This window comes from Macaca mulatta, chromosome 8, assembly GCF_049350105.2.
Source record: "Macaca mulatta isolate MMU2019108-1 chromosome 8, T2T-MMU8v2.0, whole genome shotgun sequence".
Classification (NCBI taxonomy): domain Eukaryota; kingdom Metazoa; phylum Chordata; class Mammalia; order Primates; family Cercopithecidae; genus Macaca; species Macaca mulatta.
This window is the reverse complement of record NC_133413.1, coordinates 35,363,774-35,507,952: the sequence shown is the minus strand read 5'-3', so window position 1 is coordinate 35,507,952 and position 144,179 is coordinate 35,363,774. Positions and strand designations below refer to the sequence as shown.

Sequence of the window (144,179 nt, the reverse complement as noted above, 5' to 3'; positions counted from 1 at the left end):
AATGAGTAGTAAATGTATTTTCTCTTCTGTATGATTTTCTTAATAACTTTTTCTTTTCACTAGTTTACTTTATTGTAAGAATACAGTACATACTGCATATAACACAAAATATGTATAATCGACTATTTATGTTATTGGTAAGGTTTCCAGTCAACAGTAGGCTATTAGTCAAGTTTTAGGGGAGACAAAAGGTATACACAAATTTTCAACTGCATGGGGTGCCCATAATCACCACATTGTTTAAGGGCCAACTGTATTCATTGAGCATTGAGAATATACTTTGTCTGAACATTAGTAATAATAAATATAAACATTTTTGGATTTTTAGACTCTACTTGCCAATGTAACCAAACTCAGGTCCAGCCGCTTGCCACTGGAAAACCAAAATTAAAGAAGCAAAATGCTGTGAAAACAAAGAAATTTTATTCAAAGGCTAGTAGCTAGGAGATGGTTGGGCTCAGGCCTCAAAGAAACCATCTCAAAACTTTAGGCAAGTGAATGTGTTCAAGAAGAGAAGTTGGCATGGGAAGCATGTGGGAGTGGTGCAGGGTGCAGGGTCTGTATGTCTTGTTCTGATGGCCGTCTTGAGTTATTGCCCACCTGGAGTGTGGGCTGGTGCCATCTCGAGGTGACAATAGCTGGGTTGTAGATCAACTGCCTTGAGGTAATCTCTAGATGGGGAGGATTCTGCAGCTGGGTCTCCATGCCTGGTTTATTTCAAGAGTAGCCCCTATAATGTATAAGCAAGCACATAGTTAGATAAGCAAGTGCAGTGCAAGGGACCTTGCCAACTTTGTTACTTCATTTGTACATAATGGCAAGTAGAGTCTAAAATTCCAAAAAAGTTTATTTTTTTTATTACTAATGTTCAGACAAAGTATATTCTCAATGCTCAATGAATACAGTTGGCCCTTGAACAATGTGGTGATTAAGGGCACCCCATGCAGTTGAAAATTTGTGTACACCTTTTGTCTCCCCCAAAACTTTACTAATAGCCTACTGTTGACTGGAACCCTTACCAATAACATAAACATTCGAATGTGAATCAGCATTACTTGTAACTCGAAAATCAGCAAACCTTTTTTTAGGCTTTATTTTAAATCAATCCTTTTTGTTTTAAAAAAGTAGCAGGTGGCCAGGTGTGCTCACTCATGCCTGTAATCCCAGCATTTTGGGAGGCCGAGGCAGGTGGATCACTTGAGGTGAGGAGTTTGAGACCAGCCTGGCCAACATGGTGAAACCCCGCCTCTACTAAAAATACAAAAATATTAGCCGGGCATGGTGGCGGACACCTGCAATTCCAGCTACTTGGGAGGCTGAGGCGGGAGAACGACTTGAACCTGGGAGACAGAGGTTGCAGTGAGCCAAGATCGTGCTACTGCACTCCAGTCAGGGTGACAGAGAGAGACTTCATCTCAAAAAAAAAAAATTAGTCGGGCCCGGTGGCATGCACCTGTCATCCTAGCTACTCAGGATGCTGAGAGAGGAGAATTGCTTGAGCCCGGGAGGCAGAGGTTTCAGGGAGCTGAGATAGTGCCACTGCACTCCAGCCTGGGTGACAGAGACCCTGTCTCAAAAAAAACAAAACAAAACAAAAAAGTAGAAGTACTATATAATCCAGCAATCCCGCTTCTGGGCATAAATCCACAAGCATTGAAATCAGGACTTCAAAGAGATTAGCATTCTCATATTCATTACAGCACTGTTCACAATAGCCAAGATGTGGAAACAATCTAAACATTTATTGGTAGATGAATGGATAAAGAAAATGTGGTATATGCATGCAATGGAATATTATTCTACCTTAAAAAAATGAAGTTCTGCAATATGCAACAACATTAATCTTAGATAAACCTTGAAGATATTATGCTAAGTGAAACAGGTCTAGTCACGGAAGAACAAATACTGCTTGATGCCACCAATAGGGAGTATCTCAAATAATCGAACACGTAGAATCAAAGAGTGGAATGAATGGTGGTTGCCAGGTCTGGGGAGAGGGAAATGGGGTGTTGCTAATCAACAGCACACAGTTTCAGTCAAGCAAGATGAAGTTCTGGAGATCTACCGTGCAACATTATAGCCTATTATGTGTAGATTATAATCTATAACAGTATTGTAACCTACAGATAACGATACTGCATTGTACACTGAAAAAGTTGCAAAGAGATCGGATCTCATGTTGAGTGCTCTTACCACAATAAAATACAATTTTTAAAAAGCACTAATATATATAAAATGAGACAATACATCACACAATAGTCTATTCTACATCACTGCACCTATTATTAAAATGCTGCAGGCTGGACACTGTGGCTCGTGCCTGTAATCCCCGCACTTTGGGAGGCCAAGGCGGGCAAATAACTTGAGGTCAAGAGTTCGAGACCAGCCTGGCAACATGGTGAAACCCTGTCTCCACAAAAAATATAAAAATTAGCCAGGCGTGATGGTGTGCACCTTTAATCCCAGCTACTCGGGAGGCTGAGGCAGGAGAATCACTTGAACCTCGCGGGCAGTGGTTGCAGTGAGCAGAGACTGCATCACTGTACTCAAGCCTGGGCAGCAGAGTAAATGAAACTCCGTCTCAAAATAAAGTAAAATAAAATGCTTCATATGATTATGATAATTATTAGAATAAAGCATTCAGCCCAGAGACCTCAGGGGTGGTTGTCTAACTATGGCTTTGAATGGCATTATTTTACTTAGGAGAAATTCTGTTTCTGCCCACTACCCAGTTTTTGTGGATATTAATAATTATTTGGTTTGGTTGCCTTGCATCCATTCCTTTAATGATTTATTTTAATGGCAATAGTATCCCAATCTCCCTTACTCATCTCAGGAATACAAGCTTTTTTTATTCTCAGGCTACGTGATTTGGAGGGTGTCCACCCCAATTAGGAGTGGAATATGTAACTTCAGCTTGACAGTCGTGGCCCCAACATTCTCTAGTCCAGGGACTGGTCAATGTGAACATGTGACCTAGGTCTGATCAACTGGCAAACTTCATTCCCTGTCTACAGTGATTGGTTCAGTAATATCAAATTGGTCCAATCATAGTTAATCCCAGGATTTATGCAGGAGCTATAGGAAAGAAACAATTTTTTTTTTCTGTTGAACTTAGATTTAGGAAGATAATATCCTACCATTGCTGGAGGCCTCACATGAAGCCTGTGGATGAAGCTGACTATAAAACCAAGAGATGGGGCCAGGCGCAGTGGCTCACACCTGCAATTTCAGCACTTTGGGAGGCAAGATGGGTAGATTCCTTGAGGCCAGGAATTCAAGACCAGCCTGGGCAACATAGCAAGACTTCGTCTCTACAAAAAATAAAACATAAAAACAAGAGATGGAGAGAAACTAATTTCAGATGACAGTACCTGAAGCCAGCTTTCCCCTGGGATTCTTCTGCTGTACCATATGTGCTAATGAATTCTCCCTTTTGCTTAACTCAGTTTGAAATGAGTTTTGTGTTATCTACAACCTAATTTACTACTTAGAAGTAAGTTAGAGGCCTAAGTTACCAATCTTTCCAAATGAGATGTTTCATATTGAGTAGTGGTTCAGCAGGGATGGAGGCAATCAGCTCTCCTTTGGTAGGAATTCCAACCTATTCCATAGCTGTACCCCAGCATCACCTAAGCACCCATCATTCTGTAGTAGAATTTCCCCGGAGTTGAACTGGGAGGATCTAAGCATATCACCTTGGAGAAAGGCTAACCACTCACTCTAAAGTTTCTTCCTGGTCTTTAAACTTCTCTTTTTCTCTTTCTCTCTCCCGTCCTTTGTTTGAAAGTGAAGGCTAAAGGAGCCACTACCAAAAGGGACACTAAATAAATGGAACAGAAAAAGGCAAAGAGAGGGAAATCAAAGAGAGAAATTTAGTGCAACCAGCAAAGGCTTACATTAGGCTCACAACAAAGACAAGCTCAATTTCTTTCTTATTGACATTAATGAGTTTGATGGGAGTCCAACATAAAAGGCAGGCAAATCTGCTTGCTCTTATAGGGGTCCTAGGATCTCTGCAGCTGCTTGCAAATTGCTTAATTCCACTAAAGGTCATCTTTCTTGATTGGTTTTTATTCCTTTCTATGTCCAACCAATCACGTGCTGGCCAAGCAGATGGCTTGGAGCCAGTCCTGGCTGTCCAGGTCAGCAGCTGCAGCCCTCACCCCGGAATTCAGAACTTGTCATCCCTCCCTAACTACAGAAATCCTTCTTCCTGCACAGGCTCTTTAACTAGGAATCATAGAGACCCCATAGATATTTCCTGAAGGAATAAATGTTACTGCATAAACTCTGTGCCTAGCACTATATTAGGGACTGGAGGCGAAACCAAAAAAAAATGTAACTCAAAGAATAAAATTTTAAAAACTAATTTTTTTAATTTATAAAGAAAAGGAATGTATTTCTTATGGAGACTATGGGGCCCCATCTAGTGAGGGCCTTCCTGCTGATGGGGACTCTCTCAAGATCCCCAAGAGCCTATACAATTGAAGACTAACAGGCCGGGCATGGTGGCTCACACCTGTAATCCCAGGACTTTGGGAGGCCAAGGTGGGTGGATCACCTGAGGTCAGGAGTTCAAGATCAGCCTGGCCAACATGGCAAAACCCCATCTCTACTAAAAATATACAAAAATTAGCCAGGTGCCCAGCTGCTTGGGAGGCTGAGGCAGGAGAATCGCTTGAACCAGGGAGACGGAGGTTGCAGTGAGCCAAGATCCACCATTGCACTCCAGCCTGGGCCACAAGAGGGAAACTCCGCCTCAAAACAAGCAAACAAAAAACACCACAGTCAGCAGCAGGGCTGAGATTCAAACTCCCATATTTGCATACAGAGTTCTTTATTCCAGTAACATGTCGTCCATCTGAGATGGAAAAGGGGAAAGAAAAGAAGAATCAAGCAGAGAAAGAGAATGTGGGGAGGAGAAATTAGTGTGGAATTTTTTGTTAGTTTTCTTATATGAAGCAAGTATTTTTTTTCCAACCTTTATTTTAGATTCAGGGCGTACATGTACAGCTTTGTTACCTGGGTATATTGTGTGATGTTGAGGTTTGTAATAAGAATGATCCCATCACCCAGGTACTGAGCATAGTACCCAGTAGTTACTTTTTCTACCCATGACACCCTCTCTCCCTTCCTCCTCTAACAGTCTCCAGTGTCTATCATTCCCATCTTTATGTTCATGAATATCCAGTGTTTAGCTCCCACTTTTAAGTGAGAACATCAAGTATTTGGTTTTCTGTTTCTATGTTAGTTCACTTAGGATAAAGACCTCCAGCTGCATCCGTGTTGATGCAAAGAACATAATTTCATTCTTTCTTATAGCTACACAGAATTCCACATTTTCTTTTTTAATATTTTTAACTAATTCACATGCCACCTTTGGGAAGTATTCCACATTTTCTTTATCCAATCTACCATTGAGAGGCACCTAGGTTGATGCCACATCTTTGCAATTATGAATAGCATGGTGATAAACATACAAGTGCATGTGTCTTTTTGGCATAACTATCTATTTTCCTTTGGGTATACTCCCAGTAATAGGATTGCTGGGTCAAATGGTAGCTTTGTTTTAAATTATTTGAGAAATCTCCAAAGTGCTTTCCACAGTGGCTGAACTAATTTACATTCCCACCAACTACAGTTTATAAGTGTTCTCTTTTCTCTGTAGCCTCACCAGCATCTGTTGTGTTTTGACTTTTTAATAATAGCTATTCTGACTGGTGGGAGATGGTATCTCAGTGTGAGTTTGATTTGCATTTCTCTGATGATTAGTGATATGGGGCATTTTTTCTTATTTTTGTTGGCCGCTTGTATATCTTCTTTTGAGAAAAGTATCTGTCCATGTCTTTTGCCTATTTTTAATGGGGTTATTTGGCTTTTGCTTGCTGAATTTGTTTGTTTGTTTGTTTTATGAGACCGAGTATCACTCTGTTACCCAGGCTGGAGGGCAGGGATGTGATACTGCCTCACTGCAACCTCTGCCTCCCAGGTTCAAGCAATTCTTATGCTTCAGCTTCTCAAGTAGCTGAGATTTGAGGTGCGCACCACCATACCTGACTAATTTTTGTATTTTTAGTAGAGACGGGGTTTAGCCATGTTGGCCAGCTGGTCTCGAACTCCTGGCCTCAAGCAATTCTCCCACCTCAGCCTCCCAAAGGGCTGGGATTACAGACATGAGCCATCATGCCCAGCCTTATTGTTTAAATTCCTTATAGATTCTAAATAATAGAACTTTGTCAGATGCGTAGTTTGTGAATATTTTCTTCCATTCTGTAGCTTGTCTGTTTTCTCTGTTGGTAGTTTCTTTTGCTGTGCAGAAGCTCTTTAGTTTAATTAGGTCCCACTTGTCAATTTTTGTTTGTGTTACAGATCTTTTGAGGACTTAGTAATAAATTCTTTCACAATGCCGGTATCCAAAATGGTGTTTCCCAGGTCTTGTTTGAAAATTCTTACAGTCTGAGGTCTTACATTTAAATTTTTAATCCATCTTGAATTAATTTTTGCATATGGTGAAATGAGGCTTCTAGTTTCATTATTCTGCATGTGGCTAGGCAGCTATCCCAGCACCATTGATTGAATAGGGAGTCCTTTCCAGTTGCTTGTCATTGTCAACTTTGTCAAAGATCAGATGGCTGTAGGTGTGTGGCTTTATTTATGGTTCCCTCTATTCTGATCCATTGCTCTATGTCTGTTTTTGTACTAGTATTACGCTGTTTTGGTTACTGTAGCCTTCTAGTATAGTTTGAAGTCCAGTAATGTGATACCTTCAGCTTTGTTCTTCTTGCTTTGCTTTGGCTATTTGAGTTCTTTTTGATTCCATATGAACTTTATAATAGATTTTTCAAGGTCTGTAAAAAATGACATTGGTAATTTGATAGGAATAGTATTGAATCTGTAGATTGCTTTGGACAGTATGGCTATTTTAGCAATATTGATTCTTCTAATCCATGAGCATGGGGTGTTTTTTCATTTGTTTGTCATCTCTGATCTCTTTTAGCTGTGTTTTGTAGTTCTCCTTGTAGAGATCTTTCACCTCGTTGGTTATATGCACTCCTAGGTATGGTGGGATTTTTTTGTGCATGAGGCAAGTATTAAATTAGGCCTCTCATGTTATACTTTATCTTATTCTTTACAACAGTTCAGAAGGTAGATCCTCTCTCCACTCAAATGCACCAGAAGCCTGAGTGTATATTTTTTTTATTTATTTATTTAAAAACTGAATATCACTCTGTTACCCAGGCTGGAGTGTGGTGGTGTGACATAGCTCACTGTAGCCTCAAACTCATGGCCTCAAAGGATCCTCCCACCTCAGCATCCTGAGTGGCTGGGATTACAGGAGAGAACCACCGCACCTAGCCCTGAGTGTGTGTTTGTTTGTGATAAAGGGCTCATAATTATTCTTGTAGATCAGATCTGGCATTTAAAAGAAAAAAGACATTGTGCTCATTTTCTCTTAGATTTAAAAAATTTAGAAATATTGATGTATGATTTAATCAAAGAGCAATAGATGTTTATTTAGAATCTACTTTATTCAGCACATGTGTTCATTAACTCAACATTTACTAAGAGCCACGTACCAGCCGGGTGCAGTGGTTCATGCCTGTAATCCCAGCACTTGGGGAGGCTGACGGGAGCAGATCACTGGAGATCAGGAGTTCAAGACCAGCCTGGCCAACATGGTGAAACCCTGTCTCCACTAAAAATACAAAAATTAGCTGGGCATGGTGGTGCATGCCTGTAGTCCCAGCTACTCGGGAGGCTGAGTCAGGAGAATCGCTTGAACTCAGGAGATGGAGGTTGCAGCAAGCCAAGATCATGCCACTGTACTTCAGCCTGGTGACAGAGCGAGACTTCATGTCAGAAAAAAAAAAAAACAGAAAAAAGATCCAAGCACCCTATTAGGTCCTAGAGATGCAAAAAAGATAATTAAGACAAGGTCCAGTCCCTCAAGAAGCTGCAGACTACTGGAAAACAGAGAGAAATAGACAGTTACGAATTAGTGTGTGATATGGTTTGGCTTGAATCATCATCTTGATTTTAACCCACCCAAATCTCATCTTGAATTGTAGCTCTCATAATTCCCACATGTCGTGGCTGGGACCCGGTGGGAGGCAATTGAATCATGGTGGCGGGTCTTTCTGGTGCTGTTTTCATCATAGTGAATAGGTCTCACAAGATCTGACGGTTTTAAAAAAGAGAGTTCCCCTGCACACACTCTCTTTCCTACCACTATGTAAGATGAGATTTTGCTCCTCCTTCACCTTCTGCCATGACGGTGAGGCCTCCCCAGCCATGTGGAACTGTGAGTCCATTAAACCTCTTTTTCTTCACAAATTACCCAGTCTTGGGTATGTCTTTACTGGCAGCATGAAGATGGACTAATACAGTGTGCTTACTGCCATTTAGTTTAGAAGTCTATGCAGGTTGCCTAGGGAGCTCAGAGGGAGGAAAATTAGCCTAAACTGAGTGAAGGAGAAGGTCAGGAAGCATTTCTTAGAAGAGGTAATGTACAAATTGAGTCCAGATGAAGTGGATGGGAGGGGAAACAGAAAATGTTCCCAGCAGAGGGAATAATGAGTGCTGAAGCCCAAGCAAAGCATATTGCATGCCAGGAAATACAGTATTGCCGTATAGTTAGGCATAGTCTATTTATAGGAAACTGTCAAGGGCTGAAGGACTGAGAAAGGGCTTCAGAATTTATTCTGAAAGATTTAGAAATCCATTGAAAGCAGTAATCAGGCAAGAAGGAGAATCAGATGTGTATTTAAGAAAGATCACTCTGTGACCCCTCGCTGTGGAGAATGTCCTGGAAGGAGGCATACCTGAAATCGAGCATTGTTTGGGATTGAATTCCAACATGTGGGCCCATTCCTGTGAGTGCTACCGCAGACTTTCTATATGAGGGTAGGATGAGGTAGTAAATGTGGGATAGAAAGACCTAGGATCAGTTCAATTTCTGCCACTTGCTAATCATAGGACTTTGAGCACTTTTTTAATCTCCTAAGGTTCAGTTTCATAATCTGGCATATGGATTTAATAATAATGCTCATCAGGTACAGTTATAGAGTTATTGTGAGAATAACATAAGAAAATTAGCCAGGCGCAGTGGTACATGCCTGTATTCCCAGCTATTTGGGAGGCTGAGGCAGGAGGATTGCTTGAGTCTAGGAGGTTAAGGCTGCAGTGAGTTATGATTGCACCACTGTACCCCAACCCAGGTGGCAGAGCAAGCCCCTATTTCAAAACAAAAAAAAAAGAGAAAAGAGAAAGAAAATACATATAAAGCACTTTTCATAGTTATACATGGTAACAGTCCAATAAATGTTAGTTATTCACATTATCATTGTCAATGTCACCATAGCTTAAAAATGAGGAAACCATAAAGTAAAGAAAGTGAGAATAAAAATGACCAAAGTTGATGACTGATTCTATGCAAATGATGAGCAGGAGCTAAAGATAACTCTAGATTTCTGGCTTTGCCAATGGAATATGCCACTTCAGCATAGGAATTATTTTGAGGTGAAGGTAACTGAGAATCAGCAGGTGCTGGAAGAGTTCTCTACCCGCCCGTTATCCAACTAAAAGTAGGGCATAAATTTGTTTCATGAAGGTGTCTCCCTCTTCTGAACCAGGAAGGGGAGACTGACTGTTATCCCTGGAGGTGGAGAGCTTGCTATCCCAACTCCTGTTTAGTAAGGTAAACAAACCTTGCCACAATGATCCTTACCGTCACTAGTTTCTTCCATATATTTCCTAATTATTTTTCCATGATTTATCATCTCTCAAAGCCCAAACCCACTTTTCCTTTGTTTAAAATTGTATGTAATCACCCAAGTCTAACTAATTCTTTGAGTTTTATGTCTGTGAACTCTTGTGCACATAACTAGTAATACAAACTATATGTCTTTTTCCTGTTAATCTGTCTTATATTAGTTTAATACACAGGCCCCAGGCACTGAACATACAAGGGTAGAGGAAAAGTTTTTCCTCCCCTCACAACTTATTTTTATTTTTTATAGAGACAGAATCTGCCTATGTTTCCCAGGCTGGTCTCTACCTCCTGGCCTCAAGCAGTCCTCCCACCTTGGCCTCCCAAAGTGCTGAGATTACAGATGTGAGCCACCACATCCAACCCCAGAAAGTTCTTTCATCATTATTTAGTAGAAGTCATGGGAAAAAATGAGCTCACTCAAGGAGAGGTCATAAAATGAGAAGAGAAGCTAGAACTCTAGGGAATGCAAATATGTCATTCAGCAAAGGTAAAAGTGACAGCAAAGGGAAAAGAAGCCATTGAAGGAAAGTGAGAAGTACCAGAGAGAAAACAGAAAAACCTACAGCATGGTGTCATGAAACTCAAAGGAGGTGAGAGTCGTGACAGGCACCATCAAATACTACAAAGGTATCAAGTTAGATAGGCCTGAAATGCATCTGTAGGATTATGCCATAAAATACCTCTGAAAACTTGATCATAATTGTTTCAGTAGAGTGATGGAGGAGAAAACTGAAATCAATTGCCAAAAGAGTGAATGAAAGACGAAAAAGTGGTGTATTAGTTTCCTAATGGTGCTGTAACAAATAAGCACAAACTTAATGCCTTAAAACTCACACGCTTATTATCCCATGGTTCTGTAGTTCAGAAGCCAAGCAGATTGCAAAACTGCTTTTGCAAAATTTATAACGGTAAGAAAATCATGGCAGTGAAGAAGATCTGATCTGGCCAAACCTCCATCATGCCTTTGGCCTTCAAGCTGCTCTTAGACTCCCTGGGCTTAGGTGAAGCTACCTTTGGGAGACATTTACTTTATAGTTTAAATGATAACAGCTCTTTCACAGAGCTCAACCACCTTTGTAAAGCTAGTGAGAGACACCAGGCTAGGAAGATAGAGGAGGCTAAATTCTGCCAAGGTGTAGAAATAAATGATTGCCAGTCATTACTCTGGAGGTCACAGGATCAAGATATGCAACTTCCCCAATTATTCCTACAGATAACATCACTATTGCAGAACCTAAGATTGGCCTTTTGAGATATGCTTTCAGGTTTTTTGTATGTCTGACACCTGCTGACCAGCTCCCGTGGCCCCACTCAGAAGCAGCTCAGCATGCAGGAAGACTTTTCCAAACCCCTATAATTTCACCCCCAAGCAATCAGCAGCAAGCACCCATTGCCGAGCCACCCCCATCTCTTCCCCCTAAACTATCCTTGAAAAAACCTAGTCCCCAGATGCTCAGGGAGATTTATTTGAGTAATAACTCTGTCTCCCCCATGGCATGGCTGACCTCATGTCAACTAAACTCTCTCTTTACTGCAATGTCATGATCTCCATGAATTAATTTTGTTTGTGCAGTGGGCAGGAAGAACCCGTTGGACAGTTACAGTCACTTCAGGTCTCACTGGGCTAAATCAAAGTGTGGACTGGCTGGGCTTTTATCTGGAGGCTCTAGGGAAGAATCATCTCTTTCCGGCTGTTGGAAGAATTCAATTCCATGCGATTATTGGACTAAGATCCCCATTTCCTTGCTGGCTGCCAGCTGGAAATTATTCTTACCTTCTAGAGGCTGCCTACAATCCTTGGCTTCATTATCAAAGCCAGAAATGGCAGGTCAGGTCAAATATTTTGTTTGTTTGTTTTAGACAGGATCTTACTCTGTTGCCCAGGCTGGAATTCAACAGTGCAATCATGGCTCACTGCAGTCTCAAGCTCCCAGGTTCCAGGGATTCTCCCACTTCAACCTCCCAAGTGACTTGGACTACAAACACATGCTACAATGCTGGGTTAATTTTTTATCTTTTTTTTTTTTTTTTTTTTTTTTTTTGGGATGGAGACTCACTCTGTTGCCAGGCTGGAGTGCAGTGGTGCAATCTCAGCTCACTGCAACCTCTGCCTCTTGGTTTCAAGCAATTCTCCTGCTTCAGCCTCCCCAGTAGCTGAGACTGCAGGTGCACACCACCACGCCCATCTAATTTTTGTATTTTTAGTGGAGATGGGGTTTCACCGTGTTGGCCAGAATGTTCTCAATCTCTTGACCTCGTGATGTGCTCACCTAGGCCTCCCGAAGTGCTGAGATTACAGGTGTGAACCACTGCACCCAGCCAATTTTTAAATTATTTGTACAGATGGAGTTTCACTATGTTGCCCAGGCTGGTCTCAAAATCCAGGACTCAGGCAATCCTCCTGCCTCAGCCTCTCAAAATGCTGGGATTACAGGCATGAGCCACCTTGCCTGGCAAGGTCAAATCTTGATCACACTTCATATCTCCCGGACGTCTCCCGGTTGGTTCTCCTGCCTTCCTTTTCTGCTTCTAAGGGCTCATACAATTACACTGAGTCCACCCAGATAATCCAGAATAATCTCTCTATGTTTAAATTCAGCTGACTAGTAAACTCAATTTCATCTGCAAAGGCCCTCCACAACAGTGATTGAGAAATCAGAGGAGGCCAGACATGGTGGCTCATGCCCCCAGCACTGTGGGAGGCCATGGCAGGCAGATAATCTGAGGTCAGGAGTTTGAGACCAGCCTGGCCAATATTGTGAAACCCTGTCTCTACTAAAAATACAAAAATTAGCCAGGTGTGGTGGTGCATGCCTGTAATCCCAGCTATTCAGGAGGCTGAGACAGGAGAATCACTTGAACCCACGATGGGGAGGTTACAGTGAGCCGAGATGGCACCACTGCACTCCAGTCTGGGCAATAGAGCAAGACTCCATCTCAGAAAAAGAAAAAGTGAAAAATTGATTGAACCATGTCTGAGGAGACAGACAGCATTAGGATCCAGATCACGAGTGGAAGCAGCTAGCCTTCACTTTAACATTGCAGGTAGAAAGGAGGGAAGCGTAGAAACATGTTAAGTGTCAAGAAGTGGCAGCAGTGGCAAGTCACTGAGGAAGTTCTCTTTTAATAACTATTATTTTCTCTAAACCAGTAGTTCTCAGAGTGTCATCCCTGGGCCAGCAACATCAGCATCAGCAGAGAACTTGTGAGAAAAGTAAAGCTAAGTCCCTGCCCCAGACCTACTTAATCAGAAACTCTGGGGGTGAGGTCCAGCACTCTGTGCTTAACAGAATCACCCAGCACGGCATGGTGGTGTACACCTGCGATCCCAAAACTTTGGGAGGCAAAGGCAGGAGGATCACTAGAGGCCAGGAGTTCATGACCAGCCTGGTCAGCATAGCAATACCCCATCTCTAAAAAATTGTTTTTAATTAGCCAGGCATGGTGGCATTTGCCTGTAGTCCCAGCTACTCAGGAGGCTGAGGAGGGGGGCTCATCTAAGCCCAGGAGTTGGAGGCAGCAGTGAGCTATGACAGTGCCACTGCACTCTAGGTTGGGCAAGAGAATGACACCCCATCTCCAAAAAAAGAAGAAAAAAAAATCTAGAATCACGCCCCAGTAATTCTGATACTTGCTCAAGTTTAAAAATCACTCCTAAAATGAAAGACAAAATCATTTGCTAAGAATAAGGAGGGCCAGGCATGGTGGCTCATGCCTGTAATCCCAGCACTTTGGGAGGCCAAAGTGGGCGAATCACCTGAGGTCAGGAGTTCAAGACCAGTGTGGCCAACACGGTGAAACCCCATAACTCCTAAAAATACAAAAATTAGCTGGGCTGGTGGCACATGCCTGTAGTCCCAGCTACTCAGGAGGCTGAGGCAGGAGAATGGCTTAAACTCAGGAGGTGGAGGTTGCAATGAACCAGGACTGTGCCACTGCACTCCAGCCTGGGCAACAGAGTGAGACTTCATCTCAAAAAAAAAAAAAAAAAAAGAGAAAAAAAATTAAGGAGGACATGAGGAGCAAAAGACTTAAGGGAATGTAAAAGTTTGAAAGATCTATGAGAAGAAAAAGAGAGATTTGTTGAGAATATGTGAAAGACCACCCGGAGTAAAATCTCACCAAACTCCTACAGCAACCAGTGCCAGGTCTGGACATAAGGGGTTCTGGGTTCCAACAGACTTTTGACGAAAGATACTGTAATATAACCAATTCCAATGAGAATTTTTTGTTTTCTCTTTTTTGAGATAAGGTCTTGCTCTGTCACCCAGGCTGGAGTGCAGTGGCACAATCACAGCTCACTGTAGCCTCGACCTCCCAGGCTCAGGAGATCCTCCTGCCTCAGCCTCCCAAACAGCTGAGATTACAGGCATGTGCCAACACACCTGGCTAATTTTTGTATTTTTTGTAGAGACAATGTTTCACCATGTTGCCCAGGCTGGTCTCAAACTCCTGGGCTCAAGCAATCCACTCACCTCAGCCTCTCAAAGTGCTAGGATGACAGGCATGAGCCACTGTGCCTGGCCTCAGTGAGAATTCTTTAGCAACATGAAGAACAATAGAAATGACTGAGACAGGAGGCTTCCTGGCAGGGAGGAAAGAAAACTGATTTTAGAGTCTACATCATCTGGATTCATTTCCCAACTCTGCCACTGCTTGAGTTAGAAAGTTACTTAACCTCCCTGAGCCTTTTTCCTCAACATGGAATAGAAATACATCAGGGGTGTAGAGGCCTGCATTAGGCCATTTTGTGTGTTACTATAAAGAAATGCCTAAGGCTGGGTAATTTAGAAAGAAAAGAGGTTTGTTTGGCTCACGGTTCTGCAGGCTGTTCAAGAAGCATGGTGCCAGCATCTGCTTGGCTTCTGGTGAGGCGCAGGAAGCTTTCAATTATGGCAGAAGGTGAAGGGGGACTTGGGGTGTCACGTAGTGAGAGTGGGAGCAAGAGAGGATCAGGGAAGGGCCACACTCTTTTAAACAACCAGATCTCATGTGAACCCAGAGCAAGAACTCAATCATTACCAACCATGAGCCATTCATGAGGGATCCACCCCCATGACCCAAACTCCTCCTACTAGGACCCACCTCCAGCACTGGAGGTCATATTTCCTTTTTTGTTATTTTTTTCAGACAGGGTCTCACTCTGTCCCCCAAACTGGAGTCCATCTCAGCTCACTGTAACCTCCACCTCCTGGGTTCAAGCAATCCTCACACCACAGCCTCTGGAGGAGCTAGGACTACAGGCACCCACTACCACGCCTGGCTAATTTTTGTATTTTTAGTAGAGACAGGGTTTTACCACATTGACCAGGCTGGTCTCAAACTCCTGGCCTCAAGCGATCCACCCACCTCTGCCTCTGAAAGTGCTGGGATTACAGGCATGCACCACCATGCTTGGCCTTGGAGGTCACATTTCAACGTAAGATTTGCAGGGAGCAAAACATCCAAACCATATAAAGTCTCCACCCATGTCAAAGATAACATATGGGAATTCCTAGCACAGAATCTGACACACAAATGAAAACTATTGATGCAGGACTTTTTCGGTGCTGTTTCACCAGCTGGAGACCTACACAGCTGGCGATGCCCCTACCCAGGCCCCACTCAGCTCTGAGCTCACCACTGGAGGTACCCCACCCACTCAGCCATGTGGCTGCACTTGCTTCAGCCTGTTTGTGTTACAGCTTGTTTGGTCTCACTACCCCACTCCAGCCCCCAGCTCCAGGGCTGGCCCAGCCCTACCACTGCTTCCTGTCACATGGGATGATTACCTGGCACTGGTGGAAAACAGGGGGCTACAGTGTTATATCCTTTTTCATACCCATATGTATTAGTTCATTTTCATGCAGCTGATAAAGATATACCTGAGACTGGGCAATTTACAAAAGAAAGGGGTTTAATGGATTTACAGTTCTATGTGGCTGGGGAGGACTCAGAATTGTGGCAGAAGGTGAAAGGCACATCTCACATGGAGGCAGACAAGAGAAGAGAGCTTGTGCAGGGAAACTCCCCTTTATAAAACTACCAGATCTCATGAGACATTCGCTATCATGAGGACAGCATGAGAAAGACCTGATCCCATGATTCAATTACCTCCCACCAGGTCCCTCCCACAACGTTTGGGAATTGAGGGAGCTACATTTCAAGATTAGATTTGGGTTCACAGGTCCCAAGTTCTTGTCCCGTGTCCAAGAACAATGAAATTACACTGACAACTGAAGGGTGAGAAGAGCAGAGAAGAGTTTTATTGAGCGACAGAACAGCTCTCAGCAGAGAGGGGACTGGAAGTGGGTGGTCCCCCACCTAAAGGCAAGTAGGTCTCCTCAAAGGCGGGTAGTCCCCCAGTGTGGCTGAGCCAGGGCCTTTATGGGCTCAGAATGGGGAAGTGCATGTTGATTGGTTTGTAAGCACGCAAAACTGTCTGAAAAAAAAGGCACTACTCAAAGATGGGCATGACAGTGTAAACAACTAATTAGGGAAGGGTAGGTATATGCAAAATAGGGAAAGGGTGGCATCAATCAGAGGAAAGCATGCCAAACAGTAAGAGACGTTCTCAATCCAGCCCGTTGATTTATCTGAGACTTGTAGCTTAGTTTTCAGGCTTTAAACTGTCTTTGGTTTGAAGGTCCAGTTTCACCAGGGACCCACTCTTGTCTGCCTAGGGACTTGTCTGCCTCCTGCTGCTATCACTATGATTGTTCATTTGAATATTTGTCAGATTTTATCATAATAATAAATGAACCTCTATCATTTGCTTCTCACCCACATTACTTTGCTCGGTTCCACTGGGCTAGGCTGGGCTCTACATGTCTTCTCATTTCAGGACCCAAGTCAATGGAGACGCTCCTATCTGAGACATGCATATGCTCATGGCAGACAGCAGCATGCAAGGAGTGACTGCATTTAAAACAATGGCATTTGAAGCTTCTGTTGTGTGGAGTGTATCCCATCCACCCACACACCTATGGTCAAGTCAAGTCACAAGACCAAATTCAAAGCCAGTGAAGTGGGTATAGTCCTGCCTCAGGGAAGCACAGCAGGGTTGGAGAATGGATATATAATTTGAACAAATAATACATTTTATCATCTATTATAATAACTCTGGGTAATTTCAAATGAGATTTTCTAGGCTATTTGGAATAAAGATCTAATTAAAGGCAAAAGCTGAGGAACACCCAGAAGGCACTCTGGTGAAGACTTTTTCAGATTCTGGAAACATAATTACCTTTGCAATATCCAAACATTTGTTATCTCTAATTAAATACTCACAGTGGTCAGTGTATTCATTTACTAGGGCTACCATAACAAGATTCCACAAACTAGGTGCCTTAAATTACACAAGTATATCATCAACAAATGCTGGTGAGGATGTGGATAAAAGGGAAACCGTGTACACTGTTGGTGGGAATGTAAATTAGTACAACCACTATGGAGAACAGTTTCGAGGCTCCTCAAAAAACTAAAAATAGAGGCTGGGCATGGTGGCTCATGCCTGTACTCCCAGCACTTTAGGGGGCTGCGGTGGGCAGATCACTTAGGGTCAGGAGTTTGAGACCAGCCTGGCCAACGTGGTGAAACCCCATGTATTAGTCCATTTTTACGCTGCTGATAAAGACATACCTGAGACTGGGAAGAAAAGGAGGTATCATTTGACTTACAATTCCACATGGCTGGGGAGGTCTCATAATCATCTCGGAAGGCAAAAGGCACTTCTTACATGGTGGTAGCAAGAGAGAATGAGGAAGAAGCAAAAGTGGAAACCCCTGATAAACCCATCAGGTCTTTTGAGACTTATTCACTATCATGAGAATAGCACACAAAAGACCAGCCCCTATGATTCAGTTACCTCCCCCTGGGGCGCTCCCACAACACATGGGAATTCTGGGAGATACAATTGAAGTTGAGATTTGAATGGGGACACAGCCAAACCATATGACCCTGTCTCTACTAAAATACAAAAATTAGCCAGGCATGGTGGTATGTGCCTGTGACCCCGGCTATTTGGGAGGCTGAGGCAGGAGAATCACTTGAATCCAGGAGACAGAGGGTGCAGTGAGCCAAGATTGCACCACTGCACTCCACCCTGGATGACAGAGAGAGACTTTGTCTCAAAAAAAAAAAAAAATTAACTAAAACTAGAGCTGCCATATGATCCAGCAATCCCACTGCTGGGCATACACCCCAAAGAAAGGAAACCAGTGTATCAAAGAGATAGCTGCATTCCCATGTTTGTTGCAGCACCATTCACAAAAACCAAAATTTGGAAGCAATCTGAGGCCATCAACAGATGAATGGATAAGAAAATATGGTACTTATTCACAATGGAATACTATCAAGACATCAAAAAGAATGAGATTCTGTCATTTACCACAACATGGATGGAACTGGAGGTCATTTTCATAAGTGAAATAAGCCAGGCACAGAAAGACAAACATTGCATGCTCTCACTTATTTGTAGATCAAAACAATTGAACTCATGGGAATAGAGAATAGAAGGATGGTTACTAGAGGCTGGGAAGGGTGGTGGAGGAGGTAGGGGTAGGTGGGGAAGATTAACAGGTACAAAAGAAAATCATTAGAAAGGAGGAAAATACCTAGTATTTGGTAGCACAACAAGAGGACTACAGTCAGTAATAGTTTAATTGTACATTTTAAAATAACTAAAAGTGTATACTTATATTGTCTGTGATACAAAGGGTTTATGCTTGAGGGGACGGACATCCAATTTTCCATGATGTGATTATTATGCATTGCATGCCTGTACCAAAACATCTCATGTATCCCATAAATATATACATCTACTATGTACCCACAAAAAAAATTTTTTAAAGAAGGGAAAAAAAGTATATTGTCTCAGAGTTCTGGAGATTAGAAATCCCAGGTCAAGGTGTTAGCAGGGTTGGTTCTTTTTGAGGGCTCTGAGGGAAGGATCTGTTCTAAGCCTCATTTCTTTTTTTTTTTTTGAGACAGTGTCTCACTCTGTCACCCAGGCTGGAGTGAAGTGGTACAATCTCAGCTCACTGCAACCTTCGCTTCCTGGGTTCAAGGATTCTCATGCCTCAGTCTCCCAAGTAGCTGGGACTACAGGCATGAGCCACCATGCCTGGCTGATTTTTGTTATTTTTTAGTGGAGATGAGCTAGTCTTGAACTTCTGACCTTAAGTGATCCACCCTCCTCAGCCTCCCAAAGTGCTGGGGTTACAGGCATGAGCCACTGCGCCTGGCCAATTTTTGTTATATATAGATATAATTTTTTTGAGAGACAGGGTCTCACTTTGTCATCCAGGCTGGAGTGCAGTGGTGCCATCAAAGCTCACTAGCGCCTCCAACTCCTGGGCTCATGCAATCATCCTGCTTCAGGTTCCTTAGTAGCTGGGACTACAGACATGCACCACCATACCTGGCTAATTCTAAAAAATTTGTTTAGAAATGGAGGTTTCACTATGTTGCCCAGGCTGATCTCCAACTCCTGGACTCAAGTAATCCTCCTGCCTTAGGCTCCCAAATCCCTAGGATTACAGGCATGAGCCACTGTATTCAGCCTTAGATGTCATTTGTTGGCTTCTAGATGGCTATCTACATATTCACATGGCATTCTCCTTGTGTATGTATCTGTGTCCAAATTTTCTGTTTTCATAAAGACACCAGTCATATTGCATTAGTGGCTCTTTTGCTCCAGTATAACCACATCTCAGCTAGTTACCTGTACTGACCCTATTTCCTGATAAGATCATATTCTGGGATTCTGGGATGCCAAGTGTTGGGACATCAACATATAAACTGGTGGAGGTGGAGTACCTTATTTAACCCTTAAAAGTCAACAATAAAACCCTTAAGAGATCTGGCTCTAGCTAGATGAGTCCTGATGGAAAAAAAAAATTATACGCATCTATATATATATACACACACATATGACTTGTTTTCAGGGAAAAAACAAAGAATCGTAGAGCTGGGGACACTGTCTCCCACCCCACAGCCTTTCATGTGTAGAAAGGAGAGCCGTGAACCAAGTCTTTTTAATGCACAGATGAGACCAGTGCACCGAGCACTGGTGAAATGAACAAATTCTGTAACAACACAAATATCTGTAAGGATTCTTGGTCAAGTGGAACTCGTTGTCTAAACTGAGTAATTGTAATTTACCTTATCTTCACACAGAGACCAAAGAGATTTTGTGCTGCATGTTTCTGACAAAGTATGCACTAGGCTGGTTATCTACAATGAGGAGGCCAGGGCAGGGAAGAGCAGCTCAGCTATGGAGCTGAACAGCCTATTTCTGCTGATGGTATGGCCCCTGCTTCCAGGCACCATGAATGATTTTGCTAGAACTCTGCCAGCTTTCAACACCTGCTTTCTTCGACCTTTCTTATTTTAATGAAAGCCACAGTCTATCTTGCACTGCAAAGAACAACGTCGTTCCCTCCCTTCCCTGTGTGAATCTCTTGCTCTCTGGAAAGGTTACTCCTTTCATAGGCAGACAATGTTAGCTATCAGTTGATGCCTGCTGCCCTTTCCTAAAGTAAATTATCATTGTTCACTTGGATATGATTTACCTCTACTATAGCTCTTTCTTTCTCTCTCTCCAATCCTTTTGATTCTTTTTATTTGCTTTAATCTCCTGTGCTTCTACTGTCTGCCACCCCCACCACCCAGCCTTCTTCCTGCACACACAGGTGCACACACACACACACACACACACACACACCCCTCTTACCTATAAAGGCTTAACCTGTCAGCTCAGGAAAAGAAGGTGTATTCTTCCACTCTCACACTGCTAATAGACATACCAAATACGGGGCAATTTATAAAGGAAAGAGGTTTAATTGACTCACAGTTTTGCATGGTTGAGGAAGCCTCAGGAAACTTACAATTGTAGCAGAAGGGGAAGTAAACACATCCTTCTTCACATGGTGGCAGGAGAGAAAATGAGAGCCGAACAAAAGGGAAGCCCCTTATAAAGCCATCAGATCTCATGAGAACTCACTCACTATCATGAGAACAGTGTAGGGGAAACCATTCCCATGATTCAATTATCTCCACCTGACCCTGCCCTTGACACATGGGATTATTAAAATTCAAGATGAGATTTTGGGTGGGAACACAGCCAAACCATATCATTCCACCACAACCCCTCCCATATGTCATGTCCTCGCATTTCAAAAAACAATCCTGTCTTTCCAACAGTCTCCCAAAGTCTCATTTCAGCATTAACTCAAAAGTCCACAGTCCAAAGTCTCATCTGAGACAAGGTGAGTCCCTTCTGCCTATGGGCCTATAAAATCAAAATTAAGTTAGTTACTTCCTAGATATGATGGGGGTAGAGGCATTGGGAAAATACACCCAGTTCACTTCAAATGGGAGAAATTGGCCAAAACAAAGAGGCTACAGGCAAAATCCAATAGGATAGTCATTAAACCTTAAAGTTCCAAAATGGTCTCTTTTGGCTCCATGTCTCACATCCAGGTCACACTGAGGCAAGAGGTGGGCTCCCACAGCCTTGGGCAGCTCCACCCCTGTGGATTTGCAGCATACAACTCCCTTTCCAGCTGCTTTAATGGGCTAGCACTGAGTGTCTGCAGCTTTTCCATGTGCATGGTGCAAGCTGTTGGTGGATCTACCATTCTGGTGTCTGGAGGGCGGTGGCTGTCTTCTCACAGCTCCACTAGGCAGTGACCCAGTGGGGACTCTGTGTGGGGGTTTCAACCCCACATTTCCCTTCCACACTGTCCCAGCAGAGGTTTTCTATGAGGGCTGTGCCCCTGCAGAAAATTTCTGCCTGGACATCCAGGCATTTCCATACATCTTCTGAAATCTAGGTGGAGGTTCCCAAACCTCAATTCTTGACTTCTGTGCACCCACAGACCCAACACCACATGTAAGCCTTCAAGCCTTGGGATTTGCACCCTCTCAAGCAATGGCCTGAGCTCTACATTGGCCCCTTTTAGCCATGGCTGGGATGCAAGGCACCAAGTCCCAAGACTGCACAAAGCAGCAAGGCCTTGGGCCCAGACCATGAAACCATTTTTTACTCCTAGGCCTCCAAGCCTGTGATAGGAGGGGCTGCCATGAAGATCTCTGACATGCCCTGGAGACATTTTCTCATGGTCTTGGGGAGTCACATTTATATCCTTGTTACTTATGCAAATTCCTGCAGCCAGGTGGAATTTCTCCTCAGAAAATGGGTTTTTCTTTTTTATTGCATTGTCAGGCTGCAAATTTTCCAGACTTTCATGCTCTGCTTCCCTTTTAAATATAAGTTCTAATTCCAAACCATATCTTTGTGACTACATAAAACTGAATGCTTTTAACAGCACCCAAGTCATCTCTTGAATGCATTGCTGCTTAGAAATTTCTTCCACCAGATACCATAAATCATCTCTCTCAAGTTCAAAGTTCCACAGATCTCTAGAGCAGGGGCAAAATGTCACCAGTCTCTTTGCTAAAACTTAGCAAGAGTTGCTTTTATTCCAGTTCCCAACAAGTTCCTCATCTCCATCTGAGACCACCTCAGCCTGGACTTCATTGTCCATATCACTATCAACATTTTGGTCAAAGCCATTCAGTAGGTCTCTAGGAAGTTCCAAATTTTCCCTCATTTTCTCTTATTCTGAGCCCTCCACACTGTTCCAACCTCTGCCTGTTACCCAGTTCCAAACTCCCTTCCACATTTTTGGGTATCTTTACAGCAGGACTCCATTTCTGGTACCAATTTACTGTATCAGTCTGTTCTCACACTGCCATAAAAATATACCCAAGACTGGGTAATTTATAAAGGAAAGAGGTTTAATTGACTCACAATTCAGCATGGCTCAGAGGCCTCAGAAAACTTACAATCATGGTGGAAGGGGAAACAAACACATCCGTCACATGGTGGCAGCAAGGAGAAGTGCAGAGTGAAGAGGGAGAAAATTCCCTTATAAAACCATCAGAACTTGTGAGAACTCACTCACTATCACGAGAACAGCATGGAGGTAACTGCCCCCATGATTCAATTACCTCCCACCGGGTCCCTCCCACAACACATGAGGATTATGGGAACTACAATTCAAGATGAGATTTGGGTGGGGACACAGCCATACCATATCAGAGGGAGATGCTGCATATGGCTTTTGTGTTTCCATTAGAAGTGATAAATGGGTCAGGCATGGTGGCTCCCACCTGTAATCCCTGCACTTTAGGAGGCCAAGGTGGGAAGATCACTTGAGGCTAGGAGTTCAAGACTAGCCTGGGCAAGATAGCAAGATCCCATCTCTACAAAAAGTGAAAAAAAGTGGCCAGGCATGATGGTGCACACCTGTTGCCCCAGCTACTCGGGAGGCTGAGGCAGGAGGATTGCTTAAGCCTAGGAGTTTGGGGATGGGGTGAGCTATGATACATTATTGCACTCCAGCCTGGGTGACAGAGCAAGATCCCCAAAAAAATAAATAAATAAAAAATAAGTGATAAATTAATGGTAATAGATAATATTGAACATTTCAAGCCCTACCTCAAAGCAGAGATCAAGTAAAGATACCTTCTCCCATCAAACCTAGCCACACAATTCTGCCATAACCACAGCCACAGGCAGACTTTTAGACTGGGTATGCCTGGAAGGCTTAAACTAGGGAACAACCCCATGTTCTATTCACGTTCCTTGCAGCAAAGCTAAGTTGCTGGCCCAGTGGTGTTCTCTGGTATTCCCTGGGCTAGGACATTAAGAAAGCACCTTGAACATAAACTTGGACTATGAGGAGTTGTATAGACAGGAAGACCTAGCAGGTACCTCCTGCACCCAGGGGTAAGTGACTGGCCCAAAGCATGATTAAATATGATACAGGGGGCCCAGGTGGGAGGTGAGGCTATGACGGACACCTGCACTCCTATATTGCAGGTCTTCATCTGACTCCACATCCACGTAAACCTTGTAAAGAAAAATAAAGCCCCAGGCCCCTAGGTGAGACAGAACAGACTCTGTAATAATATGATACCAAATTATAAAGATCTAAGGCCATGCCAGGCAAGGATTAAGTCATGCACCCCCTACACTTAAAGAGTAAACTATATTTTAACTGCCACAAGGTTTTCTTCTTTTTCTCTAGCAGACAACCAAGCATTGGCCTCCAGATACACAGTATTAAAGCAATTGCAGCTCACTGACCAACTAACCCCTGTTCCACTAGCCATAACTACAGCTTTGATTTTACGAAAGACTGAGTTCATTTTCTTCTGACAAAAGACCACCGACCATGAACTGGTTCTGTCCAGTTTACAGAGGCTGAGCACTGAATGGTTCGTGTCCCTGCTTCACTTTCTACTAATAATACATAGAGCCTAATTTTACTGCATTTAAATATTGTCTCTATCTGCCATGCATGGTGGTTCATGCCTGTAATCCCAGCATTTTGGGAGGCCAAGGAAGAGGGTCACTTGAACCTGGAGTTTGAGACCAGCACGGTCAACATAGCAAGATCTCATCTCTATTTTAAAAAAGAAAAGAAAAGAAAAAGAAATAAAGAAATAAATGTTGTCACCACCACAAAGTGAACATGGGTGATATATAATATACATCTTTATTCACTACACATGCATTAAGACCCCCTTCATGAATATTCATAGCTCCTCCTATAACCTGTTGAATATGTATACTTGACCAACCCCTTCAGCATAATATTCCTGTTTCATCCTTCCTCCCTCAAAGTGCTTGCTTTTGGTCTCTTACAGAGCCTGCACTTCCCAGCCTACAGCATGGCCAGCCTTCATGCTATAACCCTTTATAAGAAATAAAGTCTTTTCTCAAAATGTATGAATTTCCTGCATGATTCTTCAGTTAACAATCCTGAGTCAAGACATCAAGGGTTCCTTTCCAGGGCTGTCTTCTGACAAATTCTGGAAGGAAGTAAATATTCTCTTTGGTATTTCCCCCATAACCATTGCTCAAAATCATCTTAAGGACCCAGACAATGTTTACTCCAATCAGACAAAACTAGACCTGTTCATTTCAGTGTCCTACAGAATCGCAAGCATAAGGTGTCCCAAACTAAACCAACTCCCATCCTCCCAACATGATCACACCAGCTTCCACCCACCCAGGGTGCAAGCACTGGGCTGTTCCCTCCCACCTCATACTCCATGGATCCCCACCCAATTTTTTCTACTGTGTTCCTTCTCCACCCCACTACCTTTCTCAGGCCTTCCTTGTTGCACATTTTTAGATCACAATAATAAGCCCCTAAGATAGGATTGGGGGTGCAGGGACAGGTGCTTGAACCAGGAAAACCTGTGTTCAAATCCAAGTCCTTCCACTAACTTACAAAGTGGTTTTGAAAAAGGTAATGAATTGTTAGTTTCCTCACATTTATAATACTTCCTTTGAAAGATTGTGGTAGGATTTAATGATGCAATCCAACAAGTGATGTTTGTCAATTTCTTTGAATTTTTTATTTTTTAGGAGACAGGGTCCCACTGTGTTTCCCAGGCTGGTCTCAAACTGATTGGCTCAAGTGACCCTCTCGCCTCAGCCTTCTGAATAGCTGGGACTACGGACATGCGTCAATGCACGTGGCAATCTCCTTGTCTTCATTTCAGTTCCAGTGCCCTTTACATTATACTCTGTATGAACAGTGCTCCTCCGGAGTCCAGCAACCCTGTGGCCCTGACCCATAAACAATAATATAGAATCACAGAATCTTTCTGAAGATTTATTAAAATTATTTTATCATTTTAGTTACTCTATGATACTGAGGTGATTTTATGTAGATTTTGGGTTTTTGTTTTTGTTTTTTTCTTTTTTTGAGATAGAGTCTTGCTCTATCACCCAGGCTGGAGTGCAGTGGTGCAATCTCAGCTCACTACAGCCTCTGCCTCCCGGGTTCAAGTGATTCTTCTGCCTCAGTCTCCCGAGTAGCTGGGACTACAGGCGTGCACCACCACACCCAGCTAATTTTTTGTATTTTAGTAGAGATGGGGTTTTGCCATGTTGGCCAGGCTGGTCTTAAACTCCTGGCCTCAAGTGATCCACCCACCTCTGCCCCCCAAAGTGCTGGAATTACAGGTGTGAGCCACTGAACCCAGCCAAGAATATTATTTAGGATTATTTATCTTGAAAAATTATAAAGTTTAATATAATCTTAATGATATATGTTCATTTATTCCAGGGGTCCCCAACCCCTGGCCACAGACCAGTACCAGTCCGTGGCCTGTTAGGAACTGGGCTGCACAGCAGGAGGTGAGCGGAGGGCAAGTGAGCATTACCGCCTGAGCTCCGCGTCCTATCAGACCAGCAGCAGTATTAGGTTCTCATAGGAGTACGAACCCTATTGTGAACTGCACATGTGAGGAATCTAGGTTGTATGCTCCTTAATGAGAATCTAAAGCCTGATGATCTGAGGTGGAACAGTTTCATCCCTCCCTACCCCCGCCCTCCCATCCATGGAAAAATTGTCTGCCATGAAACCCATCCCTGGTGCCAAAAAGGTGCCACTGTTTATTCAGCAAATATGGTTTGAGGCCATTATATGTAGCAAATACTGCTCTTTTAGCTTATCCTCATTTAATTCCTGACATGTTGTTTAATTTATCTGAAGTCACTTACATGTAAAAAATATTTTTGTTGACAAACATAAATTCCAAACTGGCATCGGATCCCATGTGGTTTGAAGACTAAATTCATATCAAATTATCTATTCAAGTTAAAACTATGTTATGCCATCAAATCTAGAAAAAAACCACCTTTACTCCCTAAACTTTGAATTCATGCATTTTACATTAAATTGTAAAGGGCCGGGCACGGTGGCTCACACCTGTAATCCCAGTACTTTGGGAGGCCGAGGCAGGCGGATCACGAGGTCAGGAGATTGAGACCATGCTGGCTAACATGGTGAAACCCCGTCTCTACTTAAAATACAAAAAAATTAGCCAGGCATGGTGGCGGGTGCCTGTAGTCCCAGCTACTTGGGAGGCTGAGGCAGGAAAATGTCGTGAATCTGGGAGGCAGAGCTTGCAGTGAGCCGAGATCACGCCACTGCACTCCAGCCTGGACGACAGAGGGAGACACCGTCTAAAAAAAAAAAAAAAAAAAAAAAAAAAAAAAAAAAAAAAAAAAAATTGTAAAATGGTTTTAGTATTTCTATGTTTTATTCCCTTTTTTGGGGGTGGGGGATGGGGTCTTGCTGTTTTGCCCAGACTGGAGTGCAGTGGCACAATCTTGGCTCCCTGAAACCTCCACCTCCTGGGTTCAAGCAATTCTCCTGCCTCAGCCTCCAGAGTAGCTGGGATTACAGGCTCATGCCACCATGCCCAGCTTTTTTTTGTGCTTTTAGTAGATATGAGATTTCACCATGTTGGCCAGGCTGGTCTCAAATTCCTGACCTTAAGTGATCCACCCGCCTCAGCTTCCCAATGTGCTGGGATTACAGGTGTGAGCCACTGCACCTGGCCTCCAATACTGAGTGTGTTTTCAATGAGTGTTTTACAATTCTGCCACTTGGCTGATGAATTACCATTCAGCTGAACATCATTAGCTATCATGGTGATCTTTATAACCTTTTGGTTTTTACTGTCAATTATCATTTAATATATTCCAATAATGTGATGTTGGTTGAAAAAAAAGGAAATACAAGAAACAGAAATTAAAACAGTAAGTTGGGAGAGTAAGGTGAAAATATTTCTACAAATTCCTTTCAAATAGATCTTTCTCATAGATTTGAGTTACCTTCTGCTTATGCAATGCTTTAGGAACTCATTGGATATCTCTGCCTAAAATGTAGATTAAAAATGAAAATATAGTGGTGATTATATCCTAGTTGCATCTTCATTAAATCAGAGTGAATGCTATCCATATCAAAAATGTTTTACTTGCAGTAAAGTACTTGCAAATATCAGCTTTAAACTTCTCATCTTGTCAGTTATAAATACAAACATACAGGCTGGGTGCGGTGGCTGGTGCCAGTAATCCCGGCACTTTAGGAGGCTGAGGTGGGTGAATCACCTGAGGTCAGGAGTTTGAGACCAGCCTGACTAACATGGCAAAACCCCCATATCTATTAAAACTACAAAAATCAGCCGAGTGTGGTGGTGCGCACTTTCCCAGCTACTCAGGAAGCTGAGGCAGGAGAATCACTTGAACGCAGGAGGCGGAGGTTGCAGTGAGCCAAGATTGTGTCACTGCACTCCAGCCTGGGCAACAAAGCAAGACTCTATCTCAAAAAAAAAAAAAAGAAAGAAATAAAACATACAAATACTAAAGCAAACCATTTTACAATTTAATGTATAATGCATGAATTCAAAAGTTTACAGAGTAAAGGCAGTTTTTTTCTAGATTTGATGGTATAACATAGGTTTAACCTGAATAGTTGATATGACTTTAGTCTTCAAACCATATGGGATATAATGCCAGTTTGGAATTTATGTTTGTCAACAAAAATATTTTTTACATGTAAGTGACTTCAGATAAATTAAACGTGTCAGGAATTAAATGAGGATAAGCTAAGGGAGCAGTATTTGCTACATATAATGGCCTCAAACCATATTTGTTGAATAAACAGTGACCCCCATCCTTTTTGGCACCAGGGATGGGTTTCATGGGAAACAATTTTTCCACGGATGGGAGGGCGGGGGTAGGGAGGGATGAAACTCTTTCACCTCAGATCATCGGCATTAGATTTTCATAAGGCGCTTACAACCTAGATCCCTCACACGTGCAGTTCACAGTAGGGTTCGTGCTGCTATGAGAACCTAATGCTGCTGCTGGTCTGACAGGAGGCGGAACTCAGGCGGTAATGCTCACTTGCCCTCCGCTCACCTCCTGCTGTGCAGCCCAGTTCCTAATGGGCCATGGACTGGTACTGGTCTGTAACCAGGAGGTTGGGGACCGCTGGAATAAATGAACATACATTGTTAAGATTATATTAAACTTTATAATACAATTTTTTTGTTTTTGAGACAGAGTTTTGCTCTTGTTGCCCAGGCTGGGGTACAATGGTGTGATCTTGGCTCACTGCAACTTCCATCTCCCAGATTCAAGCAATTCTCCTGCCTCAGCCCCCAAGTAGCTGGGATTACAGGCATGCACCACCACTCCAGGTTAATTTTTGTATTTAGCAGAGACAGGGTTTCACCATGTTGGCCAGACTGGTCTCAAACTCCTGATCTCAGGTGATACACCCGCCTCGGCCTTTCAAAGTGCTGGGATTACAGGTCTGAGCCACCATGCCTAGCCTATAATACAATTGTTCAAGATAAATAAATCTAAAATAATATTCTTGGCCAGGCGCAGTGGCTCACACCTGTAATCCCAGCACTTTGGGAGGTGGAGTCAAGCGTATCACTTGAAGCCAGGAGCTCAAGACCAGCCTGGCCAACATAGTGAAACCCTGTCTCTACTAAAAATACAAAAAAAAAAATTAGATGGGTGTGGTGGTGCACACCTGTAGTCCCAGCTACTTAGGAGGCTGAGGCAGAAGAATCGCTTGAACCCAGGAGGCAGAGGTTGCAGTGAGCCAAGATGGTACCACTGTACTCCAGCCTGGAAGGCAGAGCAAGACTCCATCTCAAAAAAAAAAGAATTATTTCTACATAAAATCACCTCATTATCATAGAGTAAGTAAAATGATAAAATAATTTTAATAAATCTTCAGAAAGATTCTGTAACTATTTATTTTATTTTATTTATTTATTTATTTATTTATTTATTTTTGAGACAGGGTCTCACTCCATTACCCAGGCTGGAGTGCAATGGCACAATCTCGACTCACTTCAACCTCCACCTCCTGGGCTCAAGCAGTCCTCCTGCCTCAGCCTCCCAAGTAGCTGGAATCACAGGCAGGCACCACCATGCCTGGCTAATTTTTGTATTTTTAGTGGAGACAGGGTTCCACTATGTTGGACAGGCTGGTCTAGAACTCCTGACCTCAGGTGATCCGCCTGCTTCAGCCTCCCAAAGAGCTGGAATTACAGGCATGAGCCACCATGCCCGGCCAGATTCTGTTATTCTATATTATTGTTTATGAGTCAGGACCACAGGGTTACTGGACTCCGGAGGGGCACTGTTCATACAGAATATAATGTAAAGGGCACTGGAACTGAATGAAGTCAAGGAGATTTCCAGGTGCAGTGGTACATGCCCGTAGTCCCAGCTATTCTGGAGGCTGAGGCGGGAGGGTCACTTGAGCCAAGTGGTTTGAGACCAACCTGGGAAACACAGTGAGACCCTGTCTCTAAAAGTAAGAAAAATAAAAAATAAAAAAATCAAAGAATCTCACTCTGTCTGGGGTACAGTGGCAGCATAATCATAGCTCAGTGCATCCTCAGATTCCTGACTCAAGCAATCCTCCCTCCTCAGCATCCCAAGTAACTGGGACCATAGGCACACACCACCACTCCTGGCCAGTTTTTTTTTTTATTATTTATTGTGGAGATGGGGACTTGCTATGCTGCCCAGACTAATCTCCAACTCCTGGGCTTGGGCGATTCTCCTGCCTCGGCCTCCCAAAGCACAGGGATTACGGTTGTGAGCCACCACACCCCACCATGAATATCTTTAGAGGGACCATTTTGAGCCTACCAAAAGGGCCCTCACGTACATAAGCTCCTCCCCATAACTAGGAGAGAGTTGCCGGAAGCTTCCCCTACAGGCAGCACCTGCCAGGCCAGAAACTGTGGAGGAATCAGAGAAGGAGCTCTACCAATGAGGGCTCCGAAGCCACGCAGAGCTCTTTTTTTTTTTTTTTTTTTTTTTTTTTTGAGATGGAGTCTCGCTCTGTCACCCAGGCTGGAGTGCAGTGGCACAATCTCTCAGCTCACTGCAACCTTCCCCTACTGGGTTCAAGCAGTTTTCCTGCCTCAGCTTTCCGAGTAGCTGGGACTACAGGCACGCAACACCACACCCAGCTAATTTGTCTTTTTGTACTTTTAGTAGAGACGGGGTTTAGCCATGTTGGCCAGGTTGGTCTCGAACTCCTGACCTCAAGTGATCTACCCACCTTTGGCTCCCAAAGTGCTGGGATTACAGGCGTGAGCCACTGTGTCTGGTCCCAAGCAGAACTCTTCTAAACCATCAACCATGGAGAGCTCACTGGGATCGCCTGTGCTAGAGGAAAGACTGAATTCATTTTCTATACATTAGGTAGAAGATATGACATCACTCTTGCCATATAAAGAGGCACTTCAGCTATCAAGAACCAGTCTTGTGAAAACATTTTCAGTCTGTCCTTTAGTTAAATTTATAAACATATTTATTTCCTGGAATTGTGACTGATTCGATTGCAGCTTTGTGATGATTTGGGCATGGTGACTCCTGTTCTCAGGATGGTCTGTAGCATACCTTCTCCCAGTTGTCCAATCAACCCCTAGTTGAGGTGCGGCTTTAAGGGGATTTGGCAGATGTAAACAAAGCCCGAAATCCTTGAAGGTGTGGGTTGGGCTGACCCAAGCAAGTGGAAACCCTTTAAATAGCCCATGAGCACACCCTGAGGTTTAGAGATGCAGAGAGCAAAGGAGAGAGGATCCTCAAAATGACTTTTCCATGCCCAACCCTCCAGGTTCAGCTCGATTCAAACATCCTACACATGGAAAATGAAAAAGGAAAAAAAAAAAAAAGCCAAAAAATGCCCTGTGATAACTGGTAGCCAATTGAGGCAATATTGAATGAGTTGGATCGGAAGATGAAGGAAGCTGAGAGAGAACTTCAGGAAGAAAAGAGGCTAGGGGAGTGTCTCTGACCCACCTTCAGGATTCCTCATCAGAAATCCTGCTACCATCTTAGAGATGTTTCATTAGCAGAAAGCCATCAGCAGAGAACTGTGTGCGTATTGTCTGAAAGAAGATTACGCAGATCCAAACCTGATTGCCAAGTGGAAAAGAGACAGTTATGAGGCTTTGTGCTGCCTGTGTTGTGTTCAGACTCAGGATACCAACTTTGGAACCAACTGCATCTGCCAGGTTGTATAAGGCACCCTTGATGTAAGTAACTCTATCTTAGAAAAAGACTTTATTTTATATTTCAAAGGGCATTATGCCAATGGAGACAACACCCAACCAGATAACGGCACATGAGCCTTTACTATCAGCCCTCATCAGAGGACTCAAGGGTGATAAGATGAGCCAGACTTCACCAGCCAGCCCTAGCCATCTTGACAGACCCCGTCTTGCTGGTGCTTGTGATCGATACCTGGCATCTGCCACCCAAGGCTCTGCTCAAATCAAAAACTCTTCCTTGCGAGACATTGACAACTGTCCAGATCAGCCCAGGACACCCTCCTTGTCCACGTCGCTCTTCCTGGACTGGTTCATTAACCCTTATTCCTATCCCCTTTTCTCTTGATGTTAAATCTTACTTGTTTGGTATGGAATGTTTATAACATTTACATATTAAGTATACTATTATGAATGGTTTGCAATATTGACTGACTTGTGGAGTGGCTTGAACCTGTGTACCCATAGCTCTGACTAATGGGTGAGCAGGTGGTATTTAGGAGAATTGCCTGTGTAGCTTGTAGCTTGCGGCTTTTATGATTGAAACGGCATCAGTAAAAGTCTAACCTTGTGGAAAGACACAAACATTCGTGGACCTGGTTCTGCCTGTCTTTGCACTGCTCATGACCCGAGTCCCCCAAAGCCAGCAGGAAGCCGGCAGCATGGTGGAGAGGGTGCCCTGTAGCCACAAAAGCTGTTCCTGCAGTGGCCACGCTGGCCCCACTCCCACTTCACCCTGGACTTTGAACTTCCATGATGTCTAGGTCTCCCCAAGCCTCTGGGTCCCCTAAAAGTGATCTATGTTGAGGACATCCAGAACTGAGTATGTCATGGTCACCTCCCAAAACACTCCCAGCCCTTCCCAGTAGCAAGGCTGGAACTCTACTGCCTCTGAGCCAGATCTGGAACTTTGATTCCAATTGCATTTGAGAGACAAGGGAATATCACACTTCTGTATCCTCAGAACACCTTTGCCTTCCCAAACCCAAGGTCATGAAAGTAAAATTTGAAAGTGAACAAGAAGAGAAAAAAACAAGAAAAAAAAAAAAAAAACAGATAAATAGTCTCCAGAGAGAAGACATTAACTCCTGCTCTGTTAGGGTCCTTCAAGACCCAGTAAGTGCCCAGTTAAAGGGTGGAGAAACGCAACCTTGTGCTTTCACGTTCTTTCCACCAGGTGGCGTGTGCTGAGCCTTTGGGGAAAAAAAAAACGTTTGAAAAAAGATTTTGCTTGACTGGCTTGTATTTCCTTCCCAGTACAAATAGAAACTTTGCTTTCTAAGATGTGAGGCTTATCCCAGGAGAAAGAAAATCAAATTCAGGTCCAAAATTATGGAAAATTTTCTTTTTTTCTGTTTTTTCCCCAGACTTCTGCCTTTTTGCTCTCAGGAATTGCCGCTGCTGAACTGGAAGCAGAGATTATCCCTGGCCCTTCCTCATCAGTAAGTGCTTGTTAAGTATTTCATTGATGTCACCTGTTTTCTTTATGCATTTAAGAGTGGAGGTATTTGTGGGATGGGGGGAATAGAGCTCGTTTTTAACAGGTAAAAGGTTACTGTTGTTTTATGGTTTTTTAACCCTTTAAGGTAGGGTCTCTGTCCCCCAGGCAGGAGTCCAGTGGGGCAACCATAGCTCACTGTAACCTCGAGCTCCTGGGCTCAAGCAATCCTCCCTCCTCAGCCTCCCAGGTAGCTGAGACTACAGGCACACACCACAACACCAGGCTAATTTTTTTAATTTTTTGTAGAAACAGGAGTCTTGCCATGTTTCCCAGGCTGGTCTTGAACTCCTGGGCTCAAGTAATCCTCCGATCTTGGCCTCCCAAAGTACTGAGATTACAGGCATGAGCCACCACACCCAGCCCAAAAGGTTACTCTTTTTCATGAGCCAGAGATATTATTCAGGCTTGAAACAGAAGGGCTTCCCCAGAATGTCACTTTTACCTTGCCATGTAAAAATAACATTAAAACTGCCTTACATTATAAGATGTGTAACAATTTACAAAACAAGGTGTAGTAGAAAGGATATTGGAGTCACAAGTCCTAGATTTTCATCTTGGCTCCAACTCTTAGATTTGTAAGACTTTGGTCAAGTTACAATGTGTAATATCCTCAGTTTCAATATCCCTAAAATGGTGATGCTAATAGTTATTTGGAAAACCAAGTGAGAAAATGTATATGAGATCCCAAGCCCTCAGATGCTCAACATTACTAGTCATTAGGAAAATGCAAATCAAAACCACAATGAGATACCAATAAACACCCACTAGGAGGGTTACTAACAAAAAAGCAAAAAAAAACAAAAAAAAAAAAGGAAAACAAATGTTGGAAAATAAATGTTGGCAAAGAAGTAGTAAAAAATGAAACCCCTGTGCACTGCCAGTGAGAGTGTAAAATAATGCAGCTGCTATGAAAAAGTTTGGTGGTTCCTCAAAAAGCTAAACATAGACTATGTTCTAGCACTTCTGCTCCTAAGTATATACCTAAAGGAATTGAAAGAAGAGATCCAAGCAGATAATTTATACAACCAAGTCCATAGCAGCATTATTCACAATAGCCAAAAGATAGAAACAACCCAAATATTCATCAACAGATGAATGGATAAAATGTGATATATCCATAAAATGGAGTATTATTCATCCATGAAAAGGAGTAAAGTTCTGATACATGCTCAACACGAAAACCTTGAGAGCATTTTGCTAAGTGAAATAAGCCAGACACAAAAGGACAAAAATAGTGTGATTCCACTTCTGTGAGGTACTCAGAATAGGCAAATTAACAGAGACAGTAATCAGATTAGAGGCTACCAGAGGCTGGGGGGATGGGTGAGAATAGGAAGTTATTATTTAATGCTTACAAAGTTTCTGTGCAGTATGATAAATTTTTGCACATAGATGATGGTGGTTGCAGAGCATGATGAATGTAATTAATGTCACTGAATTGTATACTTTAAAATGGTAAAAAATAGTCCAGGCATGATGGTGCATGCCTGTAATCTCAGCACTTTGGCAGGCCGAGGCAGGCAGATCACTTGAGGTCAGGAGTTTGAGACCAGCCTGGCCAACATGGCAAAACCCTGTCTCTACTAAAATACAAAAATTACCGGGTGTGGTGGTGCACACCTGTAACTCCAGCTACTCCAGAGGCTGAGGCACAAGAATTGTTTGAACCCAGAAGGTAGAGGTTGTAGTGAGCTGGGATTGCGCCACTGCACTCCAGCCTAGGTGACAGAGCAAGACCCTGTCTCAAAAAATAAATAAATAAAATGGTATAAAACGGCAAATATTGCATATATTTTATCGCAATAAAAAATACAAAAAAGTGGCCGGGCACGGTGGCTCAAGCCTGTAATCCCAGCACTTTGGGAGGCCGAGACGGGCGGTTCACGAGGTCAGGAGATCGAGACCATCCTGGCTAACACAGTGAAACCCCGTCTCTACTAAAAATACAAAAACTTAGCCGGGCGAGGTGGCAGGCGCCTGTAGTCCCAGCTACTCAGGAGGCTGAGGCAGGAGAATGGCGTGAACCCGGGAGGCGGAGCTTGCAGTGAGCTGAGATCCGGCCACTGCACTCCAGCCTGGGTGACAGAGCGAGACTCCGTCTCAAAAAAAAAAAAAAAAAAAAAAAAAAAAAAAAAAAAATACAAAAAAGTAATTGAGTGGATTTAGACCAATATTGCATTCAAAATCAAGTACAGATTTGGCAATGGTATTTTTCTAGTGACTATATTTGGTGATTAAACTTCATTTTCCAAGAAATTAAGGTTTCAAGGTCTGGCACATTTGCATTCAACTCATGTGTGCTGAGGTTTCTTCTGGCCCATGTTATACTTCGAGGCACAGAAGCATCATCAACAAAATCCTGCTGTCCCTGCACGACATTCTCTCAGAGCCACTTCTAGGCGCAGATTACTGCTTAGTCTTAGAAAGGATAGTAACAGAAAGAACATGGTGAGGGAATGAATCAGAGGAGAACACTCAGTGAGCGCCCTCAATGCCAAGTCATTTGTGTGTGTTCTTGGTCCCTCCATTAAGCCCAGATTCTACCCTCTGCATTCTTCTTAGATCCCTTGATCAGAATTAATTTCTCTATATCTGATATATCAAGGCTCTTTATGGCATTTCTGCAATCTATGCCATGTAGGCTTACATATGCATGCAGTTCATTTAGCATGAGGACCTAAAGGCAGGAGCCTTTCTCTTTCCCTTTCCCTTCCTCCTTTCATCACCCCACTCTCACTCCCACCCATCTGCCACAGCCTTAGAAAATGTTTGCCGTGACTACTGCATGTCCAAGCTCTATCAAATCTGACAGCAGAGTGGTTTTGCCAATTATTTCTTCTCACAAATAATTGCCTTTTATCTATTTTATTTACTGCAAACTCAGTTGTTATCAACTCCTACCCACCCCCAAGACATCCACTCATCACCACTACAAAACCTCAAGCATAAGCACACACTGACAAATCCTAAAAAGGATAAGATATAGATGGCACCAAAGGAGAGACTGTCTGAAGGAAGCCACTCTGAAAACAGCCTGGAACCAGGCTTTAATGCAACATAACAACCGGCTTTGTTCACCATATTAAAAAGGGTTAACAGACCGGGTGTGGTGGCTCATGCCTGTAATCCCAGCACTGGGAGGCCGAGGCAGGTGGATCACTTGAGGCCAGGAGTTCAAGACCAGCCTGGCCAACATGGTGAAACCCCATCTCTACTAAAAATTCAAAAATTAGCCAGGCATGGTGGTGGGAACCTGTAGTCCCAGCTACTTGGGAGGCTGAGGCAGGAGAATCACTCAAACCCGGGAGGTGGAGGTTGCAGTGAACCGAAATCAGGCCACTGCACTCCAGCCTGAGCAATAGACTCTGCCTCAAAAAAAAAAAAAAAAAAAGAGTAAAAAAGGATTAATAACATGTAATCCTTGTCCTTCAAGGAGCTAAATGTCTCTGCACAACAATTATTCACTAAAAACTGCTCCCTATTGCAGAATATCTTTCTTCATTGCACAAGATTAAGTCAGGAAGGAACCATTATTTATATACACTCCATATACCTCATTTAATTTTTACAACAGGAAGGAACCATTATTTATATACATTCTACATATCTAATTTAATTTTTACACCAACCCAGTGAAGTCCTTCTCAGTCTGGCTTCTGTTGACCTCTTAGCCTCTCTCATTCGTCTCAACCTAGCACTCCATTTTCCAACCATACAAAGCTACCTCCAGTGCCTGAACATACCAGCTAACTCTCTTCTCCAAACCATTTTTTTTTTTTTTTTTTTTGAGATGGAGTCTCACTCTGTTGCCCAGGCTGGAGTGCAATGGCACAATCTCGGCTCACTGCAACCTCTGCCTCCCGGGTTCAAGCCATTCTCCTGTCTCAGTCTCCCTAGTAGCTGGGACTACAGGCGCCCGCCACCATACCCAGCTAATTTTTTGTGTTTTTAGTAGAAAAGGGTTTTCACCATGTTGGCCAGGCTGGTCTCCAACTGTTGACCTCAGGTGATCCGCCCACCTCGGCCTCCAAAACTGCTGGGATTACAGGTGTGAGCCACCGCGCCCAGCCTTCCAATCTTCTGTAAATGGTGTTTTTTTCCTGCAAGGACCCCTACCTACTCCCAACATTCTTCTAGCTACTGTCTATTCATCTTTCAGGTATTATCTCAGAAGTCCTTCCCTCTTGAAAACTTTCCATGCCAGCTTCATGCTGCCAAGACTGAATTAACTACCCACCCCTTCAGGACACCCTGGGACCAATTATCCCTCTGGGGGCATGACCCAGATTCTTAAAATGAAAGGGTGTGTTAACTGGTTGGTTTTCTCTACTAGACTGAGAAGTCCATATGGGAAGGGGCCATTTGTGTACCCAGAACTTCACTAATTAATTACCTGGCTCATGATAAACATTCAATATCTGTTCAATGGTCATGATCAGTATTATTTTCCTATATTTTTGACATGAAGAAGCTGCAACTAAGGAAGTTTAAGAATGTGACCACAGCCGGCATGGTGGCTCACGCCTGTAATCCCACCATGCACTTTGTGAGGCCAAGGCTGGCAGATTGCCTTAGCTCAGGAGTTTGAGACCAGCCTGGGCAACATGGTAAAACCCTGTCTCTACTAAAAATACAAAAAATTAGCCGAGTATGGTGGGGAACACCTGTAGTCCCAGCTACTCGGGAGGCTGAGGCACGAGAATCTCTTGAACCCAGGAGGCAGAGGTTACAGTGAGCCAACATCACACAATGGCACTCTGGCCTGGGTAACAAAACAAGACTCTGTCTCCAAAAAAAAAGCAAAAAACAAACAAAAAGTGTGTCCAGAGACACAGAGCTTACAAGCAGAACACCTAGATTTGAGCCCAGTTCCTTCTGGTTTAAGAGTTCACAATATAAGTGAATCCCTTTACCAAAGCGTGTGAGAATTTCATCAAGGACTATTCAAAATGTCTCACTGGAGTCATCAGTTCTTCCTTTATGTTACCATAATATTCCAGCAGAACTCACCCTCACCATCCAGTGAAAACCCTTACAGCTCAAGTTGGGTGAAGTGGCTCATGCCTGTAATCCCAGCAAGTTGGGAGGTTGAGGTGGGCAGATCACCTGAGGTCAGGAGTTCAAGACCAGCATGGCAAACATGGTAAAACCCCATCTCTACTAAAAAATGGGAAACGGAGTTTGTAGTGAGCCGAGATTGTGCCACTGTACTCCAGCCTGGGCAAGAGAGCAAGACTGTCTCAAAAACCAAAACAAACCAAACAAAACAAAAAAACACCCTTACAGCTCAGATTTATAAACAGAATTCAAAGACAGGGGCTATATTTATGAAATGGAGCAAGGGAAGTTGAGAAAAAGATGGCATCTCCTTTTCCCAATGTTTTTTCCTCTTTCAGCTGTATATGTTTTAGAGTTCTAATGTCAAATAATAAGGCCTGAGAATTTTGCTGGAAACCTTCCTACTGTGATTTAAATGTTTGTTCCCTCCCATACTCATGTTAACATTTAATTACCAGCTGGCACAGTGGCTCATGCCTGTAATCCTAGCACTTTGTGAGGCCAAGGCAAGAGGATCATTTGAGCTCAGGAGTCCCCAAGACCAGCCTGGGCAACATAGTGAGACCCTGTCTCTATTTTTTAAAATTTTTTTAATAAAAAAATTAATTATCCTTGTAACGTTAGTAAGAGGTGAAAACTTTAAGAGGCGATTAGGCCATGAGACCCTGTCCTCATGAATAGAATAATGTCCTTATCATGGGGTGAATTTCTTATAAAAGAACAAATTCGGCCCACCTCTCCCCCTCTCCCCTTTGCCTTTCTGCTATGGGATATCTTCTGCCATATTAGGATATAGCAACAAGGCTCCCACCAGATGCTGGCATCTCAATCTATTTTTTTTTTAATTTTTTTTTTTTTTTTTTGAGATGAGTTTCACTCTATCACCCAGGCTGGAATGCAGTGACATGAACTTGGCTCACTACAACCTCCGTCTCCCAGGTTCAAGCAATTATCCTGCCTCAGCCTCCCGAGTAGCTGGAATTACAGATGCTCACTACCATGCCTGGCTAATTTTTGTATTTTTAGTAGAGACGAGATTTCACCATATTGGCCAGGCTTGTCCCAAACTCCTGACCTCAGGTGATCCACCGGCCTTGGCCTCCCAAAGTGCTGGGATTACAGGTGTGAGCTACTACATCTGGCCAGACATCTCAATCTTGAACTTCTCTCAGCTTCCAGTGAGAAATAGATTTCTGTGTTTTATAAATTACCCAGTTTGTGGAATTCTGTTACAGCAGCACAAAATGAACTAAGATACTTCTCTTTTCACTGATATGGAAAAACAGCCAATTCAGTGAACTGGTTGAGCTGCCCACCTAATTATGCTGTGTCTGGAGCTCTTTAGGGCCCTTGGGGTACCTATAAAAGCCACAGTTATATTTCAAGATGAGAATATTTTCACAAAGACCAGAAGTATTGTCAGGCTTTGAAAGTTCTCAGTGGTGCCTGCTAGAAAGCAGCCATGCTTCAACATAAGGAGCTCAGAGCGATCTTCACCTTGCCCACTGAGTGGGTTATCTATTGCTGTGTAAGAAACTACTCCAAAATTAAAAGCTTAACAAATTTTTATTATCTCACAGTTTCTGTGGGTCAGGAATTTAAAAACAACTTAGCTGGATAGTTTGGAGTAGGGTCTTTCCTGAGGTTGCAGTCAGGACATTGGCTGAGGCTGCAGTCATCTAAAAACTCAAGTGGAGATGGAGAATCCACTATTCTTGATTTTTTGTTTGTTTGTTTGTTTTTTGAGATAGGGTCTTGCTCTGTTGCCCAGGCTGGAGTGCAGGGTGGCACAATCACAGCTCACTGCAGCCTCAAACTCCCAGGCTCAAGCAATCCTCCTGCCTTAGACTCTGGAATACCCAGGACTACAGGTACATACCACCATACCAGCTAATTTTTAAATCTTTTGTAGAGACAGAATCTTGCTGTGTTGCCCAACCTGCTCTTGAATTCCTAGCCTCAAGTGATCCTCCCACCTCAGCCTCCCACGTGCTGGGATTATAGCTATGAGCTACTGCATTTGGCTGGCCAGGAACCACTTCTTTTTTTTTTTGAGACAGAGTTTCACTCATGTTTACTAGGCTGGAGTGCAATGGTGCGATCTTGGCTCACCACAACCTCCACCTCCTGGGTTCAAGTGATTCTCCTGCCTCAGCCTCCTGAGTAGCTGGGATTACAGGCATGTGCCACCACTCCTGGCTAATTTTGTATTTTTAGTAGAGACAGGGTTTCTCCATGTTGGTGAGGCTGGTCTCCAACTCCTGACCTCAGGTGATCCACCCACCTCGGCCTCCCAAAGTACTGGGATTACAGGCATGAGCCACCGCGCCCAGCCAGGAACCACTTATCTTATTCATTAAAAGTCAGGCAGTACAATCCACATTCAAAAGTAGTATTGGGCTTTGCTTTTTTAAAGGAGAACTATCAAAGTATTTGTGAACATGTTTTTTTTGTAAGTTTTCTTTGGTTTGGTTTGGTTTTGTTTTTCGAGACTACAGTCTCTATTTTGCCCAAACTGGGCTCAGCTCATATTCACGACCATCCCGTGTAACTGGGACTACAAATATGTACCATCATCCCATATAAACATCTTTCTAAATCACTGCACCCATGCACTTAACAAAGAATAGATTCACAGACACAAACTTCTTCCTTACTTATAAGGGATATTTTACCTGTCTCAGTGAAGTGCCCTAAGCTATATCCCAGGTCCTGAGAAATTCCCACACATCGGAAATTAATTACTTTCTTGACTCTAACACCTGTTGATGAATGGTTTGAGCCCTTCTTCACTCCAAAGTGTCAATTATTCACTACGGAGTGAAATGTTTACAGAGTACCATCAATGTACCAAGTACTAAGCAGAGAAAAAAATGGAAAGTAGGGCTAAAAACCAGTGTCCCTAGCTCAGATGGCTCATAGTTTAGTATGAGAAAAACGTATTATGATGCAGTATGATAAGCACTATAATAGAATTATGCTTCAGGGGCTATCCAGCACATAAAAGAGATAAACTACCCAGATTGGAGAGTGAGGAGAAGGAGAGACACATACAACTTGTGAGATAACCTTGGAGATGAGCTCTAAATGATGAGTAGATTTAGCCAAGCAAAATGGAAAGGAAGAACAGGCTAAGTGATCCTAGGCCCATTCAAAGACATGAAGATGAGAAAAAAAATGAAATATTTTGAATTTTCACATTGTTTCTTAGGATTCGTGTACAGTAGAATTCAAGGTGGGAAATAGCCAGAAATGAGGCTAGACAGGGGCCCCATGCTAAAGAATCTGGAATTTATCTACTTTAAGCAGCTGGGACAAAATCAAGTTTGCTTTTTTTAATTTTTTTTTTTTTTTTTTTTTTTAATTGAGAGTCTCATTCTGTCACCCAGGCTGGAGTGCAGTGGTTCAATCTGGCTCACTACAACCTCTGCCTCCCCAGTTCAAGCAATTCTCCTGCCTCAGCCTCTTGAGTTGCTGGGATTACAGGCACGCACCCTCAAACCTGACCTCAGGTGATCTGCCGGGCTTGGCCTCCCAAAGTGCTAGATTACAGGAGTGAACCACCAGTGCTCAGGACAAATTTGCATTTAAAAGGTGACTACTTGGTTGAGTACAGTAGCTCACGCCTATAATCCCAGCACTTTGGGAGGCCGAGGCCAGTGGATTGCCTGAGGTCAGGAGTTCAAGACCAGCCTAGCCAACATGGTGAAACCCTGTCTTTACTACAAATGCAAAAAATATTAGCTGGGCATGGTGGTGGGCACCTGTAGTCCCAGCTACTTGGGAGGCTGAGGCAGGAGAATTGCTTGAACATGGGAGGCTGCAATGAGCAGAGATCACGCCACTGCTCTCCATCCTGGGTGACCGCTGGGAAAAAAAAAAAAGACTAACTCTAGCTGGGTACAATGGCTCATACCTATAATCCCAGCACTTCGGGAGGCTGAGGCAGAAGCATCACTTGAGTCCAGGATTTCAAAAGCAACCTGGGCAATATAGCGAGACTACTGTCTTTACAAAAAATATATATTTTTTTTAGATGGAGTCTTGCTCTGTTGCCCAGGCTGGAGAGAAGTGTCATGATCTCAGCTCACTGCAACCTCCGCCTCCTAAGTTCAAGCAATCCTCCTGCCTCAGCCTCCTGAGCAGTTGTACAAAAAATAATTTTAAAAAATTAGCTGGGCCAGGTGATACGCAACTGTAGTCCCAGCTACTCAGGAGGCCAAGGCAGGATGATCACTTGAACCCAGGAGCTTGAGGCTGCAGTGAGCTATGATTGTACCACTACACTCCAGGCTGGGCAACAGAGCAAGACCCTGCCTCAAAAAAATTAGTTAAAAATAAAAAGTCACTACTCAGTAATGTACAAAATACATTTGCAGTAAATTCACTTATTTATTTATTCATGTATTTATTTTCAAGTTAGGGTCTCACTCTGTCACCCAGGCTGGTGTGCGGTGGTATCATCATGACTCACTGCCACCTCAACTTCCAGGTTCCAGCAATCCTGTCACCTCAGTCACCTGAGTAGCTGGAACCACAGGCGTGCACCACAATGCCCAGCTAATTTTTGTATCTTTGGTAGACACAGGGTTTCACCATGTTTCCCAGGCTGGTCTCAAACTCCTGAGCTTATGTGATCCACCCGCCTTGCCCTCCCAGAGAGCTGGATTACAGGCGCAAACCACCGCACCTGGCCTGGAGTAAATTCAAACTACTGAGTAGGAAGCTGGGTGTGATGGCTTACACCTGTAATCCCAGCACTTTAGGAGGCCAAAGAGGGAGGACTGCTTGAGCCCCAAGAGTTCAAGACCAGCCTGGGCAATATAATGAGACCCCATCTCTACAAAAAATAAAAAATTTAAAAACAAAATGGAGGGCCTGGCATGGTGGCTCACGCCTGTAATCCCAGCACTTTGCGAGACCTAGGTGGGTGGATCACCGGAGGTTAGGAATTTGAGACCAGCCTGGCAAACATGGCAAAATCTCATCTCTACTAAAAATACAGAAATTAGCCAGGCATGGTGCGACGTGCCTGTAGTCCCAGCTACTCAGGACGCTGAGGCAGGAGAATTGCTTGAACCCAGGAGGTGGAGGTTGCAGTGAGCTGAGATCGTGCCACTGCACTCCAGCCTCAGCGACAGAGTGAGACTCCGTCTTAATAAACATAATAAAAATAAGGAAATGAGGAGGGACCACCCAAGGAGTGACAGTGATGGTGAAGGAGAGGGGTGGTTTGAAAGACTAGAAGTAAGGAAATGATACCTTAGTAATTTGGTTCAATACACTGAATCAGGTGGGGGTAAAGAAGGAACCAAGGGAGCCTGAGTTTAGGTTTTAGAATAAGGCAACTGAAGGAAAGGGAGAAACATTCCTGATGATATAGCGGAGCAAAATGAAATCAGTTTGGGTTTGGAGCAGATTGAGTTGGAGCCCTTGTAGGATACATGCTGACATGGAAGCCCCTCTGGTTTAGTCTCACTAGGTAGATTCATTTGAGTTAACAGAAAACTAAATTATAGACTTCATGTGAAAAATTATAAGATTGTGCTGTCTTTTTGTTTTGCTTTCTTTTTTTATTTTTTTATTTTGCTTTGTTTTATTTTTATTTTCATTGTCTCCTACTTCAGTTGCTTTATTGAATCTTCTTTTGTAGACAAATAAAAATTTTATAATTGTGTGGATTTAAATGTTTTTTTCCAAATTGCTTAAGGGTTTTAGAAAATAACTTCTTTCCTTGCAATTTTTAAAATGTCCCTTTCTAATTGGTTACATGATAATACATTCACACAACAAAATAATATGCAATTGCTTAAAACGGTTCATATTAAAAAATATTTAGTAAATGGAGCAATAGTCATGAAATACTCTTAAGCAGAAAAAAAGGAAGGTTACAAAATAGTTACATACACTATGATTCTAATTTTCATAAAAATATGTGTGTATCTGTGTATGCACAGGGACAAATGGAAAGCAAAACAGCAAAATATAATTATGTCTATCTCTAAGTGTTGGGATTTGGGATGATTTTTTAAAATTGTCTTATTGTGTTTTTATGCATTTGCTAAATTCAAAACAATGAATATTTAATATTCTAGAGTTTAAAAATTAATATGGTTTCCAAATGTTTTGTCTTATAAATTTATTCTATACCTCCAGTGTCAAACCTTAAAACTGAAAATAAATTCACCAAGTCAGCAGAAGTTATCTTTGCCTTGTGGGAATAAGAGTAATATATATTCTTTATTTATTTTGTTCATTGTTTCCATAATAGAAAGGTTAATAATTAGAAACGCTTTTAGAAGGAAACGTTTTCGGATCTCATGGAAGATGCAAAAATAAAAAAGTAAATAGGAGGAAACATTTATTTCCTTACTCTGTCCCATAAAAGTTCACTTTCAGGAAAGGGCCTGATGTTAGTCATTTGTACCTCCATGTGAATTTGACACCTCTTCCCCAGAGGTATTTACCTTCCTGTTATGCTCTCTAATTAGGAGGAAATCTGAGTTCTATAAAGTTCAGATGTCCTGTGGTTTAGCCCACCTACTTCCTCACCAGACTTTCAGAAATAACAGTTTAGTCCTCAAAGGAGATCCCTTCTTCATGATCCATCCATCCATCCTTCTCCTACCAGGGACTAATAGCTCTGACTCTATGGTTTCCTCTTTTGGTGATCACGTTTTCCTCATATTTGGGCTCTTTAGTGTTGTGTGTGAGATTTCCTGGCTAGTAAACTGCTATACAGAGCCACTTAATACGAAAAACCAGAGCAGCCTCCAGTGGCTGAGAGGTGAATTCCTCCTGGGTCTCTTTTTCTTTCCCCCAACCCTTTTTCCTTCCTTCTTTTCTCTTTTTCTCTCTCTCTCTCTCTCTCCCCCATCCTTCCCTGCTTTCTTTCTTTCTTCCTGTTCATTCATCCCTCCAACAAGTCCCAGATTTTCTAAGTCAACACAATTTCAAAGACCTTGTCTCATTATCTTCTTCTATACACTCATGCCTTTGTCAGATAATACATTCAGATTCTTAGTTCAGAAAATGTGGTCACCATAGACGACCTCTTCAAATTATTCCTAATACTTGCCTCACTTCCTTTATGTCAACTTAAATGAAAGGAGACTCAAGACATGATACACACCACACACAAAAAATAAAGGAGTGAATGAACAAAGTTTTTATGAGGACAAGGTTAGTATATACTTTACACACAGTGGGATAATCAAAATAGTCATTTGTTGAGTGCTTATTATGAACCAGGTGCTGTGGTAATGCCAGAGGTGTTTGAACCAAAGGAACTCCATCTCGAATGGGAGCTGGGTAAAAATAAGGCCGAGACCTACTGGGCTGTATTCCCAGGATGTTAAGGCATCCTTAGTCACAGGATGAAATAGGAGGTCAGCACAAAATACAGGTCACAAAGACTTTGCTGATGAAACAGTTCATAGTAGAGAAGCTGGCAAAACCCACCAAAACCAAGATGATGACAAGAGTGACCTCTGGTCATCCTCACTGCTCATATGCTAATTATAGTACATTAGCATTCTAAAAGTACTATGCTATAGTACTAGCATATAAACTCTATATGGTCTAAAAGAGGGAGAAACCCTCAGTTCTGGGTATAGCCCACACCTTTCCCTGAAAACTCATGAATTATCCACCCCCTGTTAACATACAATCAAGACATAACTGTAAGTGTTCTTAGTCCACCAGCCCAAGCTGCTGCTCTGCCTATGGAGTAGTCATTCTTTTGTTCTTTTACTTTCTTAATAAACTTGCTTTCATTTAGTCTACAGACTTGCCCCGAATTCTTTCTTGTGCAAGATCCAGGAACCCTCTCTTGGGGTCTGGATCCGGACCCCTTTCTGGTAACAATAAACGATTTACATATTTTATTTTATTTAATCATCACAAGAAGTCATATCACAGTCTAAATGAACAAACTGAGATTTAGAGACACTCAGGCAGAGTGCCAGGATTCACCCTCAGGTATCTGACTCCAAAGCACATGCTCTTAATAAATATGCTTTACTGCCATTGTGGGGTAATTTTGGAAGAGCCTGGGACAGGCTTACTGAACCCCACCACTCACCTTCAAAATAACCACTTCAATTTGATTTGTTTGTTTTTTGACACAGGGTCTCACTCTGTCACCCAGGGTGGAGTGCAGCAGTGCAGTCTCGGCTCACTGCAACCTCCCCCTCCCAAGTTCAAGTGATTCTCCTGCCTCAGCCTCCCAAGTAGCTGGGATTATAGGTGCGTGCCACCACGCCTGCTAATTTTGGTATTTGTAGTACAGACAGGATTTCACCATGTTGGCGAGGCTGGTCTCGAACTCCTGACTTCAGGTGATCTGTCCACCTGGGCTTCCCAAAGTACTGGGATTACAGGCGTGAGCCACCACACCCAGCCATAACCCCTCAATTTGCATAGCACTTTAGGATGTGTGTGCATGCCTGCGTGTGCGTGTGTGTGATCCATGAGTCTCATAACAGCCCCGAGACATCAACAGGGCCTGGTGGAATATTAATTCTCCATTTATAGGAGAGGAATTAAGGCCCAGTGAGATTAAGTGATTTGTCACAGGCAGTGAAAAAGGCCTGGAACTAATGTTCAAACAGTGTTACTTTCTCGACTTCTGCTTTCCTATGCTCTGAGATTCCCTTTCCAGCAACAAAACCGTTCATTCCATTATTAAAAAGAAGTTATAGATGCCAGCTGAACTTTAAGGAAATGATTCACTGTGGATAGCTGAGACTTCTAGATAGCTAAGGACGTGCTTCTCTACCATCCATTTCCACTCTTTCCTTTATCCCCTTTTCTCACCTCTGTCTACCTCTGTTGCTGTGAAACCATTTGGAATTGTCTATTTATATGGCTACCTTCTATGGTGAGCCACGGCGCCCACCTTTATCCACATGGCTATTCTAGCTACTGGAGCTGGGCGTGGTGGCTCGCACCTGTAAACCCAACATTTTGGGAGGCCAAGGCACAAAGATCGCTTAAGCCCAGGAGTTCTGGGCCAGCCTGGGAAACAGAGCAAGACCCTGGCTCTCAAAAGAAAAACCAATTAGCTGGGCATGGTAGATGGTGGTGCATGCCTGTAGTCCCAGCTACTCAGGAGGCTGGGGCAGGAGGACTGCTTGAGCCCAGGAATTTGAGGCTGCAGTGAGCTACTGCACCACTGCACTCCAACCTGGGTGACAGAGAAAGACCCCGTCTCTAAAAAAAAAAAAAAAAAAAAAAAATTAAACAAATAAAATTAAACACATAAATAAAAAAAAGAAAAGAAAATATTCTAGCCACCGGGACAAGTTCCCAGCAGAACACACTCCATAAGCAATAGCAACTAAGACTGGGGGCGGGGAGGTGGAAAGCGGGGAACAGTGGGTCTGTGTTTCTCACGGGTACGTGGGAGGCACTGCGGTTTCATTATCTCCTTCAACAGTTCATCCAGCACAACATATTACACAGTTTATTGCCTTCTTAGAAATAAAAGAGCTGAATTTACCCTTTGGGTGACAACACAAAAATATCATAATAAACAAATAATAGCTAATATTTATTTTGTGCTTACCATATGCCAGATACTGTTCTAATTGCTTTACATATATAAATTAATCAGTATTAACTCATTTATTCCATTAGTTTGCAATGCTGTAAAACAGCAATGCCCCAGGAGGTACTGAAGGATTTATAATTATTTCTACCATTTTTTAGTTCTTAGATCTCTCCCTTTTCCTGCAACTTCCATTTCTATAGATTGCTAAATACCACCTCTCCAGATTTCTGATTTGCTTCCTTTAATCTCCTACATTTTTTTTTTTTTTCCTTGAGACAGGGTCTTGCTTTGTCAGCTAGGCTGAAGTGCAATGGCACAATCACGGCTCACTGCAACCTATGCAATCCTCCAACCTCAGCCTACCAAAGAGCTGAAACTACAGGCACGTGCCACGACGGCTAATTTTTTTAAAAATTTTTGTAGAGGCAGGGTCTCCCTAAATTGCCAGGGCTGGTATCGAATTCCTGGCCTCAAACTATCCTCCTGCCTCTACCTTCCAATGTCCCGGGATTACAGGCGTGAGCCATTGCACCTAGCCCTAATCTCCTATAGACTTAGAAGGATAAACCAATAGTGTTGGAATTATATCCAGAAAAAGGTAACTATGTTCGTGTGTGTGTGTGCACGCCTGTGTGTGTTTTGAGATGGAATCTCACTCTGTCGCCCAGGCTGGAGTGCAATGGCGCAATCTCGGCTCACTGCAACTTCTGCCTCTCAGGTTCAAGTGATTTTCCTCCCTCAGCCTCCTGAGTAGTGGGAGGCTAATTGCCCACCACCATGCCCAGCTAATTTGTGTATTTTTAGTAGAGATGGGATTTCACCATGTTGGCCAGGCTGGTCTCAAACTCCTGACCTCAAGTGATCTACCCACCTTGGCCTCCCAAAGTGCTAAGATTACAGGCGTGAGCCACCGTGCCCAGCCAGAAAAAGGTAACTATGTTCTGATAAGAACATATAAATAAAATACATTAATAATAATACATGTGTGGTACCCAAATAGAAATATACAATATATGCAATATACTCAATGTATCTATTTCATTTATTTTGGGCACCAGAGTCATTTTTTTTTTTTTAAATAAGGTCTCCCTCTGTCACCTGGCTGGAATGCAGTGTCACAATCACAGCTCACTGCAGCCTTGACTTCCCAGGCTCAAGCAATCCTCTCACCTCAGCCTCCTGAGTAGCTGGGACCACAGGCATGCACCACAATGCCCAGCTAATTTTTAATTATTTTTTTTGTAGAGATGGGGGTCTCACTTTGTTGCCCAGCCTGGCCTCGAATTTCTGAGCTCAAGTGATCCTCCTGCCTCTGCCTCCCAAAGTGCTAGGATTACAGGCATAAGTCCCCACACCCAACCTAGAGTCTTTATTTATCTATTTATTCAATCTCGGCTCACTGCAACCTCTACCTCCCGGGTTCAAGCGATTCCGCTGCCTTAGCCTCCTGAGTAGCTGGGATTACAGGCACCCGCCACCACGCCCAGCTAATTTTTTATATTTTTAGTAGAGATGGCATTTCACTATGATGGCCAAGCTGGTCTCGAACTCCTGACCTCAGATGATCCCCCCACCTCAGCCTCCCAAAATGCTGGGATTACAGGCCTGAGCCACCGGACCCAGCAGTCTTTATTTTTAACATTTTATGATGAAATAATTTCAAATTTGCAGAAAAATTGCAAAAATAGTACAAGGAACTTGCATATACATTTCACCAACCTTTCACTATCTCTAGCTAGAAGTATCCCAATGAGTTCATGAGATACAATTTCTCAAGATCCCTGGTAAAGAATGTGGCCATTATAAAGATCTTTAATCTGCTATACATTTAATCCCAAACTTTTCCTCTCCCATGAATAATTAAAATTTAGCTAATTTAACTTTCGTGACCTGTTTTGAATGTGGAATCACAAATATGGAAAAGCCCTAATGATATCACTGAGACTGCCAACCAGATGTATGATAGAAGTGAAACTATTACAGATTGGTGAAAATTAATCATGGCTTGAAGCTGTACCATTTATCTATTAAGTAAAAATATAGGCCAAGCACAGTGACTCACTCCTGTAATCCCAGCACTTTGGGAGGCCAAGGCAGGCAGATCATCTGAGGTCAGGAGTTCAAGAATAGCCTGGCCAACATGGTGAAACTCCATCTCTACTAAAAATATAAAATTAGCCAGGTGTGGTGTTGCACGCCTGTAATCCCAGCCACTGTGGAGGCTAAGCAGGAGAATTACTTTAACTGGGACAGTGGAGGTTGCAGTGCGCTGAAACCATGCCATTGCACTCCAGCCTGGATGACAAGAGCAAAACTGTGTCTCAAATATGTATGTGTATATATATATAGACACACACATACACAGAGAGAGAGAGCGTGCTAGAAACATTTTGTAACAAACACTGCTTGAAGTCTTTTTTTAATCTATTGTTACACTTTAATAAGGAAGTATATCTGACTTCATCAAAGATAAAGACCACTATCATAAACTTTTTTTTTTTTTTGAGACGGAGTCTCTCTCTGTCGATAGGCTGGAGTGCAGTGTTGCTGTCACGATCTCGGCTCACTGCAACCTCCACCCCCTGGGTTCAAGTGATTCTCCTGGCTTGGCCTCCCAAGTAGCTAGGACTACAGGTGTGCTCCACCACGCCCAGTTAATTTTTGTATTTTTAGTAGAGATGGGTTGGCCAGGATGGTCTCGATCTGACCTTGTGATCCGCCCACCTTAGCCTCCCAAAGTGCTGGGATTACAGGCGTAAGCCATCACACCCGGCCTATCATAAACTTTTTTAAAATTCTTAATCTCTAAATTTCCCTCAAATATTTTCTTCTGTAGCCAAATTACAAATTATTTAAGCTCTTTTTCAGTGATCAGAGATTTTTCTAATCCTTGCAATCTGCATTATGAATAAAGAAGACTGGGGAGGGTAAGCAATAAAACATCACTAAAAGTCTACTACATGCAAAATACAATGCCTAAGCTAATGCCATATTATATAACAGGCTCTAATAAATGGAGATTTGAGACCCAAGCTCAAGGCCAGCCCCTGTGGCTCCAGGACACAAGCCTGCTCCTGTAGACCCAGCCCCCAGGCCCACCTCAGCACAGCCCTGTGGTCTCAGACTCCAGGCTGGCTACTGCAGACCCAGGCACCAGGCCAGCACCTGCAAACCTAGGCTCTACACTAGACCCTGCAGACCCAGGCTTTAGGCTGGCCTCCATGGATCCAAGACCTAGGTGTGCCCCCACAGGCTCAGACTCCAGAAACATCCTTATGGCTTTGGACACCAAGCCTATCCCAGTGCCTGGCCAGCCCTTACACGCTAAGGCTCAAGACCCACTTTGGTGGCAAGTCAGCTTCTGTGGACTCAGACTTCAGGTCAGCACCCATCGATCCAGGATCCAGGCCTGTCCCTGCAGATCTAGGCTCCAGGCCCAACCTCGGAGAATCAGTTGACACAGCAGACCCAGGCTCCAGGCCCAACCCCACAGACCCAGGCATGATGCCCAGGTGGACCCAGATACCACACCAGCCTGGCTTAGGCCTCCAGCAGTAAGCCTGCCATGATGGCCCACCAAGAAACTCTGGACAGGCTGACTAGCAAAGGGCTTTTCCTAACAAAGTCAGCCTATAAAGATCAAAATAGGTGGGTGAGCGCGGTGGCTCACGCCTGTAATCCCAGCACTTTGGGAGGCCAAGGCAGGTGGATCACTTGAGGCCAGAAGTTTGAGGCCAGCCTGGCCAAATGGCAAAACCCAATCTCTACTAGAAATACAAAAATTAGTCAGGCATGGTGGCACATGCCTGTAATTCCAGCCACCTGGGAGGCTGAGGCATGAGAATTGCTTGAACCCAGAAGGTGGAGGTTGCAGTGAGCCAAGATCACACCACTATACTCTAGCATGGGCAACAGAGCGAGACTCTGTCTCAAAAAAAAAGAAAAGGTCAGAGTAGGTGCCTGTTTCTTCAAATGTGCAGACACAAACACATGGCCATAGAAACTCAAATAATCAGGGAAACATGACACCACCAAATGTTTAAACTAAAGCACCAGTAACAAGAAATGGAAACCCACAAATGACCTGACAAAGACTTCAATTTTGACATAACTCAGTTTACAGAAAACACAAGAGTAGAGAAGAAATGCAAATGACACTATGATGAAACAAACAAGACACGTATATGGGACATCCTTTAAGACAACAGGCCTCTTATATCTAATAAGTCAATGTAATGGAAGAGGAACATGGTAGAGAGATTATATTCTGAATTCAAAAGTGCCGGGCGCAGTGGCTCATGCCTGTAATCCCTGCACTTTGGGAGACCAAGGCGGGCAGATCACTTGAGGACAGAAGTTTGAGACCGGCCTGGCCAACATGGTGAAACCTCGTCTGTACTAAAAATACAAAAAATTAGCTGGTCATGGTGGCACATGCCTGTAATTCCAGCTACTCAAGAGGCTTCCCTTCCCTTCCCTTCCCTCCCCTCCCCTCCCCTCCCGTCCCCTCCCCTCCCCTCCCGTCCCCTCCCCTCCCCTTCCGTCCCCTCCCCTCCCCTCCCCTCCTTTCTCTTTCTTTCTTTCTTTCTTTCTTTCTTTCTTTCTTTCTTTCTTTCTTTCTTTCTTTCTTTCTTTCTTTCTTTCTTTCTTTCTTTCTTTCTTTCTTTCTTTCTGGAGAATCACTTGAACTGGAAGACAGAGGTTGCAGTGAGCTGACATCGTGCCACTGCACTCCAGCCTAGGCGACAGAGAGAGACTCTGTCTCAAAAAGAAAAAAAAAAAAGGACTGCATATTAAAAAAGATTAAGGAATTATTGTCAGTTTCCTTAGGGGTCATAGTGCCATTGTGGTTATATATGAGAATGTGGTTTTTTTTAGGAGATACATAATAGGGTATTTGGGATGAAAGTATTTTGGGCTGGGTGCTATGACACGTGCCTATAGTCCCAGCTATTTGGGAGACTGAGGCAAGAGTGCTTAAAACCAGGAGTTTGAGTTTGCAGTGAACTATATGGCTGCACCACTGCACTCCAGCCTGGGGGACAGAGTGAGACCCTGTCTCTAAAAAAAAAACAAAAACAAAAACAAAAAAACAGTTCTAATTAGCGATCATGACATTTAAAAAAGAATTAATGTGGCCAGGCATGGTGGCTTATTTTATAATCCTGGTTACTCAGAAGGTTGAAGCAGGAGTATCACTTGAGCCCAGGAGCTTAAGGCCAGCCTGGACATCTCACAAGACCCCATCTTAAAAAAAAAAAAAAGAAAGAAAGTATTTTGGCATCTGCAAGTTAGTTTCAAAAATAAGTGTATATTTGCGAGCATATGTCTCATAACAGAAGAAAATTAGAAATAAATCACATATATTTACATAAATATATGTAAATCACATAAGTATATGTGATTTATATACATATAAACGTGTATATATACAGTCACCAACTTACAATGGTTCAACATAGGATTTTTCAATTTTACAATGGTGTGAAAGCAATACACATTCAGTAGAAACTATATTTTGAGTACCTATGCAACCATTCTGTTTTTCACTTTCTTTTTTTTTTTTTTTTTTTTTTTTTGAGATGGAGTCTCACTCTGGCGCCCAGGCTGGAGTGCAGTGGAGGCGGGCAGATCACCCATGGTCAGGAGTTTGAGACCATCCTGGCAAACATGGCGAAACCCCGTCTCTACTGAAAATGCAAAAATTAGCTTGGCATGGTGGCACCTGCCTGTAATCCCAGCTATTCAGGAGGTTGAGGCAAGAGAATTGCTTGAACTCAGAAGGCGGAGGTTGCCGTGAGCTGAGATCTCACCACTGTACTCCGGGAAGGAAGGAAGGAAGGAAGGAAGGAAGGAAGGAAGGAAGGAAGGAAGGAAGGAAGGAAGGAAGGAAGGAAGGAGAGAGAAAGAAGAGAAAGAGAGAAAGAGAGAAAGAGAGAGAGAGAGAGAAAGAGAGAAAGGAAAGAAAGGAAAGAAAGGAAAGAAGAAAGAAAGAAAGAAGGAAAGAAGGAAGGAAGGAAGGAAGGAAGGAAGGAAGGAAGGAAGGAAGGGAGGGAGGGAGGGAGGGAGGGAGGGAGGGAGGGAGGGAAGGGAGGGAGGGAGGGAGGGAGGGAAGAAGGAAGGAAGGAAGGAGAAAGGAAGGGAGAGGAGGTGAAGGTAGAGGAGAGGAGGGGAGGGGAGAGGAGGGGAGGGGAGGGGAGAGGAGGGGAGGGGAGGGGAGGGGAGGGGAGGGGAGGGGAGGGGAGGGGAGGGGAGGGAAGGGAAAAATTCAAATTCCAAAATAGCTTCCTGAAGTGATTTCTTGGCCGGCCAAGAGGAAAAAATGAAAACTTAAAATGATCTTTCTCTTTAAATCACAACTCAAAACTGAAGAGTCTTTATGGTACTATTCCTTATCCTGAATCTTATGTTCTTTAAACTTCCCTCTGCCCCTATCTTTTTCTCTTATCTGTTCCCCTTTTTTTCCTCAGCTGGCCAGCAACCCTCAAAACTCAATTGCCTCTTAAAATTAAACTTTTCTTTGAACACAAAAAAAGTTCTTATGGTTGATTTTAAGCTCTTATCTTGCTCTTAGTTGTGAGTCATTGTCAAAATCTTTAGAAAGCCTAGATGGGATAGAGAGAAATTGCAGAGAGGAAAGAAAAAATACTTGATACGGTCTTTCCAACCAGGGGGATTCTATCTTTCTAGTGATAGAGGTATTCATTTTACTGGGACAGTTATTAAAGAGCTTTACAGAGCCCTGACACATTCAGATACTTTACTGTCCATATCACTCCCAATATTCAGGAAAGATAGAAAGAAATAATGAAATTCTAAAACTCAAATTACCAAAATTCTTCAAGACTCTCAAACTTCTGTGGCCTAAGGTATTGCCATTGGCTTTATTGATAATGAGATCAACTGTTTCTGGGGTTTAGCAACTCTTTACCCATGAGTTAGTAACAGGCTGGCTTGGGAGTCTAGAAAGTTTACCTCTAAATGTAGATATCACCCTGTTCCAAGAAGACATGGTCAACTATTTTAAGGGACTGGTACAATACACCCATTTTTATCATCAATAGGTAGGAGAAGCTGTTCTTCAACATTATCCTAAACAACCCTTGCATGACTTAAAATCTGGAGACCTGGGCTGGGCGTGGCAGCTCACACCTGTAATCCCAGCACTTTGGGAGGCTGAGGCAGGAGGATCACCAAAGGTGAGGAGTTTGAGACCAGCCTGGCCAACATGAAGAAACCTGATCTCTACTAAAAACACAAAAATTAGCCAGGCATGGTGGTGGGCGTCTGTAATCCCAGCTAATCGGGAGACTGAGGCAGAAGAATCGCTTGAACCCAGGAGGGAGGGGGAGGTTGCAGTGAGCTGAGATCGCATCACTGCTTTCCAACCTGGGTGACAGAACAAGACTCCATCTCAAAAAAAAAAAAAAAAAAAATCTGGAGACCTGGTTTATTGGAACAGACTTCAGAGAAAAACAGCCCTTAAACCATGGTGGAAATGACCCTATCAGATGCTGTTAACAACTAGCACAGCAGCAAAACTGTAAGATGCTGATCCTCCATTTCATGTCTGAGCCACCCCCAAGATGACTACATCCTAAATCCAGAAATCTGTGAATTTGTTACTTTTTGTGAAAAGGGGGACTATGAAGATATAATTAAGCTTATATTATATTATAATATTAATATAATTATATTATAATATTAATATAATATATATTATATTATATTATAATTATATTAAGATTAATTACCTTGAGATAGAAAGATGATTTTGGATTTTCCAGGTGGAACCAATGTATTTACAAGCATCCTTATAAGAAGGAAACAGGAGTTTCACAAATAAAGAAAATGCAACGTGATGAGAGAAGCAGAAAAAGAGAAGTATTTGAAAATACCACATGGCTGGCTTTAAAATGAAGGAATGGATCATGAGCCAAGGAATACAGGACAGGTGGCCTCCAGAAGCCAGAACAGGCAAGCAAGCAGATTGCCTCCTAAGACCTCCAGAAGGAATGCATTCCCTGGACTGATTTTAGATTTCTGACCTCTAGAAATGTAGCAAAATAAACATGTATTATTTTAAGCCATAAGCTCATGAGAATTTGTTACAGCAGCAATAGAGAACTAAGAAGGCTGTCTCTCAACTAAAGAAACATAAACTATCCCTGAGTTCTTGGAAGACTGTCTTTATCAGAGACCTTAACCTGAGCATTCTTAGGAACCTGCAGAAACATACAGTCTTTGGGAAGAGATAACATTCAACCAGCAAGACAACTGTGGGGGATGTAGGCATTCCCACCTGAGGTCCATGCACTAAGACCACAGATTGCTACTCTTTAATCTACATTCTTTTGTTTTCTGTTTTCCTACCTCTCTTCTTTTCTCTGTTGCTGATTTGAGGCTGTTTTCACCTATTTATGCATTAGACCCCTATTCTTTTTTTTTTTTTTTTTTTTTTTTTTTGAGATGGAGTCTCACTCTGTGGCCCAGGATGGAGTGCAATGGCATAATCTTGGCTCACTGCAACCTCTGCCTCCCAGGTTCAACTGATTCTCCCACCTGAGCCTCCTGAGTAGCTGGAATTACAGGCACCCGCCATCATGCCTGGCTAATTTTTATATTTTTGTAGAGACAGAGTTTCACCATGTTGACCAAGCTGGTCTTGAACTGCTGACCTCAGGTGACCTGCCCACCTCAGCCTCCCAAAGTACACGGATTACAGGCATAAGCCACCACGCCTGGCCAGACCCCTATTCTTAATATTGTTTTGTTTTGTTTTGTTTTGTTTTGTTTTGAGACAGATCCGCTCTGTCATGCAGACTAGAGTGCAGTGGTGTGATCTCGGTTCACCACAACCTCCATCTCCCAGATTCAAGCCAGGAATGCTGAAAAACACCCTACAATTCATAGGAGAGCCCCCTCACTCAGCATCAACTCCAAGTGAAGTTCTGCCATACAATTCTGACACTAATTACCCAGAGTTAATGAAGACATTGCAGGTTAGATTCAAAGTCCTCCATGAGACTGCTCTCACTTAAGACACGAGCTGTCAGTATCTGGGGTCCCCAGGCTTCCTACACTTCTGATTGTCTATAAATGTAGGGGCTTTCCTAACCTCCTCAAATTCAGGAATTCACTAGAATGAGTCACAGAACTCAGGAAAGTGGTATACTTACAATTACTTTCATTGTAAAGGATACACATAGGGCAAGACCTGGGAAGAAGTGACGACCTACCATGCCCTCCCCCTACAGCATAGAGTGCATTCCCCGCCTTTGCATCCATGTGTCCACCAATCAGGAAGCTTCTCTGAGCTTCAGTGTCCAGAGTTTTTACTGGAGTTTCATTATGAAGGCATGATAGATTAAATCATTGACCACATGATCAAGCTCAATCTCCAACCCCTCTCTCCTTTACAGAGTTGTGTAACTGAAAGTCCCAATGCTGTGCCTATGTGTTTGGTCTTTCCAGGGACCAGATTGCATCCTGAAGCTTTCTTGGGTCCCACCCTGAATCACTCCATTAGCATAACAAAGATACACTTATCATTCTGAAATTTCAAGAATATCTCCTCTCAGAACCAGGGATAAAGGCCAGTCAAAGTTTTTATTATGGAACATCCACAACAAGAAATGACCAGGCCTAAAATGTCAATAATGCCAAGTTTGAGAAACTCTGCTTTAAAACTATCTAATGATCCTGGTACTACAGATTTCTTTGTCTGATGCCAAACTATCCTTGATGAGCAGTGTCAGAATGTTACAACCATTAGATAATCTTGTAGGGTTATTTTGGCCAAAAATAGATTATTAAGTGGCCTCCAATTACTATCTTGAATTTGTGGCACAAAGACCTAGTAACCATTTTCTTTAAGCTGGACAGAAACATATTCCCTTGATCAACCAATGCCTGCTTTCAGGAGAAACACTAATGTCACCTAGGATCCATTTTGGCTCAATTTCTTCTCTAGAAAAAGACAGATCATTAGATTATTTAATTCAAGTAGAAGAGAGACCAAGCATTGACTTTAACTTTTTAAATTAATTTATTCATTTTGAGATGGAGTCTTGCTCTGTTGCCCAGGAAGGAGTGCAGTGGCACAATCTCAGCTTACTCCAACCTCTGCCTCCCGTGTTCAAGCGATTCTCCTGACTCAGCCTCCTGAGTAGCCAGGATTACAGGCACATGCCACAATGCCTGGCTAATTTTTATATTTTTAGTAGAGACAGGGTTTCACCATGTTGGTCAGTCTGTCCTCGAACTCCTGACCTCGTGATCTGCCCGCCTTGGCCTCCCAAAGTGCTGGGATTGCAGGCATGAGCCACTGAGTCCATCCATATTGACTTTATTTTTAAACCTGAATCCTACCCACTTAAGGAGAATTCTGGATTGTTTTCTTTCTTCTCCAAACCTCTTCACTTCATGCATCACAATAGTCCTGAAAAGTAAGGTGAATCCTAGAGTGTGACAGGGAAGTTAGACAATGCCATCAAGGCTATGGGAGTACTCACCTGAGAAGTTCATGAAATTGGAGGTCAGGCATGGTGGCTCACACCTGTAAACCCAGCACTTTGGGAGGCCAAGGTTGGTAGATCACCTCTGGTCGGGAGTTCAAGACCACCTGGCAAACATGGTGAAACCCCGACTCTACTAAAAATACAAAAATTAACTGGGCATGGTGGCTTGTGCCTGTAATCCCAACTACTCAAAAGGCAGAGGCAGAAGAATCGCTTGAATCTGGGAGGTGGAGGTTGCAGTGAGCTGATCCTGGGTGACACAGTGAGACTCTGCCTCAAGAAGAAAAAAAGGGAGAAATTGAACAGGCAGGGGTGCAAAATGAAGATGATTCAGATTTAACATTGACCTCTCATAAGAAATAGTTATTCTTTTAGGGGAAGAATGTTGTACTTACCTGTTGCAGGAAGTCAGGGACCCCCAAATGGAGGGACCCGCTGGAGCCATGGCAGAGGAACATAAATTGTGGAGATTTCATGGACATTTATCACTTCCCTAATAATACTCTTAAGATTTCTTACGCCTGTCTTTAATCTCTTAATCCTGTTATCTTTGTAAGCTGAGGATGTATGTCACCTCAGGACCACTGTAACAATTGTATCTAACTGTACAAATGGATTGTAAAACATGTGTGTTTGAACAATATGAAATCAGTGCACCTTGAAAAAGAACAGAATAACAGCGATTTTAGGGAACAAGGGAAGACAACCATAATGTCTAACTGCCTTCAGGGTCGGGCAAAAAGAGCCATATTTTTCTTCTTGCAGAGAGCCTATAAATGGATGTGCAAATAGGAGAGATATCACTAAATTATTTTCCTAGCAAGGAAAATTAAGACCCTAGGAAAAGAGCTGCATTCCTGGGGGAAGGTCTATAAACAGCCGCTCTGGGAGTGTCTGTCTTATTCGGTTGAGAAAAGGACTAAAATACTCCCTGGTCTCCTGCAGTACCCTCAGGCTTATTAGGGTGGGGAAAATACCCCACCCTGGTGAATTTGAGGTCAGACCAGTTCTCTGCTCTCGAACCCTGTTTTCTGTTGTTTAAGATGTTTATCAAGACAATATATGCACAGCTGAACATAGACTCTTATCAAGAATTTTTTATTTTACCCTTTGCCTTGTGCTCTTTGTTCTCCTTTTTGCCCTGTGAAGCATGTGATCTTTGTGACCTACTCCCTGTTCATACACCCTCTCCCCTTTTGAAGTCCTTAATAAAAACCTGCCAGTTTTGTGGCTCTGGTGGGCATCACGGACCTACTGATATGTGATGTCACCCTGGCGGCCCAGCTGTAAAATTCCTCTCTTTGTACTCTTTCTCTTTATTTCTCAGACTGGCTGACACTTAGGGAAAATAGAAAGAACCTACGTTGAAATATTGGGGGCAGGTTCCCCCGATACTTACCACCCTGCAGACCTCTGGAATCTTTCCTGTAATCAATATTTTCAGAAAACTTAGGTAATTTGTCTAATAACACCAAATTTGATTTTGTGGGATCCTCAGACTAGGGATGTGATCTGTGGTCTTGATTTACTTTGGGCACACTTGGCTCCTGGATGAGAAGTAGAAGACAAACTCTGAACATGATCCTTTGTTTAGTACATTTGTCTGTGTTGCAATGCTCAGATGGTGATCTCTAGATTCTTAAATGCTGAGGTGCAATAGCTGTCCCAACTAATAAGTCAACAAATAATCATCCAAAAAAACAGCAGGAAAACTTCATATTAATGAAGGTTGAAACATGTACCTTTAGAATATTGGAGATTGAACCAGTCATTCCCAGAAACTTAATACATAATTGTGATGCCTCAAATCAGCGAGGAACTGGATTGATCACACCCCAAATACTAACTGACTCTCCTTCAGCTCAGAATGAAAAATAGTAAAAAGGAGAAAAATAAAAAACAAAACTGTCTACACCTACATAGTTTGCTGTCTGCTTTAACAGGACTTTACCATTCCATTGTCTTCATTTGTGTAACTTTGCTACCCCAAGAGACTTGTCCAAGAAGGTGAAAGTTGCAAATAACTTTCTCGTTCACTGTAAAAACTTATCGAAAGATCCAGCAACTCCAAAAAGCATCAATATACAGTTTACATCCCAAGACTCTTTGAGCTCCTCTTCTCAAAATTCTTACCTTGCTGTTTCTACACATTCTAAACTATTGTATGATGATAATTACTCAATTCTAATGAAGTCCATGTGTTGAAAGACCCACCTCAAACCAAACTTCAAAATATCAATAAATCAGATCTTGCAATTCCTTCTCAGAGTTGCTCTCTGCAAAGTTAGCATTCTCACTTACTGTGATAAACAATAAACTCAGCTTTGTGATATTAAAAGGTTATCCTGATGATATTTGGGAAGCCAGCATTCTACAAGGACAATGAGAAAATTCTACAGCCAACATAAAGGGAAGGCAGATTACAATAAAGAAATGGTAAGAACCCCAGAAGAAAAGATTTCTCATCAGCAAAACTAAATGCTGGAAGACAATGAGGTAACATCTTTGATGTGCTGAAAAACATAATTGGGAGCCTAAATTTCCAAACACGAGCAAAATATCATCCACAAGTCAGAAAAAAATTAAAAATTATAGATATTCAATCACTTAAGAATTTACTAACAATAGTCCTTTACAGAAAGAACTACTAAATAAGAAAAAATAAACCTACAAGGAATGAACAGTATAAAGATATATATATAAATGCCAAAGAATTGTTTAAAAATGCGGGTAAATCTAAATAAATACTGAGTGGGAAAAAAGTTAGAATAGCCATCATTTTTTGTGTGTTTTCAAAAACCAGCTGGCTCTCCCAGTTAAAGATAGCATATTAAAAGCAAGCATTTAATTCTGTTTCTTCCTGAAACCTCATAAAAATGACAGTAGATTTTATATAGAGAGATATAAGTATCTATATATACATATATTATCCATATATATGTATCCATATATAAATGTATGTGCACATATATATTCCACGAGAACGAAAAGAACAGAAAAATCTTTTAATAGCAACAAAATTTTGGAGGCTGAAAAGCAAAAAGAAAGTCACTTGGGGAATATTGACAATCAACGTGATTTACACCACAGAAATATCCAAAAGGCTCAGGAATTGGCAACACTGTTACATCTGGAAGCACATATAAGGATAGACTAAAAGCCCAGACTTATCTGCAAATCTGTTTAAATTAAACCCCCAGATCTCTAATCACTGCCCAGTCAGGCAACTGGTCCTGCCCTACCCCAGCATAAGATTGTAGGTTTATTCTCTGAAAAAGTAAAACAAAGGATCTCTTGATTAGGGATATACTAAGCATTTTTGAGCATAATGTTATTCTAAAGCAGGAAACCCCAAAAGATAAATAAATAAAATCTTAAAAATAAAAACCAGAGAAGGCCCAGGAAACAGGACATTCAGAGGCAAAAAGAATTCCCAGCATGAGAGTAAAAGATTCTAATCTCCAGGGTGACCAAGCTTTATACTAGTGTAGACTGCAACCAGTCCAGATGAGGGTAAGTCACAAGGCTCCAGAAAGGACTTAATGAAAAAAAATGATATTAAAAAAACAACTATATTTACCAAGAAAACATTTAAGCAATTGGGAAAGAATATGGGGACTGAATTACTGAGACATTCATTGAAAATTAAGCAAACAGGCCGGGCGCGGTGGCTCAAGCCTGTAATCCCAGCACTTTGGGAGGCCGAGGTGGGTGGATCACGAGGTCAGGAGATCGCGACTATCCTGGCTAACATGGTGAAACCCCGTCTCTACTAAAAATACAAAAAACTAGCCGGGCGTGGTGGCGGGCGCCTGTAGTCTCAGCTACTTGGGAGGCTGAGGCGGGAGAATGGCGTGAACCCGGGAGGCGGAGCTTGCAGTGAGCCGAGATCACGCCACTGCACTCCAGCCTGGGAGACACAGCGAGACTCCGTCTCAAAAAAAAAAAAAAAAAAAAAAAAGAAAATTAAGCAAACAAACAAAAAATAATTATTTACTGATGGGAAGACAGAACATTATGCAAGAGAAGAAATCATGGCATATGACATGATTCAACTGTGAATAACAATTGTTTTTTGTTTGTTTATTTGTTTGTTTGTTTTTGAGACGGAGTCTCACTCTGTCACCCAGGCTGGAGTGCAGTGGTTCGATCTCGGCTCACTGCAAGCTCTGCCTCCCGGGTTCACACCATTCTCCGCTACCATGCCCAGCTAATTTTTTTGTATTTTTAGTAGAGACGGAGTTTCACCATGTTAGCCAGGATGGTCTCAATCTCCTGACCTTGTGATCCACCTGCCTCAGCCTCCCTCGGGATTACAGGAGTAAGCCACCATGCCCAACCACAATTGTATAGTTTTTAATATTCTAAACACTGAATATTTATGTAACAAAATTATGATATAGTTATATAAGAAAAAATAGGTGGCTGAACATGGTGGCTTATGCCTGTAATCCCAATACTTTGGGAGGCCAGGACAGGAGGATAGCTTGAGTCTAGGAGTTTGAGGCCAGCCCAGGCAACAAAGTGAGACCATGCCTCTATAAAATCTGAAAAAGAAAGAAAGAAAGAAAGAAATATATATAGCTGGTCACCTGTAGTACCAGCTACTTGTGGGGACTGATGCAAGAGGATCGCTTGAACCTGGGAGATTAAGGCTGCAGTGAGCCAAGATTGTACCACTGCACTCCAGCCTGGGTGACAATGTGAGACCCTGTCTCCAAAAAGAGAAAGAGAGAGAGAGAAGGAAGGAAGGAAGGAAGGGAAGGAAGGAAGGAAGGAAGGAAGGAAGGAAGGAAGGAAGGAAGGAAGGAAGGAAGGAAGGAAGGAAGGAAAGAAAGAAAGAAAAGAGAGAGAAAAAAGAAAGAAAGAGAGAAAGAGAGAAAAAGGTAGAGAGGAGATGCCTATATTGGGGTTCAGAGAATGATACCCCAAAGCATGGTGCTTTGGCATGCTGAGTACTTTTGAATTAAAGGAAATGAGAAGGCCTCAGAAGCTGCCTCAGAACAAAGGACTTCCTAACCCTCTCTTATTGTCCCCCCAACCCACCCTCCAGCACAAGGAGAGTCTCTCAGAAATTTTCTTATCTGAATAAGAATAATATCTTCCAAAAAAGATGCAATTGTCTTAAGACCCCCTCCCTAAGAATCTCATCAAATAACCAGGAATGATTAACCAGAAGAGAAGAGACGAGAGAAGAAACAAGAATAAAAGTCATCACCATTCTCAGACAGACTTCTCATCTATTCTTCTGAGGGCAGCTTTGAGAGATTACCTAAGAGATTTTACCTGCATAATAAGACAACCTTTGATCACAGTGCAGTTCTATCCCTCACCTTTCCATAACTTACCAGCCCCGTTTAGTTTATTAACCTAATCATTTTTAAACTATTGTCTGCTCTTTGGGCCCATTTTTTCCCCTGAAAATTATTTATTACTCTTCACAATTGCTCACATTTCCCCCACCTCCCTCTCCCCTATGAAGAGGGTATGTAAATTTCAATCAGCTAGGACTGGGTGAGGTGGCTCATGCCTGTAATCCCAGCACTTTGACTTTGGGAGGCTGAGGCAGGCAGATCACCTGAGGTCAGAAGTTTGAGACCAGCCTGGCCAACATGATGAAACCCCATCTCTACCAAAACTGCAAAAATTAGCCAGGTGTGGTGGCACCTGCCTGTAGTCCCAGCTACTCAGGAGGCTAAGGCAGGAGAATCACTTGAAACTGGGAGGCAGAGGTGGCAGTGAGCCGGGATCACACCATTGCACTCCAGCCTGCGCAACAGAGTGAGACTCTATCTCAAAACATAAAAAAAATAAAAATAAAGACTTATGTAGAAGGGAGATAAAGATAGAAATTTGCATCCCAAAACAGGAATTATATATTCTTTTCAAGCATGTATGGAACATTTACTAAAATTGGCCACATAAGAAGCCACTAAAAAAGTCTCAACTAATTTCATGAAACTGACATTTTAAAATTAATTCATGGCCAGGCACAGTGGCTCATGTCTGTAATCCCAGCACTTTGGGAGGCTGAGGCAGGTGGATCACGAGGTCAGGAGATCAAGACCATCCTGGCTAACACAGTGAAACCCTGCCTCTACTAAAAACACAAAAAATTAGCCAGGCATGGTGGTGGGTGCCTATAGTCCCAGCTACTTGGGAGGCTGAGGCAGAACAATGGCATGAACCTGGGTGGCGGAGCTTGCAGTGAGCCAAAATCACACCACTGCACTCCAGCCTGGGTGACAGAGTGAGACTCCATCTCAAAAAAAAAAAAAAAAAAAAAAAAAAAAAAAAAAAGTACTGATTGCAGAGAATTTGGGAAATACAGACAATTTAAAGGACAAGATTAAAAATGGTCTGAGGTGGGGTATGGTGGCTCATGCCTGTAATTCCAGCACTTTGGAACACCAAGGTGGGCAGATCCCTTGAGCTCAGAAGTTCCAGGCCAGCCTGGGCAACATGGCAAGACCCCCATCTCTACAAAAAAATATGAAATTTAGCTGGGCATGGTGGCATGCGCCTGTAATCCCAGCTGCTTGGGGGGCTGAGGCAGGAAGATCACTTGAGCCTGGGAGGTTGAGGCTGCAGTGAGCCAAGATTATGCCACTGCATTCCAACCTGAGTGACAAAGTAAGACCCTGTCTCAAAAAAGAAAAAAAAAAATTATCTGAAATCTAGCCAAGCATGGTGGCTCCCACCTATAATCCCAGCAATTTGGGAGGCCAAAGTGAGAAGGTCACCTAACCCAGGAGTTCAAGACCAGCCTGGGCAACATAGAGAGACCCTATCTATACAAAAAAATAAATAAATAACTGAGTGTGGTGGCACCTCCCTATAATCCCAACTATTTGGGAGGCTGAGGCAAGAGGACCCTTTGAGCCCAGGAGGTTGAGGCTGCAGTGAGCCATGATTGCACCACTGCACTCCAGCCTGGGTGACACAGCAAGTCCCTATCCGAAAACAAACAAAATTATCTGAAATCCTATTCTGGCTAGAGTTTACCTCTTTTAATATTTGACATACTTCTTTTCAGTCTTTCTCAAGATGTGTATTTAGGCATTTTTTTTTTCTATCTCCTTGTTGTTGTTGCTGTTGTTGTAATACTGAGATTTACTGTATATTCATTTTATACCTGTTTCACAAATAATAATTCAACTTTATTACCACTAGAGGAGTACTAGTCTCCCTTACAAAGTTATGCTAATGGAAAGAATTTCTGCTCCTTGCAACAGTGTGCGGTCCTTAGAAGAAAACTAATATTTAATATTAACAGTGTTAAAATGGTTTCACCCCCAGGTAAATCGGCAGGAAAAGGGAGCGGAATGCATTGGTGGGAAGGTGAAGGACAGAAGTGGAGTTGAAGCAAAACCAGATTCTCACTCTACACGAAAGACCAGCGTGCCTGTCTCCCCAATTCAGAGCCAGCAAGAGCCCCACTAATACCCGCTTGGTGCCTGAAAGAACTGACACAAAGCACACGCAAGGACGTGGAGGAAAGCAGGAGTTAAACAGGCAACAATAAAAAGCTGAAGAAGGTTTGGGACTGGGAAGATGCTGATTTAGAAAAATAACATGAAAATGGGCACTCTTGAAGAACATTCTGTGCCCCTCCTCCCCTCACCTTATTTAGCCCATCGCCAGATAAAGTCACAGCGGTCGGTCCTCTGCTATCTGAAGCATTAGGTGAAAGTGCTGTTTCACCCACCGGCAGATTTCAGGGTGAGCCAGCCCAGGAGGGATGGGCATGGCGGTACCTGGGGTGTGGTTGGGAGGAAGCGCTATCCTCTACTTAGGAGGAAGGATTACAGAGCAGCAGGGAGCTTCTCCAGAGATTGAAGAGGCTGCTGGTCCCAACCTTTATTTTCTTTTTTTTTTTCTTTTTTTTTTTTTTTTGAGAGGAGTCTTGCTCTGTCACCCAGGCTGGAGTGCAGTGGCACAATCTCGGCTCACTGCAAGCACCGCCTGCTGGGTTCATGCTATTCTCCTGCTTCAGCCTCCGGAGTAGCTGGGACTAGAGGCGCCCGCCACCACGCACGGCTAATTTTTTGTATTTTTAGTAGAGACAGGATTTCACCGTGTTAGCCAGGATGGTCTCGATTTCCTGACCTCGCGATCCGCCCGTCTCAGCCTCCCAAAGTGCTGGGATTACAGGCGTGAGCCACCGCGCCCGGCGGGTCCCAACCTTTTGTGCGCATTCGCAGATCCTGCCACAGGGAGCCACATCCCCGAAGGGACAAAGCCAGGAGAGTCACTTGAGAATGATTCATGCCATTTCTGTTAAATGCCTGGCACACAGCAGGGCTTAATACATTTTAACAACTACCTTTCTATTTTCTTCAAGTCTACTACAGTGGTTTGAGGCACAGGCTTTGGTTTAAAATAGTTCTAGGTTGAAATCCAAGCTCAAATTCCACTCATTAGCTCTCTGACCTCAGAGTGGATTCACCACCAGCGCTTTAAACCTGTTTCCTCAACTGTAAAATTGAATTAATTAAATCTATTTATGGGATTGAATTTGCTAATGCATATAAAGTCCAACCCATAATTAAATGGTAGAAGTTAGAATTGACCTTTAGTGTACGCCATATATTGATGGTCATTCTTGTTTTTTTTTTTTTTTTTTTTCCGCATTCTATTTTTGAACACCTCCCTGTCTGTATATTTATTTAATCACTTCTTTCAAGACTATTTTGAAATCTATTTTTATCTTTTTTTTTGAGTCACCCAGGCTGGAGTGCAGTGGCACAATCATGACTCATGGCAGCCTCAAACTCCTGGGCTCCAGTGATCCTCCCACCTTACCCTCCCAAGTAGCTAGGACTACAGGTGTGTGCCACCATGGCCAGCTAATTCTTTATTTTTTGTAGAGACACCATCTCACTATGTTCCCTAGGCTGGTCTCAAACTCCTGGCTTCATGAAATCCTCCCACCTCGGTCCGCCAAAGTGTTGGGATTACAGGCACACGAGCTACAGTACCTGGCCCTATCTTTATCTTTCCATAGCCTTATTTTTCCATCTGTAATCTGTTCACCCCAGCATAGTGTATCCATTCATGCTTCTAGTATGGGCAATATGAATTTAAATAAGTATATAAATAAGTGAAACAAATATAGCTCATAGGTCCTTTGATGGAAGTGTATATGAGCACAAAGAAGGAAATGGACAAATAAGAGTGGATCCAGGCTGGCCACAGTGGCTCACGCCTGTAATCCCAGCACTTTGGGAGGCCAAGGCGGGCAGATCACTTGAGATCAGGAGTTTGAGACCCGCTTGGCCAAGATGGCGAAACCCTGTCTCTATTAAAAATACAAAATTTAGCCAGGCGCGGCGGCACACTCTTGTGTCCCAGCTACTTGGGAGGCTGATGCAGGAGAATTGCTTGAACCTGAGAGGTGGAGGTTGCAGTGTGCTGAGATTGAGCCACTCGTGCTTGAACTGGGTAAGCAGAGGTTGCAGTGACAGAGCGAGACTTGGTCTCAAAAAAAAAAAAAAAAGAGTGGATGCAGGCTGGGCGCAGCGGCTCACACCTATAATCCCAGCACTTTGGGAGGCTGAGGCAAGTGGATTACGAGGTCAGGAGCTCAAGACCAACCTGGTCAACATGGTGAAACCCCGCCTCTACTAAAAATCCAAAAAATTAGCTGGGCGTGGTAGTGCATGCCTATAATTCCAGCTGCTTGGGAGCATGAGGCAGGAGAATTGCTTGAACCCAGGAGGCAGAGGTTGCAGTGAGCCGAAACTGTGCCACTGCACTCCAGCCTGGGCAACAGAGCAAGACTCAGTCTTGAAAAAAAAAAGAGTGAATCCAAAAAGGCTTTACAGAGGAAATGATTCTCCAGCCTAGTCTTGAAACAATGAAGTTTCAGATAAGATAGCCCTGGGTTTGAACCTATGTCCTGCCACACACTAGATGTGGATGAGTTAACTAATCTGACCAAATGTCAGTCTCTCTCAGGTGTTCAATCAGAATGATGACACCAATTTAATACATGGGTGAGATTAAATGAGCTGATTGGCAAGGTATGGTGGCTCTGGCCTATAATTCCAGCACTTTGGGAGGCTGAGGCGGGCAGACCACCTGAGGTCAGCAGCTTGAGACCAGCCTGGCCAACATGGTGAAACCCCATCTCTATAAAAAATACAAAAATTAGCCAGGTGTGGTGGCATACACTTGTTATCCCAGCTACTCAGGAGACTGACACACAAGAATTGCTTGAACTGGGAAGGCAGAGGTTGCAGCGAGCCAAGATCGCACCACTGCACTCCAGCCTAGGAGACAGAGCAAGACTCTGCCTAAAAAAAAAAAGAAAAAAAGAAAAAAAAAATGCCAGGCATTGTGGCAGGCACCTGTATAGTCCCAGCTACTTAGGAGGTTGAGGCAAGAGGATCATTTAAAAGACGATTATTTAAGCCCAGGAGGTTGAGGCTGCAGTGAGCTATGATTGTACCACTGCACTCCAGCCTGAGACCCTGCCTCCAAAAAAAAAAAGAGAAAGAAAAGAAAAGAAATCAAGTGGGCTATAGATCAACTCATGAAAATGATCCTCATGGATATGTCAGTCCATGGGCAATTTCTTTTTTTCTTTGTTTTTTTGGTTTTTTTTTTGAGACGGAGTCTCACTCTGTTGCCCAGGCTGGAGTGCAGTGGCGCACCTCAGCTCACTGCAAGCTCCGTCTCCTGGGTTCATGCCATTCTTCTGCCTCAGCCTCCCGAGTAGCTGGGACTACAGGTGCCTGCCACAAAGCCTGGCTAATTTTTTTTGTATTTTTAGTAGAGACGGAGTTTCACCATGTTAGCCAGGATGATCTCGATCTCCCGACCTCGTGATCCGTCTGCCTCGGCCTCCCAAAGTGCTGGGATTACAGGCGTAAGCCACCACGCCCAGCCCATGGACAATTTCTATAGTTACCCATAAACAGCTGTGCACATTGTCTGTGGTGTACTTTAAACCATATTTTCCCAGCTTTTTGAAAAAAGTTCAATGCAGGGTTGAAACAGAAGTCTTGTCAAAGATTGAGATCAGCTTTACCTACAACATCCTCTCAACCTACCAATCTTGAAGACTTTTCACTTAAAATGACATTGATTTTCACCTGAGGTTGGGAGTTCGAGACCAGCCTGGCCAAAATGGAGAAACCCTGTCTCTACTAAAAAATACAAAATTAGCCAGTCATGGTGGCGCATGCCTGTAATCCCAGTTACTCGAAAGGCTGAGGCAGGAGAATCTCTTGAACCTGGGAGGCGGAGGTTGCAGTGAGCTGACATCGCGCCATTGCACTCCAGCCTGGGCAAAAAGAGCGAAACTCCGTCTCAAACAAACAAACAAAAAAAATGACATTGATCTTATAAGTGCTCTTTCACAATTCCTTTTGTGAAAATGTTTTAACTAGGTTTTCCTGGATGCACAAATTAAAATCTCAAATTTATCAGGTCAATTCCTTGGGGTTTTTTGTTTGTCTGATTATTTGTTTGTATTTGCTTTTGTTTGTTTGTTTGCTGAGATGGAGTCTTGCTCTGTTGCTCAGGCTAGAGTGTAGTGGCATGATCTCAGCTCATTACAACCTCCACCTCCCAGGTTCAAGCGATTCTCCCACCTCAGCTTCCCAAATAGCTGGGACTACAGGCGCCTGCCACCACGCCCAGCTAATTTTTGTTTTTTAGTGGAGACGGGGTTTCACCATGTTGGCCAGGCTGGTCTTGAACTCCTGACCTCAGGTGATCTGCCAGCCCTGGCCTCTCAAAGTGCTGGGATTACAGGCATGAGCCACCATGCCCTGCCTCTGTTTTAAATTAAAGGATTTCATTTCTTATTTAAACTGCTGTACCACAAAGGACAAGGAAAAGTGAAAAGAATTAAGTTTGTTTCTCTAGAGAAAAAAAAAAGGCTAGGAGGTATGTTAAACTTGGATGGCAGCCTGTCATGGAACCCGGGGTTTGTCACATTGGCCACTACTTTCTCTAATCCAGAGATTGAAACCTGATCTGCCACCACTGCTGGGAATGGAGTCAGTCTTGGTTTCAGATATAGCTGACACCGTCAGCTTCAGTCTGAGCCAATCTACTTCCTGCCTTTCTTCTAGGAGACAGCCAGAGTTCAAGCCAGCCTAGTTCTCAACAGCATCATCTGCTAACATTTATCATCTCCCCACTTCCCTCTCACACAATGAGGTAGGCACTGGGGAAGGTAGCACAGTCCCTGCCTTCAAAGTGCTTACAATCTTGGTACTTAGAATAAAAATGCAGATCAAGTGAATATGTCACTAGAAGGCAGCACATGAGAAATCAATATGAAGATGGCTGGGCACAGTGGCTCATGCCTATAATCTCAGCACTTTGGGAGGAGAAGGTGGGCTTATCACTTGAGGTCAGGAGTTCAAGACCAGCCTGGTCAACATGTTGAAATCCCGTCCCCACTAAGAAATAAACAAACAAAACATATGTACAAAAAATTAGCGGGGCATGAAGGCAGGCACCTGTAATCCCAGCTACTTGGGAAGCTGAGACAGGAGAATGGCTTGAACCTGGGAGGTGGGGTTGCAGTGAGCCAAGATTGCACCACTGCACTCCAGCCTGGGCGACAGAGTGGGACTGCATCTCAAAAAAGAAAGAAATTAATATGAAGATGAATGTTTTGAGAGTCTGGGGAAAGTGACGTTCACTATGAACTGAGCTGGTGGAAATGGCTTCCTGAATGAAGGAAATCCATGGTGCCTTCTCCATTTTGTGGGAGGCACTGGTTTAGAGAGTGGTTAAGGACATAGACTGCAAATCCAGGTTGCCATTGTTTGAACAAGCTCAGCTCTGCCAGTAATGAGCTGTGTGACCTGGGCAGAGTACTTAGCCTCTCTATGCTTAGGTCGCCTCCTCCCTAAAATTAGGACCACAGTAATCATGCCTCCCTCATAGATTTGTGGGGAGGATAAAATGTCTTAAGCTACATGAAGTACATGGCATATAATGAAGGCTAATGGGGGCTACGGACCGTTGTTCTTTATGACACGGTTTCTTGAGACCGAGGCATGTATAAGCCAGTGCACAGAATCGTGTCTATGTAATTAGTTAATTCTGTCTGAGAGGAGTGTGTGTGTTTAAGACACTGCCTGGGATGACTTATAATGTAATCTTTAGGCAAAACGCTTTGTAATTGGTGCAGCTCCGAAAACACACGCATGCATTCCAGGGGGTGCTGCTGGGGCTCGGCGGGGCCGTGTCTGGTCTGTAAGGAGCGCCGGCTCCTAGGGGGTTGCTGGGGAGCCCACGCTGCCGGCGACTCGGGCCACTGAATGTGAGACCGAGTCCCTGTATGTCACCAGTGCACACGCTGATTTGAACCCTGCTTCGACGTGCGTGTCATGGCTTAAAAATAGCTGCTAATCTGTCAACCTGTCTTGGGCAGAAACAGCGGCGGCGGCGGCGACAGCAGTGGGAGCGTCATGGCCGTGGCGCTGTCTGCGCCGGCGATCCGCCTTTCGGACTGAGGCCCAGCGCAGCGCTTGCAAAGAGGTAGAGGGGCTGCGGTGGGCCTTCGCCTTCCCAGCTGGCTCCCCAGGCCGGAGAGAGGCGCCCAGCTAGGGGAGACGGGAGAGGGAGGGGACCGGGAAGCAGGCACCCGAGCCCAGCGAGCCAGCCGCGCTCTCCCGGGCGACCTCCCTTCGCGCGCGGGGCCGGGCTGCCTGGTTGGGAGGACTGGGGCGACAGCCATGGACCTGTTACAAAGGCGACCGCAGACGGAGGGAGGGCGCGGCGGGCCACCTGGAGCCGACGGATGGGATTGGAGAATGCCCAGGGCTGTATCCTGAGACAGAAAGGGGCTTCTGCACCCCCTCCCCGGGAAAAACAGCCCCACAGAGCTCCTTCTTAGACCTGGGCTCCTTCGCGCTTCCCCCATCCCATTCATCATCTCGTAGACAGCAGACTCGCTAAGAGGAAAGGTTGTATTGTAATAAAGTAATGGGGTCTTTAGGCCTGAGTGCAAAGGTAGAAGAAGATGATGGTGATGGTGATAGTGATGGTGGTGATGGTGGTAGGGATGATAGTGATGGTGGTGGGGATGATGGTGATGGTGATGGCTGTAGTGCTATATTTCTGTGCTCCTTCTGGACCCAGCCATTGAAAACTCTCTCTCTCCCTAAACACCCTAAGATCCAATCTTCCCTCACCAATCGGGGTCCTAAAACCCCTCTTTTAATGCCCTGTAAGTGCTTGGTTTCTCTTGGCACTGGGGCAAGGGAGAGCTGGGCCTTGGCTAGGGGTGTGAGACGGGGACAGAGCGTGGGCAGGGACAAAGATGGTCTCTCACTGCTGGTCATAGAGTTGAAGTTCCCCTGGCAGGAGGCCGGGAAGGGAGTGGGAGGGGATTCTGCAGGCTCCAGGACCTCCTGCTTTCAAACAGGCAGGACCACAGGTGTGAGAAGATGGGAAGGGAGGGGTCTTGCCATTGTTGCCTCGCTGCCTGAAGGTCCCAGGGCAAGCCTCAAACACTGGTTCTTCCCAGCTCTGCAGCTCAACAGGTCATCTGAGACACAACTGCTAAGCCCCTGGTTATTGACCTCATGTGTTTTGTAGAGTCACTTGACTCCAACAGCCATACACTTGGTAATTCTAAGCCTCTGAGCCCCTGGACCTGGCAGGATCCTTCATTTTTCCCTTTCCTTCCTGCTTTCTAGCCCCCCACCATCCACCTCTGTCCCCCTCCCCTCAAGACACACACAGACAAAACACTTCAACCCTGCGTCAGTTCCGCCACCATCCACCTCTGTCCCCCTCCCTTCAAGACACACACAGACAAAACACTCCAACCCTGCTTCTATTCAGAAATTCTCACATTAGAGCTGAGATCTGATCAGTAATTTCTTAATGCTGATCCAAGGAGGGGAGTTTGCCTGTTGTGCACATAGATTGGTGCCTTCTTCCATAAGCTCGTGCATTCAGCAAGTATTTTTTTCCCAAACTTACTGTTCCTCTTTATTGCTATTCTCCACTCACCCCATCCCCCGCCCACCACACCCTTCCCACAGCAGGTTTATCTCTGAGGCAGTGGCAGGTCATGAAGGGGTTAAAGTCTAACTCTCTGGCACAGAGGTGGCAGGCCTGACATGTGTCGTGGCCTCAGCTGCTGTTGTCTCCCTGCTAATTGTCTCTGGATGGGTCTAAAGGTACCCCCAGCCCCATCCCAGCTCCCTAGGCTCTCTCCCTATAGCCCCAGGCAGATGAGACCCAGTTTCCAGCTGGCAAGATCCCCAGCAGTGGGGACAGCCACCCAAGTGCTAAGAGTGTGTGTGTGTGTGTGTGTGTGCACACGCGTGCTGGCAGTGGGGGTGGGGTGACAGAGCAGAAATCCAGCAGCTGGGCAGCTCCCTCTCCCCGTAAACAAGGACATGTGACTCTCCCACCTCGTTGCGTGGCAGAGCCAAAGAGCTGAGCAAAAGGAGCTGCTGCAGCTTGAAGGAAAAGCCACCCCTGAAGGCTCCCGCCAGAGCCAGGCTTTACCTTCTCTCCCTCTAGAATCTTCTCCCGAAGGACCAGCCCAGGGAAGGGAAGAAGCTGCTCTGTACTCACTCAAGTGTGTCTCACACCCCTTCCTCTTCCAGCAGCAGCTACCTGGCGACAGAACCCATCATCACCGCAGCCACTCCTGCAGCTGCCACGGTTTCTGCCACCTCTAAGATGTGCCCTGGTAACTGGCTTTGGGCTTCCATGACTTTTATGGCTCGCTTCTCCCGGAGTAGCTCAAGGTCTCCTGTTCGAACTCGAGGGACCCTGGAGGAGATGCCAACCGTTCAACATCCTTTCCTCAATGTCTTTGAGTTGGAGCGGCTCCTTTACACAGGCAAGACAGCCTGTAACCATGCCGATGAGGTCTGGCCAGGCCTCTATCTCGGAGACCAGTATGTATCGGGCAGACTGGGCCCACGGCAAAGCGTGTGTGTGTTTGTGTGTGTAAGAAAGGAGAAGGGTGGCAGACAGCATGGAGTGGTGTCATTGGTTCCTGGTTGAAGATTGAGGGGATAGGGCACATGGGCCGAGGGTAGAGTCTGCAGGTTTGGGAGAGTTTGGTCAGGATTATTGAAATACCCAACTCTGGCCACAGTGTCTCTTGCCTGTAATCCCAGCACTTTGAGAGGCTGAAGCAGGAGTATCTAGAGTACAGGAGTTCTAGACCAGCCTCAGCAACAAAACCAGACTCCATCTCTACTTATCATTTTAAAATAAAATAAATAAAATAAAAATACCCAACTCTGGACAGAAAGACTCTGTTCCAGTAATAATATCATTCATGTATCACATATTTATTATTATGTGCCAGTGCTACATACCAGGCACAATAGATGACTTCTCTGACCTTCCATCTATTGTGCAATGTCTCTGGGAAAAGGCAGTCACTGGAAGCCAGGAGCAGTAGGTAGGAAGCTGCAGTGGTTTCTCTTAAGACCAAGCAAAGCGGCAGTGCCTACAGAGATTCTGCAATTTGAGGGCTAGTGGGGGAAAAACATCAAAGGAAGAGCCATCCCCACTTCTCTCTCTCAAAGTTATACAAGGATTTTGTTTTTGTTTTTGTTTTTGTTTTTGTTTTGCTTCTTTGGTTTGTTTTGGTTTCTTTTTTCTTTTTTTTTTTTTTTTAGTGTCACTCTGTCACCCAGGCTGGAGTGCAGTGGCGCGATCTCGGCTCACTGCAACCTCCCCCTCCCGGGTTCAAGCGATTCTCCTGCCTCAGCCTCCAGAGTAGCTGGGACTACAGGCATATGCCATGTTGCCCAGCTAATTATTTGTTTGTATTTTAGTAGAGACAGGCCCAGGCTGGTCTTGAGCTCCTGAGCTCAGGCAATCCACCTATCTCGGTCTTCGAAGTGCTAGGATTACAGGTATGAGCCACTGTGCCCAGCATTGTTGTTGTTTTTGAGACAGGGTCTCGCTCTGTTGCCCAGGCTATAGTGCAGTGGCCCAATCTCAGCTCACGACAAACTCCACCTCCCGGTTCATTCTCCTGCCTCTGCCTCCCAAGTAGCTGGGATTATTGGTGCCCACAACCAAGCCCAGCTGATTTTTGTATTTTCAGTAGAGACGGTGTTTAGCCATGTTGGCCAGGCTGATTTTGAACTCCTGGCCTCAGGCGATCCACCGGCTTCGGCCTCCCAAAGTGCTGGGATTACAAGCATGAGCCACCGTGCCTGGCCTACAAGGATTTTTTTCACACTCACTATCTCTCTTAATCTTCACAACAGCCCTGTGAGGTAGGTATCACTATCCCTGGGTTACAGATGAGGAGACTGAAGCTCAGAAAAGTTGTGACTGGCCCAAGGTCACACAGATTGTAAGTAGCAGAGCCAGGACTTGGAGGCTCAAGTTCAGTGCGCTTACTGCTTAAGGAGTTTGCCCTGGACAGGACATTCGCCCTGAGATATGACTGTGGTGCCCAGGGGCATCTGCCACCAAGCTGAGGGGTCTGGGCCAGATGAACACCTGAAGGCGATGTCATAAAACAGGGTAAATGTGGCCAGGCGTGGTGGCTCACATCTGTAATCCCAGCACTTTGGGATACTGAGGCGGGTGGATCATGAGGTCAGGAGTTCAAGACCAGTCTGGCCAAAATAGCAAAACCCCGTCTCTACTAAAAATACAAATATTAGCCTGGCGTGGTGGTGGGCACCTCTAATCCCAGCTACTTGGGAGGCTGAGGCAGAGAATTGCTTGAACCCGGGAGGCAGAGGTGGCAGTGAGCCGAGATTGTGCCACTGCACTCCAGCACTCCAGCCTAGGTGACAGAGCAAGACACTATCTCAAAAAAAAAAAAAAAAAAAAAATGGTAAATGTGAGCCTTGGAATATCTGGCAAATACACAAGAGGGTTCTGGGTGTCAACAAGAGTAGAGACACAGGGGAGTTACGTGTGGAATGGATGTCAGAACCAAACTATCTCAGGGTGAGCAGGACCGATGAAATGAGCAGAACAATCTGCCTGACATTCATTTCCCCTCTGCAGCATCATGGCTGCATGGCCATCTCCTCTTTCTGCCTGAATACCCCAGGGACAGGAAAACCACTCTCTCCCGAGGTGCTCCACCCTTTCCTTAGCTAGACTCCACCATTAAAATGTACTTCCTTGTATGAAATTGAAATCAGCTGGCCAGGCGCAGTGGCTCATGCCTACAATCCCAGCACTTTGGGAGGCCTGGGTGGGTGGATCATGAGGTCAGGAGTTCAAGACCAGCCTGGCCAACATGGTGAAATCCCATCTCTACTAAAAATACAAAAATTAGCTGGGCATGGTGGTGGGCACCTGTAATCCCAGCTACTCAGTAGGCTGAGGCAGGAGATTTGTTTGAACCTGGGAGGCAGAGGTTGCAGTGAGCCAAGATTGCACCATTGCACTTCAGTCTGGGAGACATAGCAAGACTCTGTCCCCCCTCCCCCTCAAAAAAATGAAATCTGCTTCCCTGGGGCTTTAATTCCTTGATCCTGATTCTCGCCTTGAGAACCCTACAGATCCAAGACAATCCCAATTCCAGAAAACACACTTTCAGTTCTATTATGGCTATTTTTACCCCATCCCCTTAGTCTTCTCTTCTCCAAGCAAAATATCCCCTATACCTTCAACCACGGCTCACAAGACAAGACTCCAAGTCATTGCCCATCTTGATTCCTCCCTTCTGGGTCACTAGTAAGTAAAATAGTGTGCTTAGGCCAATAGTAGGATCCAGGAGGCCAGGCATGATGGCTCACGCCTGTCATCCCAGCACTTTGGAAGGCTGAGGTGGGAGGATGACTTGAGGTTCAACTCCTTGAACTCAAGGAGTTCAAGACCAGCCTGGCCAACATGGTAAAACCCGATCTCTACCAAAGATACAAAAAGTATCTGGATGTAGTGGCATGTGCCTGTAATCCCAGCTACCCGAGAGGCTGAGGCAGGAGAATCGTTTGAACCCAGGAGATGGAGGCGGCAGTGAACACTATAGCCTAGGAAGCAGAATGAGACTCCATCTCAAACAAACAAACAAAAAAGAATCAACAATAGGATTCAGGAAATGAACAGGGTGTACTCAAGGGACTCTTCCCCAACAACCTGTCTTTCCTACTCTTCCTTTAACCTCTACTCAATGCAGGGATATGGCTAGCAACCGCCGGGAGCTTCGCCGCCTGGGCATTACGCACGTCCTCAATGCCTCACACAGCCGGTGGCGAGGCACGCCCGAGGCCTATGAGGGGCTGGGCATCCGCTACCTGGGTGTTGAGGCCCACGACTCGCCAGCCTTTGACATGAGCATCCACTTCCAGACGGCGGCTGACTTCATCCACCGGGCACTGAGCCAGCCAGGAGGTAGGAGGGGAATGCCAGGAGCAGGAAAGAACAGGGTACCTGGAATTTGGGGAAGTCCAAGGGTCTGAGAGTGGAGTGAGATTTCAGTGACATCACAAAACGCTCAGGATCTTGTTAAGAAAGAAAAAAATATCTCAACCATTTTTTTAAAGCAATACAGAAAAAGACAAGAAGGAAATTATCAAAAATGTTAAGAGTGTCAAGTTATACCTGGGTGGCATGATTATATGTGATCGGTGTTTTCTTTTTTGTTTTTTCGAGATGGAGTCTTGCTCTGTCGCCCAGGCTGGAGTGCAGTGACGTGATCTCGGCTCACTGCAACCTCCATCTCCTGGGTTCAAGTGATTCTCCTGCCTCAGCCTCCCAAGTAGCTGAGATTACAGGGGCGTGCCACCACATCCAGCTAATTTTGCATTTTTAATAGAGACGTGGTTTCACCATGTGTGCCCGGCTGGTCTCGAACTCCTGACCTCAGGTGATCCACCCGCCTCGGCCTCCCAAAGTGCTAGAATTACAGGTGTGAGCCACTGCACCCAGCCAGCAGGAGGATTTCTTGAGCCCAGGAATTAGAGGTTGTAATGAGCTATGATTGTGCCACTACACTCAGCCTGAGAGGCAGAGCAAGACCCTGTCTCTAAATACATACATATATTCAATGGTTGAGAATAACAAGCTGGAATGGTGGGGAGATAGAGGAAGGGGCTGGTAACGACAGTGTTTTCAATTGATTCATTCACGCTACTCTATGCAAAGCTGGCTCTTACATCAGTGGTGGGTCTCCACCTTTGACCCCTTTCAGGTTTATGGACACTGAGCCATTGCATGTCACCTTTCTCTCATTCTGTCCAGGCCTCTCCCCTTTTGCCAGGGATCTGCATTCGTAACATCCACTCATCTGCACCCATTCCTGTCTTCACGCACCTGTACTTACCTGTCTTCCTTTTCCCTGTCCATGTTTTTTGAGCTGGAGTTTCGCTTTTGTTGCCTGGGCTGGAGTGCAATGACACAATCTTGGTTCACTGCAGCCTCTGCCTCCTGGGTTCAAGCGATTCTGCTGCCTCGGCCTCCTGAGTAGTTGGGATTACAGGCATGTGCCACCACGCCCAGCTGATTTTTATATTTTTATTAGAGACGGGGTTTCACCATGTTGGCCAGGCCGGTCTCAAACTCCTGACCTCAGGCGATCTGCCCCCTTCGGCCTCCCAACGTGCTGGAATTACCGGCGTGAGCCACTGTGCCCAGCCCCATGTCACCCTTTCCCCAGCCTCCTCCAAGCTGCCACAAGCAGTCTCGAAGCTCTCTCTCTGTGTCTCTCCTCTCAGGGAAGATCCTGGTGCATTGTGCCGTGGGCGTGAGCCGATCTGCCACCCTGGTACTGGCCTACCTCATGCTGTACCACCACCTCACCCTTGTGGAGGCCATCAAGAAAGTCAAAGACCACCGAGGCATCATCCCCAACCGGGGCTTCCTGAGGCAGCTCCTGGCCCTGGACCGCAGGCTGCGGCAGGGTCTAGAAGCATGAGGGGAGGGGGAGAGAGGTCAGGCCAGGCCTGTGGGTGGGTCCCTGGCTCCCAGCTGGAGATAGGAGGCCCAGGTGGCAGGTAGCAGGAGGCCCAGATCACCCATCCTCCCCTGGGGTCAGGAGAGGCCGAGTCCCAGGCCACTGTCACTCTTTGTGGGAGGGGACGGGGAGTGAGGTTGGGCAGTGTGGTGGATGGGCACCCAGGAAGGGTTGACCAGGGAAGGAGGCAGCTAGGCTGTAGATGAAACATGGTCCTGGGATTCAAACACCGCTGGGATCTGGCCAGGGTGCTCCCCGGGATTCACAGTCCCTTCCCCTCTTTGTGCCCAAGTGTTCCCCTCTCTCCCTCACCAAAACAAAAGGGCCATCTCTGCCCTGCACTTGTGCAGAAAGTCAGGGATGCAGCAGGCATGAATGCAATGGTGTAGAGTTGTGTGAAACCCCTAGCATAGAGACAGACAGCGAAGAGATGGTGTGAAAAGCTTGCAGAACCAGAGAGAGAACCCCACAGACTTTCCACTCCAAGCGCAGGAGGAGGTAGCTAGCGTGTGAGGGTTGGCACTAGGCCCATGGCTGCTGCTTGGGGCCAAAAATGTACAGAGGTGCATGGCTGGCAGTCTTGAGATGGTCACTCGCTTACTGGATCCAAGTGTCTCGAGGAAAAATAAAGATCATGAAAAAGAAGAGAGTTTCTTGAAGTCATTAACAGTTTGAAAGAGTTCTAGGCCTCTCTCCTGGGAACCCCAGCCTTGCTGGAGAAAAGGACAGTTCCTGACTCCCTTGTATCCTCCACCAGCCTTCAAACCTCTGCCAGTTCTTCTCGTGCCCTTTCTCCCAAGTCCAATTTCATGCTCCTACAGGGATATCTTGGGCTGTTGTTTCCAGCTAGTCCACAAAGGGGCAGCAAAGGACCAGAAATTTCAGGTTTGCAACAAACTCTGTTGCTGTTCAGAGGGCACACCCTGTGCCTTCGGAGTTTAGAAGAGGTCTCTAGGCCGGGCGTAGGGGCTCACGCCTGTAATCCTAACACTTCGGAAGGCCGAGGCAGGTGGATCACCTGAGGTCAGGAGTTCAAGACCACCCTGGCCAACATGGCGAAACCCCATCTCTACTAAAACTACAAAAATTAGCCGGGCATGGTGGCGCACACCTATAATCCCAGCCAGGAGGCTGAGGAAGGAGAATGGCTTGAACCCCAGAGGTGGAAGTTGCAGTGAGTCGAGGTTGCGCCACTACACTACAGCCTGCGTGATGGGAGGAGACTCCATCTCAAAAAAAAAAAAAAATTGGTCTCTATTCACATACCTTGGTGTTAAGAAATATACCACCACCAGGCATGGTGGTTCATGCCTATAATTCTAGCACTTTGGGAAACCGAGGCGGGCCAATTGTTTCAGCCCAAGAGTTTGAGATCAGCCTGGGAAACATGGCAAGACCCTATCTCTACAAAAATTAAAAATTAGCCAGGTGGGGGTAGAGCATGCCTGTAGTCCCAGCTACTTTACGAGGCTGACTTGGGAGGATGGCTTGAGCCCAGGAGGTTGAGCCTACAGTAGCTGTGATGGCATCATGGCATTCTAGCCTGGGCAACAGACCAAGGCCATGTCTCGAAAAGAAATGAAAAGAAAGAAAAGAAAAGAAAAGAAAAGAAAAAGAAAAGAGGCTGGGTGTGGTGGCTCATACGTGTAATCCCAGCACTTTTGGAGGCCGAGGTGGGTGGATCACTTGAGATCAGAAGCTCGAGACCAGCATGGCCAACATGGTGAAACCCTGTCTCTACTAAAAATACAAAAATTAGCTGGGCATGGTGGTGCACACCTGTAATCCCAGCTACTCGGGGGGTTGAGGCAGGAAAATCACTTGAACCCAGGAGGTGGAGATTGCAGTGAGCGGAGATCACACCACGGCACTCCATCCTGGGAGACAAAGCTAGACTCCATCTCAAAAAGAAAGAAGAAAGAAAGAGAGAAAGAGAGAGAGAGAGAGAGAGGGAGGGAGGGAGGGAAGGAGGGAAGAAAGGAAGAAAGGAAAGAAAGAAAGAAAAGAGAAAAGAAAATACAGGGGACAAAAAAAAAATCACTTAATTTAGCTGTATGTCCAGTCCCAAAGTATAGAACTCAGAACCTTAAAGTTGGTAGGTGCCTTCATAGATTATCCATTTTCACTCTCCTCAGTCATGGTCTCGCTCTGTCGCCCAAGCTGGGTTGGGGTAATCTTGGCTCACTGCAACCTCCGCCTCCTAGGCTCAAGCAATTCTCCTGCCTCGGCCTCCTGAGTACCTGGGATTACAGGTGCCAACATGCGTGGCTAATTTTTGTATATTTAGTAGAGAAGGGGTTCCACCATGTTGGCCAGGCTGGTCTCGAACTCCTGACCTTAGGTGATCTGCCCACCTTGGCCTCCCAAAGTGCTGGGATTACAGGTCTGAGCCTCTACACCTGGCCACTTATTCAGTATTTTTGACAACAGTCATCAAGCATTTGCTTGAACATCTTTGAGAAGAGGAAACCACTACATAATTTCCACACCATCCCACCAGCTCTAAATCTTAGAAAGCTCTGTCTTGCATGCACATGATGCAATCGTGTTATGGTGCTGCTGAGAGGAGGCTGAAAGATCTGACCAACTAGGATTCCCGGGCTGACTGTAGCACGCGCCAATTAGGGGAGGTGGGCAAGTCACTTTACTTCTTCCCCCTCTGTTTACTGGCAATTGTACAGCAGACTTCCATGGGATTGTTGTGATCATTTAATTAGATAAAGGGACTGGGTGCACAATGACTCACACCTGTAATCCCAGCACTTTGGGAAGCTGAGGTGGGCAGATCACTAGAAGTGAGGAGTTCAAGACCAGCCTGGACAACATGGTGAAACCCTGTCTCTACCAAAAAAATACAAAAATTAGCTGGGCATGGTGGCAAACACCTGTAATCCCAGCTATTCAAGGGGCTGAGGCAGGAGAATTGCTTGAACCCAGGAGGCGGAGGTTGCAGTGAGCCGAGATGGCACCACTGCATTCTAGCCTGGGTGACAGAGTGAGACTCTGTCTCAAAAAAAAAAAAAAAAAAAAAAAAATAGATAAGAGACATAAAGCCCAAACACATCAGTATTTAATAAGTGTTCTTTCTCTTCTTCCCTCCCTGTGACAGCCCTTCCCATGGTTTGAAGCCCGCTATCAGGGTTCTCCTGTGTCCTCCTACTTTTAGCCTAACAACGACGATTGTTTTCAATCGCCTGCATCTGTCATATTTTAAGTTGCCAACAGTGGCATTCTTTTCCAACTATGGCAACTGAAATTCCATATCTCACAAAATGGATAGGTCTCAATGCTCCAGGCTAGACCTATAAGATGGGAGGACAGCAAGATCTATTTACTGACTGTGATCTCAAAATGTGGTCACTGCTAAGGGACACATTTATCTAAGGGAGAGAGTGAGGCCTTCATTAGAAATGTTGACTCTAGGCCGGGCACGGTGGCTCATGCCTGTAATCCCAGCACTTTGGGAGGCTGAGATGGGCAGATCACTGGAGGTCAGGAGTTCGAGACCATCCTGGCCAACATAGTGAAACCCTGTCTCTACTAAAAATACAAAAATTAGCCAGGTGTGGTGGCACATGCCTGTAATCCTAGCTACTCAGGAGGCTGAGGCAGGAGAATCATTTGAATCAGAGAGGCAGAGGTTGCAGTCAGCTGAGATTGCACCACTGCACTCCAGCCTGGATGACAGAATGAAACTCTGTCTCAAAAAAAAAAAAAAGAGAGAGAGAAAAGAAGAAAGGAAGAAAAGGAAGGAAGGAAGGAAGGAAGGAAGGAAGGAAGGAAGGAAGGAAGGAAGGAAGGAAGGAAGGAAGGGAGGGAGGGAGGGAGGGAGGGAGGGAGGGAGGGAGGGAGGGAGGGAGGGGGAGGGGAGGGGAAGGGAGGGCAGGGGAGGGGGAGGGAGGGGAGGGAGGAGAATGTTGACTCTAATTAAATGCTTTGATTCGCTGTCAGACCATGGACCAAAGGACTTAAGTATAACTAAAAAGAGCCCTCAAATCACTCAGGCTCTTAGAAGGACTGACTGTAATTATGATCTCACCTCCTTTTTCTTATTGCTTTTTTTATTTTTTTAGAGATAGTCTTGCTCTGTCACCCTGGTTACAGTGTAGTGGTGCCATCATAGCTCACTGCAGCCATGAATTCCTGGGCTCAAGTGATCCTTCCACCAAAGCCTCCCAAAATGCCGGAATTACAGGTGTGAGCCACCATGCCCTGCCAGTTCTCTTCTAGAAAATATATACCTACTAATGTAACCTAACAGCCATAACAATATCTATCCAGTCTGAATGGTTTTAGACTCTTTGCATGTAGAATAACTTCAGAATTTAATTCTAACTTCTAGTAGGGAAGTATTGCTACTAAAGTATATTTGAGGCCTGACACAGTGGCTCACGCCTATAATCCCAGCATTTTAGGAGGTTGAGGCGGGCAGATCACCGGAGGTCAGGGGTTCAAGACCAGCCTGGCAACATGGCAAAACCCCGTCTCTACTACAAATACAAAAACTAGCCAGCATGGTGGCACAAGTCTGTAATCCCAGCTACTCAGGAAGCTGAGTCACAAGAATTGCTTGGACCCAGAAGGTAGAGGTTCCAGTGAGCAGAGATCATGCCACTGCACTGTAGCCTGGGCAACAGAGCGAGACTCCATGGAAGGAAAGAAGGAAGGAAGGAAGGAAGGAAGGAAGGAAGGAAGGAAGGAAGGAAGGAAGGAAGGAAGGAAGGAAGGAAGGAAGGAAGGAAGGGGAAAGGAAGAAGAAAGGAAGAAGAAAGGAAGAAGGAAGGAAGGAAGGGAGGAAGGGAGGAAGGAGTATATTTGACCAAAGAACAGCTTCCAGATTATCCTCATAAAAGAGTTTATACATTTGTATTATTTAATAAAGACATATTATGGCTATGCCCAGGCACTCTTCTGTCTTTATTATTATTATTATTATACTGTAAGTTCTAGGGTACATGTGCACAACATGCTGGTTTGTTACATATGTATACATGTGGCATGTTGGTGTGCTGCACCTATTAACTCCTCATTTACATTAGGTATATTTCCTAATGCTATCCCTCCCCCCTTCCCCCACCCCACAACAAGCCTCGGTGTATGATGTTCCCCACCCTGTGTCCAAATGTTTTCATTGTTCAGTTCCCACCTGTAAGTGAGAACATGCGGTGTTTAGTCATTAAAAAGTCAGGGAACAACAGCTGCTGGAAAGGATGTGGAGAAATAGGAACACTTTTACACTGTTGATGGGACTGTAAACTAGTTCAACCATTGTGGAAAACAGTGTGGCAATTCCTCAAGTATCTAGAACTAGAAATACCATTTGACCCAGCAATCCCATTACTGGGCATACACCCAAAGGATTATAAATCATGCTGCTATAAAGACACATGCACACATATGTTTATTGCAGCACTATTCACAATAGCAAAGACTTGGAACCAGCCCAAATGTCCATCAGTGACAGACTGGATTAAGCTAGAAACCATCATTCTGTGCAAACTGTCTTTGTCTTTGTAGATACCAACTCATTTAATCCTCTGTGAAGTAGGTATAATTGCAATTGCTTAGGAATGGGCAGATTGAGGTTACCTAATTTGCCCAAGGACACACAAACAGTAAATAGAAAAGCCAGGATTTATACTTGCCAAGGAAACACAAGGACACACAAACGGTAAATAGAAAAGCTAGGATTTATACTTGGGTTCTGGCCTCCAGAATCTATCTATATAAAACATCATCCTACTGTGCTTTGCCTTCAACTCCGCCATCTCAAGTTGTATGTGGTGTGTGTGTGTGTGTGTGTGTGTGTGTGTGTTTGTGTGTGTGTGTGTATTGGGGGAGGGAGAAGAGGACTTGCTACTGAGACTTCAGACTGGGAAGCCCCACTCTTACTAGCTCCAAGAGTTTACAACTGGAGATATCAAGTGACTGAAGATTTCCCTATCTTTCTAGAGATTGCCACTCTTCTAGAGGGATCTATGTAGTTCAAGGGAGAGAACTGGGAGGCCACAGCCTGGGTGTCACGTAGGTAGAATCAGTCCTATCCTTCATGGGGGGCCAAGAGTGACACCTGTCACAAATGAATCTCACTCCCACCTCCAAAACCAATATTAAAAATCCAGTCAGCCTCCCCGATCCTGCTCTTGGGCAGTTAATCATTTGACCCCAAACAACGGACCAGAGCATTAATAGGAATAAATGTGCTCTTGTATTCAGCCTGTGCTTCCAGCCCATGGAGCCTTAATGCTCCGAAATTGAGATCAAAGTCAATCTTGTCATTCTATCCCTTTTTCCCTTATCACCTCCAGCCACCAACTCTGCAATGTTCACTCAAATCCTTGAGCAGACCCGTGGAGCCTTTGCTTTCTCTGGGGAGGTGGGGGATGCTTGCCCAGTCCTTCACCCCTGTAACTAATCCCAGCTGGGAAATTCCACAGGGATGCAGCTAAGGGAAAACTACTGATTCTGAGCCCCAGTGTGGCAGATGGAGCTGGAAATACACAGGTAGGCAGCTCAGAATTTTGCTGGCTATAGTGGATTCAGCATTGCTGCACACAACGGCCCTGCTAGAAACGGATCCCTTAAAGCAAAGGAGGACTGAATAGAATAAGAATGGTCCAGGTTATAAGGAAAGATAAAGCCTGTTCATCATAAGTTTCTGTTCCTATTATTATTTTTTGGGTGGGATCAAGAGGCAAGAGATTCAAAAGTTTATGAGAAAGCCCTATACACACCCAAATTCCTAGAACTTGTGAATATGTCCCCTTACCTGACCACAGGGACTTTGCCTTTGATTAAAATGACAGCTTTAAGATGAGGATATTACCCTGGAGTATCTGAGTAGGCCCAATCACAGGCATCCTTAAAAACAGAGAACCAGCTGGGCGCAGTGGTTCACACCTGTAATCCTATCACTTTGGGAGGCCAAGGCACGAGGATAGCTTAAGGCCAGGAGTCTGAGACCAGCCCAGGCATCTCTACAAACAAACAAATAAAAATTTTAAAAATTAGCCAGACATGGTTTTAAAAATTAGCTAGGTTAAAACCATGCCTGGCTAATTTTTAAAATTTTTATTTGTTTGTAGAGATGGGTCTTGCCTCCCAAGGCTGAGGTGGGAGGATCACTTGAGCCCAGGAATTCGAGACTGCTGTGATCTATGATCCTGCCACTGCACTCCAGCCTGGGCAACAGACCAAGACCCTGTCTCTATAAAAAATTAAAATTAAAATTAAAAAGTGGTGAACCTCTTCTGTGGTGAGAGGTTTGATATGAGGAGGACTGGACCCCCATTTGCTGGCTTTGATGAAGGAGATGGGCAGTAGATCACACACGTAATCCCAGCACCTAGGCTCCAACGATCTGTCTGCCTTGGCTTCCCAAAATGCTGGGATTACAGATGTGAGCCACCTAGGCTCACCTAGGCCCCATTTGCTGGCTTTGATGAAGAAGAGGGGCAGTAGCTCGCACACATAATCCCAGCACATTGAGAGCCTGAGGCGGGTGGATGGCTTGAGCCCAGGAGTTCAAGACCAGCCTGGGCAACATGGCGAGACCCTGTCTCTATGAAAAAAAAGAAAATGTTGTGCAATGGAATACTATTCAGCAATTAAAAATGAATTATTTAATGAAAAATAAGAGGGGCATAAACAAAGGAATGTGGGTGGCCTTTAGAAACTGGAAAAGGCAAGAAAGTGGATTCTTCCCTCAATCCTCCGGAAAGGAACATAGCTGAGGTCTAAACTCTGGCCTTTTTCCTCTCTTGCCCAAATTCCTTTCTTTTTTTTTGAGATGGAGTCTTGCTCTGTCACCCAGGCTGTAGTGCAGTGGCACGATGTGGGCTCACTGCAAACTCCAGCTCCCGGATTCAAGTGATTATTGTACCTCAGCCACTTGAGTAGCTGGGACTACAGGCACGGGCCACCATGTGCCACCATGCCCAGCTAATTTTTTGTATTTTTAGTAGAGACGGGGTTTCACTATGTTGGCCAGGCTGATCACAAACTCTTGACCTCAAGTGATCCACCTGCCTCGACTTTCCAAAGTGCTGAGATTACAGGCGTGAGCCACCACACCCAGCCCCAAATTCCTTTCTAAGGGGCCGCAGGATGCACCTTCTACAAATCGTAAAATCTCATCAGATGGGTTTTATTTAACCCTATATAACGTGGCTTACTTTCCAACCTGACTCTGGCACAACATTATATGAAAGGCAAAGAAGGAAATAGCCAGGTGCGGAGGCTCACATCTGTAATCCCAGCACTTTGGGAGGCCAAGGCAGGCAGATCGTTTGAGCCTAGGAGTTCGAGACCGGCCTGGGCAGTATAGGAAGACAAAAAATACAAAAATTAGCCAGGCATGATGGTGCATACCTGTAGTCCCAGGTAGTTGGGAGGCTGAGGTGGAAGGATTGCTTGAACCTGGGAGGCAGAGGTTGCAGTGAGCCAAAATTGTGCCACTACACTCCAGCCTGGTCAACTGAGTGAGGTGAGGTCTCAAAAGAATAATTAATAATAATAATAATAATCTGTATTAACTAGATCTTTCCTCTTCCAGACCCTCCCAATCCTGAAGAGATTAGCTGGAGTGTAGCATCTTTTAAAGGTCTAAATAGGAAACATTTGCCATTTATTATCTTTAGGGGCAGCCACCTATGAGACTTCATCTACATAATAAGAACTCTCATCTCTGCACACCCTTACCTATACTCAGACACCACTTTCTATTGATTCCAGGTCTTTAGATAATAACTCTTTCAACCAATTGCCAATCATAAAATCCTTGAATCCATCTGTGACCTGTAAGACCTGCTTCGGGTTGTCCTGCCTTTCCAGACTGAACCAATGTGTACCTCACACATACTAATTGATGTCTTATGTCTGCATAAATCCAAGCTGTAACCCAATGACCTTGGGCACATATTCTCAGGACCTCTTGAGACTGTCCCTTTGACCATGGTCATTCATATTTGGCTCAGAATAAACCTCTTTAAGTATTTTACAGAGTTTGACTCTTCATCAACACAGCCCTACCGACAGGCTTGATTTTAGCCCAATGAGATCTGTGTCAGACTTCTGACCTACCTACCTAAGAAAATAAATTTGTGTCCTTTAAGCCATTAAGTCTGTGGTTATTTACTACAGCAGCAATAGAGAGAATAAATAAGAGAATAAATTTGTGTCCTTTAAGCCATTAAGTTTGTGGTTATTTACCACAGCAGCAATAGGGATCTAATAAGCCCCTTGACTAACTATGAAGACCTTTCTCCACAGAAATCTAGCCACTGATTACAAACGACAAAACTCATCTCTAACATCATTTGAGAAATTGGTCATTCGTGAAGCAAAAGTACACGGAGAAGGATGTATCTCGCAAAGGCTTTAAACCAGGGGTTGCAAACGAAAAGCCCAAGAACAAAGCCTACAGAAGAGGGTGTTTTGTTTTCTGTACACTGCTTCAATACTAGAAAACTTGACATGAAATTTTGGGTTCTGGTTTCTCTTAAAAAGTTGAAAGGGAGGCCAGGTGTTGTGGCTCGTACCTGTACTCCCAGCACTTTGGGAGGCCAAGGCAAGAGGATCACTTGAGGCCAGGAGTTCAAGACCAGCCTGGGAAACAAAGAGAGACTCTTGTCTCTACAAAAAACAAAAATTGGCAGGTGTGGTGGTGTATGCCTGTAGTCCCAGCTACTTGGGAATCTGAGGCAGGAGGATGGCATAAGCCTAGGAGTTGGAGGTTGCAGTGAGCTGTGATCAAGCCTCTGCACTCCAAGCTGGGTGACAAAGCAAGATCCTGTCTCAAAAAAAAAAAAAGTATTCATCTTAAGAATTCATCTGAGTTCTTCATCTTAAGAACTCAGGCTAGGCCAGGCGAAGTGGCTCACCCTGTAATCCCAGCTCTTTGGGAGGCCAAGGTGGGCAGATCACCTGAGGTCAGCAGTTCAAGCCCAGCCTGGCCAACATGGTGAAACCCCATTTCTACTAAAAATACAAAAATTAGCCAGGCATGGTGGCACACACCTGTAGTCCCAGCTACTTGGGAGGCTGAGGCATGAGAATCACTTGAACCCAGGAGGCAGAGCTTGCAGTGAGCCAAAATCACACCACTTCACTCCAACCTGGACAACGGAGTGAGACTCCATCTAAAAAAAAAAAAAAAGAAAGAAACTCAGGCTAGTTCACCTTCTCTCATCTTTTTCTCCCAATCCCCACTCCTCTCCCAGCCATTCTGGGAATGTTCTTAGTTTTGGGCAGTGGTTGCCGGCCTTCAGAATGGCCTAAGATGTTGTTTTCCCTGGTACAGCAGACACTTCAGCCCCCAGCCGGATTCCCACCCAGCAACTGGAGCCAGCCTGGGAGAAGGTAGCTAACACTGGCAGGCCACTCAGGAAGGAACTTTGGAAACAAGTGGATAGAGGCCAAGCCCTGTCCTTGGGAACCAGAGAGGGAGATGTGTTTATCAGTTCCCAGGCAGGCTTCTTTCTGAAGGTCTGCCCAGGAAAAGGCCAAATGCCCGCTCCTCCTGGTTAACTTTCTCTGGAGCAGTTTGTGTTCTGGAGAGATACTGAGATGAATTCAGGCCCCTCCTCTCTGGCCCCTGGAGTTTACTCACAAACTGAGTTGGGGCTGGGTAAATTCACATCCTCAGTCTATAACCTTGACAGAGCCTGAGCTCTTAATTCCAGTCTACACCAATGGCAGCCTACAAGAGGACGAGGCCAGAGGGTGAGTAAAAACATTAACCAGGGAAGAGAGGCAGAGTCCGCTCCAACAATCTGCAAGTCCAACACCAGGAGAGGGGTGCAGCGCAGAGGTCGGTGGGGGGACGCATACTGGCATTCCATCTCAGCCCCACCGCACTTTGACCTCTGGTCCCGGGAGGAAGGGGACCCTCCCTTGCATTAGGAGAAAGGAGAGGTATGCCCCTTCCTCATGAGGGGTGAAAGGAAGTGACGTGAGGCTGGAAGGCCAGGGCATTTTCCTCAGCCAATGCATGCCAGGTACAAAAAGCTCACAGCAGCCAAGCAAGACAAGGCTGTGATCCAACCCAGTTCAGGCACAAAGGTGAATGACAACCTCAAAAATACCAGAACTGGAAGGAATCCAGGAGAACTCCTAGTTTGGTGATTTTCGGACTATGCTTGGCAGAGCCCTAGTATTTTAAATAACTTTCAACGGGGCCACTGATGTGGAAGGGGGACAAAGAGAGAAATCCCACTGTGATTCAAACAAAGCAGCTCTATTTTTATTTTTTTACATTTTAAAAATTATTTTAGAGACACAGTCTCACTTTGTCACTGCAGCTGGAATGGGAGTGCAGTGATATGATCAAAGCTGACTGTAGCCTTGACCTCCCCGGCTCAAGCAACCTTCCTGCCTCAGACTCCCAAGGAGCTGGGACTACACGTGCTCACCGTCAAACCCAGCTAATGCTTTTATTTTTGTAGAGATGGGATCTCACCAAGTTGCCCAATCTGGTCTCAAACTCCTGGCTCAAGCCATCCTTCTGCCTCAACCTCCCAAAGTGCTGGGATTACAGGCATGAGCCACCATGCCGGATATTTTCATTTTTTATATTACAGTTTGTACATTTCACCTCAATTAAATATTTTAATTAATTAATTAATTTAATTAAGTATGTTACTGCACCTGAACCGGGTGCAGTGGCCCATGCCTGTGTCCCAGCTACTCAGGTGGCTGAGGCGGGAGGATTGCTTGAGCCCAAGAGTTCTAGGCTGCAGTGCCCTATGCCAATTAAATGTCTACACTGAATTTGGCATCAGTATGGTGACCTCCCGGGAGTTGAGGGCTGTCAGGTTGCCTAAAGAGGGATGAACCCACCCAGGTCAGAAACGGAGCACGTCAAAACTCCTGTGCTGATCAGTAGTGGGATCATGCCTGTGAATAGCCACTGCATTCCCACCTGGACAACATGGTGAGACCCCATCTCTTTTTTAAAAAATGACTGCATTAAAAGACTAAGCTATGGGCCATGTGTAGTGGCTCACACCTGTAATCCCAGCTCTTTGGGAGGCCGAGGTGGGCAGATCACTTGAGGTCAGAAGCTCAAGAAACCTAGTCAACATGGTGAAACACCGTCCCTACTTAAAATAATAATAATAATTAGCTGGGCATGGTGGTGGGCACCTATAATCCCAGCTACTTGGGAGGCTGAGGCAAGAGAATCGCTTGAACCAGGGAGGTGGAGGCTGCAGTGTGCCAAGATCTCACCACTGCACTGCATTCCAGCCTGTGCAACAGAGTGAGACTCCATCTCAAAAAAAAAAAAAAAAAAAAAAAAAGGTTAAGCTGGTTGGGCACGGTGGCTCACTCCTGTAATCCCAGCACTTTGGGAGGTCGAGGCCAGTGGATCGCCTGAGGTCAGGAGTCCAAGACCAGCCTGGCCAACATCGTCTCTACTACAAATACAAAAATTAGTCGGGCATGGTGGTGCGCGCCTCTAATCCCAGCTACTAGGGAGACTGAGGCAGGAGAATCACTTGAACCTGGGAGGCAGAGGTTGCAGTGAACCAAGATGGTGGCATTGCACTCCAGCCTGGGCAACAACAGCAAAACTCCATCGAAAGAAAGAATGAAGGAAGGAAAGAAGGAAGGAAGGGAGAGAGGGAGGGAGGGAGGGAGGGAGGGAGGGAGGGAGGGAAAAGGTTAAGCTACCAAAAAAAAAAAAATCAAAAATCAATCTTATTCTTCACTTTATAAATGAGAAAACTGAGATACAGAGGTAAATCACTGGAAGTCACAGAGAAAGTAACCAAACCAGGACTCAAGTATGGAGAAATTTCTAGACATCCATCAGATTCCATTCTCCCCTTCTTCCTTTTATTGAAACACCTGCCCCAGGCTTTAACCAGATACATAACTATTGGGCTAGAGACCACAGTCCACAGCCTCCTTTGCAGTGACTAAGTTCTCAGCAATGTGAATAAAAATAATACTCTGTTTCTTATAAGGAAAATGTCGTTTCTTCGCTCTTTAGTATCCTTCCTTTGAGTTGGAACGTAAGATATCTAACTGTTGAGCCAGACAAGACCTTATGAACAAGGGACACATCTCAGGACACACCCACATAGAAAATTAACCTGGATCTCCCGAAGGCTTTGTAAATCAGAACCACCTCCTTGCCCTGCACTTTCTACTTTCTTTGGAATATTTACGAGACAGAAATAAACTGGATTGTTGGAACACTCTGGTATTTTTATGTCTCTTTGTTACAGTAGCTATATCATTTATCAATTGCTTAGTAACAAATTACCCCACAACTCAGTAGCTTGAAACAACAAACATGGGAGGCCCAGGCAGGAGGATCACTTGAGGCCAGAAGTTCAATGCCAGCCTGGGCAACATAACAAGAACCCATCTCTTCAAAAAAAAAAAAAAATTAACAGTTAGCTGGGCATAGTGGCTTGCACCTGCAGTCCTAGCTACTCAGGAGGCTGAGGCAGAATGTTCGTCAAGCCCAGGAATTTAAGGTTGTGGTGAGCTATGATCACACCAGTACACTCCAGTCTGGGTAACAAAGTGAGATCTTGTCTTAAAAATAAAAATTGGCCAGGCACAGTGGCTCATACCTGTAATCCCAGCACTTTGGGAGGCCAAGGCAGGCGAATCACCTGAAGTCAGCAGTTTGAGACCAGCCTGGCCAGCATGGTGAAATCCTGTCCCTAATAAAAATACAAAAATTAGCCAAGTGAGGTGGTGGGTGCCTGTAATGCCAGTTGCTCGGGAGGCTGAGGTAGGAGAATCACTTGAGCCTGGGAGGTGGAGGTTGTAGTGAGCCCAGATCATGCCACTGCATTCCAGCCTGGGCAACAGAGCGAGACTCCATATCAAAAATAAATAAATAAATAAATAAAAATTAGGCCTGGCGTGGTGCCTCACATCTGTAATTCCAGCACTTTGGGAGGCCGAGACTGGTTGATTATTTGAGGCCAGGAGTTCGAGACCAGCCTGGCCAACATGGTGAAACCCTGTCTTTACTAAAAATATAAAAATTAGCCTGGCATCCTGGTGCATGCCTGTAGTCCTAGCTAGGTGGGAGGCTGAGACATGAGAATCATTTGAACCCAGGAGGCAGAAGTTTCAGTGAGCTGAGATTGAGCCCCTGCACTCCAGCCTGGGCAACAGAGTGAGAGTCTGTCTCAAAAATACAAATTATATAATTAATTAAAATTAAAATTAAAAACATTTAAAAACATTTCTTGTCTCATAGTTTCTGTGGGTTAGGAACTCAGGAGCAGCTCAGCTGCCTCAGGATTCCTTCTGAGGCCGCAGCCAGAGTATTGGCGGGGACCACAGCCATCCAGAACTGCTAGCTCAGGACTAGAATATTCACTCCCACGTTCATCCACTCTGGCTGTTGTCAGAGACTTCAGCTCCTCATCACATGGCTTCTCCACAGGTGACTGTCTTTGTGAGGCAGTTCTTGGCTTCCCCCAGAGCAAATGACCAGAAATAAGGAGTGGCCTAGAAAGAAACTGCAGTGCACTTTTATAACCCAGTCTCCAGTCCCAAGTCAAGCATTGTCACCTCCCGTTCATTCTATTTGCTAGAAGAGTCACCAAGTTCTCTGTAATCCCAGCACCTTGGGAGGCCAAGGTGGGAGGCCAGGAGTTCAACACCAGCTGGGCAACATAGCAAGACCCTATCTCTACCAAAAAAAACAAAAAAACAAAAACAAAATAAACAGCCAGGCATGGTGGTGCACACCTATAGTCCTAGCTACTCGGGAGCCTGAGGTGGGACGATTGCTTGAACCCAGAAGTTGGAGGAAGCAGTGAGCTAGAATTGAGCCACTGCACTCCAGCCCGGGTGACAGAGCAAGACACTGTTTCAAGAAAAAAAAAAAAATTAAAAACAAAAAATACGCCGGGCGCGGTGGCTCAAGCCTGTAATCCCAGCACTTTGGGAAGCCGAGACGGGCGGATCACGAGGTCAGGAGATCGAGACCATCCTGGCTAACACGGTGAAACCCCGTCTCTACTAAAAAATACAAAAAAACTAGCCGGGCAAGGTGGCGGGCGCCTGTAGTCCCAGCTACTCCGGAGGCTGAGGCAGGAGAATGGCGCAAACCCGGGAGGCGGAGCTTGCAGTGAGCTGAGATCCGGCCACTGCACTCCAGCCTGGGTGACAGAGCAAGACTCCGTCTCAAAAAAAAAAAAAAAAAAAAAAAAAATACAGCCGGGCGCCGTGGCTCATGCCTGTAATCTCAACACTTTGGGAGGCTGAGGCAGGCAGATCACCTGAGGTCGGGAGTCCAAGATCAACCTGACCAAAATAGAGAAACTCCATGTCTACTAAAAACACAAAATTAGCTGGGCCTGGTGGCCAGCTACTTGGGAGGCTGAGGCAGGAGAATCGCTTGAACCCAGGAGGTGGAGGTTGCAGTGAGCTGAGATCGCGCCATTGCACTCCTGCCTGGGCAACAAGAACGAAACTCCATCTCAAAAAAAAAAAAAAATTAAAAAATTAAAATAAATTTCTTTTTTTAAAAAGAGTCACCAAATCCTGCCCAAGCTCAAGGGTGTGAGAACTAGGCTCCACCTTCTAAAGGGAGGACTATCAAAGAATGTGTGGACATATTTTCAAACTACCATAGTGACTCAGCCTGTGTCCTAACTATTATCATTATTTTTAACTCATCAACTTTTTGTGTTTTTTCTTTTTTTGAGACAAGTTTTGGCTCTATCCCCCAGGCTGGAGCACAGTGGTGCCATCTTGACTCACTGCAACCTCTGCCTCCCAGGCTCAAGCGATCCTCTCATCTCAGCCTCCAGGGTAGCTGGGGCTACAGGCGCATACCACCACGCCAGCTAATGTGTGTGTGTGTGTGTGTGTGTGTGTGTGTGTGTGTGTGTGTGTATGTGTGTGTGTCTTCTTTTGTAGAAGTGGGGTTTTGCTATGTTACCCAGTCTGGTTTCAAACTCGTGAGTTCAGCTGGGTGCAGTGGCTCACACCTGTAATTTCACCACTTTGGAAGGCCGAGATGGGTGGATCACCTGAGGTCAGGAGTTCGAGACCAGCCTGGCCAACGTGGTGAAACCCTGTCTCTACTTAAAAAAAAAATACAAAAATTAGCCAGGCATGATGGCGGGTGCCTATAATCTCAGCTACTCGGGAGGCTGAGGCAAGAGAATCACTTGAACCTGGGAGGCGGAGTTGCAGTGAGCTGAGACCATGCCACTGCACTCCAGCCTGGACAACAAGAGCAAGACTCCATCTCAAAAAAAACAAAAACAAAAACAAACAAACTCATGAGCTCAAGCAATCCACCCGCCTCGGCCTCCCACAGCACTGGGATTATAAGGATGAGCCATGGTGCCCATCCGTAACTTTTACAGAATTTTTTTATCCTGCATCCTAATTAAAATATGCTAAATCTACCAACTCCTATCCCCGTGCATATTCTGAGCCATAATGCCTCATGATGTAGTTCAAGGACAATAATAACTAACATCATTGGGGGCTTTTTATGTGCAAGGCATATGCCAAGCGTTTTTCAAACATTTTGTCCTTCATGAGAATCTCTGTGGTAGATTCTACGACAAGCTTTAATTTTTTTTTTTTTTTTTTTTTTTTAGACGGAGTTTTGCTGTTGTTGCCTAGGCTGGAGTGCAATAGCATAATCTCGGCTCACTGCAACTTCTGCCTCCTGGACTCAAGCAATTCTCCTGCCTCAGCCTCCTGAGTAGCTGGGATTACAGGCATGCACCACCATGCCTGGCTATTTTTTGTATTTTAGGTAGAGACAGGGTTGCACCATGTTGATCAAGCTGCTCTCAATCTCCTGACCTCAGGTGACCCACCCACCTCGACTTCCCAAAGTGCTGGGATTACAGGTGTGAGCCACCACGCCCTGCCAACATGCCTTAATTTTATAGGTGAGGAAACAGGTTTAGCAGAGTTCATACCAGGCCAGGCTCCCAAGCCTTACTCTTTTTTTTTTTTTTTTTTTTTTTTGCACTCTGTTGCCCAGGCTGGAGTGCAGTGGCACAATCTTACCTAGCTACAACCTCCATCTCCCAAGCTCAAGCAATTGTTGTGCCTCAGCCTCCCAAGTAGCTGGGATTACAGGCGCCTGCCACCATGCCCAGCTAATTTTTGTATTTTTAGTAGAGACAGGGTTTTTTCACCACGTTGGCCAGGCTGGTCTCAAATTCCTGGTGGGTGATCCACCCACCTTGGCCTCTCAAAGTGTTGGAATTACAGGTATGAGCCACTGTGCCTGGTCCCAAGCCTTACTCTTTATTTTTAGATTTTTAAAAAATTATTATTATACTTTAAATTCTGGGGTATATGTGCAGAATGTGCAGGTTTGTTACATAGGTAAACATGTGCCATGGTGGTTTGCTACACCCATCAACCCATCATCTATATTCGGTATTTCTCCTAATACTATCCCTCCTGCAAGCCTTACTCTTAATCACTGCACTAGTGCTGGAGAAAATGTGTGCTTTATGGAGAGAGGCTGAGATTGGTTGGAATTCTGTCACCAACACTTAAGAATTATCTGATTTTGGGTGGGGCATGGTGGCTAACACTTGCAATCCCAGCACTTTGGAAGGCCGAGGTGGGTGGATCACCTGAGGTCATGAGTTCAAGACCAGCCTGGCCAACATGGTGAAACCCCATATCTACTAAAAATACAAAAATTAGCCAGTCATGGTGGAGGGCACCTTAGTCCCAGCTACTTGGGAGTCTGAGGCAGGATTATTGCTTGAATCCAGGAGGTGGAGGTTTCAGTGAGCCGAGATCGTACCACTGCACTCCAGCCTGGGCGACAGAGTGAGACTCTGTCTCAAAAAAAAAAAAAGAATTTTGTTATTTTTCTTTCTTTTATTTGCTCATCTTTGTTAGGCAAGAATTATGTGATTTTTGGTGAGACCTAATCTTCTTGGGCTTTGATTTTACCTTATAGAAAAAAAAAAGATAATCCCTTAACCGTTATGCTGAGGAATAAATGAAACTATCCAAAGACCTGAGCACAGGGCTTAGCACAGATAGGGGTGGTCAGTAAAAGGTGGTCTTCTCCCCTCCTTCACTTTTTTCTCAAATCTCCACTTCCATTCATACATGAGATGGTTCAGCTGTGGCCAGACTGTTGGCTTCGTTCCAGAAAGCAAAATGTAGCAGGACTATGCGGAATTCCTGGGAAACCAGGTACGCCTGAACTCCATAGCCTTTGTTTCCTCCCAGCCTCTGCTGACACTTAGGAAAAGCATCAGAGCATTCCCTAAAGAAATGCTTTAATTAAGAAAAGCCCCTGGCACAGTCCCAGAACTGCCCCAGCTTCTAGAGAGAGAAAGTGTTTTCCTCCTTAGTCACACCAATGCCTTTTTCTCTGATTGCATTTTCCACGTGGTTTTCGAGCTGACAGGAAGGGTGGGAAATTGCTGCTTTGTTTTCCTGGAGAACCACAGACTAGGACCTGGGGACATTGCTGGGTAGATTATGAATACTTTCGGCCAAGAGTTGCATCAATCCCCTAAAAAAATCCAAGTACTCGCCAGGTGCGGTGGCTCACGCCTATAATCCCAGCACTTTGGGAGGCTGAGGCAGGCGGATCACCTGAGGTCGGGAGTTCGAGACCAGCCTAACCAACATACTAAAAATACAAAATTAGCCGGGCGTGGTGGCGCACACCTGTAATCCCAGCTACTCAGGAGGCTGAAGCAGAAGAATCACTTGAACCCAGTAGGCAGAGGTTGTGGTGAGCCGAGATCGTGCCACTGCACTCCAGCCTGGGCAACAAGAGCAAAACTCTGTCTCAAAAAAAAAAAAAAAAAACCCGTTACTGAGACGTCTAGGGTATCTGCACAGAGGAAGCCTAGATCTTCTAAGAATAAAAATTGCAGCCAGGGAGACAGAGCAAGATCCTGTCTCAAAAGAAAAAAAAAAAGAAAAAAGAAGAAGAAGAAGAAGAAGAAAAAGCGAAGGGCTTCATTTGCCCAATATACAATGCACGACTCTCAACACCTTCAAAGAATTACATGCTCCTCCCATGAAAACGCTTCTTACACAAATTTAAAAGTTTGGGAAAATATTGTGACAATTTGTCTAATTCTGAGGTATGACATGTTTACTTGGGGTTATATATCTTTTTTTTGGTGGGGGGTTGGGGGGAATGGGTCTCACCCTGTCACCCAGGCTGGAGTGCAGTGGCACAATCTCAGCTCACTGCAACCTCTGCCTCTCAGGCTCAAGCCATCCTCCTGCCGCAGCTTCCTGAATAGCTGGGACTACAAGTGCACTCCACCACGTCCAGCTAATTTTTGTACTTTTTGTAGAGATGGGGTTTTGCCATGTTACCCAGGCTGGTCTTGAACTCCTGAGCTCAAGCAATCTGCCCACCTTGGCCTCACAAAGTGCTGGGATTACAGGCGTGAGCCATGGCCTCCAGTCATGTATCATTTTTTATAACCAACCATGGTTAGCATTCTCTGTGCTACATTATCGGGCCGCACTTGGAGGCCCATGAAAGAAGGTATTTTACTAAAGATGAAAGGAGGTGATTCAGGCCTCTTCCCCCATGCACCTCCACAGAATTGACTGCCTCTCTCCAGAGGGTTTCTCTACTGTTCACAAGGCCTTAAAACGAGGGGGGCTCACAGAGTGTCTAAGAGGAAGCTGGAGTCGGGCAGTGGGAATAAAAAGAATCCCTTGACTCCTGAGTAGCCTTTCTAGGCCAGGCATGGTGGCTCCTGCCTGTAATCCCAGCACTTTGGGAGGCCAAGGCCGAGGGATTGCCAGAGTTCAGGAGTTTGAGACCAGCCTGGGCAACATGGCAAAACCCCAGAGAATTAGCCAGGCATGGTAGTATGTGCCTGTAGTCCCAGCTAGTCAGGAGGCTGAGGTGGGAGGATCGCTTGAGCCTGGGAGGTGGAAGTTGCAGTGAGTAGAGATGTCACCACTGCACCACTGGGTGACAGAGCAAGACCCTGTATAAAAAATTAATTAATTAAAAAAAAGTTTTTCTGGAGGTTTAGTATTTTTTCTCTTTCCACAGAAGATTTTAAAACATATTTCTTTCTTTTCTTTTCTTTTCGTCTTGCTCTGTTGCTCAGGCTGGTGTCTAGTGGCACAATCATAGCTCACTGCAGCCTTGAACACCTCAGCCTCTGGAGTAGCTGGGACTACAGGCATGTGCCACCATGCCCAGCTGATTTTTATTTTTTGTAGAGATGGGGTCTTGCTATGTTGTCCAGGCTGGTCTCCAACTCCTGGCTCAAGCTCCTTCACCTCAACCTCTCAAAGTGCTGAGATTACAGGTGTGAGCTACCACACCCATCCTAGAAACATATTTCTACTTCATATTTATCAAGTGGCTTTGAATATATGGCCCATTATCTTCTTTACTGTTTCAGTTTCTTCCCCAGCAAACCAGACTAGTCTTCCTGACTCAGGTGGAGCTAAGTCACCTGGTGGTGAGGGTGGAGGAGTGTGAGAGATCTAAATTTAGTTGACATGATGTGAGAAATCAGCTTATCTTCCATAGAACCCTTCAGTCCAGGAAAATGCTGGGACTGAACCAATCGTTTCAAAGATGCCCAGAACCAAAGCCCTTCTACCAACATATAACTCCCAATGTCAACCATCAGTTGAGATGCTGTGGCCACACTGGCCAGGGGGGACGAGGTGAGGAGAGTGTGAAGGGATACACCAGTTTTTCCAAATTGGAGTCCTTAAGTGCCTCGGGAGATCTATTGAATTCTTAAAATATCATGCTTAAAATATAAATTGTTGCACCTGTAATCCTAGCTACTCAGGAAGCTGAGGCAGGAGAATCACTTGAACCCGGGAGGCAGAGGTTGCAGTGAGCTGAGATCAAGCCACTGCACTCCAGCCTGGGCGACACAGAGCAAGACTCCGTTTCAAAAAAAGAATTTCCATCGTTCCTACCTTTAAGGGTGTTTTCCTACCAAGAACCTCTGGTCCAAAGGGGAATGGGATGGGAGGTGTTCCTCACTTCCTGTCAATTTCCCCTTCAAAGGCTCTCCTTCTTTCACAGTCTGGTGCTGGAGGCACTTAGCAGGAGAGCCTCAATAAAATTAGGATCACCCATCACACCTCTCCCCTGAGCCAATGAATAGAAAGAACTATTGGATAAGTTACCATTATGCACACTTTTTAAAAAAAAACTTTATTTTTCAGCATAGTTTTAGGTTCACGGCAAAATTGAGAAGAAGGTAGAGTTCTGATACAACCCCAGCCCTACACATGTATAGCGTAACCCATTAATCCCAGCACTTGGGAGACCAAAGCAGGCAGATAGCCTGAGCTCATGAGTTTGCCACCAGCCTGGGCAATGTGGTGAAACCCAGTCTCTACAAAAAATAAATAAAAAAATAAAAAAATAAAAAAAAATTAGCCTGGCATAGTGGTGAGTGCCTGTAGTGCCAGCTACTCGGGAGGCTGAGGTGGGAGGATGGCTTGAACACAGGAGGTGGAGGCTGTAGTGAGCCAAGATCACACAACTGCATTCCAACCTGGGCAACAGAACCAGACCTTGTCTCTAAATAAATAAAAACAACAAAACAGAAAGAATATACACAGACTATGTTCAAGGAAGAGTAACAACAAGGCTGATGAATAGTGTGTGCTGAAAGGGAGTATTTGAGTATGAGGAAGACTGAAACAAATAAGGCTAGACTGAAACACTTTATTTAAATTTTTTTTTTGTTTGAAACAGAGTAGTCTCATTCTGTCGCCCAGGCTGGAGTGCAGTGGCACCGTCACAGCTCACTGCAGCTGCATCCTCAACTTCTTGAACTCCAATGATTCTCCCACCTCAGCCACCAGAGTAGCTGGGACCGCAGGTGCGCACCACCAGTCCCAGCTAATTTTTGTGTTTTTTATACATGTGGCTTCACCATGTTGCCCAGAATGGTCTCAAACTCTTGAGCTCAAGCAAACCGTCTACCTCAGCCTCCCAAAGTTTTGAGATTATAGGAGTGAGTCTAGACTGAAACACTTTGAATATCACACTCTAGTTTACAGAATTTTATTCTGTAAACACTGGAGACCAACAAATGTTATTAAGCAAAGAAATGTTCAGATTTACATTTTAGAAAGATAACTGTGACCGGAAGGGATGAACTTGAGAGTGAAATCAGAGCACTGTTTCTTTCAATAGACGCATGAGAATCTGAGGGGTGGGGAAGACAAGGCACATTAAAATGAAAATTTCTGAGTCCACCCTTTATTGAATCAGAATCTCTGGGCTCAAGGCCTGAGAATCCGCACGTTACATCTCAAAGGTAGGAGTGATTCTTGTAGGCTCTAAAGTCTGAGCTATAGACTAGAATCAGAATGGCCAGTTAGGAAGCTTTTGTAATTATCTAATTAAGAAATGAAATGTCCTGGGCGCCACGGCTCATGCCTATCATCCCAGCAATCTGGGAGGCTCAGGCGGGAGAATCACTTGAGACCAGCCTGAGCAGCACAGTGAGACCACTCATCTATACAAAACAATTAAAAAGTGGCTGGGCTTGGTGGCAGGCACCTGCGGTCCCAGGTTCTTTTGGGAGGCTAAGGTGGCAGGACTGCTTGGGCCCAGAAGTTAGAGGCTGCAGTGAACTATGATTGCGCCACTGCCCTCCAGCTGAGTGACAGAGCAAGACTGTAACTCAAAAAAGAAAAAGAGGGCCGGGCGCGGTAGTTCAGGCCTCTAATCCCAGCACTTTGGGAGGCTGAAGCAGGAGGATCACTTGAGGCCAGGAGTTCGAGAACAGCCTGTCCAACATGGCGAAACCCCGTCCGTCGCTACTAAAAATACAAAAATTATCTGGGCATGGTGGTGAGCGCCTGTAATCCCAGCTACTCCGGAGGCTGAGGCAGGAGAATCACCTGAACCCGAGAGGCGGAGGTTGCAGTGAGCTGAGATCGTGCAGCTGCACTCCAGCCTGGGCGATAGAGGGAGACTCTGCCTCCAAATACCTAAGTAAATAAATAACAGATCTGTAGGCGGAAAACAACGTGTCAGTAATTGTTCCTTTGCTTTGGTGTCCCTGAGCAGAAGGCGGGCCCCCACCCCGGGGCATCGCACGTCGCAGCTCCCTTCTGTGCAGACGGAAGTTGCCCCAGGCCTGGCAAGACGAAGTGGGAGGGACCCACCGTGCGAAGATCCTCCCGGCTTCCAGGGAAGGGAGGGCGGGCCTGCAAATAATAGCCGGGGGCAGGAGAAAGGCTCCGATTGGTCGGAGGGCGGGTGACGAACAAGGGGCGGAGTTTTCCTGGGGGGCTGGTGGGAGCAGTAAAAGGGAGGGGGTGTGCACCGCCGGGTGTCAGTTTCGGAACCCCAGCCAGCTCACCTCCGCGCTACTGAACCCGAGCTGTACCTCCGGCAAAGGTTTTCCCTCCTCCCCCGGCCGAGGGCTTCTGCCGCCCGGGCACCCCCGCCCCGCGGTGCCCCACATTCCCCCAGCCAGGGGCCCTTGGCGCGTGCGCTCCGTGCGACTCTGCTCCGCGGGACTTTGTTTGTTTCCTCCTCGTCCCTCTTTGTTGGGCTGAACACCGGCCTCGCCAAAGCCCCCCACTCCGGAGGGAGTTCGACTTCTCCAGCAGGGCGGCTGCAGCGCGCTGCCCCGACCCCGCCTGCGGCCCCTCACGCCACTAGTGCTCCCACCCCGCCTTCCTGGCACCCCGCCTGCGTCCGTTCGCCCTAGGAAGCCAACCGCGACTTCATTGATGCACCCATTCCAGTGGTGTAACGGTGAGTCCCCAGGGCGAGGGCCGAGCCTACGTGGGGCTGGTGGGAGCCGCGGCGCCAGGCGCAAGGTCGGACAGCAGCGCGCTGGTCCTCCCTCGGGAACCAAGTTTCTCCTGAAATGGGACGGTCGAGAAGGCGTCCTGGCGCCCCACTCTGTTCTGCACAGCGCGGAATTTGAAACTATCCAGGTTTCACTCCAGGGCCTGGAAGGGGCCTCCGGACGGGCGGCGGGCCGGGGGCGTGGGAGCCGAGGGGTTCCCGGCCTTTGTGTGGCGGCCCCGCTCTTCTACCCCCATCCCCTGCCTTTGTGCGCTCAAACTCTGTTCTTTGTTGTGGTTGTTGGAGGAGAATTAAATCCGCGCTCGGGCTGGGATCTCCTAGAGGGAGCTCAAGTTCCCGGCCTGAAACTTTGCAGGCTATTGTAAATATGTATACCGTGCAGCGTGCGGGACGGGGCGCGGGGGTGGCTTCCTCTGGCTTTGTTGGTTTCCCATGGGCTGCTGGGGTGGCTTAGTGCCTGTGGAAGACTGGATTAAAGAGTCGCTTTCGGCCGGGCGCGGTGGCTCACGCCCGTAATCCCAGCACTTTGGGAGGCCGAGGCGGGCGGATCACCTGAGGTCGGAGTTCGAGACCAGCCTAACCAACATGTAGAAACTCCGTCGCTACTAAAAATACAAAATTAGCTGGGCGTGGTAGCGCATGCCTGTAATCCCAGCTACTTGGGAGGCTGAGGCAGGAGAATCGCTTGAACCCCGGAGGTGGAGGTTGCAGTGAGCCAGGATCGTGCCATTACACTCCAGCCTGGGCAACAAGAATGAAACTACATTTTAAAAAAAAAAGCCGTTTTCCTGAGTTGATAAACCCTTGCAGAGAGCTCCGCTCCCGGCTGTCCCTGGGATGCCAGGCTGGCCTGGCGGGAGCCGTGCTTTCTGGCCCCAAAGCCGGATTGGGGTGTCTGCTCCTGAGCCCAAGTGAAGGCCGCACCTCCAGACCCGACAACCCCTCGCCCCATTTCTCCCCGGGCCTGGGTGACGCTTCTAAGTTAGTTCATTTCACCTGAGGCTTTTTGGAGGTTCAGGTGATACTGGGTTAGGCTGGAGTCTGATTCCTCAGCCAGCTACCCAAATGTAGGTGTTTCCGAGCGGGACACTTCAAAACCTTGGATACTAATCGCCCCCCACCCCACCTCCTCCAGCCTCCCTGGGGTCCCACTCTTGACCGCGTTGTTCCGATGCTTGGAGAGTTTCTGGGAGAGAGAGATGGGAAGCAGCTGGTCTTATCTCTCAGTATGGCAAGCGAGCTAGTTACAAGGGAAAAAAAATCATTCTTGAGAGTACTTCTGCCAGATCTTGGATTAATTATGTCAAGAGGCTTTGTTTTAAGGCATGGTTTGGGTAGCATGTATACCCCACGTCCCCCTACCCCGCCTTCCTTCTTTTGCTGATCAGATCTCATTTCCTGAAAATGAACCAAGCCGTATGTGATAGGCGGTTTTGTGGGAGAGGGGGCAGAGGATGGGGGTTGAGGAAGGCCCGTGCATCCTAGCATCTGGGAAAGATTCCCGTTGGCTGGGAAAGAGAAGCAGTTCCCAGATCTCCTGGTCTTTCTTGGCCAGCCCTTGTCTGACGTCATTCCTGCTCCCAGCCTGCCAGATGAGATGAGACATTCTGATGTCAACGCTTTCATAGGTTGGCGGAGACAATGGAACAGAGACTTAGGGAGAAACGAGGCAGCTGTTAGTAACACTGCCCTTTCTGGGCAGCCCCCTTTCATATCAGATTTTAGACTTGCTGCTTTTTTTTTTTTTTTTTCTTGAGATGGAGTTTCACTCTTGTTGTCCAGGCTGGAGTGCAATGGTTCGATCTCCGTTCACCACAACGTCCACCTCCCAGGTTCAAGTGATTCTCCTGCCTCAGCTTCCCGAGTAGCTGGGATTACAGGCGTGTACCACCACAGCCGGCTAATTTTGTATTTTTAGTAGAGACGGGATTTCTCCATGTTGGTCAGGCTGGTCTTGAACTTTTGACCTCAGGTGATCTACCCGCCTCAGCCTCCCAAAGTGCTGGGGTTACAGGTATGAGCCACCGTGCCCAGCCCATTTTAATGTTTTTTGAGAGAAGGTCTCACTCCGACAACCATGCTGGAGTGCAGTGGCATGATCATGGCTCACTGCAGCCTGCCACTCCCAGGCTCAGGGGATCTTCCTGCCTTAGCCTTCCAGCATAGCTGTGACCATAGGTGTGTGCCACCACACCTGGCTACTGGCTAATTTTTAATTAATTAATTTACTTTTACTGATAGGGTTTCACTACATTGCCTATGCTGGTCTTTAACTCCTGGGCTCAAGCAATCCTCACACCAGACTCTCAAAATGCCAGAATTACATGCAGGAGCCACCTCTTCTGGCCCTCTTTGCACTTCTTAGAAAAGTGACTGAGAGATCCTGTCCTTTGACTCCAGTGAAGAAGCAACCCCTCCCCCACGCCTTCAGAAACTACCTGGAGTCCCTCTTTTCTGGGGCTGGTATTCTCTGTCCTTATATAGTTTTAAAGAAAAACCTTACTGCAATGTCAGCTTTTGACCAAGAGACTATTTTGCCGTTTCTTTAATAGTAACACAAGCAAATGAACCATCTCCTCTTGACTACGCTCTTCCCACCAACCTCTTTAACGTGTAAAATACCAAGCTCACTGATTCAATCAGTGGGGAGATAAAGGGGAAGCCTTTATCAGACGGGATAAGATGGTGGGGATAAACTGATCAGAAGACTTATGGGGGGCCATCGTGCTTGTGGAGTGCACAGATATCCTCTGTAATAGCTCTGACCAGGTTCTGCAAGTTCTCAGAACTGGAAACCAAAGGTTTCAGCTCATAAATGGTGCCTGGAAGAACTAAGGCAGATAGGGGTTTAGACCGTCTTGTAACATCAAATACTGCTGAGGAAGGAGGTGAGAAGACAGCTGGGAGTACCAGGTCTCGTTGGAAGGGAAGTCCTAAGGCCCTTTTCCAGCATAGACTGAAGTTTGTCACTCTAGCCAGTCTGCCATGATGTCCTCATGGAAAATTGTTCTTCTTTGACCCACAGAAAGTAAATATTTGGGTGGGAGTGGTGGTGAAAACCATTTTCTCTCTAACCGCTGCTGGAGCCTAGACACAAGGGACTTCCTGTTGGGCACAGCAAAGTTTAGTAGCTAATTATTTCTTTCATTTCAACTTAATCAAAAAGTCTTTCAGAACAAGAACTTTTACTTTCTGTTTTCCCACAATGTGTAGGTCAGTGCATAAAGCAAGCCCTCAATCATACTCGCTGGTTGACTGGTGATCCATTAGCGGAGGGCAGTTTCTGGGCAGTTTTCCCAAACATCAGTCCTGCTGCTTTGAAGTGGGAGGTTTTGCCAAGGGGACCAGGTTATTTTAAGCAAATGGGGAATTATTTATCTGTTAACTAGTTATTGAGAACAAGCCAAACTCTAGGCTAGTCCAGACACTGGAGAATATACAAAAGTCCAAGTTGGAGTCAGCAAACCTAGGAGGTTCAGGCTTTTTTTATTTTTCTTGAGATGGAGTCTCGCTCTGTCGCCCAGCGTGGGGTGCAGTGGTACAATCTCAGCTCACTGCAGCCTCTGCCTCCCAGGTTCAACTGATTCTCCTGCCTCAGCCTCTCAAGTAGCTGGGACTACAGGCGTGCACCACCATGCCCAGGTTTTTTTTTTTTTTTTTTTTTTTTTTTTTGAGATGGGAGTCTCTGTTGCCCAGACTAGAGTGCAGTGGCACGATCTTGGCTTACTGCAACCTTCGCTTCCCAGGTTGAAGCAGTTCTCCTGCCTCAGCCTCCCGAGTAGTTGCGATTACGGACGCCAGACACCACACCCAGCTAATTTTTGTATTTTAGTAGAGATAGGGTTTCACAATATTAGCCAGGTTGGTCTCGAACTCCCGACCTCAGGTGACCTGCCCACCTCGGCCTCCCAAAGTGCTGTGATTACAGGCGTGAGCCACCACGCCTGGCCTGAGCCTCACTTTCTATGGTGAAAATCTTTGTGTCTTTTTTTCCTATGTGGTAAGATCATCTAATCATTCTTCTGTCCTTTTTTTTTCTTTTTTTTTTTTTGAGACAAGGTCTTACTCTATGGCCCATGCTAAGTGCAATGGTGCAATCGTGGCTCACTGCAGCCTCGACCTTTCAGACTCGAGTGATTCTCCCATCTCAGCCTCCCGAGTAGCTGGGATTACAGGCACTTACCACCACACTCAGCTAATTTATCATTATTATTATTTGTAGAGGTGGGGTCTTACTGTGTTGCCTAGGTTAGTCTTGAACTTCTGGCCTCATGCGGTCCTCCTGCCTCAGCCTCCCAAAGTGCTGGAGTTACAGGTGTGAGCCGCCACACCCAGTCTCTGCTTTCTTATAATAGTACTTATCATATAATCAATGATTAGTGCACATTTGAGTTACAGTAACTGAATGATGTAAGACAGTTACTGAGTGAGCAGGGGCCAGAACAAATGATGGAGGTCATGAGTGCTGTAGAGTTCAAGGAAGAGAGGTTATTGGACTATCACAGGCTTGATGGGCCTCAGAGAGAGCGTTTCAGGCAGGGAAAGCTGTGTGAACAAAGGGAAGCAGGTAAGGACAAGGTGGGACAAGAAATAGTGAAAAAGACTGACCCACGTGGGATAGTATTTGAGAACTTTTAAGTAGGAAGTTGTGAAGGGACAGGGTGAATGTTTTAGGAGGACTTGAAGCCAGTCATGAGTTTGGAAAATACAAGATCAAAACGACTAGGAGGGGGCGGGGCACAGTGGCTCATGCACTGTAATCCCAGCACTTTCTTGGGAGGCCAAGACGAGTGGATCACTTGAGGTCAGGTATTCAAGACTAGCCTGTACAACATGGTGAAACCCAGTCTCTACTAAAAATACAAAAACTAGCCAGGTGTGGTGGTGTACACCTGTAGTCCTAGCTACTCAGGAGGCTGAGGTAGAAGGATTGCTTGAACCCAGGAGGCGGAGGTTACAGTGAGCCAAGATAGTGCCACTGCACTCTAGCCTGGGTGATACAGTGCAAGACTCTTTCCAAAGAAAAAATGAAGAAGAAAAAAAAAAGCAACTAGGAGGATGTGTCAGGCATGTGGGGTAAATGAGAGAAGGAACTAGAAACAGGGATGACATCAACTAGGAAACAGTAGGAGGTGATGAGTGTTTGCAATAGGGCTGTGGCAGTAGAATTGGACACAGTCTGAAAGAGGTTTGAATGGAGGCTCGTTGTATACTCACCAGTAAGGGATGAAGAGGACTGATGTCCAAGTTGGCTTCCAGTCTTTCAAGCCAGCGTTCTGCTGAGTTGTGGTAGCACTGGTCGTTAGCGTATAGAATTCTGTGGCATGTGAATGCATCTGGCTCCAAGATGTCAGGAAAGTGCCTGGAACCCAAGGCCTGGGTACAGAGAACGCTTTGGAGCTGGACTTTCCTAGCTATTTGACTGTGGGCAGGTTACTAAATGATTGAGTCTTTTTCCCATTGGTGGGGGAAGTAACCTTTACTGTGGCAGTACAAAGATTAAATTGATAGCATGAGAATATGCTTAGGATGTAGCAATGGACAGCAAATTCCAGCTCTCTCATTCATCAAGGACTCCTCTCTTTCCCTTTCCCTTCTGCCATCCTCAGCCATTTTACTTTACCTTTTTTTTTTTTTTAGATGGAGTCTTTCCCTGTCTCCCAGGCTGAAGTACAGTGGCATGATGTCGGCTCGCTTGCATCCTCTGCCTCCCAGGTTCAAGTGATTCTCCTGCCTCAGCCTCCGGATTAGCTGGGATTACAGATGTGTGCAACCATGCCCAGCTAATTTTTTAATAGAGATGGGGTTTCACCATGTTGGCCAGGCTGATCTCAAACTCCTGACCTCAAGCCATCCACCCGCCTCGGGCTCCCAAAGTACTGGGATTACAGGCGTGAGCCACCAGCCACCACGCCTGGTCAAGTCATTTGACTTTCTACTGGGCTGCTCTCTTTCCAGCTATAGCTTGGCTATCACAATTCTAGGTGTCTCTGAGAGACATGATCCCACCCGGCCCCCCGCTATGACTATAGGTTCATGCCTATAGTCCCAGCACTTTGTGGGGCTGAGGCAGGAGAATCTCGTTGAGGCCAGGACTTGGAGGCTACAGTGAGGCATGTTTATACCTCTGAGCTCCAGCCTGCAGGGACAGAGTGAGACCTCGTCTCCAAAAACAAACGAAGTTCCTTTCCCAGCAGATCTCTTTGTTTCTTTGCTCAGAACCTGGTCACATACCCACCTGAACATAAAATACTGGCAAGGGGGAAAGGGAGAAGTGACTATCATGATGGGTAGGCCAGTCAGTATTTATCCCTGAGTCCTGTGAGAAGGGACGCATCTAGTGGCTGGCCAGTGCTTTTCAAACTGAATGTGCAGGGGAATCACCTGAGGAGCTTGTTAAAACGTAGGTCCTGGCTGAGTGCCGTGGCACATGCCTGTAATCCCAGCACCTTGGGAGTCCAAGGTGGGTGGATCGCCTGAGGTCAAGAGTTCAAGACCAGCCTGGGCAACATGGTGAAACCCCATCTCTACTAAAAATTCAAAAATTAGCCAGGCATGGTGGCATGCGCCTATAATCCCAGCTACTCGGGAGGCTGAGGCAGGAGAATCTAGGATTCTTGAACCTGGGAGGCAGGGGTTGCAGTGAGCCGAGATCTCATCACTGCCCTCCAGCCTGGGCAGCAGAGCGAGACTCTGTTTCAAAAAAAAAAAAGCATAGGTCCTGATTCATGTAGGCCGGGATGGACCCGAGAGTGTACGTTTCTAAAAAGCTCCCAGAGGATGCTGTTGCCATTGGGACCGCACATTGAGGCTTTGAGTAGAAAGAGGGAAGGTGACCACAGTAAGGGAAGTTGCAACCTCCTCCCCACCCCCATCGCCACTTTCTGGAATGCTGGCCCAGGACTTGGAGTGAACAATTTCTATTCTAGTCCTGGCACAGCTTGTCTTCTGGAGCAGGTGGCTTAATAATGACAAATGACCTTTGCAATTGTCCTTTGCAATTTACAAAGCATATTTCTTACACACTCATTTTTAGTCCTCTCTCTATTTTGCTTGTTTTTATATAACGAAGTGAAGCTTAGAGGTAACTTCTTAAAGGTCATATGGCTAGCTAGGGAGCGGGGAGTTAGAACCCAAATAATAATTTCTCAGCTAAGGCTATATGGGTTCTGACCTGATAGAATTAAGTTCTCCAGTTTCTGCTCTTGCCTAAATTCTTTTTTTTTTTTTTTAAATAGAGATTGGGTCTCACGCTGTCACCCAGGCTGGTGTGCAGTGGTGTAATCACCGATCATTGCAGCCTTGTACTCCTGGGCTCAAGTGATCCTCCCACCTCAGCTTCCTGAGTAGCTGGGACTACATGGTAGTACATGCGCTACCATGCCCAGCTAATTTTTCTATTATTTTTTGTAGAGATGGGGTCTTGTGTGTTGCCCAGGCTGGTCTTGAAATCTTGGCCTCGAGAGATCACCTGCCTCAGCCTCTCCAAAGTACTGGGATTACAGGCGTGAGCCATTGAACCCAGCTTGCCTGAATTTATTATTTCTTAGATGGGGATATTGTTTTAAGTATTTTGGATAGTATTCAATTTTGTAGATCAGATTTACTCAAGATTACATAGCTAGTAAGTGTTAGAACTAGGATATAAAACTGGAGCCACTGAATCTGAGGCTTAGGTGCGCAGAGCCTGCCAATTATTTCTGTCCTGCTGACACAGTGCTATCAGCCCAGCAGTAAATTTCCAACCCTAATGATTTTTTTTTTCCTCTCCCTTTGCAGGGTGTTTCTGTGGCCTGGGACTGGTTAGCACCAACAAGTCCTGCTCCATGCCACCCATCAGTTTCCAAGACCTTCCGCTCAACATCTATATGGTTATCTTCGGCACGGGCATTTTTGTCTTCATGCTCAGCCTTATCTTCTGCTGCTATTTTATCAGGTACGTGGATCCCTGGCTGAGCGGGGTGGGAGTCCAGCAGGAGGGAGGAGACCAGGGCTGTGGGGTAAGCTGAGCGAGGATCCCACAGCAGAGTCACCAGTCTTATACTGGAGGCACCGCTTTGAGGACATGGCTGAGCCTGCTTTTCTCTAGGCCCCTGAGGGTCTGGTGTTTCTATTTACATCAGCCTATCAAGTTGTTCCTGAGCATATAAGGTCACCACGGGTTGGGCTGCATCCCACCACCTCGCCAGTTATTCTAAGGTTGCCTAGAATTTCTGTGTGACTGAGTCATAAAGTTAGCAGTCCTTTCCTTGTCCGTCTGTCTCTATTCCTACTCATGCCCTTTGGGTGGTCAGGAACAGGTGGGCATCAGTTATGCCAGCATCATGTTCCTTTGCCCTCCTGGGACCTGTTGTTAGCCCTCCAGATACTAATATTAGGAAGCAAGCCAGTGTCTAGAGAGCTACTTGGTTTTTGTTTTGTTTTGTTCTTTTGAGATGCTCAGGCTGGAGTGCAGTAGTATGATCTCAGCTTACCGCAACCTCCAACTCCCGGGTTCAAGCAATTCTCCTGCCTCAGCCTCCCAAGTAGCTGGGATTACAGGCACACGCCATCATGTCTGGCTAATTTTTGTATTTTTAGTAGAGATGGGGTTTCACCATGTTGACCAGGCTGGTCTCGAACTCCTGACCTCAAGTGATCCACCCACCTCAGCCTCCCAAAGTGCTGAGATGACAGGCGTGAGCCACCACACCCAGCCAGAGCTACTTGCTTATTCTGCCTTATAAGCTCTTATTTTTGAGAGTGGAAAAAAATAAAACCAAAACAAACCTAAAGAACTATCATTTGTTCTTAATTGCTTAGGGATCCAGAGGAAGACCTGGAGTTTGGCAGGGCTCTTCACCCTCCAGGAACGCTTTTTCTGTCTCCTGCTGAAGGACTTGGGAACTGGTGGCTGGTTTTTTTTTTTTTTTTTTTTTTTTTTGAGATGGTGTCTCACTTCATCACCCAGGCTGGAGTGCAGTGGCACAGTCTTGGCTCACTGCAACCCCTACCTCCTGGGTTAAAGCAATTCTCCTGCCTCAGCCTCCCTAAGAGCTGGAATTACGGGTGCATGCCTAGCTAATTTTTATTTTTAGTAGAGACGGGGTTTTGCCATATTGGCCAGTCTTGTCTCAAACTCCTGACCTCAAGTCCAAGTCATCTACCCGCCTCGGCCTCCTAAAGTGCTGGGATTACAGGCATGAACCCTCGTGCTTAGCCTCTGGTGGCTGTTTTCTATAAAAAATGTTGAGCATGACTGGTATTTCGAATGGGAATCAAAGTAGTAGTGTTTCTGACTGGGGTTTACTGTTGGCATTGACAATTCCTCATTGTGTGGGACTCTTCTGTGCCTTGGAGAATATTGAACATCCCTGGCCAGTAGGGCATGGTAGTAGTCTTTAGGGCCATTGTGGCCATCAGCTGTCTCCCCCGCCACCCACACATTACCAGATGCTTGGGTAGACATCAGCTGGGGTCTGGGCTGGTGATGGGTCAAATAATTTAAGAAGATTAAATTAAGATTAAGGAAAAGGCTTTGCTGGCTTTATTCCTAAAATGCCCGTCTGGGTTTGAGTGCTTTGCTGGAAGGCAGCTACAAGAGAGGCAGGTACTAGTCCATCTTCCCCAAGGCTGGAAGAGCTCCCTCTAAGAAGGGGAAGTGCCGTCAGGCACATCTCCCCACCACTCCCAGGTGCTACCTTGGACCTGTTCTTTCTCAGAACTTTTCACATAGGTCCCTGAAACTGGAATTTTCCATGTAAAAATCTATGCAGAGGAGATACTGGTTTATCTTCCCTCTTGTACAATTGGGTCTGAAGATTACATCTAACCATTAAGTGGAGGTAAGGGTAGATTTCTGGTATCTCTTCTCTCTTCGTGTCTCCTCCCCTTTCCTGAAGGCTGTTTTTTTCCTCAAATTCTTCCCGACCACCAGCCTCCCAACTCCTGCACCCCCATGTTAAGCAATTCACACGTAAATCCTGGAGACAGAGGATGAAGATATACCAAATACCAAAGATTTCTTTATGATGAGGCTGACAGGGGTTTGTAAAACCAACTCTGTTTGTTCCCTTTCCTCCCTGCTCTCCTTGCCCACCACACACGCACACACAGAGGCATACATATGCCAAGCAGCAAAGGGCTTCAAGAGACCATCTAGGCCAGGCACCATGCCCTTGCCTGTAATTGTAGCACTTTGGGAGGTCAAGTCAGGAGAGTCACTTGAGTCCAGGAGTTTGAAACCAGCCTGGGGAACAAAACTCCATCTCTAAAAAAATGACCTAGAGAAAACTACTGTGGGCTAGGAAGTGGGTGACCAGGGTTCATTTCCTAAATCAACCAATAATAGGTGCGACCTTAGGTTTTCTCTTTTTTTTTTTTTTTGAGACAAGGTCTTGCTCTGTCGCTCAGGCTGGAGCACAGTTGTGAGATCTCGGCCCACTGCAACCTCCACCTCCCGGGCCCAAGCCATCCTCCCAACTCAGTCTCCCAAGTACAGGCGTGTGCCACCATGCCCGACTAATGTTTTGATTTTTTGTAGATCATTTTTTGATTTTTTTTGTAGCGATGAGGTTTCACCACGTCACCCAACGTGATCTCAAACTCCTGAGTTCAAGCCATCTGCCTGCCTCAGCCTCCCAAAGTGCTGGGATTACAGGCGTGAGCCACAGTGCCTGGCCGTTAGCCACTCTGTACCAAGGACTTTCCATAGGCCAGGCATTGTGGTCACCATTTTATAAACCATTTAGCTCACTTAATCCTCAGTTTGGGTATTAGCCCACTTTATAAATGAGGAACTTCATGCCCAGACAGTTTAGGATCTGCCCAAGGTGATACATAGAGGAAGACACAGAGGTGGACAAGTCTGGTAGCGGTGAGCTAGGGTCTTGCTGAGTCCTTCCAAGTGTTTGCCTTTTGAGTCGTATTCCTTGAAGTAGAGGAGTTGCTGTAGGCTCCACAGCCACCCTCTTGCAGGTCAGGGTCAGTTCTCACAGAAGGACAGGCTGGAGAGCTGTGGATTGCTGATTTCTTTTTCTTTGGCTATAGTCAAAGAACAGAACAGGGCCGGGCATGGTGGCTCACGCCTGTAATCCCAGCATTTTGGGAGGCTGAGGCAGGTGGATCACCTGAGGTCAGGAGTTTGAGACTGGCCTGACCAACATGGTGAAACCCCGTCTGTACTAAAAATACAAAAATTAGCTGGCTGCGGTGGCAGGTGCCTATAATCCCAGCTACTTGGGAGGCTGAGGCAGGAGAATCGCTTGAACCCGGGAAGTGGAGGTTGCAGTGAGCTAAGATCATGCCATTGCACTCCAGCCTGGGCAACAAGAGTGAAACTCCATCTAAAAAAAAAAAACCACACACACACAAAACAGAACAGTAACCACACGATGCTAAAAGCTGCCCCCACTGTGGTGCTACTCAGCACCACCTGTTCCTTCAGTAATCTGCTCCTGCGTCACCCTGCCCTGTTCTGTAGCCTGCCTGAAGCCTGCTGACCCTGAAGTTTCACAGTCCCAGAGGCTCACTGGTACGTGGTAGCCTGTGAATGTCTATATATAGAAAGACACACAGGCGCAGAAACCACCACTTCCTCTCCCTGCTTCTCAGTTTCCTCCTCAGCCAAAATAGGCCCCACTGCTCCTGACCTGGTGAGCTCAGCAGCCGAGGCCAGCCCCTCGCTCATTCTTCCCCCTCTCTCAGAGCTGACCTCTGCCCTACACAGGAATGGAGGGGCCGGGGAAGTACAAATAGGCAGGAAGGGAAACATTATTTTCAGGACCTGGATGCATTGTTTGTTCTAAAAGGGAAAAGAGGAAAGGGAGAGCCACTGGCAGCGGCTAGAAATGGTCGCATTGAAATCGGGGTATTTTTAGTTGCTGTGCTCACCCAACAGCTGAGAAGGCCACCTGTCCAGACTGGTTGGTACTAGGCCCCCAGCTGGGATTGCCCAGGGTTTTTGCTTTTTACTCTATTTTCCTTGCAAGCTTTTCGGCCACATTTCATCATGATCTCATTCTTTCTGAGCTGAAATCTACATGCAGGATGAGGTGGCAGCTCTGAAGCTTCCCTGTTCTGAGTTTTGGAGGATCCCTGGGCAAAACCACTAAAGGATTCAGCCAGACAAGAGGCATGAGGGGTGGAGAAGTGGTATTCTAGGTGCCTGGGGTACAGAAAACAGAAAAAGACAGCGTCTACTACATAAGTATAGCCACGTTGCAGGTGAGACATTAGTGCCTCAAAGATGCATAGCAGTCCCTCATTCCCCAGACAGTTAAAAACACAGGCTTTTCACCACTTCCTTATTTACTCTGCACGTACCTCATAACAGAGCAACAGTGTCTTTCTCCCTCAAGGCGGCTCTGAGCTCCCTGTCCATGGGAACACTTCCTTTCCACCTCAGCTGAACCCAGTGTCAGTCAAACAACAGTAGCCACCTAAGCATTGGGTATGTCTTGCCCTGCTCATTTGGAAATTGGGACAGAGACACATGTGTATGTACAAAGACCTTTTCTGGACCAAGAAGCTATCTGCAAAGTGAAGGATGGGACAGTGGGAGCCTTGCTTAGGCCTTTAGCCCAGCCCTGCATTAAGCAGAAAGGATATTGTTGGGAGAAGGGGGAGGGGAGGGGATGGTGGATGTGCTGCCCTAGCGCCCAGGCCTGTGGCATGAGTCCACTTGGACTGGAACTCTCAAGAGGCTCCAGGAACATGAACCTCGCCAGGTCACCTGACTTCCCATCAGGAACAACGGAGGAGGCTGGCAGCCTGATCTTATCTGCCCTGCACTGTGTTGCGGGCCTGGCTCTGCCCCCATCTTCTGCCTCTTCCATCACCCAGGCAGCAGCTTCAGCTTCTCACCACACCCCCTTCCACTGGGGCTCTTTGTGATTGGAGTCTCCCTTTTTTTGACTTGGGTCAGCCATCCCTCTATCCACTCATTTGTTTATTTATTTAAAAAATTTTTTTCTGACAGCATCTCACTCAGTTGTCCAGCCTGGAGTTCAGTGGGGACAATCCTAGCTCATTGTAACCTCTGAACTCTTGGGCTCAAGTGACCCTTCTGCCTCAGCCCCCACAAGTAGCCAGGACTACAGACATGCACCACCATACCCGGCTAATTTTCTTTTGTTTATTTATTTTTGAAGAGACAAGTTCTCTGTGTATCACCCAGGCTGGTCTCAAGCTCCTGGCGTCAAGCAATCTGCCTGACTTGGCATTATTCTTTATTTCTGTTTTCAGCCATTTAAGAATAAAAACCACTCTTAGCCTGTGGACCCTGCAAAAACAAGTAGTGAGCTAGATTTGGTCCTCAGACTGAAGTTTCCTGCTTCTCCTGGCTTGCTGGGTTTCTATGTTTCCTTCCACATAACCCAGGACTGTGTTAAGAAGTGATCACCAGGAAAAGGCCCATAAGGTTCCCCCATAGCACACATACAGGAGGCTTTTTTTTTTTTTTTTTTTTTTTTGAGACAGGGTCTTGCTCGTCACCCAGGCTGGAGTGCAGTGGTGCGATCTCTGCTAACTGCAACCTTCGCCTCCTGGGTTCAAGAGATTCTCATGCCTCAGCCCCCAGCTAGCTGGGATTACAGGTGCATGCCACCATGCCGTGTGAATTGCCCTATGAATTTTTGTATATTTTGTAGAGATGGGGTTTTGCCATGTTGCCCAGGCTGGTCTCAAACTCCTGAGCTCAAGCAATCCGCCCACCTCAGCCTCCCAAAATGCTGGGATTACAGGCATGAGCCATCCCACCCAACCCACATACAGGAGGCCTTCTAAAGCTACCCGCAGAGTTCAGCATGGAAGATCCTCCACCCCTTCCTTGAAAATAATATGGCACCAAAGCCAGTGTATAATTATGGTCTCGGCCATTTACACGGCAAGCCATTCAGAGTTGTAAACTTAATAAAAGGTAGGGTGTGTCCCAGGACCAGATCAGATTCTCAGGACTATGATGTATTCCACCTCATTGGGGAACAGACCACATTTTATGGTAAAGAGCTTGGACTCTGTCATCACACCAACTTTGATTCACATCCAGACTCTGCTACCAATTAGCTCTGTGATGTTTGGGCAAATAAATTCACTTCTTTGAGCTTCATTTTTCTTTTTCTTTTTTTATTTTTTTTGAGACAGAGTTTCACTCTTGTTGACCAGGCTGGAATGCAATGGCGCAGTCTCAGCTCACTGCAACCTCCGTCTCCCGGGTTCAAGCTATTCTCCTGCCTCAGTCTCCCGAGTAGCTGGGATTACAGGCATGCACCACCACGCCCGGCTCATTTTGTATTTTTAGTAGAGATGGGGTTTCACCATGTTGGCCAGACTGGTCTTGAACTCCTGACCTCAAGTGATCCACCTGCCTTGGCCTCCCAAAGTGCTGTGATTACAGGCATGAGCCACCGCACCCAGCCAGGCTTTATTTTTCTTACCTGTAAAAGCGAAGGTATCTCACTCTTAGAGTGTGAAATCATTAGAACATATATGAATATGTTAAGTGTCCCAGCGACACATAGCAAGTGCTTCATAACCATTATATTATGCTATTGCCATTAGAAATGGCATGCCATGTTTTGGCCATTGAGAGTCAGCCCGTATGCAGGCCACCAGCTTAAGATGAAAAGCAGAAAACAAAGGAGGCATCGTCTGTGTTGTCTGGCACAGTGAAGGGAAGAGTGTGCTTTGGTTCCAGAATACTTAGGTTCTCTGTGTGGAAAATTCCCCAGGGTCAACAGAGACTTATTTATCCTGCTATCCTGGCTTAACAGAAATAACCCTTTTATGCTTATCTGTCTAACTGCTGCACACTCAGTAAACACAGTGTTGATTTCTATACAGTTTGGGTGACTGAAGGAATTTGCCGACCAGAAAAAGGTAGGGTGAGTGAATGAGCTATTTGGGGGTGCTGTGCTGGAGGGTCCTCCAATCTGTGTATGAGACCTGGTGGTGAATTTTGAGGCTGTTAAACCCGAGTAAGAGTCTTAGTCCTTCATCAACCCTTGTTGGCCCGCATAGGTCCAAAGTATGCCCTGTGGTGTGTATGGGACAAGCACCCCTCCCTGCCCTCGGAAGAATGCCCAAGCAGCCAACCAGCCTCTCCTGCTTTGAATCGTTCTGTTTAACATGCTTTCTCCAATTTTTTTTCTCTTTCCCCCAGCAAACTCCGGAACCAGGCACAGAGTGAGCGATACGGATATAAGGAGGTAAAGTGCTGTGTATTCCCCTAGAAGCTTCCTTCTCTGCCTGACCTGATAGGAAGAGGCAAAGAGGGCAGGCTCAGGCTCTCCTGGGCAGGAATCCCCCTGGCCTCACCTCTGGGCCTCCCTGAGGCTAACCCCCTTCAGTGTCTGAAGTCTGGCTTGCCCCAGGCAGTCCAGGGGACTCCCTTCATTGGTTGATACTACCCGGCTGGCCCCAGTGGTTGGTTTATCTTCGGACATCATGCCTCCTCTTTCTTTTCAGGTGGTGCTTAGAGGTGATGCCAAGAAGTTACAATTGTATGGGGTAAGTGTGCCAGGAGAGTGTGCAGGAGGGCCCCCGCAGGTGAGGCAGACCACACCTCGCTCCAGCTCTCAGCCTGGACGCTTTTCAGAAAACTGCTTAGTGCATGCTTTCGTATCTCCTTTGGCCAAATAATAGACACATCTCAGCAAGTAATTAACATGTGGAATTGATTACATCTGGAACAGCCTCAGGCAGAAGGCATGAAGGGGTCACAGAAGGGTTTAGATAAGTAGTGCCTCACGGCCCCAGAAATCCCACACTGCATAATTTTTACCAGGAGGATGGTCACACCCTTTCATGCCATAGACAGAATTCAGCTAACTTTCCCTATGTTCAGCCCCTATGTCCTGGTTGTTACCATAGAAAATGAGGTCCTTTTACCTTTGTGTATACTCCATCTTAACAGACTAGATCTGACTAGTGTGTTGATTCCCATGGCTCTCCCATTTCTCTCCCACCAGACTCCCACCCATACACCAATTCTTTGAGTCCCCTCAACTCTGACTTGAGGAATTAGTTATATCCTATTCCTTTCCTACCTATGCCTCTAAGGTCACCTAACCCATTTCCCAAGGCTCCTGATCATGACCACAGACACTCCTGCTCTGAGCATGTTTGTGGTTGTCTGGGAGCGGGGAGGATCACAGTTCCACTAAACATGAGACCGCCTAGACATGGCCTCATTTTGTCTGTTACGCCTCAGCAAGTGCAGATGTTTCCCAAGCCCTTCTCTCGGAGAATAATTCAACTGAGATCAAGGGAGTTAATATGTAGGGATGTGGGAAGTCTGGATTTAAGGACTGTCACTGGGCTGGGCGTGGTGGCTCATGCCTGTAATCCCAGTACTTTGGGAGGCCGAGGTGGGTGACTCACCTGAGGTCAGGAGTTCGAGACCAGCCTGACCAACATGGTGAAATCCCATCTATATTAAAAATACAGAATTGGCTGTGTGTGGTGGCGCATGCCTGTAACCCCAGCTGCTTGGGAGACTGAGGCAGGAGAATTGCTTGAACCTGGGAGGTGGAGTTTGTGGTGAGCCGAGATTGCACCGTTGCACTCCAGCCTGGGCAAGAAGAGTGAAACTCCATCTCAAAAAAAAAAAAAAAAAGAACATAACCGATCACATATACTATGCCCCCTTACCTCTGGTTGGTATTAAGTGCCACCTCACCAAATGTGTTGGGCAAGAAAGGATTGAAAACCATTCTTTTTTTGTTTTTTGAGATGGAGTCTCGCTCTATCACCCAGGCTGGAGTGCAGTGGTGCGATCTTGGCTCACTGCAAGCTCCGTCTCCCAGGTTCATGCCATTCTCCTGCCTCAGCCTCCCGAGTAGCTGGGACTACAGGCTCCCGCCACCATGCCCGGCTAATTTTTTGTATTTTTAGTAGAGACAGGGTTTCACCATGTTAACCAGTATGGTCTCGATCTCCTGACCTCATGATCCACCCGCCTCGGCCTCTCGAAGTGCTGGGATTACAGGCGTGAGCCACCGCGCCCGGCCGAAAACCATTCCTCTAGGACAGTACTTTCCAGTGCAGTGGAAACTTCTGTGATAATAAGAATGTTCTTTATTCGCACCATTCAATATGGAAACCATTAGCACCATGTGGCTGTTGAGCACTTGAAATGTGGTGAGTGTAACTGAGGGATTGAATTTATAATTTCATCTAATTTTGGTTAATTTAAATTTAAACAGCCACATGTGGTTAATGACTACCATGCCATCAATACAGTTTTGTAAAGGATGGCTAAAAAGTTTCCCTGCCTCGTAGAACAGACTGGGCTAGAGCTTAGTTTTCTTGTCTGGGGATGAATGAATGAGATGCTTCCCCAGTTTCCTCACACGCCTGCTCCTTTCTCTCTACAGCAGACCTGCGCAGTCTGTCTGGAAGACTTCAAGGGAAAGGATGAGTTAGGCGTGCTCCCGTGCCAACACGCCTTTCACCGGAAGTAAGTGGGAATGTGTCTAGGGTGCCTGTCAAAGGAGAAATAATCAGGGATCATCTTCTGGAACCTTCCAGTCTCTGCCACTTTCTATTTACCCCTTGCCAGTGATGTCCCTGGTCCTGCGTGAACACAGAGCAAAGCCCAGGGGGATTAGGTTGGGACAGGAATAGGGATATTCTTCTTCTTCTTTTTTTTTTTTTTGAGATGGAGTTTTGCTCTTGTTGCCTAGGCTGGAGTGCAATGGTGCGATCTCAGCTCACTGCAACCTCTGCCTCCCAGGATCAAGCAATTCTCCTGCCTCAGCCTCCCAAGTAGCTGGGATTACAGGTGCCCATCACCATGCCTGGCTAATTTTTGTATTTTTAGTATAGATGGGGTTTCACCATGTTGGCCAGGCTGGTCTCGAACTCCTGACCTCAGGTGATACACCTGCCTTGGCCTCCCAAAGTGCTAGGATTACAGGTGTGAGCCACCACGGGATATTCTTGTTTCGAGAGACAACTGGAGCAGTGTGGTCTATCTTGTTAGAGATTACCGTTCTTCATTTGTTCCCAGGTGTCTGGTGAAATGGCTGGAAGTCCGCTGTGTCTGCCCCATGTGTAACAAGCCCATTGCTGGGCCCTCAGAGGCCACGCAGAACATTGGGATTCTATTGGATGAACTGGTGTGAGTGCTGCCACTACACCGAGACCTGGAGAAGACCTCTTGCCTCATGGATGCCTGGTCCCTCTGCACAGCTCCAACCAACAGGACTGTAGGGTGATGATGATCACTTTCCCGGTGATGGGAAGGGTGGTCTAGGGCTGGGTTTCCACCCTCAGTTCGAGACCAGTGCCAGACGTGCCCCCACTTCCTGCCTCCTGAAGCCTTCTTCCCTGCTACTCCATGCTGGTGGCCTCTCCCATCAAGACCACTGTCTCCCGGTACTGGACTATCTATCTGCCTTGTCCCTGTAATGGGGGAAGGCATTCACCCCGATCAAGAACATGGAGAACATCCTCTTTCAAGGCTCCCCTTAGGAGGATGAGCTGCCCTGATCCAGAAGGGATGAGATGGGCTCTGCCCTCTCTACAACCTTCCCTCCCCTTCCCACTCCTTCCAGAGGAAGGTTAGAAGGGAAGGAAGGAAAGATCAGGGAACCAAGCACCTCCACAGGAGGCGAGGGAGGCTCTGTATGAAACAGAAGAGCAGGGACCTAAAGGAAAATGTCGATGTTTACATGGGACCTATGGAAACAAAGGCTGGCCGGCGCCGGCTGACTCCAGGGTAAGAGAGGTCCCGTCCCCTGCCAGGACCCACGGTGCTATCCATTCAATCTCTTCCTCAGTTAATCTCGGAGCTTCCTATTCTCTGTTGAGGTTTGTGGGCCCCTCTAGAGGAGGGCTAGTTCTATGCTTAAATGGATTCCCAGGGGCCTTTTTTTTTTTTTTTTTTTGGATCAAAAGGGGTGTGGGGATGGGGGTGTCTACGGTTAAGCAACAGATACCTCCTTCCCTTTGTAAATAGTATTTTTATACTTCATCCTCACCGCTCAGGCTTTAGATACGAAATCCCCAGAATAGAAGGGGGTGGGGATTTTCTGTTCCTCCCTGGAGTGGGTGAGGGTGGAAGAAAGTTACATATTTAAAGAAAAATAAATTTAATAATAAGTTTCTCTAACCTACTTTTGCTTGTGGTTGTGGCTGCCTGGCCCTTTTCTGCCAAAAGAGGGAAAAAAGTTCTCGAATTGCCTCTTCTCACTTCTCCATACCCAAATCAAACACACACACACACACACACACACACACACACACACATTCTTGATCCTTTTTAAATTTCTTTATCTTTTTGAGGCAAGGTCTCACTCTGTCATCGAGGCTGGAGCGTAGTGGCATAATCACAGATCACTGCAACCTCCCCGGCTCAAGTGATTCTCCCACCTAACTTCCCAAATAGCTGGGACCACAGGTGTGTGCCACATGCCTGGCTAATTCTCTAAAATTTTTTGTAGAGACTAGGTCTCCCTATGTTGCCCAGGCTGGTCTTTAACTCCTTGCCTCAAGCAATCCTCCCACCTCAGCCACCCACAGTACTAGGATTACAGGTGTGAGCCACTGCACTCAGCCTAAAAGTTCCTAATCCTTAAGAACAAAAATCGATCTTCGATTATTAGCTGAACAATATATGTTAGGATTAACACTAAGGTACATTAAGACCTTGCTAAACCAGGCTCTGTCTCATTTCTAGCATATTTTTAAAGGAAGTCGATATTTTCAATCACAGCATTCCATCAACTAAGACTTGAAACTAAGAATTCCACTTGTAATTCAAGCAATTGTCAGTGCCCTTAACACAACTAGTCACAACTAAAAAGGTCTAGATTGCTACCATACAGGCTTTGAGCTCTCTTTTTTGTTTGTTTTGTGGTGACAATCTCTGGAGTGCAGTGGTGCAATCCCGGCTCACTGCAGCCTCCACCTCCTGGCTTCAAGTGATTCTCCTGCCTTAGCCTCGTGAGTAGCTGGGACTACAGGCATGTGCCACTACACCCAGCTAATTTTTTGTGTATTTAGTAGAGACAGGGTTTAACCATGTTGGCCAGGCTGGTCTTGAACTTCTGGCATCAAGTGATCCACCTGCCTCGGCCTGTCAAAGTGCTGGGATTACAGGCATGAGCCACTGTGCCCAGCCTTTAATTTTTTTTTTTTTTTTTTTTTTTTGAGACAAGGTTTCACTCTGTCACCCAGGCTGGAGTGCAGTGGCACAATCATGGTTCACTGTGGCCTTAAACTCCTGGGCTCAAGCAATCCTCCCACCTCAGCCTCCAAGCAGCTGGGACCACAGGCACACATACCATGCCCAGTTGGGTTTTGTATTTTTTGTAAAGATGGGGTCTCACTGTGTTGCCCAGGCTGGCCTCAAACTCCTGGGCTCAAGTGATCCGCCCACCTCAGCCTCCCAAAGTGTTAGGATTACAGGGGTGAGCCACTGTGCCCAGGCCTCATATTTTTTCTTAGCTACTTGCTGACAGTTGCTGCCACCTCTGCCACCTCTAGCAGTGTTGCATGGTGATGCTTTATGGTACTGTGTGCCCTCAGACCTTGCATCCATGCCCTCCAGCTTTGTTCTGCCCATGGCCCAAGGAAGCACTGAGTCAGTAGGGAGCATGCAAAGTGCATTAAGAGTGTTGGGAATGGCCTGTAATACCAGCACTTTGGGAGGCCGAGGCAGGCAGATCACTTGAGATCAGTTTGAGATCAACCTAACCAACATGGCAAAACCATGTCTCTACTAAAAATATGGAAATTAGCCGGGCGTGGTGGCGCGTGCCTGTAACCCCAGCTACTTGGGAGGCTGAGGCACGAGAATCGCTTGAACCCAAGAGGCGGAGGTTGCACTGAGTCAAGATTGCACCACTGCACTCCAGCCTCGGCCACAGTGAGACTCTCAAAAATAAAGTAAAAATGTTGGGAATGATTTTCGTAACCCTAATAAGCATGGAACAGCTGGGCCTATGTTGCCCCTGAGTGTTGAACACAGAAAGAGCATTTGCTGAGTGAGTATACTGTTCTGGTGAGTCATAGGTAAGCAGGAGATGCCCATGCACCCCGATGTAGCAGGCCCCACGGTAGGTGCGAAGCCTTCTCACCCCTGTGGTTGTGCCATGGAGGCTGTCAGCACAGTGTGTGCTCATGCTGGGCAGCCCCAAGGTGCAGCTGGGGCACCTGGCAGTCCTGGTGCAGTTGTTGATACCTGTCTTAATGGAGTTCTTTGCCCAAGGGTACACCTGTTCTTACCACCTGTTTTTCCCTCAGAGAGTGGTAACCCCTGCTCTTCCTTGAAGCCACCAGCCCCAGCTTGCTGCTGCCAACCCTATGGAGCCTGATCCTTTCTTTGTTGGGGATACCACATCATCTCCCAGCACCCCTCAGCTTGCTTTAATGTGGGAAATAAAATGCGTTTCCTAAGCAAAACACAGAGCCTTCCCTCCAGCTCCTGCTGCAGCCTCGTGGTAGATGCACTGCTGGGATCAGATGGAGAAAGCATGATCAGTAGGCTGGCTTCAACTTTCCTGCCTCAACCATCTCCCCTTCCTGTTAAGGAAAATGTATCGGTGTTGAATTCATCAGATTAGCATAATTCTGATTGAATTTTCTTTTTTTTTTTTTTTTTTTTGAGACCGTCTTACTATGTCACGCAGGCTGGAGTGTAGTGGTACAATCTTGGCTCACAGCAACCCCCACCTCCCAAGTTCAAGTGATTCTCCTGCCTCAAGTGAACCTCCTGAGTAGCTAGGATTACAGGCACGTGCCACCATGCCCGGCTAATTTTTGTATTTTTAGTAGACACGGGGTTTCACCATGTTGGCCAGGCAGGTCTCTAACTCCTGAACCTCAGGTGATCTGCCCACCTCAGCCTCCCAAAGTGCTGGAATTACAGTTATAAGCCACCATGCCCAGCCAATTCTGATTAAAATATTGGCACTAAATTGTCTCTGTTCACAAATTTGAAAAGTCAATGTCCTGAAGTCAAGAGGACAGGGGAAAAATGTCCTTGCATCATTTCTAGTGCTTCCATACAGTTAGGTAGAATGTCGTGACGGAGCACCGAGAAGAGAAAACTGGATATTGTTTAGCTGATCAGATATGACTTGGCAGCAGCTGAAAACAAATAATCATAAATCAACTCGTAGTCATTAGTGTGGTCTAGTGACTCAGTTCAGTGTTGCTGAAGAACCTACTACCTGGGCCAGGTGCTGAGATAGGATAGCTCCTGCCTCATAAAGCAGTGTAAGCAGTGTATTTTAGGTGAGCAGGCTTGTATGGCAGAGACCCTTAGCACCACGTCTGTGAAAACTGCGAGGGTACCTGCCGGGATATGACACCTAAGTCTCAAGATCAGTGTGGGCAAACTCACACAGGATTAACAGCCTGCTGGGTAGAGCTATACAACAGAGTGCAAACTGTAGAGAATAAAGTTGAGGTGGGCAAAGGCTGGAGAAGAGAAGTCTCTGGTGGGGCCAGACACCTGGGACTTGATAGAGTGAGAATCCTGAAGTTTCTTTAGGTTGGGCTTTTTAAAAATTTGGGCACCACTGGCCAGGTGCAGTGGCCCACGCCTGTAATCGCAGCACTTTAGGCCAGGGTGAGTGGATCATGAGGTCAGGGCCTGGCCAACATGGCAAAATCCTGTCTCTACTAAAAATACAAAAAATTAGCTGGGTGTGGTGGCAGGCACCTATAATCCCAGCTACTCAGGAGGCTGAGGCAGGAGAATCGCTTGAATCTGGGAGGCGGAGGTTGCAGTGATTCAAATTTGCACCGTTACACTCTAGCCTAGGAGACAGAGCGAGGCTCTGTCTCAAAAAGAAAAAAAAAATTGGGCACCATTTGGGAGCTAAGGCCATTATTTTCCTCTCTCTTCATGAGATGACCATGGGCAGCTACAGGGTATTTAGCTGTATTCACATTACTGAAGGATAACTTGTACTCTGAATGTGTTTCAATGGGTAAAAAACTGGGTCAAGCATGGTGGCTCACGCCTGTAATCCCAGCACTTTAGGAGGCCGAGGCAGGTAGATCACTTGAGGTCAGAAGTTGGAGACCAGCCAGCCAACATGGTGAAACCCTCTCTCTACTAAAAATAAAAAAATTAGCCAGACATGGTGGCGGGTGCATGTAATCCCAGCTACCAGGGAGGCTGAGGCAGGAGAATTGCTTGAGCCTGGGAAGCAGAGGTTCCAGTGAGCCAAGATTGCACCAGTGCATGCAGTCTCAAAAAAAAAAAAAAAAAAGTAAAAATCTGGGTGATAATCATAGGTACCAGAATTCCAACTTCGTGATCTTATCTGTGGCAAACAAACACCAATCAGTCAAAGATAATAAGCATTTACGCACCAAGTTGTTTCACAAAATGCATTTCCCGCCTCCCCCTCCCACCGCCATATATATCCCTCTGACTTTCGGATTAGGAAAGAATGTTGAGAAAAGCAACACTTACCTGTAACTACACAGATAATAAGCATCAGAGTCAAGGCACAAACCCAGATTGTATAGATCTAAGTTCATTATTGGCTTTGCTGCCTCATGTAGCTTCAGAAGCAGATTGCTCTCTGCAAAGATAAGAAAGCGGCAGGTGCTATTAATGCCTGGACTGATGCAATCTGGGAAAACAAAAACCCCAGAAAATTGTCAAGTGATTTGTGTGCTTGTCATTATCTAGGGCCATGGGGTGTGAGTGTTTCTTTTTATACTATTTGTATGTGCTTTGGGGGTACATATGATATCTGTTACATGTACAGAATGTGTAATGATCAAGCCAGGGTATTTAGGGTATCCATCACCTCAAGCATTTACCACTTCGATGTATGGAAACATTTCAAGTCCTTTCTTCTAGCTATTTTGAAATATACAGTACATTGTTCCTAATGTGAATCATCCTACTCTCCTGTGGAATATTAGGACTTATTCCTTCTAACTACATGTTTGTCTCCATTAATCAACCTCTCTACACTCCCCACACATACCCTTCCCAGCCTCTGGTATCTATCATTCTACTCTACTTCCATGAGATGTTTGTTGTTGTTGTTGTTGTTGTTGTTTTTAACTCCACAGTGGATTACTTCTTTTAAAGAAATCTATGTATGTTTGATTTTCTTTTTTTTTTTTTTTTTTGAGATGGAGTTTCGTTCTTGTTGCCCAGCTGGAGTGCAGTGGCGCGGTCGTGGCTCACTGCAACCTCTGTGTCCCGGATTCAAGTGTTTCTCCTGCCCGAGCCTCCCAAGTAGCTGGGATTACAGGCACCCACAGCCACACCCAGCTAATAAAGAATCTCTGTTGAAGCAGCATTTATCAAATGAGTAATTGGAGCGTGGATGAGAATATGAAAAATCCTGAGTGATAGACTGAGACAATGGGTCTCTTCAAGGACTGTGCCCTCCCATTCCTCCATATTCCCTCCCATCAGTTTTTGTTTTTGTTTTTGTTTTTGTTTAAAGACAAGGTCTGGCTCTGTCACCCAGGCTCGAGTGCAGTGGCACGATCTCGGCTCACTGCAACCTCTGCCTCTCAGGTTCAAGCAGTTCTCCTGCCTCAGCCTCCCAAGTAGCTGAAATTACAGGCACTCACTACCATGCCCAGCTAATTTTTGTGTTTTCAGTAGAGATGGGGTTTCACCATGTTGGCCAAGCTGGTCTCCAACTCCTGACCTCAAGTGATCCACCTGCTTCGGCCTCCCAAAGTGTTGGGATTACAGGTGTGAGCCACCGTGCCCGGCTCCTCCCATCAGTTCTTATGTCTGTCACCCATCCCTCAACAGGGCTTTTCCCCATTCTCACCTGGGGTTCTTATGTTCCCCCAGTTTTGCATGTTCTCCCCACTGAGGTAGGACCCAACCTCTGCCTTCCATTCTACCACCCTCTTGTATCTTTGTGGGTGTCAGTAATATCCTGCATGCCCTTCACTCACTCAGAGGGAGTCTTCTGTTGAAGCCATATGCACAGGTTCAGAGGGACAGATGTGATCAAATTAGAGACAAGGACAGACTGACCAGTAATGCAGGCATGTATAGCCAGTGCCATTCATGGAAAAAAAAAAATCAAGCTGTTTATGACACCCCAGTCAGCACTGGATTCCTACTTACCTTATTTTTAAAATCATGCCCATTTAATTATTTCTCTAATAAACTAGTCAAGCAGGGAAGCAAGGAGGACATGACCAATGTCACTTTTGTGCATGGGCACGGCTTCCTATTTTGTTCCCATGTGAAAGTCTCAGTAAGAAACCAGGGCAGGCCAGGCACGGTGGCTCACGCCTGTAATGCCAGCACTTTGGGAGGCCAAGGCAGGTGGATCACAAGGACAGGAGTCCGAGACCATCCTGGCCAACACGGTGAAACCCCGTCTTGGCAGGAGAATCAAATAGCCACTGCACTCCAGCCTGGGCAACAGGGCGAGACTCCATCAAAAAAAGAAAAAAAAAGAAAAGAAACAAGGGCATGTGCTCTGTAGAGGAGGGAGAACCTTCAAGAAGAGCGCCAGGAGGACTAGAAGATGTTTGTGATGGCTACTGAGCACTCTTCCCCATCTTTGGCACCTCTCTGGTGCTAAACATCTGCACATCTCTCTTTTTCTTTCTCTCTCTTTTTTTTTTTTTTTTAAACATGGACAGGAAGTAGCATTTATTGGTGGGTATTAAGAGGGGGCAGAGGCCAGGTGCAGTGGCTCACACCTGTAATCTGAACGCTTTGGGAGGCCGACGCGGGTAGATCACGAGATCGGGAGTTGAAGACCAGCCTGGCCAACATGGTGAAACCCCGTCTCTCCTAACAATACAAAAAATTAGCCGGGCGTGGTGGCAGGCGCCTGTAATCCCAGCTACTTGGGAGGCAGAGGCAGGAGAATCGCTTGAACCCGGGAGCTGGAGGTTGCAGTGAGCTGAGACCATGCCATTGCATTCCAGCCTGGACAACAGAGCAAGACTCCATCTCAAAAAAAAAAAAGTTTGGGGGAGGGGGGCAGCGCAGTGGAAGCCCTCACCAGTGCAAGACCTGCCACTCGTCCAGAGGGCCATGATTGGGGATGTACTTGACCCTGCAGCCATCTGGGATGAGCTGCTTCTCAGCCACCATGTCTTCACATTCATCCACATTGAACTTGGTAAAGCCCCGCTTCTTGGAGATGTGGATCTTCTGGCAGCCAGGGAACTTGAACTTGGCCCTGCAGAGTGCTTCAATCATATGCTCCTTGTTCTGCAGCTTGGTGCAGATGGACATGATAACTTGGCCAATGTGAACCCTGGCCACAGTGCCCTGGGGCTTTCCAAAGGCACCTTGAATGCCTGTTTGGAGCCTACATTGGGGGTAGTGCAAGGTCAAAGACATGAACATACATTTGAAAGGCCTGTCTCCAAGGACCCGTAGAGCAACCCATATAAGAAACAGGCCATGTACACCACCAAGAAAGCTGCTGTTTGCAGCCATTGCACACTGGGATTAGAACTGCTTTCTTATCAATCGCATCTCCCATTCATTTTTTCTCCCTCTTCCTTTCTTTCCTCTTTTTTTCCCTTTTCATCCCAGTCTAGTCTCTATCATGGCTGAGAACGCCAAGTCATTGCAAAACCCTCCTCATGGGCCACGATGGTCATGAATAGTTCAAAGGATACACAGATTACTAAGAGTACACCCAAATGGTGGTTTAAGCCCCCACAGCAACCAGCTCTGAGTTTCTGAATGTTTTCTTATATATGTCTATTATTTTTCAAGAAGATGCTGATACCCTCAGAGAGAGGAATAGAATCCATGGCGACTTTGGTGCAATGTGAGGGCGGCCATCAAATAACAACCCAAATGAAGAAAAAACTAGATTTGCTTAAGTGTAGGAGAAATTGATTTGGTAGCATAGTGGATTGTTCAAGCTGGTCATAAGGCAGAAAAAAATCAAAACGAATCAAAAATGCAATAGCACAATTATAACACGCCGGGAAGAAGTCCTCTCTGCCTTCAATATTGTCCACATTTCTATTGGATTCCTTTACTCTCATTTTACATCTGCAGAAAAACAGAGAGGCTGTAAAAAGTGCCATGAGGGGCCAGAGACAGTGGCTTACACCTGTAATCCCAGCACTGTGGGAGGCTGAGACAGGAAGATCACTTGAGCCCAGGAGTTTGAGACCAGTCTGGGCACCACAATGAGATCCCAGCATATATATATAACATATATTTATATAAAATAACTATATATAATATATAAATATAAATTATATAATATATAAATACATTTATATATTATATATATATATAACTGCCATGAGGAAGAAATTGAAAGAATATTTTTAAATCTGGAAGGACAAAGACCAAGAGACAAGCAAGTTGCTGGTCATCAGTATTATGTTATAAGCATGAATCTCCATTGCAAACTCAAAGATTCTAGAAATTACAGTTTTCCTCCCATTAAATTGCTGAGCTACCAAGCTTCTGAGATCATGGGAAATCCATACCCTGTCTGCAATGCTTCTTTCTTTCCAGAAATATTCATGTACCTCAGAGTCACACAGATCAACACTCCCCAGCCATCCTGTACACACCATTTAACCACTAAGCTGCTGGTCTCCTGGGCACCTTTTCTGGCCCCTGCCCCATCTGTCACCCTTTGTGCCTAATATGGAATGCAGGAAGCTTACTGAAGTGTCAAAGGCCCAGACACTGGGTGACAGCACAAGACCTTGTCACTAAAAAAAAAAAAAATGCATTTCAAAGCAAGCTTCAGATACCAGTAAGGTTCTTCTATTAACTTGTGCTGCTAACTTCTCTTTTTGTGAGTTAACTGAGGATGACTAGAAATCCGCCTTGAATATGAAGATGAGCAGATAACTTGCTGACAGATTTTTGAAGAGTAGCTGTGACTTCAGGATGGTTTCAGGAATAACTCAGGTATATGGCTGGGTGTAGTGGCTCCCAACTGTAATCCCAGCATTTTGGGAGGCCAAGGTGAGAGGATCACTTGAGCCCAGGAGTTAGAGACCAGCTTGGGCAACATAGTGAGACCCCCATGCCTGCAAAAAATTTAAACAAAGGTGAGCTGGATGTGGTGGCGTGGGCCCGTGGACCCAGCTACTCAGGAGGCTGAGATGGGAGAACTGATTGAGCTCAGGAGGTCGAGCCTACAGTGAGCTATGATCGCACCACTGCACTCCAGCCTGGGCAAAAAAGTGAGACCCTTTCTCAAAAAAAAAAAAAAAAAAAAAAAGGAGTAACTCAGTTATGAAATAATTTCATACTTATTTATTTATTATTTGGCATGGGGGGATGGAGTTTCGCTCTTGTCATCCAGGCTGGAGTACAATGGCTCAATCTCAGCTCACTGCAACCTCCGCCTCCTAGGTTCAAGCAATTCTCCTCCCAGAGCCTCCAGAGTAGCTGGGATTACAGGCACCTGCCACCGCGCCCAGCTAATTTTTGTATTTTTAGTAGAGACAGGGTTTCATGATGTTGGCCAGGCTGGTCTCGAACTGACCTCAGGTGATCCACCCATCTTGGCCTCCCAAAGTGCTGGGATTATAGCCGTGAGCCACCGCACACAGCCCATTTCATATTTAAAATGTGGTTGCAGTGGCAAAGAGTTGACTGCCTCACTTAGCTTTTCTTTTTTCTTTTTTTTCTTTTTTTTTCTTTGAGACACGGTCTGATATGGTTTGGCTGCTCCCCCACCCAAAATCTCATCTTAATTTGTAATCCCTATAATCCCCATAATCCCCGTGTGTCAAGGGCAGGACCCAGTGGAGGTAATTGGATCATGGGGGTGGTTCCCCCATGCTGTTCTCATGATAGTGAGTCTCACGAGATCTGACGGTTGTTTAAGCGTCTGGCATTTCCCATGCTTGCACTCACTCTGTCGGTCCTGCCATCCTGTGAAGAAGGTGCCTGCTTCTCCTTTGCCTCCTGCCATGATTGTAAGTTTCCTGGGGCCTCCCCAGCAATGCAGAACTGTGTCAATTAAACTTCTTTCCTTTATAAATAACTCAGTCTCAGGTATTTCTTCATAGCAGCATGAGAACAGAGTAACACAGGGTCTCAGTCTGTCACCTAGACTCTGTAGTGCAGTGGCACAGTCATGGCTCACTGCAGCCTCAACCTTCTGGGCTCAGGTGATTCTCGCACCTCAGCCTCCCAAGTAGCTGGGACTACAGGTTTGTACCACCACAACTAGCAAATTTTTTTTTTTTTTAATAGAGACAGGGTCTTGCCATGTTGCCCAGGCTGGGCTCAAGCAATTCACTTGCCTCGGCCTCCCAAAGTGCTGGGATTACTGGCGTGAGCCACCACGCCTGGCCCTCATTTAACTTTTAAACTTGATAAATTGTATGTTGTATGTCAAGGCAAAATGAAAGACAGAGAGAGGCGGCAGAGGCAAGCATCAGGAGGGTAGAACACCCTCCCCTTATCACACATATTAACATTTCTTGCACAATTACCCAGTGAATATTCTCGTTTTGGACTTTTTCCACACCCTAAATTTAGTGAGCTAGAATTATCTTTATTTCTCTTTTTTTTTTTTTTTTCCTAAGTCACTGTGTTTTAGGATAGAATTATCTTTGAAGCACCACTTTAAGCAACCTTTTTGAAAGAAAGAATGCTGACAAGGAGATCTGTGTTTCCTTGTGGTTAGAATGCAATATCCTTAACTTCATCATTCTGCCAAGAAGCCGAGTCTCTATATGCTGACAATAGAGCAAAGACAGTAATCCAACACATTCATTACAGGTTTGTAAGATTTAAAAATTTATACATTCAGATTGGAAAACATGAGAAACAGACTTGCTGCCAGACCATTAATTCCAGGCATCTCTGCATTCTGTGTTCTGGAAGCTGTGCACATTGAATTGAATAACGGCCTGAAACATGCCAGGGGTTTTCATTATCTAAAGAAGTCCATGTCGAGCCTTTTTATGACTAAAACACTCTCTAAAATGATACTTAAGGAGTTTTTTACCTAATTTACAGACTTTAAAACACAAAGATATGTACATAAAATGCTTTTCTTTAAGTGAGACGTGCCTACAGAATAAAACAATTAGAAGTAATTTCTTTGGTTTTCTTCTTCTTATTATTTTTTAGTGGAGATGGGGGCCTCAATTTTTTGCCTAGGCTGGTGTCAAACTCCTGATCTCAAGTGATGCTCCTGCCTAGGACTCCCAGATTGCTGGGATTACAGGCATAAGCCTTTGCTCCTGGCCTAGAAGTAATTTATTTAAAGTCTTGTTTACAAAGAGAAATGCATGAAGCACGTACAGAGGAAGAAAGAACACTTCCAAGTGAATAGTTTTTGTTCCTAGTATTTGAGAAACAAAAGGTTCACTGGCAAGAGTCAGTGATGAAATGTGGCTGTGTTTTGGGAAAACATGGGATATTTCCCTTCCATGCCTCATTATGAGATTAATTTGTAGTGTGGAATAAACAAAGCTAGCCCTGGAATTCAAAGAATGGGTTTTAAACCCAGCTCTGCCTCTAATTAGCTGGGAGAACTCAGTCTGTTCCTTTATCTCTCTAAGCCTCATTTTTCTCCTCTATAAAATGGAGATATAGTAACTGCCTCAGAGTGTGATTAAGAAGAGTACATAAAAGAGTATATATGAAAGACTCGAAGTCATGCTAATTATAAGCTATTTTTGTTTCTAAAGTCACAGGGGGCAGGGTGCAGTGGTTCACACCTGTAATCTCAGCACCTTGGGAGGCTGAGGCAGGTGGATCACGAGGTCAGGAGATCAAGATCATCCTGGCCAATATGGTGAAACCCCGTCTCTACTGAAAATACAAAAACTAGCCAGGCGTGGTGGCATGCGCCTGCAGTCCCAGCTACTCAGGAGGCTGAGGCAGGAGAATGACCTGAATCCGGGCAGCAGAGGTTGCAGTGAGCCAAGATTGCGCCACTGCACTCCAGCCTGGGTGATAAAGCGAGACTCCATCTAAAAAAAAAATGAATCAATAAAATAAAATAAAATAAAATAAAGTCATAGGAAGCCATGCAACTAAACAAGGGGACTAAATGAAAAGTCTGTAAGAAATAAGTTTGTGTGTATTCCTCACCTGCCAGTATCCCAACTAATACAGCTGTCCCTTATTGAGCCTGTACTAATGCACAAGCACTGCATTCCAGGTTTGCTTTCTCTCACTGGGCAGAGCTGATGCCCACTGAATATACAATTTGTAGAGAAGTCTGATGTGGATGATTGTACTTAGAGTCAAACTTCTCAAATTTATTAAAAGACCAACACATATTGAGTGCCTACATGCCAATCATTATGCCAATGAGCAAGACCAAAATGGCTCCTACTCCCAAGATGTTTACAGTCTAATGGGGGAGATGAAGCCTAAACAAGCATATTGATATTACAGGGACCAACCATTGTGAGGTATCCAGTGACTACCTTCGTAAAACCAGAGGAGAGGGATGGACAACGAAGGTCTTCCTGAGCAAGAGATGTTTAAGCTCAGATCACAAGAATGACAAGAGGTAGGGAAAGGCCAGACAGAAGAGTGTATGTAAGAAATTGAGGACCGGGGCTGGTGGCTCATGCCTGTAATCCCAGCACTTTGGGAGGCCAGTGGTCAGATCACCTGAGGTCAGGACTTCAAGACCAGCCTGGCCAACATGGCAAAACCCCGTCTCTACTAAAAATACAAAAAAATTAGCCAGGCGTGGTGGCGGGCGCCTGTAGTCCCAGCAACTCGGGAGGCTGAGGCAGGAGAATCACTTGAACCTGGGAGGCAGAGGTTGCAGTCAGCTGAGATGGCACCACTGCACTCCATTCTGGATAACAAGAGCGAAACTTCCTCTCACAAAAAAAGAAAAGAAAAGAAATTGCGACAAAATAGAGCTTGGGCTGTTGGCGAACACATCCCATGTAATTAAGCTTAGTGAGAGATGGGGAAGGGAGGTACAAAGTGAGGTCAAAGAGACACAGGAGCAGATCAGGGAGGGCCTAGTAGCCATGTTAGGGAATTCTAACTTATAATGGGACTGAAGCAGAAAAGTGACATTATCTGGGTTAAGTTTTTATTGGAAATGGAATTGTATACAAGAATGGAAAAGAGGCCGGGCACGGTGGCTCATGCCTGTGATCCTAGCACTTTGGAAGGCCGAGGCAGAAGGATTGCTTGAGGTCAGAAGTTCAAGACCAGCCTGGGCAACATGGCAAAACCCCATCTCTATTAAAAAAAAAAAAATATATATATATATATATAAAATACAAAAAATTAGCCAGGCATTGGGCTGTGTGCCTATAGTCCTAGCTACCCAGGAGGCTAAGGTAGGAGGATCGCGTGAGCCCAGGAGGTCAAGGCTGCAGTGAGCCATGATTGCGCCACTGCACTCTAGCTTGGACAACAGAGTTGTTATCAGTGGAAGGTATTTGAGTCACATGGCACCAAAATATATTAGACAAGGCTAATTTGTAGGGGTCTGCAGCAACCTCAGATCTTGCTTCCTCAGAAGAAGGAATTCAACCGAGGGACCTAAGGCAGAAGGAGAAACCAAGGCAAGTTTTAGAGCAGGAGTGAATGTTTATTGAAGAGCTTTAGAGCAGGAATAAAAGGAAGGAAAGAACATATACTTGGACGAGGAGCAAGTGTGTGACTTGAAAAACAAGTGTGAGGTTTGACCTTTTGACTTGGGGTTTTATACGTTGGCATGCTTCTGGGCTCTTGTTACTTCTTCCCTGATTCTTCCCTTGGGGTGGGCTGTCTCCAGGCACATTCCTGAACCTACTTGCCTAACCCCTGAGGCCTTCTCAAGAAGCCAATGATCACATTTCAGGTGTTTTCTATTTGTTAGGATCCTGCCTTTCCCTGGCACCGGCTGTGACCAATTATTATTTTAGAACGACACTTAACTGCCTGGCCATCACCTGATGGTTGCCTGACATTCCTGATATTTGTGTGTGTTGGGCGGAGCCCTCTCCTGCCCTGCTCATGCGTGACCAGCTAACTACTGTAACAAAGTGAGACTTTGTTTCAGAAAAAAAAAAAAAAAAAAAAAAAAAAGAATGCACCGAGCAGGGCGGCGGGCGTGGTATCTCATGCTTGTAATCCCAGCACTTTGGAAGGTCCGGGTAGGCCGATCACCTCAGGTCGGGAGTTCGAAACCAGCCTGGCCAACATGGTGAAACCCCATGTCTACTAAAAATAAAAAAAATTAGCCAGGTGTGTGGTGCGCACCTGTAATCCCAGCTACTCGGGAGGCTGAGGCACGAGAAGTGCTTAAACCCAGGAGGCAGAGGTTGCACTGAGTCGAGAGTGTACCACTTCACTCCACTGAATTTGGCAATGAGGAGGCTACTGGGGGCCTGAGAAAAAGCAGTTTTGCTGGATTCGTGGGGTGAAGGAAAAATTGAGTGTGTTGAAAAATGAATAAGCTGGATACACTGGCTCATGCCTGTAATCCCAGCACTTTAGGAGGCTGAGGAAGGAGGATCACTTGAGACCAGGAATTCAAGATCAGCCTGGGCAACACAGCAAGACCCCATCTCTACAAAGGAAAATAATAATAAATGAGAAGAGACAAGCCATTCCTAGAAGATTGAAAAGAAACAAAAATGCATATAAACATATATCAAGTTCCTCACATAGCCATTGTATAAGTCAGAATTTTCCAGATAGGTAGATAAAAGGGGATTTATTAGGGGAACTGGTTCACATGACTGGATGCTGAGAAGCCCCATGATATACTATCTGCAAGCTGGAGAACCAGGGAAGCCAGTGGCCTAATTCAGTCTGAGTCCGAAGGCCTGAGAACCTGTGGGCCCCTGGTCTGTGGGTCCCAGAGTCTGAAGGTCTGAGAACCTAGAGTTCATATGTCCAAAGGCAGAAGAAAATGGATGTCCCAGCTCCAGAAGACAGAGTGAATTAGACTTTCCTCTGTCTTGTTAGTCTATCCAGGCCTTCAACAAATTAGATGATGCCTGCTCACATCAGGCAGCTCTTCCTTACTCAATCAGTGAGTCAAATGCCAATCTCTTCCAGAAACACCCTCACAGACATAACCAGAAATAATGCTTTTACCAGCTATCTGGGTATTCCTTGACCCAGTTGAGTCGAAACCTAAAATGAATATCACGGCCATATAGAAAAGAAGCCTATTTCAAGTGACTTGAAACATAGCATTTGATTGAAATTATTATTATTATTTAAGACAGGGTCTCACTCTGTCACTCAGACTGGAGTGCAGTGGCCCAATCATGGGTCAAGCAGCCTCAACCTCCTGGGCTCAAGTGATCCTCCTGCCTCAACCTCCCACGTAGTTGGGACTATAGGTATGTGCCATCTCACCTGGCTAATTTTACTTTTTGTAGAGATGGTGAGGGTGGTCTAGCTATGTTGCTCAGGCTGGTCTCAAACACCTGGCCTCAAGCAATCTTCCTGCCTTCACCTTCCAAAGTGCCGTGATTACAGGCGAGAGCCACCATGCCCAGGTGATTGCAGTTATTTACTCGGCATACCCTAAAGACAAAAGGAAATAGCAAAGAAGTCTTAAATTATATTCAATAATCTTACGGGTTTTTTTTTCTTTCTTTCTTTCTTTGAGACGGAGTCTCTTTCTGTCACCCAGGCTGGAGTGCAGTGGTGCGATCTTGGCTCACTGCAACCTCTGCCTCCTGTGTTCAACTGATTCTCCTGCCTCAGCCTCCCAAGTAGCTGGGACTACAGGCACATGCCATCATACCTGGCTAATTTTTGTATTTTTAGTAAGGTGGGGTTTCACCAATGTTTGCCAGGCTGGTCTCTAACTCCTTACCTCAGGTAATCTGCCCACCTCAGCCTCCCAAAATGCTGGGATTACAGACGTTAGCCACCACACCCAGGTAATCTTATGTTTAGTAATAACAACATTGCTATTTTAATACCTTTATGTGTATATTTTAGAATAAAGCAAGTAATTACATTAATGTTATTATGAATCGAGATTTTTGGCCGGGCACGGTGGCTCATGCCTGTAATCCCAGCACTTTGGGAGGCCAAGGTGGGCGGATCACAAGGTCAAGAGACCGACACCGGCCGGACGCGGTGGCTCACGCCTGTAATCCCAGCACTTTGGAAGGCGGAGGCGGGCGGATCACGAGGTCAGGAGATCGAGACTATCCTGGCGAACACGGAGAAACCCCGTCTCTACTGAAAACACAAAAAAATTAGCCGGCGTGGTGGCGGGTGCCTGTAGTCCCAGCTACTCGGGAGGCTGAGGCAGGAGAATGGCGTGAACCCGGGAGGCGGAGCTTGCAGTGAGCCGAGATCACGCCACTGCACTCCAGCCTGGGCGACAGAGCGAGACTCCGTCTCAAAAAAAAAAAAAAAAAAAGATCGAGATCATCTTGGCCAACGTGGTGAAACCCCGTCTCTACTAAAAATACAAAAAAAAAATTAGCTGGGCGTGGTAGCACGCACTTGTAATCCCAGCTACTTGGGAGGCTGAGGCAGGAGAATAGCTTGAACTTGGGAGGCAGAGGTTTCAGTGAGCCGAGATCGTGTCATTGCCTTCCAGCCTGGTAAGTAAAAGAGAGGAGAGATACAAGTCTCATTTTAAAGAAGTATAAGCCTGAAATCTTAAATCTGAATTGGATATATTAATACAGATTTATTATTTTTTTCTGCTTTTAAAGAGTATATGTTTCCTAGATGTGTCGTCCACTGAGACCTAGAAAACTAAAATTAATACAAACCCAAGAGCAATGGCATCTCACTCTTCAAAGTGTAGCCCTTAAACAACCTTTCTCCTTACAAGGAATTGGGGCTCTTTGGAGACAGTGGTTGCTTCAATCTTGCCATTCTAGAAAGGAAGGAAGCAATCCACGACTACTGGGTCATGTTAATAGGGCACAGAAGCCAAAATGAAAAGACCCCCATTGGCAAAAGATGGGACGATTTGAGTATAACAAGAATAATTACAATGGAATACAACTCATTACATGTATAAAATTCCTTAAGATCATATAAAACTAGTAAGAACAGGCTGGGTGTAATGGCTCATGCCTCCCAAATCTCAGCACTTTGGGAGGCTGAAGTAGGAGGATTGCTTGAGTCCAGGAGTTAGCTGACCAGTCTGGGCAACATATTAAGACCCTGTCTCCACAAAAATAAAAATAAATAAAATAAAATAAAAACTAACAAGAACAACAACCAAATATCAGGTATTCATTGACGGGCGCTAAGGCACTAAATTCATTATTCTAAAACCTGGTTAATGAAAGGAAAATATCAAGCATTTATCCTGCTTTTGCTGTGCAAGTTGTATTCAGGGTGATCAGATAACTGGTTGCTGGGGGAAAGTTCTATTTAAAGCAGAGTTCCAGGTAAAGATGCAAAAGGAAATAACAGAATTAGGAAATTGCCATTTTGTAACTCTAATAAAGTAATAAAATTAAGCAGTGATTATTCATGGCTCCTGTAGCCACCAGGGGAAAGATTGATGGAGACTTTTGTAATAGATCAATCTGTCTTATCATTAGTAAAAGTGGGACAATCAGACATCACATGCCTCCTGCGATACAGTAAGAAGTATACAGCCCCACCCCAAAGGCTGATCCTAAATTTCATTTTATCTCTAGATCCAACCACCCCTTTCCAGGAAATGGGTTAGATAGAGGAATAAATTAACAATAACATCAAGAGCGCCTGTAATCGCAGCTCTTTGGGAGGCCAAGGCAGGTGGATCACTTGTGGCCAGGCTAGCCAACATAGTGAAACTCTGTCTCTACTAAAAATACAAAAAAGTAGTCAGGAGTGGTGGTGCATGCCTATAGTCCCAGCTACTCAAGAGGCTGAAGTGTGAGAATTGTTTGAACCCGGGAGGTGAAGATTGCAGTAAGCCGGTATCGTGCTACTGTACTCCAGCCTTGGCGACAGAGCGAAACTCCACCTCAAAAAATAAATAAATGGCCGAATGCGGTGGCTCACGCCTGTAATGCCAGCACTTTGGGAGGCCAAGGTGGGAGAATCACCTGAGGTCAGGAGTTCGAGACTAGCCTGGTCAATATGGTGAAACCCCATCTCTACTAAAAATACAAAAAATAGCCGGGCATGGTGGTGTTTGCCTGTCATCCCAGCTACTCGGGAGGCTGAGGCAGGAGAATCCCTTGAACCCAGGAGATGGAGGTTGCAGTGAGCCAAGATTGTGCCATTGCACTACAGCCTGGGCAACAAGAGCGAAACTCTGTCTCAAAAAAAGTTTATATATAAATAAATAAATAAATAAATAAATAATAACATCAAGAGGAAGCAATCTGCCAATCTAGAGTTTCAGACATTTTACAGGACACATGGCTTTACTTCTTCAACAAATAAATGGCATTTCTTAAAACAGAGGGGGACTTTATAAAGTTTTTGAAACTTAAGAAACATTCCAGGGCCAGGCTCAGTAGCTCATGTCTGTAATCTCAACACTTTGGGAGGCCGAGGCAGGAGGATCCCTTGAACCTGGGGGTTCAAGACCAGCCTGGGTAATGTAGTGAGACTCCATCTCTGTTTTTAAAATAATTTTAAAAAGAAATATTCCAGGATAACTCTAATTTCCAAAAAATAAAAATAAAAAAAGAGAGAAACTAAAACTTAAGAAACATGCTCAAGTAATAAAAAATTTTTAAAGTTGAGTGGATAATTGGGGACAACAGGTGTGGATTTGTTGTCTTTTTTTGTTTTTTAGAGGGTCTTACTCTGTCACCCAGGCTGGAGTGCAGTGGCATGATCATGGCTCACTGCAGCCTTTAACTCTTGGTGTCAAGTGATCCTCCCACCCTAGCCTACCAATTAGCTGGGACTACAGGTGTGCAGCACCATGCACAGCGAATATTTTTTACTTTGTAGAGATGGGGGTCTCCCTGATTACCAGATTGGTCTTGAACTCCTGGGCTCAAACAATCCTTCTCCTTTGGCCTCCCAGAGCACTGCAATTATAGGCATGAGGCACTGAGCCCAGCCTGTTTTTGTTTTAAGACATTTTGCTGAGCAGAGAAATAGCAATTGCTGGAGAGAAATATGGCACATAGAACATTTCAACAATGAAATTGAACATTTTGGAGCACTAAAGTAAAAAAGAGTGGTCTTATCATTTGAGTAAGATGTTCTTAGATAATGTACTACCTACCCTAAATACTTGTAAAAATATTCTTTTTTTTTTTTTTTTTTTTTTTTTTTTTTTTTTTGAGACGGAGTCTCATTCTATTGCTCAGGCTGGAGTGCAATGGCACGATCTCAGCTCCCTGTAAACTTCGCCTCCCAGGTTCAAGCAATTCTCCTGCTTCAGCCTCCTGAGTAGCTGGGATTACAGGCACGCACCACCATGCCTGGCTAATTTTTGTATTTTTAGTAGAGATGGGGTTTCACCAATGTTGGCCTCGAACTCCTGACCTCATGATCCACGCGCCTCAGCCTCCCAAAGTGCTGGGGTTACAAGCGTGAGCCACCGCACCCAGCTAAATACTTGTAAAAATATTAAACTGAAAGAATATAGTGGTTGCCTCATTCTTGGCAGGCATTCAAGGATGATAAATATTGTAATATTATTTTTCCATTTGGCCTATAATCAGAAAAGTAGCTCTGCTACAAGCAGTAATTATCTTACAATGTGTTTCTTTATTTTTTTATTTTTTGAGACTGAGTCTTGCTCTGTCGCCCTGGCTGGAGTTCAATGGCACAATCTCGGCTCACTGCAACCTCCGCCTCCCGGGTTCAAGTGAATCTCCTGCCTCAGCCTCCCAAGTAGCTGTGATTACAGGTGTGTGCCACCACACCTGGCTAATTTTTATATTTTTAATAGAGACAGGGTTTCACCATGTTGGTCAGGCTGGTCTCGAACTCCTGACCTCGTGATCGGTCTCCCTTGGCCTCTCAAAGTGCTGGGATTACAGGTGTGAGGCACTGCGGCCAGCCCTTATAGCGTGTTTCAAACTCCTATTATTAACCATGTTTAGACCACATGAACCTTGAAAGCTGTGGTTGGTATATTTGTCACGCTTCAATTTCATCAGTTTGTTACTCTTAGAATGAAGGGGAGTAAATACTTCCTTTTTTACTTTCTCTCACTTTTGTTTATCCTTATGAAGAAATCTTCATCTAAAATTGTTGATCGTATGGTCTTTGGAAAGCTAAGAGGTATTGCTTACCATTTAGTCATCAATTCCCAGGAATTTATTTCAGCCTTCCATTTCTGTTGGCCAGGCTGGTCTCGAACTCCTGACCTCAAGTGATCCACCCACCTCGGCCTCCCAAAATGCTGGAATTACAGGTGTGAGCCACCACACCTGGCTCACAAATCTTACACTCACCATTTAACAATACCTTATGGAAACCTCTCCTTGACATCTGGCTTAGCTCCATGTCATTCTTAAACAAACAAACAAACAACAACAACAAAGAAAAATGGCTGGAGAATTCCCCAGTGTGGATGTGCCACTGATGAGCAAGCTTCCACTGTTTTGACGTTTCTGCATTATGAATAGGGATGTGATAAACCTACTTCTTTATCTTTATGGTCTTGAATCCATATCCTTACATATGGTTATTTGCATTTGCTAATTACAGGAGAGTTGCCATTGAATTTATTCTTTTTAAGAGATGTTGCTTCCCAAAACCTTGAGAAAGAAAGTCAAGACAAGGAAGGCAAACTTGGACAGAAATGCCTACTCCATGAATTTTTTTTTTTTTTTTTTTTTTTTAGACAGAGCCTCACTCTATCGCCCAGGCTGGAGTATAGTGGTGTGATCTCGGCTCACAGCAACCTTTGCCTCCCAGGTTCAAGCAATTCTCCTGCTTCAGCCTCCCAAGTAGCTGGGACTACAGGCACCCGCCATCATACCTGGCTAATTTTTGTATTTTTAGTAGAGACAGGGTTTCACCATGTTGGCCAAGGTGGTCTCAAACTTCTGACCTCAAGCAATCTGCCTGTCTCGGTCTCCCAAAGTGCTGGGATTATAGGTGTGAGCCACCCTGCCCAGCCCCTACTCCGTGAGTTTAAATTGTGAGGACTCAATGAGGACATAGGTACAGTGTAAAGACCAACCTGGTTGATAATATTTGTTGTTCTCCTAAAGACTGTGGGCTCCTCTAGGCCACCAGCTGGGCCTCTGATGAGTGCCATTTATGTGGTACACAGTGAGAGTGATGTTCCAGGATTGTGTAACTGAAAGGTGACTGACTCCAAAGCCGTGAAAAGCACAGGCTTTGGAGTCAACAGACTGAAGTGTAAGTTGCAGCTCTACCACTTTCTGCTGTGAGATCTTGGGCGAGTTACTCAACTTCTCAGAAATTCAGTTTCCTCCTCTGCAAGATGGAGATAATGATACCAGTCTGAGAGGGTTGCCTTGAGGAGGAAGTGCATGTAAGGCCCTCAGCAGAGCGCCTGGCGCTTGTTAAATGTGATGGGTTCTTTATCGGATGTCTTCCTTACAGTTCTTTCCAGCTGTGCATCATTGTTTCCCCTCATCAGATGAAAACCTATTGAATGCAGGAACTGTATCTAATTCATCTTTGCATCTTTACATATCCAGTCCTTAACATGGTTTTTCCTCCTACCAACTACCTCCACGTCTTTTGCTCTGTTAAATAAGCATTGATTGAAATAAGAGCAATAACAACAATATTTTTGTTTTGTTTTGTTTTGAGACAGCAACCTGCTCTGTTACCCAGGCTGGAGTACAGTGGTGTGATTACAGCTCATTGCAGCCTTGACCTCCTGGGCTCAAACAATCCTCCCGCCACAGCCTCCCAAGTAGCTGGGACCACAGGCATGTGCCACTAATGCCCGGCTAATTTTTTTATTCTTAGTAGGGACGAGGTCTCACTATGTTGCCCAGGCTGGTCTCAAACTCCTGAGCTCAAGTGATCCTCCCACCTCAGCTTCCTAAAGTGCTGGGCTTACAGGCATGAGCCACTGTGCCTAGCTAATAACAACAATTTTTATTATGGGCAATTTCAGAGTTACACTAAAGAAGTGAGATTAACATAGAGGACATCTGTGATCCATCACCCAGCTTCTACAATTGTCAAGATGTTGATGATCTTTTTCATCTAGCTTTTGACCACTCCTTTACCACCATCCCCTGTCAAGGAAAATTTTATTTTTCAAGTTTTTAAACTTTTTATTTGCCTACTTTAAAAACTGAGCCAGGCGCGGTGGCTCATGCCTGTAATCCCAGCACCTTGAGAGGCCGAGGCAGGAGGATCGCCTGAGGTCAGGGGTTCAAGACTAGCCTGGCCAACATGGTG

The 144,179-nt window shown here is 45.3% G+C and overlaps 3 protein-coding genes and 1 pseudogene across 4 annotated transcripts; 2 read left to right on the top strand and 2 right to left on the bottom strand.

Moving 5' to 3' along the window:
- Positions 1 to 71,574: 71,574 nt before the first annotated feature.
- On the top strand, positions 71,575 to 79,878 carry DUSP26 (dual specificity phosphatase 26). 2 transcript variants are annotated; one of them, XM_015145054.3, is made up of 4 exons: positions 71,575 to 71,864; positions 73,955 to 74,248; positions 77,461 to 77,675; positions 78,998 to 79,878. In XM_015145054.3, the coding sequence occupies exons 2-4, from the start codon at positions 74,028 to 74,030 to the stop codon at positions 79,195 to 79,197; spliced, it is 636 nt and encodes a 211-aa protein (XP_015000540.1). In that variant the 5' UTR covers positions 71,575 to 71,864; positions 73,955 to 74,027; the 3' UTR covers positions 79,198 to 79,878.
- A 22,795-nt stretch (positions 79,879 to 102,673) lies between these two features.
- RNF122 (ring finger protein 122) lies at positions 102,674 to 121,863 on the top strand. The gene is given in 6 exon segments (NM_001266064.1): positions 102,674 to 102,961; positions 110,798 to 110,954; positions 118,158 to 118,203; positions 118,463 to 118,504; positions 120,373 to 120,455; positions 121,008 to 121,863. Coding segments are annotated over 6 exon segments (468 nt in total). The 5' UTR covers positions 102,674 to 102,936; the 3' UTR covers positions 121,123 to 121,863.
- Positions 121,864 to 128,831: 6,968 nt separating this feature from the next.
- Positions 128,832 to 129,557, bottom strand: LOC106999723 (large ribosomal subunit protein uL16-like). The gene has a single exon (XM_015145078.3). The coding sequence runs from the start codon at positions 129,408 to 129,410 to the stop codon at positions 128,964 to 128,966; it is 447 nt and encodes a 148-aa protein (XP_015000564.3). The 5' UTR covers positions 129,411 to 129,557; the 3' UTR covers positions 128,832 to 128,963.
- LOC114680493 (small nucleolar RNA SNORA70) lies at positions 129,329 to 129,449 on the bottom strand (annotated as a pseudogene).
- Positions 129,558 to 144,179: the final 14,622 nt, after the last annotated feature.

Bases quoted from the DNA above. Each gene is read 5' to 3' on its own strand.
- LOC106999723 (XM_015145078.3), bottom strand. From the start codon at position 129,410: ATGGCTGCAAACAGCAGCTTTCTTGGTGGTGTACATGGCCTGTTTCTT.
- DUSP26 (XM_015145054.3), top strand. From the start codon at position 74,028: ATGTGCCCTGGTAACTGGCTTTGGGCTTCCATGACTTTTATGGCTCGC. The intron at 74,249-77,460 runs GTATGTATCGGG...TACTCAATGCAG, and splicing joins GGCCTCTATCTCGGAGACCA to GGATATGGCTAGCAACCGCC. The intron at 77,676-78,997 runs GTAGGAGGGGAA...CTCTCCTCTCAG, and splicing joins GGCACTGAGCCAGCCAGGAG to GGAAGATCCTGGTGCATTGT.